Source organism: Rhopalosiphum maidis, chromosome 1 (assembly GCF_003676215.2).
Source record: "Rhopalosiphum maidis isolate BTI-1 chromosome 1, ASM367621v3, whole genome shotgun sequence".
Classification (NCBI taxonomy): domain Eukaryota; kingdom Metazoa; phylum Arthropoda; class Insecta; order Hemiptera; family Aphididae; genus Rhopalosiphum; species Rhopalosiphum maidis.
In genome coordinates this window covers 31,015,104-31,133,596 of record NC_040877.1, presented here as the reverse complement: position 1 = coordinate 31,133,596, position 118,493 = coordinate 31,015,104, and the positions used below count along the sequence as shown (strand labels likewise).

The following is a 118,493-nucleotide window of genomic DNA, read 5'->3' as shown; positions in this document are numbered from 1 at the left end:
AAGAAATTATCAAATTATCGAGTAGGAATTAAGAATATGTTACAGCCTAACCTATAAAAGTATAAATATATATGTATTCCTATTAAATACGAATTTATTGTCGTCCCAGCGCGCGTATATACAACGGCGTTTAATCAAAATAATAAAATGGTCTGATTTCAAGTGCATCATGAACGTTGAAGAAAGGAAAAAAAGACACGCCCAGCATGATATAAACAGGTACCTATAATAAATATACTTTAATAATTATGTCGGAGATAATAAGTAAAAATATAGCGCGTAGGTACCTTTAGGGTAGGATAATATATTATTAATTATTATTTATTGCGTTAAATGGCGCTTAAGTCATAAAAAAAAATCATAATCGAAATAGGTGTACCTACAAGAATTTTTTATATGTGCGTAATTCAGTAATATTATAAAATATAGGTTCTTATTTCTTACGATTTAATATATAAAACAATTATTTATGGATTGTGTGAATTTACGAATTATTGTCTTTCCATCGTAGTATCCTATAAATAATGTTAAATGATTCTTATAAAAATAATAAAACCATTTGGACCCAGTTCAAATGTAGATATTATGCTTATAATTTTATAAATTGGGCGGGACCCCGTGGTCAACACGTCAAATTCTAATTACCTAGGTACATTTAAACGGCTTTCTTATACAATATATTATATAGTAACATAATTTTATCACCCCCTGAAATTCACATCTAGTTGCGTCAATAACAATAATCGCATCCTTTAAAATAATTAATAATATATACCTACATATTATTATGATAGGTAGTTTATAATATCTACATATATATAAGTTAAAAACATTAGGTCCCCAAATACTCGATGTAATATAATATCTGAATGTTTGTTCAGATGCAATTATATGCAAATGAGAGACACTTTTTTATGTACGGGTCCTATATTATAATATGAGGTTACATACCTAATAGCCGTTTAATAAAAATAACTAAATTAAATATAATATATTATGTAGATGTCATAAATTATTCTATATGCTTGAATATCGCGTATTGAATTCTAACGCAACTTCATAATTTTATTCATATAGATAGGTACCTACGAACCCGTATATTGTATTATTTTATTATTAATAATAAGTAGGTATTTTTAACACGACCTATTGAAATAATTTAAATTATGATCCTGACTTTTGTAAATGTACTGTTATAATCAGGGCTTGATTCAATAAAATTAGGGCCGAGTGCACAATTTTTTTGGGGGCCCTCAAGTCAAAAAATGTTCTAAAAAAATTCTACATAGAGAGGGGGGAATGCTAATAATAAAAAAAATATTTATATGTTGAAAGTGTTAAATACTAAAATACCCATCTCAAAACTCATAAAATATTTGTACATTATTGCATGTACTATAAATACAATTTAGTTACTTGGTCTAGTAAATTAAGGACAATGAAAAGACAATACTAATTAAATAACATAACAAAATTATACTATATTAAAATATTAAAAATACTTAAGGATTTTATTATATAAATTTAAATTAAAATAATTAATTTTCAGTCTTCCATAAAATTATAAAAATGGAAAATAACTTAATTTAAAAATTTATTTTATATAATTAAAATTAAATAAAAAATGACCAATTTCTATAATTTCTATTTTCTAATATTTTATCATAAAAGAGTTTAAATTAGTTATTAGGTATCAAATATTTCTGATGTTCATACAATGTTCTATTATTATTATTTTAATATTTTGTGAGGGTAACTTAAGCTACTGTAAGTAACTTAGCACTGGAATGACACAAAAATAACCAAAATTCAACTGACAATTTAATGATAAGAATATACTAAAGTCTAAACATTGACAGTTGGTATTACATTTTAGAAAATACATTTTTGTGGAATTAATTTAAAAAAAATAATTTTTTACAACTTATTGAGCTCGGGGGCCCCCAGAAATTGGGGGCCAAGTGCAATTGCTCCATCTGCACTTGCATACATTAGGGCCTAATTATAGTTTTGTAGGTAGATAAATACTTACACTTATATAATAAATTATCAGCAGAATTTTAAACGGATTTCCAGTGTGTATGGTGTAGCCGCCATAAACTAATAAAACTAGAATAACTAGATTAATTGTATAATATCATTGAGTGTATCTGTATCTATATTTTAAAATGTTAAGTTATGAAAAAACAAAACTAATAAAAAAAATTCATAAATATATATAACTGTGAAGTTAGAAATAAATGTAAGGATAACTATTTTAAATTCAAGTGCAGAAGTTCGGAGACTCATCATTTGGGGGTTTGATGTTTTAAAGTATATAGGTATCTATTATTAATATATAAATGATTATAGGTATCGTTCATATAGAAAGTACAGAAGCGTCTATAGAAATTTTAAGAACTAAACTTAAGGCTATTTTTCCCTCCACATTTAGGTTGATTATTGTAATTTATCACTCTTGCACAATGATAAGAAATGAAAAATTAGATGGGATAATAGCAATTTCCAAGGTTTTTAACCCTTTCGGGGCTTTCAAATTTTGAGGATGATGTTGGTCACCATGCAGAGAGGCATTTATCGAAGAATTCCGAGTGAAAACGAGCTGTGGGTGATAAATTCTAACAATGTCGTCGATAAAGATTTCTGTCGATGTAAATATCATAAATCTACGACCTGATCTATAAACCTGAGAGTTTTTTTTTACCGCTTTCTGTTTTAATAATATGTTTGCGAGAGCATATAGTTGCCTTGGTTCAATCTTTACCGTTTTCTCGATAGTTCGGGTCCAACTCGTTCCGCTGTCCCGAGTGTCATCTTTCCCGGCTGGTATCAACTCATAGTCACTAGCATGGTTAGTAACTTGTTAAATGCGAAAAAAATACAATTTATTTATTTATTTATAATATTTTATTATGTGTTAATACTCGCAAAAAAACCGGTTAGTGTATCAATTTATTATATAATTATAACTAATTAATAAGTTTTCTTTGGGTATTGTAAAATATATTAAGCGAAATTGGTCTATCGACCCAAAAAGGTTTGAAGTGCAGTTGGTAATTATAGGTATAAAAAAAGTAATTTTAAGCGTAATTGGTAAACTGCCTAAAGTTTCATTATGAAATACACTATTACGGCACTAGACTGTAAGTCAAAGGTTCCCGACCCATTGGCCGCGGCCCACAGGGGCACCGAGGAACTGGGCCGTGGACCATATAATTTAATTAACAATATTGTTATATATTTTTATTATACACTAATACCTAATAATATTATATATTCGTAGATAGATGTGCTATTAATTATAAGTGGGTCTCAAAGATTTTTTTAACAAAATTGGTGGTCCGCAAAACTAAAAAGTTAGTAACCGCTGCTGTAAGTAATTCTTAAATTATAATAGTTCAATTCTATGATATCTAATAGGTTTTAAGATATTGAGGCTATCATATTATGATGAAAATAATTATAGTATTAAAGTTATTTATGGTGTATTATAGGACCTAACTATAATAATAAGTAATATCGACAAATTAGTGTCTTATAATTTTAAAAATTGTTATATCTGAGTATAACAAGTATTAAGTAAATAATAAATACCAATAATAAATAGAAAATCAAATATGAGCGAAAAATGTTCATTTGTAAAAGTAAGTTTTATGATATATACTCTTATATATGCATTCCTTATTTGGGGTAGTTGTGCCAAAAACCATTTAAATAAAAAACAAAAATCTACCAAAATATAAGATACTACGTATAATATAGAATACAGATGCTCCTTGGTTTGAACGTAACAAAGAACTGCACAAAGATTTGATAATCCTTACAGTTGACGAACACATAAACTCAATAATGAACAGATTCTTTCATTTCTTATAAATCCAAAAGGAGCCATTCACTACAACTTAAACGCAAGCCTTTTGAAAATTGAAAAGAGGAGACCCCACGACCGGAGATAGTGACAACCACCACCAGCTATTTCGAACCATGCTCAGATATTATGATGGTTGTTTAATTTAAATCTACTATCATTAATATTATTGTGATATCGTAACAATGTAAAAAAAAATGTTTGTATATACACATCAGTAAACACAAATAGCAACTATAACTGGGAATGTTTTAAATTATATATAAAGGAGGTTAATCACCTTAACCGTGTACCTACCATGTCAAACTATGATGGCATGGTTATTTATTAAACTGTAACCTACCAGTTTATAGGTGGTAATAAAATAATGTGGTGCGATGACCACAGTCTACGAAATGTACACAGGAATATACCGCATGTAAGCACCTACATCACGGCTACACGCGTATTTATTATTATATTATGTATTAAAATACAACAGTGCTGCGTATAGCCTACTGCAGTATTACATAATATAATATACCTATATAATAAAAATAATATTATTTGCCAAATCCGCTGTCAAATCGGACGTATGGCCAAACAGCGGGTATATACGGACGCTACTGGGAACTTTATAAATAGAGAGCAATAATGATCATCTCGGGCGATTTTCGCGTGAGTCTCGACATTGCCAAACAACGCAACTATAACGATAACGTTTGACGCGTGTATAGTACATAGTAGTAGTAGTAGTAGTAGTAGTAGTAGTAGTAGTAGTATTAGTAGTAGTAGTATTAGTAATAGTAGTATTAGTAGTAAACAAGTGGTAGTAGTAGTATTAGCGTGGCTGTGACAAAGTAATACAACTTTTTTTTACGTTTTTACATTTTTTTTTTTAACACACACCTCGCACGTATTTTTACCATTATAATTCCTTAATACTCACGATACGCGACTCGCCTTATTCGAGTTTCGACACCGTATGGTTATAAATTGTTCAACAGTGTAGTATAATCGTTAAAATTGTATAGGTAATCGATCGTTATATTTATTATAATATAATTATATAGCTGCTGGAGGTGCACCACCGCCACCACACACTCTCGTCTTTATTAAAAACTACAGTTTTTATTATTGTTTCTATAGTTTTTTATGATATAATTGCACTGGTGAGAGATTCGATGTTTCCATTAAAGACTTTCCCAATTATAGTACAAAATCAAATATATAGGTAGACATCAGGGGGAAGGGAGCTTAGCCTGTAAAATTTCAATACATACAATATTAACACAATAAGAGCGCATTATTTTAACCCACCGCTCGCCCATTACACATAATACTTAATAAATAGGGATTAAACTATAGGTATGTATATTTTTATTAAAATTACTATAGATTAAAATATAATAGTATCAACGTAAATCAGTACAAGAAAATAAAGCTCTCTAGAGGGGAAAATTGATCCTTGCTTTATGTACCTACTACCTATCACTTTGTAAATTATTTTCAACAGTATCTACCTAATTTTCATTTTTATTATCTTTAATGCTAAATTTATGTTTTTTTCATATTTTCTTACCATTTATTTTAGATACAATATTAAGTACATACAATGATTACACATATACATAATAAATAGTGGGAAAGAATTATAAACAATAGATACGGTACATGCCATACCATTTTTTTATTGGTGAAGTAAATATTATAAATATAATAAAGTACATTTTTGTATTATTTTAAAATAGAATAAATTGTATACTCAAAATTATAACCAACAGCCATTAATGTCTAATCTGAAAATAAATTGAATTTAATAAATACATAATTAAATAGGTAAAAGATGAAAGAATTATTATTTTAAAATAGGTTATTAATGCAAATAATATGAAACTGCTAATCTAAAATTACCTAATTTAACAACAAATTATTTAGAAAAATTACTACTACATATATTTAAAAAATGTACAGCTTATTTTTAAGTTTAATATTGATTTATTATAGAACAAATATATACCTTTTCTACTATTTTATGTCTTTTTCACATCACGGTTTTTATATAATTTTATTACTTAAGTTACCTATGTATAATGTTTTGTATGGTATATCACTAGTTATATTGATTTATATTATAACTTATAACTTATATTTATGCATTCTAAGCACCATATGTTATGAAAAAAATGTCTGTAATATAAAATAACCCTAGTCCTCCACACGTGTTTACTCGGCGAGGCTCAGTATTCTTTTATGTAATAAAATCAAATAAATAAATATGGTATAGACTTCGTCAACCCTCGTGCATATAAATTATTATTTAAATGTTTAAGATACATTTCATTCGTGTATACAATATACCTGGCACACATTATCTAGTGCCTGGTGGTGCAGTTGGAAGTGGTGGTAGAATTAATTCGCGTTTGAACCACTCAAATCATCCTATACTCATAATGTTGATTAAAAATAATTTTTGTTTACATGATTTAATTAAATTAAATAATGATATTGTTTCTTGTTTAACTAATTCTATTTCTATAATTTGTGTGCGGTAATTTAAATTTTTGGATGTTCCATGACAATTGTATTACATTACATTTTTTTAACGTGTACAATCCATTTTCAGCTATGGTTTAAATATTATATCCTACTCTACATTACATCCTAATTTCCATTAAAAAAAAATGTTTATGATTGTATTTCTAGAATTTCCTAACCTAACCTATCAGTTACTTTTATTACCTATTATTACTTATTAGTATTACCAATTTCAAATAAATATTATTTAAAAATTCTTTACTAACTAGATAAATAGTTACTTTGAATTGAAATAATTATAATTATAAGTTATAATATTACGTATGATTATTTTTTACGAGGATTTTTCTTATTTATGGATTTTATAAGTATAGGTACTTAAATCGATACACAATCGAACAGTAAAAAAATAATAACTTGAATACTTAAGTATATTTTGTTAAAAACTAACTATTGTATACATATATGACTATAATGTAAGCATAAATATGTTATTGTGGGCATAAATAATTTAGAAAATAAATTACACAAACATCTCTAAAATGTAATTAAAACAAAACTGGCAGACATTTCAAAAGAATACTCTTAATAAGTACCAAGTACGTAGAGTATAAAACTGGATTCAACTTATAGTAAATAAATTATAAAATTCATTATGGATATAGTTAACGCTACATTTTAAATATTTCTTCACTTTTCGTTTATAAATCTATAATAAACAAAGTAATTATAAATTCAGCGAAACTTGTTTTAAAGCTGTATTTTTTAAGATGTATTATACAGTCGAGACATGTAAGTTGTAACAATATGGCATAAGAATAACAAAAATTTTATATTTTATGAAACTATAAAACTATATTATTTATGATTTTACAGTATGTTAGGAAAACTACTCATTTAAACGTTTTTTGACATATATTGTTTGACTTAAATGTTTTTTACTTTTGTTCTTTATCTACTTTTACATTAAAAAAAAATACTGGCTGGTCGCCTAGTACTGTTGTATTTTGTATTTACAACAGACAAACACACGAGTATTCAAATAAAAAACATCATTTTTTTCATTTGTATGTACGTATCTTAAATAGATTATTTTGGCAAAAACACGTGAAATATATACCTTAACTGAAAAGTGAACAATGATGTTTCTAGTTTTAAAATTTAATCAAACCCACCTGAAGTAGTAGCACCTATTAATAATTTTTTCATTTAAGTGTTAGAACTGTTTGAAGCTCTTCGCTTTGAAAAAGTGCGTTTGACAAAAACAAAAGTCATTAGAATAAAACAAATAGCTTTCATTCTTTATCTCAGAATTTTACTTGTTGAATACATAAAATAAAATCGATAAAATATCAATAAACTATGAGTTGACAGTTTCTAGAACTTTGGATTAAAATAAAGTCAATTTATAAGTACATAATATAGATTTAAAATGACAGTTTGGGTACCTACATATAGTGTAGGTACCAAAAATTATTTTTGTATAATATAGGTAGCTAGCTATATATTGAGTATTAGAATACTTTGCTTCTATATTATGTATGCAAAATGGAAAAAATGTAATTGGTGTGGTTTATTTCGTATATGCCATGTACTAAAGTCTAAAATATATATCATAAATGTGTAGGGTACATTTTATTGTAGCAATTCTATAGTTTGCCGTTAATTGTTACAAATTTATATAAGTATTTCACCATTTTTATTCTTTTTTAGAATATTATAATTTATAATCTTATATATTTTTAGTTGATATAATTTAAAATGTAAATACTACAAAAATAAAATTTATTACACACAATAACAGCATGATCTATGTTAGACCGAATCGTTGTATACAACATTTGATGATTCAAATTAATAATACTATTATTACAAATGAGAGAATTACTTTTTTAAAAATACTTTTTAGCGCTTTAAATTAAGTCATTTTTATTTATGTAGTAAATCTATTATTTACATACTTTATTATATTGTTATCCTATCATTTTTTTTAAAACTAATATGTAGTTTTTGAAAAATAAAATACATTTTTTTATGTCATATGACAATTAATAATGTATTATTTATGCGAACTATAGCACGAATTGTAATTAATATTAATAATAAATACTATAGGTATAAGTGTAATTTGAATCAAAATTAATTTGTACTGTAGTTTCATACAATGGCCTTTTGACTAATCTAATTTTAAACGTAATACAACTTTCAAAAGTTGTATGAAATATGTACTACTTTTTTTAGTTTATTATTTGTTTGATTGTTTCTATGTTGGGATTGAAACGTGAAAATGCTATTTTGTAGTAATATAAAGAGTTAAATGCTGTTAACTAATCATTTAATAACAGTAATAAAGTTGATTTTGTCATGTTTTTAAGTGGGTATTATTGGAGTACAACTGTAACAGATGGGTAAATTAAAAATTATGTTTCTATGAACGAAATAGAGTGGAATGATACCACATATTTACAACACAAATAAAATGTATATTTTACTATTATCTATTCAAAGGTCGTCTATTTAAAAATGTTATTGTCATATTATAACTCTGAGCACAATCTTTTGTTTGAATAATAATACCATTATTTTATAGCTGTAAATAATATTAATTTATTTTTATTATTATTTTTTTTTTTATTAAAAAACTAATTTATATTGAATTTCATGTAATCAATATAATAAGTGATATATTGAAAAAATATACAATTCAAGGAAAACATTTTGATTGAGAGAAAAGAGTATAAATGTTGATACTACTTATGTAAATGTTTTATTTTAGTTATGTCTTATATATTTAATCATTAGGAAATTAGGGACGATCTTAATAACTTTTAATTTTCAGTAATAATATTTTTAGTTATTGCATAATATTATATTCATAATACTAAAAATGAAATAAAGAGTGTTCAACTATAATATATGTTACAACTTAAAAACTAGTAAAATGGTATTATTTTTTAAAAATTAAATTCTAAAATTTATGAGCTCATTGTCATATTTTTATTTTAGTATAAACAATTTCATTATTAATCAAAAGTAACTGTATCTACGATAAAATAAAATTATAGTTCTTCGGCCACGAAGACCCTGAAGCAAATGACAATCCAAAATTAAAAATAAACTAATATAAATGCAATGTTACCATATATACATATGTATATTTATTAAACTATATGAGGTTAGTGTACCTATTCGTTTAATGAATTGTATGCATTGTTCTTTAATAATAATTAATAATATATTGTACATGCAATGAGTATTGGTTTTCTTTAACAGAAATGATTGAATTCTTCCACACATGAAAAAATAAAATTATGTGTTGATTTTATAGTAGATCAATATATTACATATTAAAACATGACTGCGCATATTTAACACAAAAATAAAAAATACTAAAATATTTTCAATTATTTATACTTAAAAATGTTTAATACATTTACAATTTTTTTCAAAATAGTACTTTTTAATAAAAATATTGGAAAATTGTGGAATTTGCTCTCCTTTATAGTAGTCGTCAAGTAAATAATAATATATATATATTTGCAAAAAGTCTTAAGTCGCTACAAATTATATATGCGAATAATATGTTTGGAAATACAATACATAATATTTAAATTTATATAATTATATAATATATATTTTATAAATTAATTTACATATTGAAATTTGAACTTGAAATGTCTTCTAGAAAATAAATTCCATAGTTTTAATATTTTAAGGTTTTATAAATTGTATGCGACTATGTGTTTTCTATATTTTTATTTAGAGAGTATAGAACTTTATAAAAATATATTAAATTTTTAAGCTTTATAAAACGAAAAATTTAAGATAATTTTAAAAATCTACGAATAGCACAAAAAACGTAAAAAAGATTTGGACCATTGAAATATCGTATATTGTAAATACTAATATAAATATTTAGTATCTCTACAGTTATTAATTTTTTAATTACCTACACAAAATATTGCCAAAACCTATTAAAAATTTCCTTTCCCCCCCTTTTTTTAGTTTTTCTAGATTATTTTGGAAGTACTGGACTATTACCAATACTACCCATATTATTACTAATTTATATGTATAGTTAGTCTTGGTAAATCATTATAAGCATAATAAAAAATTAAGGAATCTTATAAAAGTATTTAAAAATATCAAAAAGGAAATAATTTCAAATAATCATTAAATCAAATATATCAATTATTAGGTGCATACAAATATGATCCCGAGTGCATTATATGTATAAACGTAAAAACTCGATATGGAAATACTATATATGTATATACATTTATGATGAACGTAGAATTAGCTGACTTAGTTCCAATTTGTACTAACTATTAATATTCATTGGTTTTATATAAGTTTATCAGTTTACATAATTTACAAACTTTTCATGCTGTTTGATGGTTCACTGAACATTTGTGGTCAAAAGAATCAAAACAATAAAGCGTTTCGACATCTTATCCGTCATCGGAGAGGGTTGCATGCCTACAATATTATCAATTTACTATAAGAATTAACCACCAAAATACACTTGATTATGATATATATCTACGATACTCATATACTTGTACAAATATACAATGTGAATTTAAATAACGCACCTGACCATAGATAATCAGTAATCAGCTTTAAGTTATATAATTATACCTGTATATGCACGTCATCAAACTAATGGAAAAATAATCAGCGTCGTATTTATGATTTCACAACAGTAATATTGGCAACTAAAGTTACCATATTAATGTGAAAAATTATTTAATTATGTACTATACTACTATAGAGAGTAGACTATGATTAATACAGTGTAAATGGGGTGAATGACGAATGATATGTATGGTTATAAAGTTATACTTAGAAATACACAATCTACATACCCTAGAGTATGATGTCTTACTATATTTGACATTATAGATTTTAAATTATATTTTTGAATAATCTGTGAAGCAATAGGGTGTATAAATAATCGAACAGAATAATAGTAGAATGACGTAGTAACGGTGTTTCATATCATAACATAATAATATAAATTAATTAACTTTTAACTCGAACGTCTTCATAATATTAACTAATAATACAGCTTATGCGCGATTTTTTTGCAAAGAACCAGCTGCGGAATCTTCCACATCAGCTACGATTTTGTACGCCACTAAATTTGGCCGTAAAAACGTAACTTATAAATTATTATAATAATGTGCACACCAGACACCTACCGAGTTAGGTGGCGGCGTCTCTTGGCACTCACACACACGTGCGCGCACACGCACACACACACACACACACACACACACACACACACACACACACGCACACACACATACACACATAGGTAATACATTATATTCAGAGCATTGACATGTGCACATACAAAATTATTATAATAGACCGTTTATAAATGACTAATATACAGCAATGCTGTAATGTATATCAAACTAAATATGTCGCGTTTTTCATTAAAAACTATTTTCCTATACTTCCGATGTACTCGAATAATATTTTATACGGACCACGATTACTCGCTCTAGGTAATCTATGTAATACGTATACGAAACACATCCCCTATTATTTTTTAATTCTGTGCAATGTACCAGGAATTTCTTCATCTTCTCCGTACATTATCATTTCTGTGTGTTTGTAAATATTTGCACGTATGATTTAAAGTTACTGCAAAATGCACAATGCAATGTTTTTAAAGAAAATATTATAATTTCTTTTCGAGTGTTTAATTTTTTTAATGACAATTTTTGATTGCTCTTAAAGCAGTTAAAGCGTCATTGAAAACGTTGATAAGGGCTAGTAATTAAGCAGCATTTAAGTGGATACTGGTAGATTACCCCATATCCCCTAGGAAGTGGGGAATTTGTTTTTTCTATGTACTCATTAGTGTATCTATTAGTGTTAAATCACATAGAATACAATTAAAAAAAACAGTCGTATGGAAACTTTTTTTTAAAAACTTGAAAAATTGACCATCTTCTTCGTGTCGTTGAGTTTTAAATCCGCTACTCACGTATGCTTATGCGGATTTGTTTGCCTTTATTTAATGTGATGAGAGGTTTATTTTAAAAATAATTAAGCCCATCTGAAGTTCGATTAAATCTCCACCAGCTGGCTTCTCTGCAAATACATATCGGTTACAAAAATAACAAAAATTCAACAGATTCAATACAAAATGAAACACATAATAATCATATATATATATATTATACATTATGTATGTTATAACTTATTATAGCAGTACCTCGTGTAATGCGTAACATAATATCATATATTATGTATTTATTATTTAAATAGGTATTAAACACACTACCTATATATAATAATAATAATAATAATAATAATATATTTCGTACGAGCGGGGCTGGCTCTATTTCCCCCCCGACCACTTCCAGCCAGGCGGGCGCGCGCGCACTCCCGCACGCACATGCATATACGGGGGCCGCCGCCAATGTTGGCCGTCGGCTGCTGCGCGAATCCGTCGCCGCGCGTTATTAGTGCACGTTAATCTCGGGTCGACGGTCTTGTTAATCCGTTCGTCACGTCGCGTGTACACATCATACACACACGCGCGCGCGCACACACAAACACACACACACACACACACACACACACACACACACACACACACAGTCGTGATGTTTTAAAATTTCACGTCAAAAATAATAATAATAATAAAAAACCGTTTATTTTTTTATTGTTATTATTAAAAATTATTATATTACCGCTTAATGAGTTGTTATTAGTTTTTCGTCGCGATGAACGGCCGGAAGAAGACGTGTCCGTCGTCGTAGTGCGCGGTGTCGCGGTCACATCACTAATAACAATAACAATAATAATAGTTATTTTTTATTGCGATAAATTATTATATAGTTCGCCGGTGTGTAATATCAACGTGTAGTGCGTTCACGTGCGTGCGTGCCAAGCTGTGCGTTCTTGCGAGCGCGTTTCCCGGCCGCCGCGTGCAGTGCGGATCGCGCGTGGAGGCGGACCCGCGGTAAATGCGCGTGGCCGCGGTCGGCCACCGGTTGCCGGATGTCGACGCCATGGGAACAGCTGATCAGCTCGACGATGACGCCGACCACTGCGGTGGCGGTCAAGCTGGCCGTCACGGACGAGCCGCCGGAACCGACGGATCCTAACGGCACCGTGTTGCCCGGCGGTTCGGCGGCCGCCACCAACACGACCGGCGGCATATTCGGCACCCTGCACAGGCACATACCCATACTGTCCAGGCTGTCGTTGAACAAGTCCGACAAGGCGCACTGCAGGTTAGTAGGTAATTACTACATACTTAGTGCGTTCCCGTTGCCCTAGTCCGGCCAACCAACGACCAAAGTCTGTGACGAAATTTATTATTATCTTTTTTCCCTTCCCCTATTGGTTTTCGTTAGAATTTATGAAATTTATGAAATTTTTTACTATTCTAAACTGTTTTTTTATTACTCTCATCAGTCATAAAAACCATACTATAATATTCATTGTGTTGATACATTCAGTATGAGGTTTTTCGGTATGAATTAAAAACCGAATGATTTTCAAACCCCTCCTCATATTTACAGTTTAACCTTAATAAGCGGTTTTTTTTTGTTTAAATTTTGATCATAAAATATATGCAGGATTGTGATGAGGGAGAAGCTATGTGACTTTCAGCAAGCAAAACTGAAATCATTAGAATACATGTTTTTGGGATTCATTAATTTAATGTTTGTAATTTGCACCATAAAATCAAAACGGATAAAAAAAATATGTAAATTTGACCATAAACATAAACTCGCAATACTGTAAGGCATAAAAAGGTTAATTGAACCACCACACTACCATGTATTATGTAATTTTAAGCTATTTTTTATATGTAACATTAAATTTGGAAACGAGATAATACTGCTAGTTACTTAAGTTTAATAAAAATTAATATAATAATAATATGACTCATTCGTTACAATAACTCATCGTGTACCGATATGTATTATTTATATTATATACTAAATAATTGTCTTTGTATTACTTATGTTCTATTATGCAATACTAATAACATATTATTAATACATAGAAATATATAGTAACGGGAAAAATTAATAACTATTTATTGTACTTATTATACCTACGAAACATTACATTATAATAATGTACAAAACAAATGCTTGGTTTTAAATCTGGCGCATGGCTGTAAAATAATTTCGCTGTTATGTATTTGAACAGTATCATTTAAAATAATAAGTACATTGAATTAATTTTTAAAATACTTGGCAATACATTTTTTTTGCCATACTGCAGATTTGTGATGATAGGTATATGTATAAATAATATATACTATATTATACAGTGATTGATTTCCGTCAAGTGAATTGCGATTTGATAGTTAAATCATGCAGATTGTAAAACCGGAAACTTGTATAACCGTCACTATGGTGTGTGATGTAATTTACTAAAACACGATGACAGTGATAGTGATGCATTACAATGAATCTAACGCTCTCCCCTTTTTTATTATCAAATAACATCTATACTATAATAGTTTAATATAAGATATTTTATTGATCCTCAACCAGAGAAGTATAGCACTTTTGTAGTTTTGTAAGCCAACAATAATATGTGTTTCAGTTACAAAGTATCGGTGCAAAGGTTAGTTGTAGTTTTATTTAAAAATTTAAAATAAATTAAATTGTCAACAGTTAAGTACAATATATAGGCTATAATACATAATAATAACCATAAAAATCTTTTATAAAACCGTTTTATATTATAACTTTTAACTAATAATACATTTTATCAGTCAGAATTGTTCACCTAACATTTTGATGTCATTAATAATTTGATTTAATTCGAATGTACAAAATGATATGTGGCAATTCTTAATATTTATAGTATCTTAGCCTATGTTTCAAAATTAAAATAAAGATTTTCTAAAAAAAAATGTAGGTATTAATAATAAAGCGGGTTTCCTTTGAATCATTTTTTTTTTCAAACCTGCGCTGCGGGGGCACCATGCTAATCGCCTCTGCATCGTTCCAATTTTAATACATCATCTGTACTAATGAAGAAAATACGTTTATTTGATTTCAATTAACTTTTTATTGAATTTAAAAGAATCATCTTCCGTGTTCCATAATAATAATAATTGATTTCTGGACGACCTAGGGTATAACAATTAACAACATTATATCTATAAGGTGAATATTACGAATTCCGTTGTGACGTTGATTTATTGTGTATTGTTTTTTTTTATTATTATTTATTAGTAGTAAACTCATTAAATTTTAAATTCGTTTTTCAAACAACGTACCATTTATAATGTGTATAAGCTTGTAGTAAAGATTTCATTGTTTTTTTTTTTTTATAATATGTACCTATTTTTTTTTATCTTAATCTTTTTTTTTTTGAAAACATGTCCAAAAAATAAATTTCAGTGACATTAATGATGTGTAAAATATATGAATTTTACACAGTGTGTTTTTTGATTTTTCAGGTCATTGACACGTGTAAGTGCCTATGTGCGTTTTTCAGTTAAAAACATATTAATATTACTCGGAGAAGTAATAAAATTGACACATCAAATACGTAAATTTAGTAATTTAGTGTATGGTATATATTATACAAAGTGATTATTTTAAAGCAAGACACTCGTTATTCTATTTATTTTTAAATTTTTGGAATAAATAATTTTGTATAATAACAAATATCTATTTCTTGCATATGCATGAAGATTTTTTACTTTTTTTTATTACACGTGTCATGTTGTCAAACCATATTTTTAATTTCGTATTATTATGAAACAAAAAGATAAATAAATAATCACAATGATACAAATTACTAACATTTATTTTATTATTTTCAAAAATACTATGTTAAACAAAAATGCATGTTATTATAAGCAATATAAGCACTTAAAATTGTATAAAACATTAGTTTTTTTAAACAAACATTTAACATAACACTATTTTCAATCATCACTTTTTCATGGTAGTAGGTATATAATAAAATAATAACTTCTTGAATTATATTATATAAGTACCTAATTAACTATTATATTTATTATTTATACTATTGAAAAATAATTCAAAATTTTCGATCTAACCGTGAAGTACTGTAATACGTAACTGTATTTAATAGGTATTACCAGGGCCTTGCACCCGAACTAACCCGAACCACTAACACCAATAAACACCCTCAAAAAATTAAATACCCGAAACCCATATAACCCGAATGATTCTGTTTTCATAACACCTGTATTAACTAAAACCCGAATAGATCATTCGGGTTAACCCGAAATCCGAATAATTTTTTAATTTTTTTAATCTTCATATGATATATTATTTTGTATGTATTTGTTGTGGCGACTTCAATTTTGTAGAGTTAAATAATTAATAATAATAATAACAGGGACAATCTTACAATCAATCATAGGTAAATTCAATAATTATTTACTTGAAAATAAAACAATTAAAATATTTAATAATTTAATTGATTCTAAAGTATTAAACCAAATCGCCTAATACTAAATTATTTCTTATACCTATTTTATAATATAATTTATTACTTTATAGTTTATTACTTTATTATTATAGTATATAAAATAAATCTAAATATAGCTAATAGCAATATACAATTGACACGGTCTTAACAAAACTAAACGTAATGACAGTCGTGACCAAAATACTAAACGCTAATAATTAATAATACCTAGTGTTATTATTTTATTAATGAAATAAGTTATTTTAACAACAGTTGTTTTAAACCAAACTACAAATGTTGCAAATTCGTTTAAAAAATGTATATTTTATTAAAAATAACTTAAACACTTTTTTTTTTGGGAGGGGGAGTTATCAAAAGCTATGATTTTTCCCGATTACTCAACACCCGTATTAATCAATATTAACCCGAATAATAATGGTTTTGAAAACCCAAATGCTTGTTTAAATTTTTTATTTCGGTGTTTGAACACCCGAATACATCCAGCACCCGAAACCCGAAATCCGAATAAATGATTCGGGTGCTAAGCCCTGGATATTACTATTCCTGATAATTTCATACTTAGATTATAATTCTTCACCACAATTATTGTTTTAACCATTATATTTTTTTTTTGGTATCTACTAAAGTACTAACTTGTAGTTAATTAAAACCTTTTTATTTTTATTACAAATCAAATGTTTAAAATAGATACAAAATTACGATAAGGTAAATATTGTGTCATAAATATAAATAGTATATAGTATATATATAGTAAATTGCTAGTATCGTAAATAGGAGAATGCAGGAGATGTGAATGAGTTGACATTTTAATAAGTCAACAAGCTCTTTATATTGGATTAAAACAGCTAAAAAACGGCTATTGCTACATTTTTAGAAACTCTTTTGGTTTTTGCGTACAAGTAGAATTTTTATATTTATACTACCTATTAATTTATGAACATTTGGGATGTCTTTTAACACGTTTCTTCAAATAGTATGGTGCTAGGTTAACTATTTCAAATGCTAAACGTACATTATTTTATAAACATATACTGGAAGAAATCCTTAATAAATAATAAATTAAAATCATGATACATGTAAAATAAATGGTACCAAACTGATTATTTATACCAAACGTGTGTAGTGTAAAGCAGAGGTCATTACTAATCAACATGTTTTAACAAGTGAGCTACATTCAAAATGTTAAGTCTTTAGTCATCGATATCTTTTTATTTCGATTTTAGAAGTACTTTTTATATTTTTTATACAGCCATGATAGAGTTGGTCAGGTCCGTGCGTAAAATTTCTTCATGGTGAAGGTTATGAAAAAAAGTTAGTATTTTAATATTTATATTAATTTATTAAGTATATGAAAAGTGTTTATTAATTATGGTTTTTCGATCATACGTTATATAGTTCAGGATTTTGGCAGAAAAATACATTTTAATTCAATAAAACCAATAATAGTTAATGACATAGTTGTAAAAAAAAAGCAATAGTGAGAGGATTGACCCCTAAACTGCCCTCCCTTGCACACTAGTCTGGAATAGAAATATTTTATCAATTATCACCCTCTCATAATTCAGCATTCCGCTACTATGCTATTGTTATTTTGTAATTTAACGCCCTCTGACCAAGACATCCGTGACAAGTGCTCCTGTTCACCCTCAAAGATCTAACCCTGATTATATCATATAATGTATGTATGTATATTCCAGGAATTTCAGTGTTATAGTATGAATAATAATAAATTGTATAATTTGAAAAATGTTATTTAAAAGACAAAAATGATGTAAATTAATTAATGTGATAGTTGGCATTGAGTTTCTACAAGTTTTGAAAATTCTGGTAAATAACTTAAGTTAATATAGTTACTCTTAAACTTGAATAAAAATATCTGTTATTCATTCTTGACTAAGTATTTCGTACTTGAAAATTTTGACTCACACATAATCAAATAGAACCAAAATATGAAGATATACGTTTTGTAGATTTGGGTATTTTTGAGTAAGTACATCAGACATCAGTATATTCATGCTTCCAAAATTCTGAGATAATATAAGTACTAAATTATTCTGTAATTTTAATATTTCCAGTTCTACAATAATTTTATACAGATCAAAAAAAATTTCCAATTTAATTTACTTAAATCTCAATATCCACAAAAAATGAATTTAATATAAACCGTGTAACTAGCTTAAGTATTTTATAGTCGTTGTACCTTTTTTAAAATTGAGATTTCAAATCATAAATGTCGCATTATATTTATGAAGCTTGTTAGATTGTATTTCCTAAATAATTTTTTTGTTGTTTCTTGAAACGTAGATTCTGCTAGAGATCATAATTTCTCATTTTCTCATTTTCGCAACATAAGATTACCCATATTCATAGATCTACCAATCGATTGCGGTGGTGTATAATGTAGGACTCAGACATACATTATATAATATCATGTTAAATACTTAATTAGATTAGTCTGTATCCAATTACAAAATATTGTAAATACTGAAAAATTTAACAAATTTAAAAATTATTAATAATAAACACTATTTATATTGTTCACATTACCTTTATAAATGGATAATTTTAGAAAATTATAGCTGTAAATAATTATTTTAAATTATCAAATTAAAAAATAATGGTCATTATTTTTTAATCTAATTACTTCTTTAGACAATGAGTACCTTTTTATCATCCTTTTATTTCATAGGGATTAGGGACTAAATCAAATTCATTAGATAGAATATAGACTGTACATAATTTGGTTTCAATTATAGTGTGATTGTTTAGGGTTATTATTTATTAAAATTTGATGTCAGTAAACATCCTGTTATATTTGCACATATAGCTATAACTCTATAAAAAATAAATAATAACAATAATAATAGTAATAGCACTTAAATATTCTATTAAAAAAATTATTTTACTTTTCATTAGATAATATTAAGAGCGAAAATAAATAACTTTAAACTTAAATTCTCACTTAAAATTCTAAACTGACTGATTAGTTAATCTTATAATTTATATTTAAAATTAAGTTATTTGGATAAATGAAAAACATGAATTATCAGAATAGCAAAGAGATATAGTCACAAAATCGATTGTTGCGTGTAGTCTAGAGTCTAGACATTGTACTTAGGCAACGTTTTAAATATTCACTATTTATAAATATGCTTTCAAATCGATAAGTTATATTTATCTTACACGAACAAGATGATAACAATTTTATCTGAAATTAAAATGTATTTGAATTTGAATTTTGACTTTTTTCATGATAAACAACAATAATTGGGCGTCTGAACCAAAACAATTATAAAGTCATACTACTACTTTAATTTATCGGCCTAAAATTCTAATCATCTAATACTCTATGTTTCTATAATATACGTTTACTGTAAAGTAACATTTTTGAATCAGCATTTACCTAACAAAACGCATGTACCTCATCTCATAATACGCAATATACCGAAAAAATATACAATTATTCAATCTCTAAAATAGCATGTTTTTAAACAATTAGAATAACTTATACGTAGGTATTTATAAGTCATGGATAGATACAATTCAATATATTATCATAATGATATTTGCTATTGTAGACTTTGCTCTATGCAGTCAATAAAAAATAATCAACTACATATTATATTGATTACCTATTGTATTGGCGGTCAATATTTATGTTACCTATGTCTTATATTTTATCTTAGCTACGAAAAAAAAGGAATTTTTATCACCGCTGTCTATATTTATTACGCGTAATACTTGATAATCCATTCACAGAAAATATTTAAGTATAGGTTTAATGTATACCATTTGCCCACGTACATGAATTCAATATGATAATATATTTATAGGTACATTAAATATTATTATAATGTGATAATAATTATATAGATACCTATCTACCAGTTTACGATTTCTAATTTTGTTCTCTTGTCTACGACCATAAGATATTTCACGGTTTCGGTTTTGTTTTCAAACGCATTAGTTTGTTTTTTATTTACATTTTTTAACGTCTGCTGTAGATGTTTCCTCGCTCTATTAGTTTTAACTGCAGACTGCAGAGTTATAATAAAATTACCATATGTCATATTATTACGCGTATATTCCTTATGGCGAGCGTATTATACTAATTAGTAATTACTAATTTGTGTCAAAACGATCACCCCGCATAATGGACATTCAAACGACATTGCTTCGTTCTTAATTTACTCTCGTTGTATCGATTAGTAAGTAATAAGTGATAACTAATAAGTAAATAAGTCAAATGCTGAAATAAGTTTATAACTTACATAGTTACGTGTATTAAGTAATAATGTCACTTATAAGATCAACATTTTGATTAAAATATTATGTATAAATATTAAATGTTTAATGTGTTATATAATAATATATTTATAACATATTTATAATAAAATTGATTGACACGGAATTCAGTGGAATTGGTTTATGGTCATTTTATACTTCTTAGCCTTATATCTATAAACTACGGTAAATTAAAATACATTGTGCAAAACTCTGACAAAAAATTAAATTAGGTGGTCCACTAATGTGCAACCTACTATTGTTTTAGTGTTATTAGCTGCAGAATTACAACAATTATATAGCTATGTTACAAAAATACAAAATAATTTGATATATATTATACATATATATTATAATGTTAGATGTCTATTAAATATGGCCAAAAAATATGTCTGTAAAGTTTTGAAAATGCGTGATGTGGTATTATATAATCACAATATTATATTAGGTACGCGACGAAAACTTTTATGAAAAATTAAATTATGGTTTTAAATATTGTCTCTTTGATATAGGTACTTATACATTTTATACCATAAATTTATTGTTTTGTATTAAATACATTTTTCGTTTTTTAGTAATGCATAGTTTTCTTAAAATTAATAAAGTTGCATTAGATTTGTAATAATAAAATAAAAAAAAATCAATATTATTACTTATGTACCTATTCGTCTTCTTTAAAATTCTTTTTTGCGCCTAACCATATATTTAGTTGGGCCACGAGCCTGTACGATTCGCTATCGTTAATTCAAAGTTAACATAATATGGATGTACGCGTGGTCTGCAATAATCGTATATTTTACATACATATTACAACCTAAAATTACAACGTATTTTAAGTATTTTAACACATATATTTGTAAATGTTTATGCATTTTTATGTACTTACCCTCTTAACAACGATGGACCTTAACGAGTTTTCGAATTAAGAGTTCTGTAACTATTTATTTTTTTCGTATCGTTTACCTTCATTGGTAACTGTATAAAAGTATAAAACTATACCTAGATTTTAGCATAATGTTATTACAAATACGTGGAACATAAACTTGAAAAATTGTTTTCAAACATAAAAATAAGTTAATATAGTAAAATATTTATTTTAAAATAAACTAAATACATATTATTATGGAAAATAAAATTTTCGTTTCAAAAGGCTTACATGAAAATTTTTTTACCTCTTTCACTTAGCAATAATTGATAATATCTACACAGTTACACATATCATATAATATGTGTATAGTGTGAACCGACGATTCCCAGCACATGGAGTCATGGACCACAGGCACATCGTGGTTACAAAATTGGTGGTCCACACAACTAAAAAGGTTGAGAATCGCTGGTGTAACTGTATAATAGGTGCATATCGATCTGTTATATCCTACAGGCTACAAGTGATAAAAATAGAACTACATTAATGTGTTGCGTTTTTTTTCTCGCCTACTAGTCCGTTAATGAAATTATAATTTATGGTAAACGATTATACTTCTTGCTAATTAATATGTTGATATTTCAATATGTATATATTGTCTATATTATATTGAAGAGACGAACGATCGCGGATAATGATGATAGGTTTGCCGCCAAGTCACACAACAACGCGCAAGGTACATAAAAAAAATTATTTATATATACGATCAATCACGAGTTTATTTTAATATTTTACATACCTACGTTGTGTTACGGTCTGCGTGTCACTTCCAATCATTGCTATCGCCGCTGCAGTTAGATTGTATACATATATATATATATATATATAGGTACATATACAGGGTGATTTTATAAGCGTGCTTACCCCCCCCCCCTTCCCCGCCAACCATTTTATCATTTAACTATGCGTGAATTTACATCTAAAGCAATTAAAAAAATTAAAAACCTTTAAAATTATATTTTACAAAAATTAAAAATTTCTATACTTCTTAAGGAATGCACCCTGTACCCTGTGACAAACTGATGACACAATAATATTCCTTACTTCATTTGAAAATATTTTAAATATGTCTTATGTCTTATGTCATTTTTTTTTTTTTTTATGTAGTTATCTAATTATCTAAATCAAAAATCAGTAGTTCCTGAGTTATTAATCTTTATATAACAAGGATAGTAGTCTACAATATTTTGTTTCAAAATATAAAATGAGTGCTTTAATAATCTATAAAATAGATATAATACATTATTTAGTCTAGTGCATATATAATAATTATTATACTTGGACAAAGTTTATAAATAATTAAATACTAATAGATTAACATTAATATGAGTTTAATTTTCGAATCGTTATAGCTTCCATACCTTTATATTATTTTAAAAATGACGACTAGTATACTTAAAAAGAATTAGTTTGACTAAATGCAATAATACGTACATATATAATATATAAATGTTAAAGTGGGATTTTCGTGCTCTTTGAATCACTCTGTATGTGCACACAGTTAAACGCTATCATTATAATACATTTGTATTTAAATAATCCTACCTAAGAAAAACGAGAGTATCTAAGGAATCTATACTTTCCTATGTAAGAATGAATTAGTTGATAATCATTATAAAAGAGGCGTTTGTTATTTGTTACGCAACGCAAAACTATATACATAATATTATACTTAATAATAACATATATTATACAGGTATTTGATGATATATTCCTTGTGAGTTGTAATGTGCAATTATGGATATTTCTTCTTTAGTTTTTTTTAACATCCAACGAGATAATCAAACAGGATACATACAATTATTACAATATACATCCAGTGTTTTAACCACGCATTTGCGACTAACGTCAAACATATAGCATAATATTATAGCGTGTAGGTTAGGTATATATATATATATATGTGTGTGTGTGTGCGTGTGTGTGTAATATTATAGATAGTACCTATTTATATCATTTATGAATATAATTATTTGTTTATATAAGCCTTTGTATGCATATTTCACGATTTTTAAATCTCTTCTTGAATTTCAGATTTTTGGTTCTACACACATAATATATAAATGTAATGTAGTTAAAAAAAAACCTACTTGTTGGGCAAAATACTTTATCTGACAAAATCTTTAGTCAATTGAGCTTTGATATTCCTTTTAATCACTATCCATTCACTGTACCTACTTGTGCAATAGTCATAATAAATCACAGCGGTATTTGCGCCAAAAATAAAATTATTCAATTGAATACGATACAAAATAATAATTTGTAATCATTCAAATTTTTCGTATCCCATACAACTTGATAGCAAGTTTTGGTTCTAGCACGCACATCGGTATGATTAAAAATAGGTGCTTGAGTAAAAATATATTTTCAATTCAATACAATTATTTTAAAAATGTGTTTTTATTATCAACTTGTTATTATTATTATTTTGTGGTTGCATTTTTTTACTCATGATATTGTTTTTCATTTAAATTAGTTATCTATATTCTCGAGTAAAAGAAAATGTTTTTCTACATACGTTGAATATTATCATTGAATTGCTTAGCTATATAGCCAATAGCCACTAGGTATTAGGTATATTAAATTTATATTTAATGAAAGGTCCTTGGTCTTGTTTGAAGAAACTTATTAGAGATAACCAAGTCCGTATTTACAAATGTTTGTACAAAGAAATATTGTTAACTCAGTATCAGTTCTTCCGCCGATTTCACCACATATGTGTTTCATTATTAATGTATACATACCTACAGTTAATTACGATTAATTAGTGTTTTGTGCTCACAAATGATTGATGTTGAATTGAAAAAATGGTAAATGGAATTTTTTGAAACATGAATGGGACTAAGTGAGTTTAAAAAATATATTTTTTTTTTTATGACATATTTTATAGAAATACGAATTCAAAACAAAAATTTAACATTTTTTCAACTTAAATTTTGAGTTGTCTGTTAATTTTATATTTTCAGCTTCCATTTGATTATTTAGATTACGGTGTAACTTGAATCGTTATGCCTACGCTAATTTCTAGTGTTCTGTGAACTCATCATAAAATAGTTCTTTCTAATACTTATGTTAGCTTTTAGAATAGACGATAATAAATATATTTAAAAACTGTACTTCATTTTTGAGTGGTCGCAATAGAAAATTACAGGAATTATCGTTAAAACCATATAGATGTTTGTTTAAAAGTCATTATTTTCTGGTTTCAGAAATGTGGATCATGTCAAGTGTAATGGACAATCTCAACCAATGTGAGTCTGCTTTCAGTTGTTTTGCGCATTTTGTCTATATTGTCTCATGCTTGAAAATGATAAATTATGTATGTACGACTGGCTTATTATCTTGTTGCCTATAAATATATCTTATTTTAACTTTTTTGCTGTTGAAGTTACAAAATGTACAAGCTCATTTGTATTTATTATATACATATATTTTTTTAAGTTGTAACATTAGATAATACACAAATTATACTTTCAGTGACAAATTTTAGCTCATTAAAGAAAAACACTATTATAGGTTTGAATTATTTTAACTTATGATTAATTAACTAACATTTTCAATAAAATTTTTATTTTTATTTTTTAAGCGAATAATATAATCTCATAATAAATATTACAAAAAATTTAATATATCAAAAATATGAATGATTTTTTGTATAAAATACTATTACTTAATAAATATCAATACTGATTAATTTTCATGTTATTTGTCTAAGCTATTTTAAAAAATACAAAATATATAATTTATTTGTAGACTAACTAGGTACTTTATTTGAGTCAAAAAATTTATTTCAGTCCTAACCTTCTAACTATTTATTAGTTACGACTATTAATAGTCGTATTCAAATTTCACATATTATCACTTATTATTTTATATTCTATTATATATCAATAATTTGTTTACAGATCGATATTTTACGCACAGTTATTGATACTAATTGTTCGTATTATTGTTATTACTTGATCTATTACATTTAATAGTTTGATATTATTAGCGTCTATTATGTATTATTCATTTAAGTATAAATTGGAATATATTAAGTAATGTTAATTAACTGTATAAAATTTAATTAGATTTTTTAATTTTATTTTGAAACCATTCGCTATGAAACTATCTACTTATTGTATTTTTAAAATACTTAAATAATACTATTAAATTATTCAAGATCCTTTTCAAAAATGTATATCAGTATCAAAATGATTAATATTTTTCTATATTTTACTTACAATTATTCAATGGTGATAATCTAAGGATTTGGCTTGACTTAAACTTATATAACTTATATAAGCCACATACGTTTTTAATAGATATTAATTTTTGAAAAATTATGCATTTAATAAAATGCCAATAACTTAAAGTCAAATTTAGTAATCGAAAAATATATGACATCATTTTATACATATTTTTGTGTTTTGAATTTTTGTTATAATGTCGACAATAAATGAAGAAAGATGGTATGGATTATAAATTATAATATAATGACATAATGTAAATAGAGTTTATTAATAAATCCAATATAATATAAATTTAGATTGATTTATTATTTTTAATTTTTAATTTATGGCTACACATTTTTTCTGATAATAAAATTGCCTGCTAAATTTACTATAAAATTTGGTTTGAAAAATAGATAAATTTGTTAAAATATATAATTTAATTTTATATTAAGCATTATACAAATTGTATTGCGAAACGTCAATAAAACTACTGATGAAATTTGTTAATGATCTTTTTCTATTAAATTCAAATTCATTACATACGGTGCAGGACATAAATACTAAAATGGAGTGATAAAATTTTGTTAACCTTGGCATTGACGTTCAATTGAACAAAGTTTAAAGATGAGAGGAAAATGCAGTATAATATAATTATACATTACCCTTTTTATTGGGTTTTAATTATGTTGCATTTATATTCATAAATCATAATTATTTCTTAGTAGGTGACGCAAAATTAATCATCGTTTTGAATAATATCAAGATAATAAAAAAAATGTAAAATTAATGTACTCGTCAGTTGATAAGTACGAGATTTCTTATAATATATTTGTAATACTTAATATTTATAATAATAGATAATACACTTATATGAAAATTCAGTTATACAATATAAAATTCAAAACGTACAACTATTATATTTCCATAGCTTTAACAATGAGTAAAATATATTACAATAGATATAGCATATAGGTGGGTACATTTATACAAGTGTGCAATTTCAAATGTATGCTACGAAATATAAGTATAGCATTAGACAGACTTGATAAATAAACGTTCGATATAAGTTACCACGCATTGAACAGGATAAATTATTTATTATTTTAAGTATCTATATATGTGTGCAATTTGATTTATAGGTAGGTAGACATATAAATATAATACCTAATATAAAAATACTATTTGTAATGTAAACAGTTTTTTTATCAGGAAATAATATAAAACCTGTGTAATACAATAAATTTGAAAAACATTTCTATACATGAATATACTATTTCCATTTTAAATTGGTACATTAAATTCCGAATTTGATCATTATGTTCATCGTAGTATAAGTTTATTGATCATATTCATTCGCAATCTGCACTCGGCAGTTCGTTTGAGCGTGTTACTCAACAACGCGAATATAACAATATGTACAATAATAATAGGTATTCAAAAGTCATAACCAATAGATAGGTATATCATAAAATAATACCTACACAGTTCTGTTTACGAAAGATGTGAGATTTGTTAATATTTAAACTGCCTAGAATGATTACAATAGTGTATTACATTGTTGAAATATGGTACATAGCCACATAGGTAACACAATCTAGCGAAACGTGACTATAGACTCGCATTGTTTTTTTTACGATATCAGATTAAAAAGCCGCCAAAGTTCATATTAAAATACTTATTATATTGGTTTATTTTAATGGAAATTTTGTAATGCATTAATGTGTCAAACAGTGGCGTCATTTTTTTTTGGGGGGGGGGAGGAGGGGACAACTTGGGAATTTGCCCTATTCTAACATTTACATCAATCTTAAGTCGGCACATTTAAAAATTCTTATTTTTAATTACTAAGGCCATTGTCATAAATCATAATATTGAATATTGAAATTTAATAAATAAAGATTTATTGTTAATTTTTTTGTTGTATTTTTTAAAGAAATATATTATATTATTAATCAAGATGTTTAGTATATTATATTTACATTACGTGACTGTGTGTATGTATACATATTTATTTAAGTAATAATATAGTGATAACTTAATACTTCATTTCATAATATCATTGAAACGAGGTAAGGCTAATTAATTTTACTAAAAAAAAAAAAACCCATAAGTTCATTTAAAAAAAAAAAATCTATTACTCGATCTGAAACTTATGAACTAATTCATGTTCTTAATCAACTTCCCAGAACCTAAATATAATATAAAAATTAAGGATGATGGTTAAGTGTAAAGTATAGGCGTGTATAGGTACCGATCATTTTTGGGAGGTTCCTATGGTAATTATTATCACCATTTTACTAGCAATACCCACTGTATTGTTGTATTAGTGGGCATGATATGTTTGCTGCAGTGTGGGCGCGGGAGTTTCGTCTAAGTCCGCGACGAACGTCGTCTCATCGACTCGTAGACTCGAGAAACCGTTTTGAGGTCAACGATGTCAATATGTCCATTATACCTTAGCATATTATAATTCTATACATCAGGACGCGATCAAATTTTGCGTAACGAAACCGACAGGCGCGTTACGCGTTATTGAGGTCTCGCGGCAATGTGACACTGTAGTCGATTTTGATTGCCCTGTTGTGTATTATGCGTATGTGGTCTGTATATTATACTTAAACAATGCGAATATAAGATTTCAAGTGCGAAATGAATAAAACGAACGCCCGCAAGGAACACCGGTCATCAATAAATAGGGGGGGAGGGGAAGAAATCCGACCACGTGCCGTGATGACGCAGGCATGTTCCGTTCATGAATGTCATAGTGGGTGATAAAGACACCGCGTTGTTGTATGAAATCATTTTCTACGTGGTATTAATTTAAAGACGGGAGTTCGGTAAATTTTACCGTTGTTTCTTTTTTTTACTCAGTACCTTTCATAAAATCGAGTTGTCTCTCGTTTGATTTTTTTTTATAATACTAGTACCATTGAACAAAAATATTGTACACTGTAATAATATAATGTACCTAGCAAAAAAAAATATACGTAAGCTTAACGTAAAATGTATCGCACGTTTTTTTTCTGTAAAACTCACATCACTAGTATGATACAATATCACGATATATAATTAAAATATAAAATTTATTTAATATTCGTTATTTGTCGTGGATAGGTATAGGTATACATTTTTTTTTCGGTTTTCGAGGTTCCACGGGCGTCCGCGCTACCGCTGAACAGCCGCGGAACAGACGCTTGGTCCGGCCTCAGCTACAGTAGACGGGCACCGCGGACGTTTCCCGATTACGTTTCAAGCCCGAAATATATATTTTTATTTGCGTCTCACGCGTGTATACTATAATATATATTAGAGTATATATATATATATTCATACGGAGTGGTCCATTTAACTGACAGTCACTAACTCTTTCAGTGACTGAAATAATAATTTTAAGCACTTATAAAACGGAAGCTGCAGTAGATATACTTATAGCTTACCTAAATTTCTAAAAATATTAATGTTTAAATATCGAATAGTTTTTTTTTGTTTATTCATAGTAACATTTTAAAGTTCAGATAAACGAATCACAACTTTTTCTAAGTACCACTTGCTGTTTTAAATTTCGCTCATCTACGTTATATATATATATTAATTTATTTTTTATTAGTAATATAATGTTATTGAAAAAATAATAGATTTTTCGTTAAATTTCATGGTTTTAAGTTATTAAATACTTCAAATTTGAATAATATAACAACGTATTTTATCTTCATTACAATGTACCCAAATAACTTTCACTAGCCGTAGAGTTTTTAAAGTTTTCAATTATTAGATTGGCGATCAGTTCTTAACAGTTGTATCACAATTAAATGTTCTATAGAGATACTGTTTTCCAGTAATTTATCTATCGTTATTTATTAATCACAAAAATATGATAAGAAACAAAACTATATAGACTTGGGAATTCATAGGGAGGAATTGTTTGGAGTTTAACTATCCAATGTATCTTAATATTCTATATTTTACGCTATTATGGTTCCAAATAGAATACGGATCCATGCAGTTTAGGCTCCCATAGTCCTATTTAAAAAGGTTTAGTTGAAAAGTCGAACAAACTCAGAAAATTTTTCTATTTCTGTACCTGTTCTACAATGGAAATCAGGTGAGTCAAATGAGAGTTTAGAATATGTTATTGCTATCGAATTTAAATTGGAAAATCTAAAGTTAAGAAAAAAGTTTATTGATGTACACGGACTTATAATCTTTTAAATTATGACGTCAATTGCTTTGAAACCTTGGAGTTGATACCAATTAATGTTCCAAAGTTTTCCCTTCTTTCTGCTAATTTTTTCTAAACACCATCACATCATTGTAGATATATTACTTTTGGATTGAATCACCACTTAATAGGTTATTAATGTCCTGTGATAAATGAAACAATTTTGATTTTTTTTCTATGACACTGAAATTGAGTTGAGGTCAACAGTTTCAGCTGTTGATATTATAATTTATAATTTTTGTTTTAATTCTTTTCTTTTTGTCCAACACTTTTTACTGGACTGTTTATTTTTTGTGCGTTATTTTTGAAAAACATTTTTAAATAAATACAATCACGAAAATCGATTCTATAGACTGTAACGGATCACTCCGTACAACATTACTAAATTGTATATTACCGTAGATATATATAATATATACGCGTAACATATTATGTGCATGTGTACAGTATAGGTCTACCGTACTATACATATGCGCACGCAGTGGGTGAGAATGGAGCATGTGTGGTTATAGTGGTGGAGTGCGGCGAAGGGGTGTTTTGTCGGTCTGGGTAAGAGGAGAAGTCGCGCAGAGTCCTCTGGCCACCATCCAGGATATGCGCGACATTGCGTGCGTCACAGGCTGTCTCGTTTGTCCCGTTTCCGAAAGCCAAGAGTCTCGAAATTATAACAATTTGGCAACCGGCGCGCAGTGCTATATAACGAAGTGGCTGCAGTATAGCACGCGCATAGTACAGTGGGCCTATATCGGATTGTAGGTTAATCATAAATCGAGTGTTGAGCGTGAACTAGGTCGACCCCCCTTTGATGTGCGTCTTGCATATTATGATTATTATTATTATTATTATTATTACTATTTAAGTCGGTACGAGACAAAATAAATAAAAAAAAGAAATTCAAAAAACCGGCGACTGACGTTTATGCGAATGTGCAATATGTGTGTATATTATTATCATTACGATGTGTGCAGAACGTCCTGAGAAATATGCGCGTGCATTGCATACATGCACTCATGATTCGCATATATCGTATTTTATAAATTGTTATTTTAATCATTACGCATACGACGATGCATGAATATAGTAATCAACTCACGTAATCGAATTCGTTTCGGTATACAAAAAAAAAAGGAAGTTTGTAATTTGCTTCAAAATAAATAGATAAGTAATTTGCACCACCACGAGTAGTCAAAAATAGTGTTTTCGGTAAAATGAGTACCTACCTAGCTATGTATTTGATTATTTCGTCGGCACTTTCGTTGAAGTCAAGACTTGATGGACTCGAAAGACAACTATAATTTTTTGGTATGTCGAATCCGTCGTAATCACGGTATTATACAGTATTAAATTGATTAAATTTCGACAAAAATAATGCATTAATTATAATAGATTAGATATTAATTATTAAAATATATAAAATTTTTCATTATTATATTATTATTGTTAGTGAATGATACCCTGATTACAACGGCCAATTAGAATACGATAAACAGACAAATCATTGTGTTGAGAGTGCTTATAGATCCCTATTATCTATGACTTCACACAATATACACGTTAAAACTTATCTATAATTTCTGCTCCAATAAATATTTGAGAGAGGTAAAAGGGTAATATATATATATTTTGAACAATCACTCTTAATACCAATTATATACCAAATCGGTTTCCAAACCTAAGTCGAAAGTTAGTAAATTTTAATTAATTATGTTGATTGACTCAACGTCAAGGTTTTTATATTTTATACATAAAAATATTAGGTGCATATAATACAGACGTTTTACAAACATTTATAATTCTTTGTTGATACTTATGTATATTAGATATTAGATCACGTTCTGGATAATTGTTGGGTAGGACTAGCCAACCGTTGCAAAAAATGTATTGAGACACTGGATGGACTTTTCAACAACTTATCCATATGAACGAGCTTTTTCAACTTGAATTTTTTATGAAAAATAAATATAGAAATAAATTGAATGTTGAGAATGATTTGAGTCTAAAACTACTCAGTTTTAATCCTGATATTGACTCTCTCGTGGGAGACAAGAAATATCAAAATTGCAATTGAATTGAGGTTATTTTAACCACTTATTTTTTTAATTAAATATTATAAACTTCTTTTCTTTGCTTTTATATAGTTAATGTACCACAAAGTTTTATTTTACAAAATTAATGATTCGCACAACTAAAAATATTCAACTTTAAATATTTGACGTTTACATATCAAATATAAGTTCAACTCTATTATCCTAAACGAGTAAAAGAGTACAAAAGATATGTTACAAAATTGTTTACATTAAAATAATATACATTTGACTGCAGGTTAAAACTGTATTATATTATTTATTATATACTGCACATTTTTAGACCACGACAAAACCATATAATTGACTACAGAAGAAACTTATGAATTACATATGATATAACGTTTTAATAAATTAACTGGTTTAGTAAAACCACATATACATGTAAAAGATTGATATCCTGCGAATAACGTGACTACGGACGATTTTGAATTCACAAAATTTAAATTAATATATTATATTATTTTAATATTATAGGTAACAATAGTATCAACATTCGATTTTTCAATAAATATGTATGGTTTAATAAAATAATTTGTTAAACGAATATTTTTTTTTTTAATTTCCATTTGATTACTTTATTATACAGTTTATAATGAGCGATCTCACTAAAATCTAATATACCTTCGACATTGTAATAAAATACCTCCGGCATCATAATAAAATTAAGTTTGTCCTTTCACTTCATATTTTTTTGAAAAGTTATTTTTTCTCGCACCTATAATTTACCGTTTATAACTATCAAACTGTAACTTTAATGTTAACTATAAAAAAACATTACATATATTATATTGTATATAATTTCAACAATTTAAAATCTCCTCAACTTGAGTATAATTATTTAGTTCAAAGAATTCTCATATGATTTATAGGGAATACCGGATGAGTAACAAGTGATACACTGAATAGCTAATACATTTCAGTGAAATACTGAGTAATAAAATATTTTCCTATTGAATCATTACAAAACAACGCATTTAAGTATTTAAAACGAATAGAATAGATTAAAATTTATGAAGTTATCATTGCAATAAAATATATAATAATTAATAACTTTAAATAACGTAGACTAGACCATTATTTGTAATACACTTAATAATTATTCTATTATACAAGGATGGTGCGTAATAAATATCTCTAATTCTCATAAGTAAACGTGTGCATAAATTATTTAAATTTTTTAGTGGTTATATGATAGTGATTGTATTATTATATTATAGAACGTTTCCTAAATATTTATAGTATTAATTATTTTACTTTATAGTTTATACTAATCAAAAAAAAAAAAAATGATTTGTTTTAAATTTTCAACGTACGATTAAAGAGATATCTTGTATAATTCTATGAAGCAGTCAGTATATTGCACTTAATATTTTATTTTATTGTTGTTTTTAGTATTTTTTTAACTAAACCACATAGAAATTAGTAATTTGCTATGATCCAATTATTTTAAGATGTTAATAAATTAATAGACCTGATAACAATTATTAAAATTACATTTATATAAATATCACATATTTATAAGACATATATCACATCTATACAAGAACAGACTTTTTATTCTTCTTAAAAAGTTTTGAATTTAATGTAATATTATAGTTTTATTAGGTTGACCACATTTATGTATGGCTTATTAGTTTTATTTTCCGCTGTAATTTTCATTGCTCAAAAATGTATGTTTACTAAGACAATTGAACGCATTACACTTATAGATGGATGCAACATTGTGACATACAAACATATACCTAATATAATATAATATATTAGGTATATATATACATATTTGTTGCTTTATAAATAGCTCATTTTTATCATAGAATATAATGTTAAAAATTAACGTCTACTGATATACTATTATTTTAATTTGAAAAATAATACAGACGTGTCATGGGTAGTTTAACTTAAATTTAGTATCTAATTAATGTTATTTTTAGAATATTTTCATTAAATAAATATCAAATAGAAACTTATAAATTGTAGGTATGATATAAACAATGTTAAAATATCTCAATAAATTTTATAAATCTTATGCCATTACATTGATTGTGTCCTCGAGAATAAAATCTATATTTATTTATTAAGATAACCTCAAATATAAGATTTATGAAATTATGTATTTAGATGTAAATTTGTAAAATGATTATAATTACAATATTTGACTAAAAACTTAACTATGATATACATATACGCAGTAAAAAGTTACCCGTGCTCGATTAAAACTTAAAACTTACTCTAATTTATTTTAAACCTTTTACACCAACAAAAGTAATTACATTTCATAATGAGAAGAAAAATAACAGATATCACAAAAAATTGAAATTATTCAAAACTTATGTAATGGCTATTAATGTGTCATTCTGCATTCGTTAACAGTTTTCTTATTTATTTGTTTTATATCTATGAATAGTACATACTTTAGCCTATCCATCAAACATTATTATTTATTATATTATCATATAAGAATGTAAAGATAGTTAAAATTATGAATAAACAATAATGAAAATCATTCTCTCAGTATATTTTTCCTTGGGTATATTAACAAACTATAATGATTATTTTAAAAACAATATTCTAACAAATTCTTTATAATTTAAGATGTACATATAAACAATTTCTAAAAAAAACTCTGTATAAAAAAACAATATTGCGATTAAAGTAGATAATAAAAAAATAAAGTGAAATGTATATTATTTTAATAACTTTATTTTTATCTATTATAAATAATAAAGTAACAAATACATCGCTACATTATATTTATATCTAGGTAATTTTTTTCATTGCCCAAGACATTTATACTTACATAATATGTTAAGATAAGGTTAATAACTTTACAAGAAACGTAACATTTTTATTTTTATTCATGACTTAATGAGTTCGTTGGGTCTAACTTAAATAAATATAATGTAACTGTCTCGATTCATTTAAAATTGTAAAGTAATTTTTTATGTTTCCATTACACTAAGCATTTAAAACATATTTAAAAATATACTCACTCTCATATTATGTAAAAAATATGAACTCGGATAGAATAAAAATGACAGTTTTGTCGATGTCTTTGTTAATTCCCGTGTATGATTAATGCATAATTTCATTCAAATGGGGCTGTGGGAGGACAAATTAATATTTTATGTAACTGGATTAATAGTTTGTGTATAAACTATTGAAAAACTTGGGAAAATTTTGTTTATAACGTGGCAAGTTACCAATAAAATTCAGTCAATGATAAGATGATTTACCTATGTTCTTTGTTGATGAATATAGGTTTCAATAAAAATGGTGAACATGTGTATTACACTTTAATACAAACATAATTCTAATGTTTATGATTTAATTTACTTATTATCTCAAGAATAGTACTATATAAATAAATAATTATTAACTATAAGGTATTATAGGTACTATAAGTATTGGCTTGTTGAATAATAGTTTTAAAATTTAGTTTAACAAAGATTCTAATTATATATATATATATATATATATATATATATAATATTTTAATTTAAATAATATCATTTATGGGCATTGGACTTCTATTTTATTTTAATGCTACAGATACAGTCTTAAATAAAGTTGTTCTCTTTTTTTTGTATTTAATTGAATTGTAATTTTAATACAATATTATATTGTTGGTGTTAATAGGTACAGACAACCAAGATTCAGCTCTAGGAGACAGTACAGACGAGTAGTATTCAAGCACGGTGAATGTAATGTTGTTCAAGGAAAAGTAGCTAAAAGAAGAAGAAAATATTTACAGGTGAATATCATTTGAATTATAAATACAAATTAATATTTATAGGCCATGCAGGTAGTATTAGTTTATTTAGTTGAGTATTTAATCATCGTATCTAAATATTAGTTTTAGTAAATATATACGTTTTTTTAAAGAAGAAATTTGAAATATAATTTTTCAGTTCTATTTTGAAGTTGTTGCACACTTGCGCAGTAGACACTACATAGTTATATGTACTTATTTTTTAAAACCAATTTAGTTAAATGAGCAAATATTTACATAAATAAATTAAAAATATAAAGTAAAATAAACATTTCATTATATGCTTATTATTTTGGTTAAAAAAATGTATGTGTATAATATATTTATATATTATAATTATAATAATTAATATTATATATATTTATGGTTTATAATTTATAATATTAGTATACATGATTAGTACACATCGCATTTTTTAATTTTCTTTTTCATAATTTGAGTTCCAAATAAAACAATGTGAATAAAATGTGTTACTAAAAACTAGTTATAATATTATTGAAAAAAAATGACCTTGAGTAAAATTATACTATACTATAATATAAATTTATTAAACAATTTTTAACAATTTTCAACCTCATTTATCATAAAATACAATATTTTTTATTTTCATTTTGAAGTTTAACAAATAAGCTGAAAAATGAATTGTTTTTAAAATTACACCAAACCTAATCAATCTTTTATTTCATATTATACTGAGCACGTATGAAATATGTGGATTTGCTTGACTATGATTAACATTCAGTTATAATTTATCGATCTAAATAGGTATCACATTACATTCCCTTGATTTATTTTCAATAATGAAAAAAACACATATTCAATAATAATTCATATTAGGTATAGTATATGATGTAATACATAATATTATCTTTTATTATTGTACATTATTTTTATATAAAAAAAATTTAAAGTCAAACTACATAAAACTAAAGAAAATTGTTGAAAAAATGTATACACAAAATATGCGGTTTCGAGTACCCAAACTTTGATCTAAGTGTTTTGGAATGCGATATTTTAACATTGTTTTAAAATTTGACATTTTAACACAAATTTAAAAAACCCGTCCTAATAGATTGCACTCAACTCAAGTACCCTTAGCATCATAATTTTTTTTCGTTTTACAATTTCTTTATATTTTAATGAATAAACGTTGTCTCCGGACTAAGTAATGCAGCGGGCCGTACACTGCACACCAATTTCCTTGTCATCTTGGAGTCTAAATCACTAGCCTATTTTTAGTGTTGACATAGTACACTATTTTTTAAATGTATTTTTTTTTACCAGCCTGCTGTCACTGCTGTATTTGAAATCTAGAGCGTGACAATGGCCGTGTGTAATAAAAGTGATTTTATCTCGTCAAACCCCAAAAATGGATACCAACTGTGCATAAGTATATTCGTGAAATACGCATAAATGAAAATTCATCAAAAGCGCCAATAATTTTTTTTTCTAATGGTTAAGCACAATCGTTTTTATATTGACATGATGGAAAATAAATATGTCTTAACGCTGTACTCTGTACACTATGTATAGTGGCGAGGTCCCAATATTTAAATCTACACCGCTAAAAGATTATTACCATAATTTGCCGTTATTCATATACGCTTTTAGAAGTACTTACGTTTCATTTATTCAGAGGAATAGTAAATACATACAGATAATAAATATTATGAATACATCTATATTATCTGATGCTATGAGAGATTTTAAAATTGAAATTACCTACATAATAATTATTGTTAGTTTTGTAGCTTTCTCTTGACACTCACAACTTTGAACTGTATAATATAATAAATCACCGTTCATTAAAACCAAAACTACTTGTTTATAACTAATATTACACTGATGATTGATTTGTATTACACAAAATTAGGAGAATATTATAATGTTTTGGTTCATCTTATAAATTATTTTTTAGTTTTTTAACGATGGAAGTATATTATTGGGTTCATAATGATGCCTAATTTTTTTCTGCACAACCCTTTATTGAAGTGTATTTAAATTAACGAATTAAAGTTTGAAAAACATAAATACTTTGCTAAAATTTAGTTAAAAATATAAAAGTATTTAAAAAAACACTGGCAAAAAAATTATTAACATCATAATAAATAAATACTATATTTTTGAATTTTAAATGAATATAAATTGTATTCATTGTACATTGCACATTATTGTTTTAAAACAATTTGTTTGTTCTTATTGTGTACTTATAATAGTAACAAAAATTATTTCTATGACATTTTTCTATGCTCCCACGGATTCACCTTGAACGCAAATAGTTTTGCTTAATATAAATTACATAATCTATAACTACATGATACTATTTTCAAATTATTTATTAATAGGATAATCATTTTTAATTCTTTTAAAAAATGTATTATTCAAATTTCTTTTTAAAAAAAATGTTCTTTATTTATTTATAATAATTATTTTACACACCGCTTGATAATATCATTATATACCTATTATTTTTAATTGATAGATAATATTATACAACAGACGTATAGTATAGTTTTGTAGAATTTAATTATTTTCCCTTTCTATAGTCCAGCTATAAGAAAAAATTGTTTTGATCCTAGATAACAGAATTTTATGAAATAATATCAATAATAATAATTATAATTTCCTTGTTGTAATTTTTGGATAATATGCATTTATGTATTTATTTATATATATTTTTTATGTTTTAGGATATATTTACGACACTCGTTGATGCTCAATGGCGATGGACGTTGTTAGTGTTTTCAATGAATTTCATGCTCAGTTGGTTAGGGTTTGCCATTGTATGGTGGCTGATCGCACTAAACCATGGAGATTTGGAATTCTCGGTAAGGGATAATAACTCAACGTGGGTACCATGTGTTCGAGAAATGTATTCTTTCACCTCGTGCTTTCTGTTCAGCGTCGAAACTCAGCACACAATAGGTAAAAATCTAAACTGTATTGTTTGGACGGATAGACGATGCTATTTTCTCATCGTTTTCCTTAAAACTCGGCGGTTTTTTTATACGTATACACACATATATTGTTATATATACTTGACTATTGACTAAAGCTGACCAACGTACACAACCGTTATTGTTTTATGGTCTCTTGAAATTCAAAACACCATAATTAGTGTGTAATACCTACTTCTTGTTTGCGCTGTATATATCAGGTTATGGTTCCAAACACACAACCGAAGAATGTCCTGAAGCAATATTCATTATGTGTCTACAGAGCATAGTAGGCGTTATGATCCAGGCATTTATGGTGGGCGTAGTGTTCGCTAAGTTATCCAGGCCGAAAAAACGAACGCAGACACTGTTGTTCAGCAGAAACGCTGTAATATGCCAAAGGGATGGCATTCTGTGTCTCATGTTTCGAGTAGGCGACATGAGAAAATCGCATATTATTGAGGCACACGTTAGGGCACAGCTAATAAAGAAAAAAGTGAGTATATACGAGTATAAGATGATTCAGTATTCACCAAATATAATCACCCCGGTCTTTTTATTCAATAATGAATTTATTTGAATTCTGATTTTTTTGTTCTACGTAAGGACTAACGAGTGTTCCGTGAACTTTTGTTTCTAAAATGAAAACTCTCGTCCCTCTTTTTACTGTAAAATATTTTTTGAAAATTTTAAATCATTAGGTGTTATAATTAAATTACAACATTCAATATTGTGGAACAAATATGATAAAATTTACCAAAAGTTGCCAAATTACTTAAGGAAAGAATTTTATTTGCATTAGATGACAATAGAAGGTGAGCTGTTACCGTTCCATCAACAGGAGCTTAAAGTCGGCGGTGACGGTGAAGAGGACAGGATATTTTTCATATGGCCTACGACTATTGTTCACAAAATTACTCCACAGTCACCGCTGTATATGCTTTCGGCTGCCGATTTCTTACAAGAGAAGTTTGAAATTGTTGTTGTCCTAGAAGGTAACATTACTTTTGTTAAGAAAAATAAAACATGCTAACAAGAATATTCTTTTGACTAATAATGACTCCAATTTCGGACACAACATTTTGTTAGTTATTATTGTACAGAGATAATATTTATATAACAGTTATAATAGTTTAAATTATTAAAATTCATATACAATACACATCTAATACCTTTAACACTATGCATACTACATTTTTGTTTTATTAATTTTTATACAATAATTACTTTATTTTAGTTTTAATTTTATAATTATTGATTTTATTTCAAATTCTCTAAAATAGACTAAATATCTTATATCAACTAAATTTCAACTCCGTACGTCTAAAACGCGTTTAGCACTTAATCAGAAAACTTTATTAAACATTCAAATTTCAATAATTTATATTAAATAATATTTACACAACAATACATACTTATCTAACTACATATGATAATTTTATTTAGATTTAGGTCATGAACACTTTTAACTGTAGTTATTAGATACACTAAAAATAAATATGTACATTTATCGTTTAATTAAATATTTTTAAAATATATATTATTAAAATTTAATTAACCCAATATTTATGTACTTTAAATTACAAAAAATCAATTATTTCTTTTAAGTACACAGATTATTATTTTTTTACAATTAAACATTTATTTCATTTTAAAGGAGTAATCGAGTCAACGGGAATGACGACACAAGCTAGGTCATCGTACCTACCAAATGAAATACTTTGGGGACATAGATTTGATACATTAGTGTCATTCAAAAAAGAAACCGGCGAACACGAAGTGGATTATAGTTTATTCAATAATACTTATGTTGTTGACACGCCGCTTTGCAGTGCACACGATCTGAAAAAGCTCATTTCGCTTCGGGCACATACTGGTAAAATTGACGATTCATTTTTAGAAAAAAAGAAAAAAATTAACCTCTTCTTGCAGCTTTTTAACGTACCTATTAACTAATGCTACATGATATACATTTCATATCATTATCGTTTTAAGACTATAAGTACCTTCCTATATAAAGTTTGTACATTATTATTTAATGCACATACTATATAAAATATTAACTGTTTGTACGTACATATTTTAAACATTCCATAACTACGATAAGTAGAAGTTTTATCATTATACCTATAGTTACCTACCTATATTTAAAACAGCAGGTAAGCATAATACGATATCGAGGGAATAACATAACTACATAAGTGTTATTTTAATCTATATCATATCTATGTCGATAAGAGTATATTTATGTAAGCAAAATAAATTTAATTTTGGCTTTAGTAACTATTGATCGTTTTTAATTATAATTGTTTTTGATATATAGCCATATAGATATCGGGTCTAATACTACATAAAACATAAATTATTTTAAAAATAAAAACATTATCATACTTATAATTTAATTAGTAATACGTAACTTAATCATAACTATTGATTAGGAATTTGCTTAAGTATACCTAAATAATATAATGCATATGCTATACGAATACCTATTTATCATATTTACTGATTTAACCAATCTATAGTTTATAACTTTTAATCTTTATCTTAACACACTAAAACATCTAAAACCTAATAATTCTATTATATAAGCTATTATAAAATAAAACTATATTACTGTACTTTGTATGCTCTCAATGAAAGTTTTTAAGATTCTAGAGAGTTAAAATCACATTGTATATTTTAATATTTCATTACTAATAAATTATATGCCTTTATGTTTGTTTGCTTGTTAAAGTTATACATTTTTTAAACTATTTGACAAGTATTTTTGTTTCGATGAATAAATATTAATTATTAAAAACAATATATATTTTAAATAATTTTTATTTTGTTATTATTTTTATATTTCCTAATTGTTAAGAATATAACATTGTTATTCATTCTTACATTTAATCAAATATTAATTATCTATATGACTATATATATAAATATATATACTTTTGAATTTTTAAAAACCAATTTTAAGTTATAACATTGGATCGCAAATATTACATTTTCTATATTTGTAATAATAAATTATACCTATAATATTATTTATGTATTTCATTACTGAAATTTTATTCTTGGACATTTAATACTTCCTTAAACTATAGTGATAATTTTGTGTTAATGCATGGTTTTATCTGAAAGAAAGCTATTATCAAATATTCGATCCTTATTAGAAACTGTCATTGTCGGTTTACTTTCAGAGATGCACCATATGCAACCCCTGGATCACTCTACCAACTACAGCGACCCGTCGGACAGTACTTCTGGGTCTAGGACTTACAAGCCCCGTAGTGAACTACATGACAAGCAATTGTCTACCAGTGACCTGATGATGGCCCAACTGGAGCCGTTCCTCATAAAACCCGGTGAACTGCCCGGGCCAGAATCATTCCTGTGACGATTAATGATCTACAACGATCATTTTCTGCCGCCTAAGCTGAACGCTAGAATCGCCATCGTTTTGTAATAAGCAGAGGCATCCCAATCATCTTCCACTCCCAAAATTATTGTGATCTTCTTAGACGTTATTGGTTATTATAATTTATTGTACTTTGGTTTTTAATAAAATTAGTTAATTTGATGTCATGGTTCTAATGTGATATTAGTTAGAAACGTAATCTCGTTTTATACATATTATTTTATCTTCAAACAAATTAAGTACTTTTATTGACTGGAAGGCCCTTATCCAATAATCCTTTCGGTAATTGTCACTTAGTATATTTTTTAATTTTTCCATCAATACTCCTTGTTATGTGCATTTCAACTTAAAAAATATACCAATCGGAATCTATGTTTTTTTTTTTTTTAATGTGTAGGTAATTTTAGCTACTAAAACAAATCAACCATAAGGGCAAGTAGTTTTATAAAACAAAATGTACTTAAAATTAGGTAAATACCAATATCAAACATAATGTTATAGAAATTAAATGTAATAGCATTATAACATCAAACCTTTTTTTTAAACTACCTAGTTATGCAAAAATTTGTTGATAGTAAAACATATTACCTACTGTAAAAAAGTACTGTCTAAAATATACTTTGATATCACACATAATGGCATACGAACAATAAATATTTAAATTTTCATCCATGTATATTGTGTAATGCATGGTAATTAAATGGTTTTAAAAATAATTATTAAATTATTATGAAGCCATATATTATTACACAAATATTTTGCTTATTAAAAAAAAAAAATGTAATAAATATGATCATTTAATTTACAATCTGTACAATTTAAAAAAATACCTAAATAAATATTTTACATGGATTACAAAAATTGGATGACGCTAGATGAAAAGGGAGTTCAGTGGCACTATACGTATATACGTTATTCAGCTTCACCAGTTTAATATAGTTTGAAAAAATTCAAAAACATTACTTTGATATTCTGGTTCTTAGCGTCTTAAACTTTTGTACATAACACTGAAGCTTATTAATTTAATATCGACTAAATTGATTTCAACTTCTTATTAAAATATAGAATAAAGTTTATAACATAGCAGCATACTTGTTCCCACTACCTCAAATATGTATCCAAAACCTTAACATAATAAAAACAATTTTAACTATAAGAAAATCTATTGATGTTTTAAAGTACACAATTATTGTTTATAATATTATACGCATGTTAATAGTTTTTGTTATTATTAAAATAGTTCAATATGATTCAAACTATTAAAATTATATTTTGGAATGCAATCAATTACTGAATGCAGAGTAGAAAATATTATGATCCACGAAAAATGTCATAATTTTCCTCATAGGTATTAGTTAATTTAACACTTAAATTTTACAAATTAATTTGTATTTATATTTGTATATGTGTTTGTATGTGTTTATACGTTATACCAATGACTGATTACATAATGAATTCCTATGTTTAAAATCAAAATCTATTAAAATTATTGAGCAATGAAGGCCAATGAACATTACATAATTGTATATAATTTATTTTAAATAAAAGACATAATTTAAATTTCCTGATGATTTTATTTTATATAATAAAAACTAATGATTATACTTATACCATCACCTATAGTTTTACTGTGTGATATGATTACTGTAGGTATATCCTACATGGCGTTTTGTATAACTGCAGTGTTGAGATCAGAAACTTTTTTTATCTACATTAATACCAATAAATATAACATAACTACAATATTTATAAATACATATATGAATTGATATTTATCTACCAAAATAAATATGAAAATAAATATTTTTTTTATCTTGTTAATAGATAAAATATCTATTAACACAAATTTAACCAAAATGTGTAAGATGTTACAAGCTTTTGGAATATTCGGCAATTATAATAATTAGACACGGTCGAGAATTAATAGACAGCAATGAAATTGCCTGTTTTCAGTAGGTACCTATTATGATTTCTTATAATATGAATATTGGCCGAGTATAAGCAATAAGCATTATGATCAATTGCTAATAATCTTTAGGAAACGTACATAATAAAAGGGTAAATATAACCTAACGTATTCATTAATTATTTTCTAGATAATGTTTGTTTACTCTTAAAGGAGTCGACTAATACAACTTCTAATACCTAATACCTAATCCTATAGAATATAGATAAGTAGTAATTTATTTACGTCAACAATCCATTTTACTAAAATCCGGTAATCCTTACGAAATGATTAGTTGGCGCGATCTTGTGGTCAATAAATGTTGACAGTTGGCTGGTCACAATTAAACACACGAGTGAGCCAAAAGAATGCACGAGTACGATCTCGTGAAAACAAATGTTTACTATTTATTTATTATAAATAAATAATAATTTATTTTAAATTACACTGTATAATAATTATATGTGTAGATAATAAATATACATTGCTGACATTCTATAATGTGGTCTTAAAAATAATGATTAGTTTTTGTGACCGCATGAAATGATTAAAAGAGACACAACCTAGTCACTGCAGTGCACAATGCCCGACTTCCTACTTTGCCCATAACGGCCGTAACATATACAATTCGTATGTTTCGTATTATAGACTACTGCAGTCGATATATCACTTATCAATTAAATAAATATGTACGCGGTTTATTTGCAACCATAAATGTATAGTATAATATACATTATATCTGTACTTAAATATTCTAATTTTATCATAATATTGTTCATTGACAATTTATTACCACTACACAAAATGTAATTTAAATACCTACTTAAGCTAGAGAATTAACGGAATATTAATATTTCCAACATCACTTAGATGATTTGTTTTTTAATTATTGAAAATAAATATTATTACATAGTATTATAGTGTTTTAGTAATTTTATATTAATTATAAATATTCAGTAGGTAGGTATTTAAGTAAATTATATACATCTAATTTGAATTCATTATTTTTTAATAATTCTAAAATATTTATCATATTAGGATTTTGACTTTTGAATGGAATAAGTAATACGACAATGAGTGCTAAAAATGCAAAAGAACTTTGGTGCTAATAATTAGTAAATTGTATTTATAGTTAGTATTTATTATAATTCCGAGAAAATAGAATAATTAAACAATACTATAGAGTTTTAAACAAAATAAATGTTGTTTTAATCGTGTAATGTATTAATAAATAATTACTGTAGGATGTATATACTTAAAAGTTTCACCCAATATTTTATATTATCATTTTCGAGATGCGATATAATTTTTAAAATATTTTAAATTTTTAAGTTATGTAACCATTTGAAATTTTAAGTATTTTTATTTTTTTATCAATTTTTATTAATAAAGTAGTTTTCAAAACAAAAGCATGAAATTTTAATAGGTAATAGATTACTCATGTATTATGTTTTATAGTTTTATACAGCAAATAAAAAATATCCAAAACATAATTATATTTTTTTTCCAATCATTTGAAATTTAATAAAATCACTAAAACATGCAAATTATTTATTTCATTAAAAATCCATGAAATTTTTAATTTTCATTCTTTAGTCTGAAAAATGCAATACAAAAATTATCGTGTTTTTCTTGTCAGGAATTACAAAAATTAATTTTAATTCAATAATGTAGTAAATTGTGTTTGTGTGCATGTGTGATACAAGTAAATAGTGATTAAAATAATAATTTATAAATTAAAATACAAAAATTATTTCTGTGGTTTGTATAGCTAAATATTCTTACTTTCGTAGTATTTATAATAGTTTGATAATTATGATTATGCACAACGATTGATGTCTAAAAATTAAAAATATTCTAAGCCAATACAAAACCTATTATCTATAGGTACCCATCATAATCTAATTTACTAATTATATTAAAATTTACAATAGTATAAATATAACTGAAAACATAAACATTATACTAAAAAACGAAAAGGTTTTTACTATAAACATAAAAGAAATTACTCTTTTTTGGTTTCACAGTATCAAATATATAAAATAATTTAGCTCTATTTAAATTGTATTAAAATGTATTTACTTTGTATATTTATACGTATTTACAAAGTTTAAAAAGAAGCAACTAAATATTTTACAAACTGAAAACTCAATAAATACTAATCCGCTCAATTATAATTACATTTTGTGATATTGTTAAAAATAGAATTTATAAATACAAGTAACCACTAGAGGTATTGAATATTTAAATATTGTACCTAACAGGACTTATAACTTATAAGTAAACGGAGGGTGATCAAGCATATTTACCCTCATATTTCCTTAAATAATGAGTTTATTAAAATTCCCATCTTTGGAATTTTTAAATATATCAATTTTAAGAGTATCCTGTGGCGAAACAAGCTTATATTTTTCAAATGAGAACCTCCTTTTTCTACAGTATGTAGAACTAGATGGTAATACTAAATCTAGGATTTATTATGCTTGGGCTATTTTTACAAATTATAAACATTAATAGATTAATTATACTAATAACTAAAATTTACAAATCAGTATTAAATAAATAAAAAACTGCTACTTGTTAGTTAAAAAAATGTTGATTTTAATATTTAAACTATAATAGAAAAATTATTCTATTCGCTTGATAAAAATTCTTAAAAATTTAATACAAGATCTCATAATAATTTTTTCTATGTCTGTAAAAAAAAAATTAAAAATATATTTACATAAGCACATATTTTTTATGTATTTGATATTTTAAAGATGGTAGTTAAAATGTGGACGAAATTACGTATTTTAACAATGAATAGTGAATTTATTTATTTTGTTATAATTTAAAAATATTATTTATTGGGATTTAAACAGTTAAAACTTTTAAATATATGATGCATTTTACTATACGCAAATAATGTTTTAAAAATATGCCGATTATTCTAAAGATATTTTTTTATATTTTATACTATGCACCTAATTACTTTGTCATACTTTTAGGTAATATTAACCCAAAACTTAATAAAAATAATATTGTAATATGCTAGAAAAATAATATATTATTATAATACTAATTTAATACTAAAAATATAATAAATGCAATGTTTTTGGGAAATTAAAATCGACCTATTGCAGTAATAGTACTATAGTAGTAATACTGCTAATAGGTACTAATAGTAATATTATACAATATTACTTTAATCACTTCTTACATTATAAAATATAATATTAGTGATATAGGCAGACAGACTGTCTCCGATCAGAATTTTTTCCCGTTTACAATAATATATTATTGAATTAAAATTTTATCTATCTATTATTGTAACACGCTAGACACCTATACTGTACAGCAGAATGGTACCCACTTACCAACCTTCTTATTTTAAATTAACTGTTAAAGCTTGTACAGTGATATTTTTTTAGCCTACTTTTAGATTAGATAATATACAAGTAAGGTATACATATACAAAATTACATTTTTTTCCTTAAATTTATATTATGGAAAAATAACATATATTGTTACCGTGTTTATTTGCAGTTTCGTAAGAAGTAAGTGTGTGTTATATAGTGAAATTGGTTTAGTATAGATTTTCGTACTTCGAACATTTGGTTACAATATTTGATTAATTGTATGAAGTTACCTATTTTAAAAATTAGAATACATTGATACATAATATATTATTAAGTATTTTCAGCAATTAATCAACACTAATATTTGTATTAATACCCATCATAAAGTATATAATCACTAAACATTATTGGATCCCAATTATTTTATATCTGCATAAAATGAATAAATTAGTTCAGATTTTCAGCTTATCGATTAAACTTGATAAGTTAATAAACCCACATTTTACTAATTTATCACTATTTTCATTAATAAATCGATAGATACTGAAGTCTTTAAGCCTTGGTTTTTAACAGTTCATTTTATTTACAGAAGTTGTATTATTCAATAAAATATACATTAAAAAATTTACCTACTACCTAGTCCATTTTAATTTAAAAATCGATTAATTTGTTTATAGTAATATACAGTAATGCAATAATATAGCATATAACAAATCGTATATTGGTAAACATAACAATCTCATTAAAAGCTTTTAGTCTAAGTTTCAAGTCAATTTCTAAACTATTAATACTATAAGTTACACATTAACACCTAACATAATATAAGCTATAATATTTAAAAAAAAAATCGAATTATAGTTATCGCTTACATAAAGCTATGTTGTACGCTCTTAGATGGCTAAAACTAATATATTTCAAATATATATATATAAATATTTAAATCAGTGATTTTTGATAGAGTTGGTTGTACTTATAGCAGGTATTTGAACAGTTTATTAATCGCTTACATCTTTGTATTCCATGTGTTTAGATAGGTGTAGATACCTACAATCAATTTTATTTGAAAAATTTAATTTATCTAAAATTATGTATTATAGGCTTATAGCATTGGAAGTCAGATGCCGAGCAACTAATTAGATACTGTTAAGTGTTAATATTAAATATTAATACATCGTCGTCGAAGTAAAGAAACCGTGTCAACACCATTGTTTTGGTCTCGGCCGACCAGTATAGAAAGGTTGACAGCAAACGTGCCACCGGAAGATGGCCAGACGCATTCGCTCGCGCTAAGCAGCTGCAATGTGTTGTTTTTATTAGCGCCATAACGTCTGCAACAAACGCGTATATTTTGTACTTCGCATGAAATCCAGGTCACGCCGTTTGTCTTATACTCACATATAACTAAATATACCTGTACGGTGTATCGGCAATTGATATTTTGTTACCTTCGCAAAAAATATTATTATCACTTTCAACGCAAGCGACCATTTCCTCTGAAATTTTTAATTTTATCGCTATAATATCTCGATTGAATAGCAAAAATTATAACATTTAACCACCTATGATATTATATGATTATTCATTATTAATTTAAAAACAATAAAATTGCAAGAAGTCATTTTCTGACTTTATTCAAAAATACTAAATCAGTATTATATTTTAGCCTGTAAATATTATATCTATATGACTATATCCTAGTCACTGGGAAAAAAAATCCAATAGGTACGTATTACAGCTCTTGAAATGTATTTAACTATATAATAGTCAACCGAATGTTTGATTGAAGTTATTATAATCCAATTATTTTTAAACCTGAAAATAATTTGTGTCGTTAGAGGAAAAAATAGGAGTGACGGTTTTAACAATCAAATTTGGTTAGATATGTTTATGTAGCTAAGTAATATTCACTTACTATCATAAGATTACAATTTATAGATTAACTTTGGCAATTTTAATTTTAATAGTAAGGTGATTTTATTTTATTTTATAACAACAATTTTAAAATCTCTAATCAGACATTTTGTCTCTACAAAGGTTTGATTTCTTTCTTTTTTATATTTGATTTGATTAAATATTTAGTTTTAGTATTTAAGACTTATTTTTTTTTAAAAGTTATAAAGTTAATTTACATTTTAAATATCACAAAAAATGCATACTTGGTTATGTGTAGATATGCATAATTTATTTTTTCAGATAGTACACATACACACACACATAAATATATAACGGCCTTTCCAATCATCCCATCCCCACCACGAGTCTAAATAACCATTAAATTTAATTATAGTCGTATAATAGACTGTATGAAACTATAAAGATACACGTATGATAGTGATACAATATATAATTGTAGATTTATGATGATTTAAAAATCATAATAATTAATTCAAAATCTTTTAATTTGTAAAAATTATGTGATTATAATAAGTTGGTATACTAAACTAAACATTAAATCTACTTATATTTAAATTACACAAACCATTTATAAACCATTATTAACGATTATCATCTTAAGTACAAGAAGTTTATTAAATGTCATTTAAACACGATTAAGAAACTTCAATATTTCGAAAACAATAATCAGCTTAATAATTCACGGTAAAAAAAACACCGGTAAATTATGGTATAATTTTAAACATAAGCTAATATCACCACGAGATACTCTTTAGTCTTTAATGTTTAAATGGTATAAAAATCTCAGTTTCTGAAAATACGTAATTTTATGTATTATATTATATACCTACTTAAAAATTCCAAAAATAATAATTTTAATAAATACGCCATTAAAGAATAAACGAGAGAATGACTAGTTTACCAACGCGTATACAATTATTAATAATACCTAGGTACAATAATAAATTTTATTAATAATAAGCATTGTATTTAAACTAATCACCATTATAACCAGTATAAGCAGTTTAGATTCTAATAATAATTAATATATACCTATATAAACTATACATCTATAAAAAAAAATATTATATTATATATATGCAGTTGCGCTATTATGTATCTAATTTTAAGACAAGAAGAAAAGTTATTTAAATAGTAAAATTATACGCATATTAAAATATACCTATATTCATCTCGGTATTCATCCTAAAGGTACCTATACCCATCTATTATTATGTTAGTTTTTAATTTTTTAATTTTTTCTATTTCTATAACTGTTTTTAAATAATTATTTAAATGTTTTAAATTAAATTAGTTAAAACGATTATGTGTTAATTACAACAATTTTATAAACTATCCAACCATATAATAATTAATAGCAATGTGGCCATGTGGGACATTCATAACAATTTTCTCAGCCCATTATCTACTGAGATAACTGTTAATACATTCTTTGTCGGCAAATATTTTCCTTAGTTCTTACTTATTACTTCTTATAATATGCCTATATAAAGAAGCAAAATAATTTCCACCATTTATTTTTTGAAGCGTAGTTAGATAAAATTGTAGCTGGACAAGTATTTGTTCTTATTGTTTAAACTAAATACTAGTAAGTACTAAGTTCATATTTTTATTTGATAGTTGAAAATAATTCTTAAACTACAATTTTTAATCGGAGATTAATTTAGTCTTTAGTTGTCTAGTTAAAAAGATAATTTATACAAGAATATTAGTATATTACCTGAACTATGGTAAATTATAAATATTAAAACAGAGCTCTTTGATAAATTATAAAATCGTGGTCTTTTTTTAAATTAGAAGTTAGAAAAATTAGAAAGTTCGGCTATTGCAATATTATTATTAGTCTTATATTTATTAGAACTTGTGGTATTGGGTATTTGGTTATTATTTATTAACTGTTATTAAAACATAAGCTTCTAACCATATAATACTTATTTACATCATAATAACTGTTGTATTCAATACATTTAAATACAAATTATTACTTTAATTAAAAAGATAAAATAAATCATTGGTTTGGGAATCAAACATATTATTATAGTTATTCTTCTTCGAGCTCTTAAAATTCCAAAATGTGTTTAATTTTACAAAATACGTATTAATTATATTTTGATAACTAACTAAGATATATATATATATATATAATTATATAAAATACAGTAATATACATTTATATAATTATATTATCTATAATACAAACATTATTATTTAACAACTTTCTTATAAAATACTTAAAAGTATTCCAATATTTATCTCTTAAGCTACTAAAGTATTATACTCAATAAATATTCATATAAAATCACCAAATGTAAATATATCAATATATGCACACTTTATTATATCTTAACTATAATAGTTATGACTGATTTACTGTCAACAATAACGATTTTCTAACTTAATAAACATCAATTACGTATCAGTATATAATAAGTATCTATATTAAAACTTAAATATATAAAATGTATGATGAAAATTTGATGATTTCGGAGAGATAATAATATATAAATATACTTAACATTGGTACATTATAAAAAAGATACATTTGTAAATGCCACTTATGATTTATGAATACGTTGTTTTCATAAAATTGACGATAAAATATAATTCTCTTCAAATTGTAAGGTCCTCGATTTCACGAGAAAATTCCTTATATTATTTTATATTAACTATTGTAGTTATTGCGGCACATGAGTAGTAACAATTATTTTTTTTACTACAATAATTTATTTTAACAAGCAACTGTGCTTAAAAGTTATAAATCATGAAAAATGAAATATATTTTTGTAAATTGTAGGTAAGCTATCATAAAACATAGACACGTTATAAAGGACAAGTAACAACAGTAGTCTTTATTTACCGATTGAAATAGCGGTAACCATGAACTCTTCTTCTATAGAAACAAGTCATTAAGTACCTATGCTTATAATACATATAGATCATTTTTTTTTTTTAAGTAATTGTAGTTCGTTTATAATAAATACTAGTGCAGATTACCACACATTTATCGATTTAAATTAAAAAGTAGGTATCTATAAATTAAATAGTTTATTATTAATATTATTCATTCTTGTTATAGAGTATTTTATTAAATATATTTACTATATAATAAAAAATATATACTTATTTATGACAGTTATTTGGTACTATCTTTCTAAAAAATGATTTATTTGTTACACGTCTATTTCTGGATGTTAAAAAAAATAGGGTAAAATGTTAATGAATAATTCAGAACCCAACAAATTACGTTGGTTATTACATAACGCATAAACACATTCACAGTTTGCTAAGTGCAAGTCATCAATATTAGTATATATTAGTATTTAGGATCTATATAGTCATATAGATCAATGTACACTCGTAAATTTATATTAAAAGTATTTCTGAATATATCATAATTTATTTAATCTCAGTAAATTATAATTAACAGCCACATAACACGATATGTATAAACCAATAGCCGTGCATTGATATATTATAAAAACATGGCAAAGTGCCCGAAAATATATTTTCAAATTCATTTTTATAAGTTGTGCTGATACGTTAGCTTCGAGATACATAAAAACGTGTGGCAAAATGCCCATATTTTTTACAGCGTGCTTGGGCGCACGGTAGATAGGTTCAAGGGGTTTTGATGAACTGTGTGATGATTGAAGGCAATTTTGCAATCCGTTATTACGCATAAAAATAAACGTATCGTAAATAATAAATATATCATAAAATATAATGTTATAATAATCATTCCAATAAAATCTGATAAAAGAAAATTACAAAAATTATATAGGAGGTCCTATACATCTATGTAAATTTCTTCAGTGCACATGTTTCCGGCGATGTTATCAATAAATTAATATTATGTACCTATACGCTTCAAAGTTGATGGTAGTACGAAAAAAAAAGACGCGATAAAATTTTGTAAGAGAACTGCAAATAGTGACTTGAAGTTTAGTAGTTTATATGTACATTATATAAATATAGTGTATTATAGGTACTCATATAATGATTAAACAGGTTTTTACCCCAGCTCGTAGGTAATGATTTCGCAGAAAGATTGGCGTTTAAGTGTATTATAGAGACGCATATACGGCAGGAAAAAGGATAAAGAGGGGGAGCCACAATAACGGCAGGTAAAAAAAAAACGGGGCATATCATAGACATGTCGTGCTTGTGACATTTTCTAAGCGGTTGGTCATAAATCTAAGGAGTTGAATTTCTATACAGTAGAAGCGGTACGTTACTGTTGCTGATTACTGCCGGTTCGTAATAAATGTAATAGTTTTTTTCCTACGCATATTCTAAGATTCTTTTGCAGAATGATAGAATTCTATTCGATTCATTGCCTTAAACAGAATTTTAACTAAAACTTCATAATATTATACCTACCTAGTGGTATTTCCAGCGATTTTATAAATAAAGGTAAAAAAAAATAATAAATATAAATATACTCATTCTGACATGTCTACAATATGTGCATGATAAACTTGATACAATTATTTGTCATTTTAAACTTATTTAGGTATATTCTTAAGCAACAAAAATTAAGTTAGACAAATAACAATGATTTAATTTGTACTAAACTTTTAATTAAAATCATCAAATACATAAAAAAAAAATGCAAATTAATTAAAATAAATTAAAAAAATATATCGTCTTATAGGTATTTAGATAAAAGTTAAAAATATATTTCATAACAATCAAAGCACATAGTTTTCGTGGCTTTGCTTCTTAAACAAAATTAATTTACATATGAAACTTGAGACATATTTTGGATGATTTTTTGGAGGAAAGGGTATCCAAAATATCCTTTAATGACCCGATGAAATTCTAACAGTTCTCGGACAATACAGATAAATTGTAAACAACCTTTCATTATTTTATATATTTGTATAAATTAAAGTTATTATTTAATTTGTAATTACGATGTAGGAAAGTAAATCTAGTAGTTGATCTAAAAATATTCCACAGTCATTTTCTTAATTCGGGAAAAAAATTTAAAAAAACGACTATTTTGACTCAAAACTAGGTTTTGACAAAATCTATTTCCTTATTTTGTTGTAATTAAAAAACAAATACATAGATATTTACAATTTTCACTAAATATTTGTTTTAAGATTTTTATACGTGTTATAATTATTTTAATACGTAAATTAAAATTTAATTAATTTATTATGAAGTTCAATTGAACATTTTATATCAATGTTTTGATGAAGAAATATTATTTTTAATTTTTAATTAACTCATTATAATTTTATATTTCATATAATAACGAGAGACTTTTTTCCGGGGACTTTTTCCTAATATCACAATTTTCAAGCTATTTATTGATAGGTATGTGAATATTTTTTTCACTACATTTTGTCATAAATTGATTATTAAAGTTAAAAATACTAAAGATACATATATATTATATATTATATATAGGTGAGTATAGACAGAATTTTTTGATAAGCATTTCAAATTTTTATAAAATTTGCTAAGTATACACGAACATTTGTCAACCATTTTTCAGTTAAATATTTATAAAATATTTAACTTATAGCTTTAAAATATATAAAATTATAGTAGTGGCTTACTCATACTCAATGACGAGATACACTTGACACCTATTAACTGCGTACAGCAGATCTGCAATTACCGACTTTTCCACTTTTAAACATAACAATACTAGTTTCGAATATAAAATAGAAAAGGTGATACATATTTATATTTTTTTTTTATCGAAATAAATTTCTGCTTTGACCGCCAAAAATATAAATCCACCAATAAAAATTTATAAACCTTACTATTCAATGGTTTTCAATATACATTTGTTGAACTCTCGTATGTTTTAGTTAGAATTGTTAAACGTAACATAGGCTATAAGAAACTCATTGAAGTGGATATAAAAATAATAGACATAATATAAAAAAGAGAATAATATATATAATAATACTAGCTGAATAACCCAATTTCGCTCGTGTGTTAAATAATCGATTCGTATATAACTTGTTTTTTTTCATTATAATTAGATTGTTTAAAGCTTAGCCACGTAATATATATAATATTTTTATATAATTTAACTTAATTTATGATATTTATAACTAAAATGACAAATAAAATGAAATTAAAAATACTAAGAGTGATTTACTCGTAGGCTCATTTGGTACACCCTTGTGAAAAAAAAATCATTAAATTATTTAAAATTTAAATAACCGTAACCTTTAAGTACAAACCCCTTCTCCCTCCCCCGAGACAAAGAAAAAATGAAAAATTGGACAACGTGATGACACTGATGATACCCAGAAGAGTATTTTAAAAATATATGTGAAAATAAATTGGAAAAAACTTTTATAGTATCGTCACAAAATTGGAACATAAAAAATGCCTGTTCTGTTCTTTATACATATACATATACATATATACATATATATATAATAAATAAGGATAGCCTCTAAAACATGACTAAATGATGATAGTTATATATTGCTTTATACTCTTGTTAAAAATAATGAAAATCGAAAAGAAACGTATCATGTATGATGTATGTATTACCTACACATATTTTAATGTTAAATGGTGTTAAATTTATCAGAAAACATGGCGTATAGATATTTTTATTTAACATAATATTATAGGTGTTATTATTTATTATGTTTCATAAAATAATTTTTGACAGAAATATTATGATACGTACACTAAAACACATTTCGTAAAGAATATTATACTATAAGTAGATGCTTTTTATGAATACATAATTCAAAAAATTATATGAGCATTTATTCTAAATATTTATCTTAAAAATAGTTTTATGTAGATTTCTAGCTAAATATCACCAATTCATTATGTCAGACCATATAATTCAGTGCTCAGACAATACATTTATAATAGCATAAAAGTAGATAATTAGACTATAGTTAATACTAATAAATGTATAACAATAGTATATCATGGCGTATGCTCAGGGGTAGGTATGCTGTAAACAATTCGTGGTACAATATATATCCGGGACCTATTCTAAGCTATTCTCTTTTTAATCTATTATAATCAATGTCGGTTACTGACCAAAGAAGGCCAGAGACGTCCGGTATTTAGATAATTACATCCGTTGCCATTATTTTAAAATTGACCAATTCCGACCTTAGAAACTAAGTAATATAAAGTACATAATATTCAGTATACTAGAATTATTCATCCCAATGACCCAAAGCCGAAACCCGGATCTTTAAATTCACAGAATATTATTGTTAAAACGATTTCCACTACCTTAAATCAATTATTAAAATAAAGAACTATTACTTAAACACATATAAATGTCGAGGGGTAAGTACCTATATATCTAAAAAAAACAAAACCATAGAGCAATTTTAATGGATGTTTTCTCTCCAATCAAGCCTGAAGCCTATTATGAAGTACCTATACGAGTACTTAAAGCTTAGAGTTATAAACATTTCTTACTATAAAAATATATTACCGTTGTAAATTATATATTTTTAACGTAAAATAAATACAATTACATGTATTATTTTTACATGTATTCTTTCTAAATTCTAATAAAAAAGTTTAATTTGATAATTTCTTATATTTTATATATGTGCACAAGTAGGGGAAGGCATGGCAGAACCGTACTGCTAACTTATAAGCACTGTAAAACTTACAAAAATTTAAGGATTTGAAATTGGATTGTGTAATTACATTACAAATATTGTTATTTATTAGCTTCAATAATATTTAAGCATTTTCAAAAATGTTAACATAAACTTAAAACAAATAAAAATGTTGAAAGTACTTAAACATACGGTTTTGCTCCGTTCTATGATTTAAAATAGTAGAAATATAATCAATGATACACAATACCCTTCATAAAACAATGTTTAATAACACAAATTATTGTTAATAAATTTATCTTTTATAAAACAATTATGACGTCTATGTACCTATTATTATACAAGCATCATGGGCGTTCTCACGCAGTAGCTAGGGAGGGGAGTATGGAGTAGAGATTCATTTTAGGTACTGTTAGAGTAATTTTTATATTTAACTAATATTTAGTGTTAATTAATTTGAATTTTTTATAATTCCATATGGCATACGTTTTTGCCTAACGGTTCTGCCCCACAGTAGGTGGCTTTAAATTTAAAGTAATTAAGTAAAACGTATTAGTAATATTCTTCCAAATTATATTATTAAATTATTTGCATTTACTTTTTTGTAATTTGAAATACTTTTCGTTCAGATCAATCAAAATGATTTATAAACATTTCTAATTATAATATGTGAAAACAATAGTAATTATACATATTTTATGATAATAGGAATTTGAGCGGGAATTTATTAGAAATAAGGTCAATAATTATTGGTAACAATAAACATACGGTTATGGATAAATAAACATCAATAATTTTTTTTTCTATCTCGACTCAATATTCAGAAAACCTTATACGATTTTTGCCTCCCGTTCGGAACTACACTGCTTTTCTCTGTTTTAAAAGCTCAATCTTTTAATAAATATATTATGATTTTGCTTTTAAACCGGTAATTTGTAACCCTAATATAATTTGTTTCCTATATATGATAAAATAAATTAGATTTAGGTATATCTACCTTGAGATAGTAGATAAATAAGTTCTAAAATTTACCAAGTAGTTAGTAGATAGGTACATACTTTGATTTTGGCTAATTTTGTATTTTAAAACATTAATAACTTTTAATGCTTCTTAATGATTAAAATATGATAAACAAAAATATAAAATATTACATTTTTACGATAGAGCCAATAGTATAATATAATAGATAAATTTAATTATACATTCTGAAGACTTGAAAATTTGATGTTTATGTTGTTGGCAATTAAAAATTGTCATCTATATTAATTACCAACTTATGAAGTTATTGATGAACTAAGAATTTTTAAAATATAATAAAAATTTTTTTGATTGTCGACAATGATTTTTACTTAAAAATATTAAAAAATGTTGATCATTCAATATAAGTTACTAGTTAGTATTCTTGACATTTCATTTATATTTACTATTTAGTAATAAATAAATTGATATTTATACATATAAAATAAATTAACTATGACATTTTTCTAAATTATTTTAATTTTATAATTTAAAAAACAATTAGTACTGATAACATTTTGTTTACATATACTTGTAACTATTTTAAGTATTGATATCAAGATTTATTCATCAAACCTACATAAAAACATAATGGTAGTATTCATAAATTATATTTTGTATTTATAATAATAATAATAATAATGATGAATAGGGATGAGATACAACAAATAAAATATAACAATTATTGAAGCCTTATAAATAGATACCTACCTAAATTTGTACTTATATAAAATGAAATAACAATATGTTAATTAGTAATAATTAATAATGCATCAATTTATTTGTATTATTATGCGTTTATTTGTATTATGTGGTAGTTATATTATATTTTGATCTTTCTTACGTTAAATCTTTAAAAGCGCTTATTAAAAATGATAAAAACTAAAACCTAATCATAAAATTAAAATAATTACATTGTTAATTAACAAATATATAAATTGTAAGAGTCGTTTCTTTATCAGCCATTGGATATTACAACTTAATCAATACTAATTAAATAAATAAAATACAATATTTAGTTAATTGTTAACCATTTATTCCAGTTTTGATAAACCATATAATTCCTATCAACCCTATCAGTACCTAATTGTTATCGGTTGTTTGATTTATGTACATAGTTTGAATAATTAAGCTTGATATTATTATTTATAATGATGACTCAACTATACTATAACCATTAACTGTTTTTTTTATAAAGAAATAATTAGCCAAAATGTATAGCTTATCGTTAATAGAAGCACATAAATTAAAATACAATTTAAAACGTGTTTATAGCCTTTACTAAAATGTTATATTTATTATTAACACACATCTTAATATTTAACTGTTTTTGTTAGCGATTACGAATATTAATATATTTATTACGAATATATATTTTGAAGTCTTGTGAATTAACCGATTTTTAAGAGAACTGTATGATTAATATTATATATTATGTTAAGGTATAATTATTATTTTCATAATATTTGAAATACTTGCCAACATTATAATAAAAAATTTAATTTTATTAACTTTTTCTATACCATAAATATGATTTATTTTGTATGAAACAACACTAGTTTGAAAAGAAAAACAACGAAATGATTGAAAGTATAAATAAGACTAAAATACTTTTCGTAAAGATGATATTCTCACCGTCAGATGGCGCGAAGGTTGTTACTTCGACAACTCTAATATTATATACACTCATAGTGGCATGTGCGTCTGGAGCTGAGTCTTCCACACGCACCGGCGCGGCGGTGTTCGTCTGTCACGGTCGATTGTGTCTGTGTCATTAATATTTATAAACAGTTTAAATACGAGGTATTTTAATATCGCTGACCAAGTGCTTTAATTTCAAATATTTATTTTTATATATATTTTTTATTGGTAGCATTGAAGTGTAATACATTTTAAAATCAAATTGTGCAATGTGCTGATAATGAAACGAACGCCAAAACTCGAGCTATAACTACTGCATAAATGTAAGTACTTTTATTTATAATTTAGTTGTAGTATATAATCGATTGGCAAGCACAACGCTTAAAGGCGCTATTAGAATAATTATTTGACCGTGAACGCGAACCGTGTTTTCTAATTAAGTAATCTCATAAACAAATAATATCAACAGTAGGTATTATAATCTAACAAAACACCAGGACACTAAGCTAAAAACTAGGTATAAGCGAATTCTAATAAAGACAGTACATTTAAAAGTTTTATAACTCGGTAAAATAATACTTATCATTAAAGGTAAATTTATTTGTAACTTTAAAACAATCGCTTATTTATATCAACTAAATGTGTAATATGTACTTAATATGTAAGCATTGTGAGTCCAGTAAACCTGTTGATTCATACTAAAATTATTAACTGTTATAGCACCTACATCTCCTAATTAATTATAACTAGTGTCTGTGTACATTTTTCCTTTTTACTGTAGACTTAATTATTTGTTATTCTTATAACGCTTTATAATCTTTATATATATATAATATATGTGCATTCGTTTGCACCAGTGCGAAACATTCGCGCTTAATGTTGTTACACTTTCGAATTACACGTTTGTCAAACACAAAAACCATTTAAATTTGATTACATAAAATAATTAAATTTCAATTACCCATTTTCGATTTAAAAAAATACATTATCTATACGACGTAGTGTTATTTGAGTACTCGTGTATATAATCATTTAGAGTAGCAAAGATAAAACAAAAATACTATCTACGACAAAGAAGAACTTACTACTGGACAACTGAATTTTTACATACAAAATTTGAAGAAAAAAAAGAAATACAAACAGTGATTTGGCTCTTTTTAAAAATCTATTTTGTACTTGTCAGTTGATCGATAATCATTTTTTTTTCGTTGATGTCTGAGGGCGAAACAATTCTCGGCGGTATCCTTTGTATTGCACATATGCATTCCAAAACGATTAATGAATTCTCAATAGTTGCGTTCATTCATTTTGGCCAAACGGTTTAGTGTCTATCACGAGAATCAATAAATTGGTTTTATTATATGAAATAAAAAAAAAGTCAACCTTAAAGGCGGTAGCGTATAATATACTCGTCAACTAGACGCCGATAACAATAACAACCCTGGTATTAACAATAGTAATCTAGGCGCTTAAAATAATAACTAGAATATCGCGGTGGTCATAAATATAGATATAGACGCGTAGCGTTAACATCGAGAAGAGAGACGAATATATAAAAAAAGAAAGATAAAACTGTGTTGGAGAACGATAGTGTTTTACCATACACGCCGAATAAATATTATGTACATCCGATTTAAAGAATGCAGATTGACGCTTCCGGTCTGCGTTGCGTCATCTACGTACTAATGTTCCGTCCGATTTTATATGATAACATTATAATTATTACTATGATTATCGCATTTGAAGATTTTGTTTCTGACAAGAGTGTATTACGAGAGCTACAACGTTATCTTGGCGCAGTAATATCTTTGAACCGCCGAGCTGACTGGCTGCTGCGTGGTACCACTCGACGAACATATCGAATGTCTCCTGGACCGCGCATGTTCACGTACCTACCATATGCGCGCGCGCGTGTGTGTGTGTGTGTGTGTGTATGTGTGTGTACACCTTTTAACAGGTGGACAGGTGGGCCCATAACGCGATGACCCGGTCCAGTGGAATTCGAATGTAGCAGGTTGGAAAATAAACCAAGATTTTATTCCAAACGCGCCACGCCCCCCTGAAGGGAAAAATATATGTATAAATATATAATAATAAAATAAAGAAAAAACCGCAAAACGACTTATACGGCCGCGGCGGCGTTGTCATCAACCTACGTACTATATATATATATATATATATATATATTATGTAGTATATACCTATACTATACGATTATAACTCGGCGGTTATCGGATCTTTGTTTCCTGTCGCATTGTACCGCATTGCAGTATCAAAGGGTGCAGTATGCCCCCTTTTATAGTGGAAAAGTGCAGACGGTTATAATTATTTCTGAAATAAAACTTTAACGCGTGCTGTAAAAATGAATTGTTCTAAAATAAAATATAATGTCCACCAAAATAGACTGTCCATATGGACCATTTGTTATAAGTATAGAAGTTTTGTACAGTGTATTTCATATAAAAGAATACACCCTAGCCGACTAGCCGAGGAATAAAGTTGTATGTATTGTACGTGTAGATATTGAATATTAATAATATACACTATGCGTATTTAGTTGGATATTTACCTAATATGAAATATGAGATTTAACCATGTCGTAGTAATGTAGTATCGTGAACCACTTTACATATCGTATGTGATAAGTAATTTATATACATTGATACACATTATATTATTAAGACTTGAATTTACATTCTTAATCCATTTTTGTTTTTATTTTGGTGGCTCTAGAACAATGCATTCCATGTACATACATCGATTTATGTAACACTGTAACAGATACTTGAAAAATTAAAATGTAATCTTGCATTTTTCATAATTTAACAGTTATAAAATAGTTAGACGTAAATTTTAATATAACTGAATATTTGTCAGTTTTAAAGCAATAATAAGATATTTTTCATCGATAAAAACTATAAAAACTAAGTTATTTTCATAATTTTTAGAGTTTTTTTAAATGTTAATGTATAATGTATTAAATTGATTTTTTTAAAGACATTTTTGACTATTTTTTAGTATTTTTTATGGCAATTAAAGCAAGGTTCTTCATAGTTCATAACACAGAAGATATCAAGTTATAAAAACCAATTAATGCCCATGAAAAAAAATGTATACTTCAATTGTTTACATCATTGTAATTTATACACTAAAAATATTTTGGTACTCAAGTTTTATTATAATAACAACAATGTTAAGGTATTTAAATGTATAATGGTGTTTATTTTTCTGTCTACCTAGTACCTACGTTAATAATACAACATATTTTTAAATATATTTATTTCGGCTATGCTTAAAGAAAATACTTGATTTAAAAAATATATAAATGCAACGGGTGCGCTTTGCTATAGAAACCAATTCTATCTATGGGTGCCCCCGAGCCCTGATGCATCCGCGACCCACTTGAGGCCTACAGGCTATGATCAGTTATAATGTATTATTTTATATTAAATAGCTATATTACACTGAAGAGGTAAAAATATACATTATCCATCGTCAATAATAGGGCGAATAACATGAGTAGAAGTTGAAAAAATACGAAAAAAGATTATAGTGACTGGATAGATTAAAAAAAAAAAAGGGGAACGTGGAAATTCTCGTTTTTCCAAAAGTCAAATTCGTTATTTGTCAATAGATTACTGCACATCTCCACTTATGAGGGCGGCACTACTTTACATCAGTACGACCGCGTAGGTACACCTCTACATAATGATATATAAGCCACGACGAATCACGATCGGCACTGACGGCTGCACCACCGTTTGCGGTATATACATGATACACACACACACACATATTTATATATATAATATCGTATTAAGCGTTTGCGGCGAGGTATAATCGCGTGGATAACCGCATCGCGGTGGTGCAACCAGACTATGTAGGTACAGTGCGCATACCTATACTGGCTACGCTCAATAACGTGTACCTATAACACAATATATAATACGGTGCGCATACGTCGACGGATACGGTCGGTCAAAGATCGATCTCCGCGCGTACACCCCGCGCGCTATAGATCACACGTCGCCCAGCGCGAACACTATATACCTAGGTATAATACGTATGTAGAATAATAACGATGGTAACGACCGCGCGGTCATCATTAGCCCGACCGACCGACGACGACCACACGACCGTACGTACTGACGGCCGCTGCAGCCGACAACGAAAAGGACCGATTCTCATTATTATTACATAATAGTACGTCTTATACAACCTACCCCTCGGTGGTGTCGACCGTGATGTACGCGTATGTGTCTAAATTATAAACCCTCCCACAACCGCAACGAAGCGACTCGGGGGCGAGAAAATATTATTATTATTATTATTATTATTATTACGCTGGCCCTGGAACACGACAATAGTAACATAATAAAATATACGTATATACACATAAATAATAATATTATCTACCGCGCGAGACGATTACTATTATACACGGCCGATACGGTTTTTTCCCCCGTTCATCATCACTACACGGTCCACCGACTCTTTTTTTCATCTTCTCCTTGTTTCTACCGTCATCGCGTCTCGTGTACACCTACGATTGTCACTTCCGGATTAATCAGAATCGGTTACGACGCGACATTATACGCCACGGATGTACCGTAGTAAATACGGCCGTTATCGTTCGACAGTTACCTATAAAATATAATAAATGTTATAATATATTATTTTACATGACACGAACAAAAAAAAAAACCGCATACGCCGAATTAATCTTCCCATGTATTTACATCGATTGTCCGTACTATATAGATGAGGTGTTGTACACGTTTCGTATTTCCGCGAAACGCGCGCGATTGTGTGTGTGATACTGTACTCCTGTTGTGAGTGTGTAACGGAATTATAACTAAAAAATGACGTTATTCCGGGCACACGTATATTTAAACGGAACACGATGCTGTTTGCTACGACCGTAATCGATCGATCGGACGTATATAAACACTAAAACTCGTAACGAGTATCCTGCATAGGTTTTATACCGAATTATCTAAGACGCGTACCTTCTGAGTTTCTGATATCATATATATATATATATATACATTATACATAGTTTATACTTACACGATATAGTTAGGTACATAATATTATACATCGTTGTGCTGTGACCACTAATGATCGGACAAGGGACAATGGACGCCGATTCTCGTGGAACATACCTATATACGTACTTGAACGTTTTTACTGCCACCTGCAGCAGACGCATATACACTGAATGGCAAAGCCACATTATCGAACACGCAAATACAATTTAATATTATAATACGGTTGTAACGTATTATATTTTCATTACCAAAGGGCGAACACCAAGCAATCCGTTTTTGTCGATGTGAACGCTTTGTACGGTATACGCGTATACGCACACTATATTATATTATACTGCAGTCGCGCAGCCATTAAATCCAAAATTAATACGAATTCAAATCGACGCCCCCGCCGATGGAAATCTATAATCTATGCAACTATCACTGCAGCAGCTACCATACACGTCCTACAGTAATTTTAGTCCAAACACGTATAAGGTATTATTTCCCACCTAACCATATTCATGTGCATTCGATGCAGACAGTGTATTTATTTTTATTTTACATTTCAGTCTACCCACTGACAATAATTAATAATGATGTAATTACATGCCGATTAGCGTCTTGATTATCCGTGCAAAGGTCTTTCTGAAAAAGTAGGCACCTGGTGCAAGGCGTGTAGTACGATATGAATATACATATATTAGTATACACACTATTAGACACATGATGAGTTTATCGAGGTAAAATTTTGATTTCTGTCGCATTGCAGTACGTGCAGCTCTTATAAGGTGTGTACAACGTTGTCGGCTGTAATGGAATGCGCGTTGGACGTTTGCGGTCGTCAATATTATAATATTTCCTGTAACGTTATGTCTTATATGCAGTCCATACTACACACTACACTGACGCGCGCGGAGCTCATGAAAAAGCGCGCACTAGCACACACACGCATCAGTTGATCTCATACAAATATATAATATAATTTAATATACAGGGTGATTCACCATGTATATCACCTGCTATATCTTTCAAAATAGTACAGTGATTCAAAATCTAATTTTTTTCATTTTACATATATACTTAAAGACTTTATTTCCAAATTCTTGTGATTTTTTTGTATTTTTTCAAGTATATTTGGCGAAGATACAATATTTCTTTTTAAAATGACATTTTAATGATAACTCCTGTTTATACCATAAATTATTTGTAGTATAATTCTTTTGAAAATGCTGAGGTATCAAAACCAAAATTCGAACAAGTTAATTTTGTGTTATTTCATAGTGTACTAAGAATAATACGTAGATCCACAAAAATGAGTTTGAAAAATTTCGTGACCATAGTAATTTATAATAATACATCAATATTTGTAATTTATATGGTCCATATATAATAATAAGTACTACATTCGATATTCCATATATTTTAAAAAGTCTAAACATCAAAATTTTAATAAAAATTAAATCGATTATTAAATGAAAAACGGTGAGGGGGGGTGAACATGCTTGATGAAACATCCTGTATAATATTTTACGTTTATCATAATATTATATAAGGTGTGTATATCGCAATGCGATTTGTTGAAAAAACACTTTGTCAGAAACCTGCATGAGTCGACGTTTATAAATTTATAATACAAGCGGTAAGGCATCTGCGGGTTATTTTTTCTTCACCTTTCGCCCGTCTGTTTCTAATGTTTTATACGAAAAATAAAATCGTTTTCCGTGTCTTGTGCGAGGTAGGTACCTGCCGCGTCACACCAAACGTTATTACTTCGCGGTTTAACGCACTACCCGAATCGAAGCGAAGACAATCTTCTATGGTTCGGCAATGTGTATACAACATCTATAGAATATAATACTATATTATTCACTACACGTTAACCCGATCGCCGCCCGTCGGCTTGTGTGTACTCTCGAGCACGGAGAAACACGTCTTGGAGAGCATCTTCCCCCGGGGCCGGTATATACGCTCCACCTTTCGGGACTACTGTCTACCGGGCGTAACTTCAGGTAGCCACATAATTCAGCCACCGAAAGCAATTATTATTATTACCGACGGCAGCCGGTCAGGGATTATTTAATATTATATGGACGCAACAATTATTAATACCCTGGTTAATTAAACAGAAATACTATATATATGCACGAGTATTATATATAGTGCCTACTGCAGTACTGCCTACCTATAATATATTATAGTGATATTAAAATATATAACATATCGAAAACGGGTTTTATATTTAGTCAGTGTTTTATTTTTTTCTCTTCCTCCTCCCCCAACGTTATTAACGGTATTAACCGCTGCATTATATTATTCGTAACCGCGTTAACGTCTTGTCACTGGTTACAATATATACAGGTATTTCGTCGTGTTATAATAATTTTGGTTTTTCGACGGTGTCGATGTTTTTTTATATTATTTCTATCGTCTTATTCTCTCTGTTGTAGTCGTCGTACCGCAACCCAATACGTGAGATAACGCGTGTGGAATAATAATCAACCGTAATAAAAGTGTCCCATTCGCTGTATACATAATATTATATTCAATATTATATACCTATATGGCTATATTTGAGAAAACTTTCACCGGTGGTCATTTTAAAAAGAAGAAAAAACATTCACCTCATGTGCTCGTGTTGCTTTCTATTGTCGACTGTCGTTGTCCACTGGTTCGCACGTTCGATCGTTATTGGCTTTTTAGAAGTTTTCACCGAACTACCGTACCTATGTATTATATTTATATGTATATTGTATATACATTTATAATATCGTATTATTAGTTTATTACGTACAGTGGTCGTTCGCAAGGAACGGTCGACAGGAGGAGAAGCATTTGTGTTTTATACATAATATGTACCTGGAAAGTGGTATACCGCACGCTGTGACGTAGAATATATATATTTATGTGTATATAATATACATATAACTGCAATATGACAGATTCACTGGACCATAATATCGCATTTCCTTCTTTTTGTGCGGCGTTCGAATTTAAACGAAAGAAAATATTATAATATAGCGTCACACGTCGTGTTTTCGTGTAATCTCTTATTGTTTTTACCTTCAACCCCGGAAGCGGTTTTATGCCTTAATATACCCTTCAATAATATTTTAATATAATCCTATTATATTCTTACAATGGGCATTTCTTTTGGCTAGAAAAAAATGCAATCAACGAATAAATCTTTGTTAAATTATTAATATATATATATATATATATATACGTCAGTTGATTAAAAATGTATTTCACAATAAAACATATCTCAAAACAATCATGGTTTTTTCTAAATAAACATTTAGAAATCCTACGTTGTAAATTTTTTAAATTACAACAATATTAAAAAAAGTTTTTTCGAACTCCTAAATATTTGAAATAAGGAAATTCATTTTTTTTTATCGCAATCGTTTGAACACTATCTTAAATTCTTCAAGAATCAAGCTCACTCTTCATAATTTATATGAACTACGAACATCAAGTGTCACGAGAATTATTTCGTCGAAGAAATATAGCTATATTTTCATTCAACTTAACACTATACTTCAACAATGTATCTGGTTATTAGCATGTATACAATATTTACATAATAAATTATAATAATTGTATACCTACTTCAATAACTTCAATAAATCCATACAGTTTATACAGAGAAGAGAAGAAAAAGTAGATAATTTATTTTTTAATGAGAGATGTATTTCAATGAAAATATGTCGTTGAATTGTTATTTACTTATTTACTATCTAATTGTTCGTATGATCTTTACAATTTGAACATAATGATTATACAGATTTAAAACCGACAGATACATTACAGTTTGAATTTATATCTATCACTTATTTGTGTAAAAGTACCTACAGCATTAGTATAGTTTATAATTTTTTTTAAATTTATTTAAGGATTCGACCGGCAAAGATTTTTAGCTTGTATTAATACAGCTTATAAATTATTAAAATATTTCAATCAAAACAAATACAAATTGTATGTTTACAATTATTATTATTAAAAGGTACTTAATAAGATAAAATATTGAGTTTGAAACAGTACATTTATATAATATTATATATACTATATTACTATACATATATATAACGGCTATGATGTGTTTATATATTATTATTCGTAATTTTAAAATTTAAGTAAAAGCACAAAACTAACTTTCACCGTGCAAAAATGTGTTGACTTATATGCTTATTTAAATGCAGTTGATTATAGACTAAAAGTCTAAACAATTGCAAGAGCTTTTTTATCATCGCCAAGAGAAAACTGCACCATACAATAATTTTATTACGATAATAAATATAATTTTCTACAGTTTATGGCGCCGTCAATGCTATCATATGATTTTTATTAACGAGCCGTGAGTTAGCCATCGATCATCTGTTAAACGTAAACATTTCAAATATTCGAGTACCTATATCTATTACGTACTTAATATTTATGCCTATATATTATAATAATCACGGTGAAACTTCTACTTTTGAATAGCAATAAACAATAAAGTAAAAATGAAAACTATAATCGGAGCGGCTATTCGGAAAGCCTAATAATTTTGAACAAATCGTATATACTTACACCGGAAGATAAATAAATGATTAAGAACTTAAGATTTTTCGCTCAGTCTGCACGCTACTATATATATTATTCAGTAAAAGCCTAGCTGTAATGTAGTAGATTCCACAGACGTATACAATAAGTATATATAAGTATATATTTATAAGATGTATAAAAAAATTCCGACTAGCTCATCAGCGTCTACGAGCATAATGTAATTTGTATTCCGAGTAACTAACACGCATTGTTTAACGAGTTGCATGTTATCATCAGAATACTAGCTCGTGTGTTTTATGAGCCAACAAACCGGTGCGACGTGTTATTATTAGTGCGGCGCACGTTCGTATTTTCGTTTGTTGTCGTTTCCTCTGCCGGAGGGATATGATAGGATGTCCTTCTGCAATTATACACGGACACAACGGTTTTAAAAATAAAAACGCTTTTCCCGAACTTGTTCACAATTAATAATCTTGCAAAAAGAGTGCAAATGATCCACACCCTCCCCCCTCTCATGTTACAAATTCGAATTCGACGTGCAAACGAAGCGTCCTCGGGATACGTGATGTTTGTACCTATGTGTATATATATATATATATATTATATAATACACACCGTACAGCGTACATACACACGCTTGCCCGCTCATTGTCGAAGGGGAGGGGAGAAGGGGGCCCAGAAGGCAAAAGCAAAACAACCGGTCCGGGCAGACCACCCAACGGAGCCCAAGGTCGACGATAATTATGGGCCGCTATTTAGGTGTGTGTGTGTATATATATATATATATAAGGTATAAAAAGAAAAACAAAGAAGGAAAGAAATATTCCGTGTGTACCTTTTATATTTATAATAAGGAGGTAAAAACAATAACACTGATGGCCTGATGAGATGCTGTGCTGCAGTATGCACACCGTATCTGAGGTGTGTGTTCTGTATATATATATATGTTTTTTTTATACATATTTAAATTTATAAATATATATATTTTATAAATACGCACGCTCTAGTGTGTGTGTGTGTGTGTGTGCATTGGATGCATATACGGTAGCCGGTATAATGTTAATCACAAGGTAAACATAACATACACACACATACACACACACACATCGGAATCAAAAGCGGTTTTTTAATATTATACATGTATATATATATAATTTTTTTTTTATTTTGAATGGAAGTCTTACTTAAACTATTATGGGACACAAACCAGGTTAGAATCGATTTGATGAAAAATATTATTACGATCCGTAGTAGCACGAGCTACAAGAACCATTATATTGCATGTATTTTTCATCACTATGTCTGAAACAATTTGTACTATAATAATATCCTTGTTGTTATTTCGCTCTGTAAACGCCGCCAGTATAATAATAGACGTTGTATACTTGCGCATACATCGGACGTGGCAGATCATTGAAAAACGATTGAATTGAATTTTTGCAAATTAAAAAATTCTCTTGCAATTTTTTTTTATGATATTGTTAGCTGTTTAGTGTTACAAACAGTTTACATTATTTAAACAATTTTTTATTTTATCACCAACGAATCACTCGGATACATCGTACATGATGTGTACTATATTGCATAGCGTTGCTTGATTACTTGAATAACCACTAATTGTTATGATAAAACTATAAAAGTAATAAACTTCACCTGGAGAAAATTCTAAACACAGCTGTAAAAAGTGCATCATAAGGTACGATTCTTTTGATATTATTATTATTATTTTTTGATATCATCTATATCTTTGTAGGTACATTTTTTACTGGGAGTATTTTAATTTTTAATTGAGTTATGATCATTTTTATATTTTAATATTTACACGTTTATAATTAGCTTAAAAATTCAAATATGTATCTTAAATAATCAGCGTACAGATATAAGTAATGTTTTTTGGCACCTATAAGTTTGATAGCAAATTAGTTGACTTTAATATTAAATTTAACTATACAAAATTGGTTCTTCTAAAATTAAATTTACTATATTGTACATTTGTGAGACGGAAACAATACTTGCAGATCTAGCTCTTAAGTTAATGAATACACACTACATTTTAAGAAAAAAAAAATTGATAATTTTAGTCTTGTTAAAATATAATTTAGATCTAAGTAGTAAGCTGATAAAACTTTTATTTATTTTAATACAAAATATTTTTTATATCATATTTATAGAAGCACAATAATTAATATTTTCTTATTACCTACTTAATTATGTATAATTTTTATATTGTTGTTTGTTTTTTATTTTTATAGATAACTATTTATTTTCCATTACAGACTGCAGTTAAGTTTTCATAAATTCTTTTCACCTTTCTCATATAATTTATAACGGCTCCAATCCATAAAACATATACTGGATACTTAAGCTACTAATTAGTATCGTTATTTATTTAATTCATTAAATTGTATTATGATAAAAAATCAATAGGTACTCAAAGAATACTAATAATAAATCATTTATTATCGGTAAAAAGTACTACCATGGTAATGCTTGAAGTTTAAAAAAAAAATCAACACTGTTTGTAAATTATCTAAATTGTACAAAAACCATTCGTGATGATGATAGTATTAATTTAGTTACAAATGTCCAACTAATGTCCAGTATCTATGACCTATTGTGAATAAATGTAAATAAATAAAATAGTTGTTACTCATTGTTATAATTTACATGTTTCTAAAAAATAAGTAACGTTGTATACCAACTTAATCGTAAATCGTACATTTGTACCATTATAAATCAATTACTCGAAAAATACATATTTAATCCAAAGCTAAAAATAAAAACTATTTTGAACAATTTCTATCATTCATTTTACATTCAGGCGTCATCATTACGTAATTAGGTCGTATATCTGTGTGTTCAAATAGATGATACTACAGTCGTGCTTTAACTAATGTCCTTAGGATTTTTTTTTTAGTGAAATTAAAAACGATGCTTATGTTCATAGCAAAATGTAACCTTATAAATTCTATTTTATGGTTTTAATGTGTTTAATCAGAAGTCATTACTTATTAGTGACTATTACAGATAGAAAGTATGAATAGAACTATACTATATAGGTAATACTAAATAGCTGTAGTAAATATTATTATAATGTTATGACAACAAAATAACACCTATCTTGAATCCTAATATTTACATTGGTAAATGGTAATAACTCGAACGAATTTTAATAAAATTTGTTAACCTTTAAATTCGAGTTCATTACACATATTTACATTTTACAAGTGTGATTTAAAGAATTTCAAATTAAAATTCATAAATCGTAAATAACGTTATGTAGGCACTTACTTATAGAATCTAAAAATGTTCTCGATAATAATAGATTATGTTCATTCAAATAGATACATTAGCATTAGCATACCACGAACCCATGTAATTTATATTTATGTATACGTAAAATGCGAATATTTGTCATTCAAAAACAATGCCGAGTATGCCAATGTTAATGAAAGTAGTATTCGTGTCTAAATCTATTATGGCGATGTTCGGATACGATGAATATTGAATATCAATAGCTATTATATTATGTACCTTACAATATAAGTTATTAGTAATAACTATCATCGATCGTAAACTAACATAAACGTGTTTTTTTGATTTGTTGTAGATGTAATAATTATTACCTATAAATTAATATAATATAATTTATAGTTAAAATAAAAATACATCTACAAAATTTCTCTTATTATATTTCAGTTATTGCAGTTGTAGCACATGAAATATTTACAAAGTATATGATCCAGCTTGGCTGTCAAAATTATTTTTGTAATAAATTAATTCCAGATTAAAAATTTTAAATGTGTTTAAAATGTTTGAATATATTTTAATCTTATTTACAGAATATCAATAAGTATTGCTTTTATTGTCAAACAACATAGAGTCATATTGAAATTATAGTGACAATATGCGACATTAATGGTAACTAATTATACGCCTAACCTAACAATTTTATAATTACATGTAGTGTGTACTGTGTAACTATACTATATGTCTATATATAATATAAATAATACAACAGGTCTCGAAGAATGTAAAATAAAAAAAATATAAAAAAGGTTGTAAAAAAACTTACTATTATAGTATTTTAAGTTTATTTATAGATGCTTGAAAAAAAAATTGATCTACATAACTGGAATACGTGTATTAATAATAATACCAGGTGTCAATTATTTTCTTGTTGGTCGTCGCAATCAAATTTAATGTGGTCACAGTGCTTCAGCGATTATTAACCATAACTCATAAGATATAGTTGTTATACTTATTATAGTATAACAACTATAATAATTCAATATACTATAAGTATATACTCAAGCTAGAGTAACGCATTTTAGACTTCAGGAACATAAAGTCTTTTGAGATAATTTCGATGTTCGGATATCGGACAGCAAGTATAAGTATCGGCCGGTGTACGGTTCACCGACCGCGACTTCCTCATTATCTCATCGCGTCTCTCGTTTTTTAATAATATAAATAAATAATTGTTGGATCACAGTTTCTTCGTGTGTAACAAGGATGAAAAAAAATGTAAGTGTGTAGTTTTTACCGAAATATTATTAAACGCGCGTTAAGCGCGGGCGGTCGAGTGCAACAAAACACCATATTGTGCTTTATGTGCCGGTTAAAGGGTCCTCCTTTGGTTACAACGACTGTGGTAACAATGATATTATTTTTCATAGTATACGTCCGTTTGACATTCGAGTAGCTCAACTTATTACCGTGTTTTATTTAATTTTTTTTTTTATTCAACAATGCACGTACCCGTGTAGGAAGCGTTGTCAAAACGTCGTTAATCGGTTTCCCGTGTCGTGTTACACCTGAATAAAAAACTTTCGGTTGTATAAAAATGAAAATAAAACGCTTGATTGCCGGTCCCGCGTTCGACAGTTGTCGTTTTTCGTGTGATATTTTTTATACAAGACTCAATTTGATGGTAATTTTTGGAAGAAAAAAAAATGACTTCATATATTATTCGAATGGTACTTGCTTACTACTATTAATGCTCATGAGTTAATATAGAACATTAAATTGCTTATAAATTTTAGCTTGTTGCGAAAAACTGAATGTTGATTTAAAACAAAAAACACTAAAACGAAAAATCACCATGTTAAAATTAAAAGTAAAAAGAAACGGGTCGGCGGAACCGTCAAAGTCAACGATGAAATAAGGTTGTCGTGTCGCGCTGCAAATGCAGAGCAAATCCTGAGCAATCGCGCGCACAACTCAGTTGTTGTACATAAATCACGCGGCAACCGACGTTATAAGAATAATAAAAATAATAATAATATGTTTCGCTCGTATTGTTGACCTTTTAATTGGACGGCCGCGCGTCAACAGCCTCCCGTCTGGACATCATCATAACGTACGTATACACACGTATCTCTCTCTATATGTATATTATACGAAAGCGAACTCCGCCGTCGCCGAGAGACTGTGCAGCCACTGTCGAGGTTTTCATAGGACTGTAACGGCGAAACCTGTAATGAACTGTCCAGTCGATATACACATTTCCATAAACTTTATATCGTTTCTTTCGTAATGCGTGTCGTGTACTTCTCTATCTCTCACACACACTCACTCTTTCTTTGTATACCTATATATATATATATATATATATATAATACGCGTGTCGCGAATGTGTATATAATACTTTATTATGTACGACAGCAGCTGCGATCGTATGGAGGAAAAAAATGAGGCTGTATATATTTTATGTACCTACGCGCGAGTTGAACCGTATTGACGGTATTTTCAATTTTTTTCTTCCCTCTACTCGGCTCTCCGGTAATGATATAATATCAAAGTTTTTTTTAACGCCACTTCCAAAAGGAAGTCGCATCTTCGTGTCTGTCGTCTCGCACTGTAGCGGCTGATCTGCTTGCCTTGGCGTACGAGACGAACACGTACAATATCGACGAGGAAAAAAATTAAAAAAACGATATCCGTCGCTGGCAGTACATACGTCATATTGATATAGGTACGTCATACTAGCTGTGGCTGACAGGTATCTAGAGGGAACGCAAAAAAAAATACGTGATTTTTTTTTTGTTTTGTTAATTCTTCAATAGTTCAATCGTATCCATATATACCTATAATGTATAAGTTTTTCGTAAATTCAAATCACATATTAGATTTATAGTAAAGGAATGTAATCAATAAACGGACTTTAGATTGATTGATAAAACTCTATTATGTCTATAATCTTATTAAATATATCTAAGTTTTTAGCGTTACCTATATTTGTTGAACGATCGCCGAAAATGACAATAAAATTATACTGGAGGATTAATAATATTAAATACATTGTTTTATTACAATTTTTCATTTAATATACTAACTATATTTATTAAATATTGGATAACATCTAAAATTCTAAAACGAATAAAGCGTAACTCCCAAATTTTTATTCCATTCTTCTTTCAAGTCATTTAAACTTAAAAGTATAGGATTAAACTAAATATATTGTTTTATGTTATAAACTAATAGCGTTATACGAGACATAGCCATATTATATTTGAGTTGAATTATTACTGTTACGATAATTTCGTAATAAGGAAAACGTGAAGACACGTGTACATTGATTTAAACACTAATCTAAATAAGACAACTGACCATTATTTGTAAATCAAACAATTTGTCATTGACATACATTTCAACTTGATTTCTAAGGCGCGTGAGATTTAAGCCTAAATCAACTAAATAATTATTTTACAACACTCATAGAAATAATAATAATAATTATTTTTAAAGGCGATGTAATAAAGTGTTGCTAGACAGAAACTGAATGTAATATTCAAGTGCGTACTAGATCATTCATCACGAAGTTAATGTGTAAGTGTAGCAAATGGAATATGTACATTTAAAAATCCTGAATATTGTTTCAAATACTATTTGATATACTTGAAACAATATTCATCAAATTGTATACAGTTGAGCATAATGATTCATGTCAATTACTTCGTTTCGAAATATATAGTGTCATTAAACAAGCATTAAGAGAATTATAAATTCAATGTATTAATTTAATGTTTCTGTATACATATATGAAACGCTTGAGAATTATACAAACATTCTCAGATAACAATTATTTAAATGATTATAAACTATTAATTTCAACTTGAATTTGTCACACACGATCATTAAATCATAATAATTATACCATTATATAAGTGTTTAAAATAAAACTTATTTATATTGTTTTATATAGGTATTAGGTACAACTGCAGCAATCGTTCATTTGCAAATATATTTTTAACACACTTGTATCGTGGTACGAGTATAAACAATAATATAATATTATATAATATTCACTATTACTTTTTTTTTATCCTAGACCTAAATGCATTTGACTTGTATAAACTAGGTCTGCTAGGATAATGATAATTCATTAAGCCACATTGTTTTACGGAATCACGCTTATGAGTTATGGCAATGTGTTTTAGTGTCAAGAGTTATATATTTTAATAACGATCATATATAATACAAAATACAAAAAAACCTCGATACAAGTCATTTTTATTATTTTTATTCGAATAAGCATTAAATGCTTTTTATTTTATTCAATATAAATAAATTGTACGCTGAGTGAACAAATCGATTGTTTTGGGATTAAGGTAAAAATAAATGTATTTTTTATATTATACAACACGTCTTAGGGGAATATACAAGGTAATTAAAATTAAACAGTTAACTATTATAGGTAATATTGTACTTTAATTTTGATATATTTGTACATGGCAAGTAATATACGTAGATACGTATACTATTTTTGTTAAACGTGTTCATCGCTATAAAATAGCGGTATTTCCTATTTCAGAGCTTGGAAGAAGGATGTCTTGTGGCGTAGTCATGGTTTTAAATGTATCCATTTATGATTTTCTTGCCTATGTTAAAATGCTCAGAAGTACTATACTTTGAAAAGAATTTTTTAATTGAGTTTGTGTCTGCGGGATGCCGCAATTGCAGCAGTTGTATGTGAATTGAGAATCATTCGTACGCACTAGGTACACGCAGCAAGATTGTAAAAATATGTTTTGAGTGTTTAAAGTGTTAAAATTATTAACGACTATCTCAGTTTGAGATTTTACTAAGAAAATCAATGTTCTCTCGCAATGGTTCAAAAATTATATTGACAATATATATATATATATATGACTTAATTGGCTGTAAGAAATCAAGTATACAAATTCTTCCGAAAAGTGTTTTATAAAAAACACACCACCATAATATACTATTATATATTACAGCAACAGCTATGATGCGTTTTTGCATACCATTCTACATTCTGCGAATGATTACTAAATATTATACAATCACTTACAACCACTTTCCTCAGAAATCCGCTCAGGATCGTCGGAAATTTTCCAACGAAAACGTAATCCGTTCAAATTATACATTATCAACGAGCGGCGAATAATTGTATTCATGTATTATATATTTTATTATATGCCACTTGCTATTTAGCTGATATTTGTGATATGTACGTTTATATGGTACCTACGTAGGTGCACATAGAAAACGCCTGTTGCAGATGGCGTGCCTGAACAGTATTATTGTTATTATTATTAAATTATTACGTGATCAGTCTTGTGACTTTAATCGTGAACTAAGTTTATTGGGTGGCCTCAGCTTTGCAACACGCTAGGGTTCCATGACAGGTCAGTCGACAGAATGTTCTCGGGACACTCATGCTGGACATATGCTGGACGGACAGAAAATGTTTAATCCACAGGTGTTTTTCGGAGGCACGTAAATTTTTTTTTCAAAACTGTTTATATTTTTGTTTCGAGTTTCGATTTCAGAAACCTAATCCTGTAAAGATATAATGTATGCGTGTAATATAAGCGCGGTATATATTATGCGGTTACTCAGTTTTTATTAAGTTATGAATATAATGGCACTATAAAACCTTTTATAACCACTTTTAAAATATCAAAAATTCAATACCTTAAAAAAATAAAGAAAAATTACAATTAATTAAGTTTAAAAAAATGTAAAGATATAATACGTATTTATTCGTTTGAAATAATTTATTTTACATTTTCACAATTTTGCAGGTTTATTTCAGTAATTTTTATCATCTTAAATGTTTTCTTTTTAAAGCTAATGTAAAGAAATTTTACAATTATGAATAGTTAAACAACATAAAATTTTCCAAAAACTGAAAATGTTAAAAAATAAACTATAAGTAGTACCTCGATATTGTCTTCTACTTCTATATACCTAAATATTGTAATTAGTAATTACGATTCAAACTTTATGTTAAAAAACAATGCGTTAACTGAGAAAATGCATATCTTTATTAGACAGTCTTATTGTTGTTATTATTATCATTATTATATTATGTCGTGTCTTACCACCTGACACTTGGAGCTATTAGTCGCAGACAGTTGTGCGCTAATGTATTATAATATTATAGCGCACGCGGAAAACTGGTTACCGACATATATACATTTATATGTTATTATACGCACACTAATACACTATACGGCTATATTATTATTATTATTATTATTATTATTATTATTATGTTTATGTATACAGTATATATACACAAGCATTAGGGCAGCAACTATGAGTATAGACGTTACTTTATATCATTTTTTCTCTGCATTCTTTTCGTGCCATTACATTATTATTACGGCGTATCGATTAGAAAAGCAATTCAAATAGATTATCCGTTTATGCAAATGGCCGTAATTAATATTTTACCGGGCAATTAATAACGAAATACGTTATTATCCAAAACTATCAGCGGTAGTTTGTAACTGCGGCGCAACAAACCAGAAGTTATTTAAGTGTATAATAATGTGTATAAATATACGATACGTGTGTGTGTGTGTGTTTGCTGTAACTACATTCTTGTCACAATCACATTCCATATTATACCGTGTATTGTAATATATACTCACGAATTAATAATTAAGTGTTTTAAATTCATATCATTTATATGTCATTGATAGGTTACTTTTAAAAAGTTATCGGAATAAAATCAAATGTAATTTATTCGTTATAGTAAATTATGTATAATTATATGTCTAATTCTTTCACTTTTTTATAACAGTGAAAAGAAATCGATTTGAATTTTCTTTTAATTATAATAGTAGTGAGGCAATACATGTAAACAGTGTTGCTACAGGAGTTTCATGCAACAAAACGCACCGTATTTCGCGTTTAATTAAATTTTTTCATTCCTTAGTTATTACTAAATTATTTTATCAGTATGTATGAAATTAATTCATAGTGATTTGATAAGATTGCTATTATTTTTTTAATTGAACTCAGTTGTGTTGTTGTGTTGTACTGTTATTTAGAATTAAAAGTGGCATATACGATAATAGAATTTAATAGCTTCAGGCTCGGAAGACTACGTATCAAACTAAAGATATAAAACAGTATATTTAAATGCTCAAAATACTCATTCTTACATTAAAAAAAACTTATAAGTTATAAGTTATAAGTTTTATGTTATATTTAATTATTTAAAAATATATTTTAAGTTATCTGTACAGTATGTCAAATACGTTATTTAAAATAATTAATATGTAGCGCTTTACTACAGCGTACTGATATATAGGTACTTCTTCCTGTATACAATATAGTATATACCTACAGAGAAACTTACTTCAACTTTTTTTATTTTTTATAAATACAGAAGGGACTAGGGTAAATGGCTATACTATTAAGGGATGACCATTTCCAGTAGAATAATGTTAATAGTAGCTAAAATATATAATTCCACCTATTACAAGTATACCTTTTATCTTGAACTCTAGATAGTAGACAGAATTAAAAAAAATTACCACAATCTTTTGAGCACTTGTATTAATATACATTTAAGGTAGGTACTGCATTTTATTTATATTACTACTGTGTATTTCATTAAATTGCCATGGTATAGAGTATAGTAAAACAACATTTTCAATTTAATAAAAAGTACTATTAAATATATATTACAAGTACATAATATATGAGTTATATTACAGATGCTTAGTTATTTTCATTACGCAATTTCATTTTGCTCCCATATAAAAGTGTTTTGTAGACCATGGTTAAATGTCTTAAAGATATCCGTGTTTACAGCAAATGCAACTTACTCACCGTTTGTTCAATACTCACTTTTTATGACGGTTATAAATATATATAAATATTATAATTTAATAAATGTACGCAATTAAATAGTACATTTATCGTTAAAATTGAAGTATTATTTTTGAGATTCACTGAGATAATAATCATAAATATCATATAAATTTACAAAAGCGCAATATTATATTTATTATAAATACAATTATAATAATACGCACTTTAAACAATAATATATAGTCATATAATATAGCCCATAGGTAGTGTAATATAAAACGCTGATTGGATAAATATATCGTTTAGATATATTCTGCATTGATATGCAGAAAAAACGATACAAAAAATTGCATATAATATCGCGATGTTCTGATAATCGTAAAATACACAACTGCACAATGTATAAACATGGTAATATATGCACGAGCATATTTTAAAACAGTTTTTTATACATGTATACGATAGGTACCTATTTATAATATTTGCCCGTCATATATAATGGCATACCTTACTATTAATATTTATAACTGAAAATCGATTAGTGTTTTCGAGTACGGACGTATCATATAAACATTTTCCTTATACATTTTATTCACTTTACATATTATATAAGTATCACAATAATAGCGATCACATACCGCTTAAACACTTTTTTTTAACAAACATATGCAAACGGTGCGGTGAACCTATAATATTTACACCTATTGAAGAAAAACCAAAATCGATATTTCCACATCATATTATATTAATATATACCATGTAATATATATCGTTATAATTGGCCGGAAACCGTTTGCGGTACAAGTCCGGCACATCCGTAAAGCTTAACGTGTAGGTAGGTATATACACCTATTCGGTTATGATATTATTTATCGACGACGGCATCGTCGACGTGAGTCGTCGCTGTGCGTATTCGATTTCCGTTTATAACTACGTATAATACATCGTATATACACACCCACGCCGCCACCGCGCTTATGTCCGATCGGCGCTGCAGTGTAATATAATAATAATATATATATTACGTATTATAGGTATATTATAGACATTCTATATGTATAATAAAAATAACCACGTGTTTTATTTGATTTCGGGGCCTCGGGCGCCGCCGTCGCCGCGAGCCCCGCACGCGTTTATAATATTATATAGCCGATATTATTATACCCGGAAGTGTGTGTCCGCGGCGAGTCGCTGACCGTTCGACCGAGGCGCACGCGTTACGTAAAGTATTAAAAACCTCCCGAAACGGGAAAGGAAAAAAAAATCCCGAACGGATTATGAAGTATGTGTTGTGTCTCCCTACCGCGTGACGCGCCGGCGGGGTGGTGCGTGGGTGGACCTTGTAAGTTTTCACGCGCACGCCGGCTAGAGAACCGCATACAACACACTCGTTCGTATTATTATTATTATTATTATTACTATCGTTTATCACGACAACCGCCGGTCGGCGGCCGTCTCGAGTCGCAGTCGTCGCGCGTTTCCTCCGCCACGCACTCGCGTCTCGTCAGCGGACAGTCTTTCTCACTCTCTATCTCTGTCTCTCTTTTTTACTGTGTGTCTGCAGTTATAATATTATCTTTAGTTTTGCGTGTCAACGACAATTAACGAAAAATATAACAATATTACGCGAGATATATACACAGTAACCACTAACCAGTGTAATCCATACACGAGTTTTTCGTTTTCTGTGGGAAATACGACGCCACGCGAATCTCATCGTGATATCCGGACGGGACATGCAATGGTTATTAGCGGCCAATCGATCTCTGCAGCCCACAGTCGATTTTATCTTGGTATATGATTGTATATATTTTACGTTAAATAATGTTATGTTATATGCCTATATTATTATCATCGTTGACGTGAATTGCAGACTTGTGGGTTTTCGTTTAGCCACATCATGCGGTCTTGCGAGACCCAGTAGGGAAGTTCTCTATATTTTATTATTTGTAAACGTTTTCCGCAGTTGGCAGCCACAGCGTATAATGTCAAATATAGTATCATTTTTTTAACCTTTGCAGTGAGCCATTCAACTTTGAGGCTGCAGTATTAATGACGTTATATTTTATATCATGATATATTAGGACCATAACACTATTGATAAAAGAAATCACAATTTGCTATTCGATATTTGTATACAAAATCAAATTGTCGTCGTAATTTTCCAAGTATAAGTTTTAATTAGCAGAAAAATATTAACTCAACACTTTTTTTTTCATACAAATCAACATAGAAATAAGGTTAGAGATATAACCTATTGTAGTATTGTGTCTTATAGAATATCGGTTATTTATATTAAAACTTCCTACTATGGTTTTCTAAAAAATATTTTAAAACATGACATATTTTTAATAACATTTTTTTTTAAGTTTTCTATAATACTGCTATCAGATTTGTTTAAAACCGTTTATTTATTATTTTTGACTACGTTGTTTGTGATTATAATTTTAAAATTTTGATAGACCATCGTAGTTACTTATTTATCTTTAAAAATAAGTAAATTATATGTTTAATTTTATATATGTTATACAACCCGTCGATGTTGAACAAAACTTATCACATTTCAAAAACAAAACAAAACAAACGAAACTTCTAATAAAAACATATAGATACATTTCATAATTTTCTTAACAAATCAATGATATATATATATGATATTATTTTAAACGTCACAACCGATAGCATAATAAAAATGCTTATCGCCTATATTTTTGTGTATCTACCCTCCATAAAGATAATATATGGTGTTGCAGTATATTATGTTTAATGTATAGTATATTATACTAGATTAAATACACTTAAAATCGCGTGTGAATAATTTTTTGAACAGAAATATATATATTGTACCGATATGAATTTTAATTTTCGTCTTTTCAGTTTAAATTCTACAGTTTTTAAAACACATTGCAAAATCATCAGCTTCACAAATGTAGGTATTTTGTTCACGTACGTTGATAATTAAGGGTTATAGATTACAGCCTATAAATAATGAGTTAATTATGAAATACATTCAAATATAGGGCTATTTAGTTGAGCATAAATAATTTTATATTCATGGATCCTCATTTATTAACTGTTATTATAAATCTCATTTGTTATCCATTATTCATACTTTGTTGGTATGGATATTAATTTAAACACTATATTCGTTTTACTACCGTAATATATATTGTTTGTAACTTTAAAAATGTACTGTTTAACTAAAATAATATACTATAGTAACGATAATAAACGTAAAAATAAATTTTTATAAAAGAAAAAAATAATATTATTGTTTTGCCATTAAAGAATATGATTTATAAAATATTTATTTCAACGAATTACGTCTAATATTAATATATTATATGATGGTAAATTCATTTAACAGTTTAAATATGTAATATATTTATATATAAAAGAAAGAAACAATAGAAATATAACTAGTATAATTAGGTTTTAAGTATATAATTATTAGTAGTGCATTCACTTTTTACCATACAAAAGTATTGCAAATATTTTCGCAAACATAATGTTCATGCTCTGTCAAATATAAAATTAATCCTACGCTGGAGATAATATACTTACTGGATTTTGAAATGTTCATAAATAGAAATCATAACACTATATATGTAAATTATTATTACTTCAGACTTATGACGTTTCTTTATTTTTATTGTTACTTTAGTGTAGTAGTTATATTATAACGTATAATTATTTTATTATAATTATGTATATTAGTATTTAATATAGTACAATACTATATTACTATTGAAACGCTTTTTAGAACTTATAATATCTTAAAGTTTATATTATATTTTCATTAATAACATTTTTTTCACAGTTTAATGAATAGTTACATTCATAATATTATGTAAAGTATTTTATTATAGTATAAATAAATTAACATTATTTTAATATAATCAAACAATAGGTTTAATCTTAAGCTAAATTGATTCCACCACTTGAAAAATTTAACATAATATTTTAATGGTTATTCTTTGTTCTATTACAAAGAAATTCTTTCAGTGTATATTGTTATAATGTTTATCCGTGATAACCAAAATTATACTTTAAAAATTAGGAAACATTAATTTTATTTTTTAATTGTTATAAAAATAAATTTCAATTATCATCAAATTCAAATAAACAATAACACCAATTTATTATAATAATACTGTTGTACTTGAGTATTTAGCTGACTAAATTGATCTAAATAATTAATATCAATGAGTTTAAACACAATATTAAGTATAGGTACTTGAGTATCTAATATAATAGTTTATATTTTATGATGATATTATCAAATCAGATAATTGAATGTCTGATTTGCACGATGTGTTGACCGTTGTCTAAATTCTAAATAAACAAGATCACAAATTAAAAATACTCAATATATGTTAAAAATCAAAATAGGTAATGAAAAATATAGCAGTAAATATGGAATCATTCGATGTATTGGAGAATATTTAGTGTTGTTGTTGTTACGTGAGTAACATAATTACCTCTTGACGATGTTTATTAATTGTGAAGTGTGGAACAACATCTTATCCCTCTGAATTCCGACAAGACGCTATTAATGTAATGTCATTTCCAGACAATGAAAAAAAAAACACTTATTATACTACTAACTTTTCAACCTATGGTAATTTCCATCTTGTAAAATGCATTTGTGGGTCCATCAAGACTTTATCATGTATTGGTCAGGCAAGTGGGCGTGCTTGTTGAGACGCAAAAGTAAAAAAAAATCTTCTTTTTAATATACGAAAAAAATTAAGTATATTAAACCTATATAGACGACCGGTTTTTTTTTTAATCCTTCACAGACTTATTATACAATTATAAAAATTATTTTTTAAAAAAAATTCCGTCTTAGCTTTACTGAATATAATTTATATTAACCGGCTTTAAACGCAACAAGTGGTCTTTGCAGACATAAGTCCTTCGTGAACAGCTTAAAAAAAAGAAGCTCCCTGAAATGATTAATTACACTGTTATAGCAATTATAATTAATTATTCAGTGTGTTGTTAAAAGAGTGTCGTTATTAGCTCAAACACACGATCATTACGAAACATACTGTACCTACCTGTACATACACGCTTTGAGTTACGCATTTTTTTTTCTTTTACTGCTATGACTATCTATATCTGCTACTCGCTTGGTGCAGTGAAAGTGGACACGAAATACGAAAATTAAAAACCGATCTGCAGCCGCGCATTACTGCAGACAATGCGCACGCGCGTAATCACCGAATTAAAATCATTTGAATTGGAATAATGATATTATTATGTTCCTGTTGACTGTTATACTACTGTTTTAACATGCTGCGTAATATTAGACATAATATATAATAGTTTTAGTACTCATGTACTATGTATATATACGACGACCGATTAAGATGTACCGCTGCTGCATCCTGCATCTGAAACGCATCTATTTTATGCTATTGCATTATAAATACGTACTATATACTATAGGTAACATAATAATATCGTTGCTATACAGTGTTTCTATATAATCAACGAGTTTATATATTTTTATCTGTAATATTATATACCTATATCTACTATAACTAGTATAACTGTCCAATTGCCCAAATGTTCTTAACTTTTAATCACTTTATTTTTTTTATTGGCTTCGTACAACTACAACGGTTTAAACGACTACTGCTGCAGAATTCATTGCATACGGTAAATTATTGTACTGAAACGTAAAATTTTGTTTTGCATTCATTCGTTGGAAAGAAAAACCATTTCGTACTAAAACTAATGGTGGTCTAAATATTATGTAATATGGATTGCCGACATTACACATATTATGATGGTTGATGCAGTAAGCAGTTTAAGCAAATATTTCCCGAAAAATAATATACCTAATAAATAATAACCACATGACACCTTGAAAAGACGATCGCGATATCGTATTCAACACATAGAGTAATATTCAATATAATATTTCGGTCCGCGTTCCGTCGGGCACGTGCGATTGGTGTGATAATAAAATATATAATATACGCGCGAACCGGTCCAGAGCACGACATCAGAGGACGCGAGTTCTCGACTTCTCGCGCAGTGTCCGTCATCTTATTGTTGTCGCGAGTAAATAATGAAATAATAACAATATACTAATATTAAATAACGATAATAATAGCCAATAGCCAATAGGTGTGGCCCTTGTAAAGAATTACATTATATAAAGACGAAACTAATGAAAAGTGTAGTTAGGGTGACGTGTCGGTCATCATTCGAAGTCGACAATGCCCGACGACCAAGACCATCGAAGAACACGACACGACCGAAAACAATTTCAAAAATCGATCGGATTAATAATATAAATTACATAACCGCGATATCATTCAAGAAATCGGCTCTGTGTATGCCTATACGGCGCGCGTATCGAATTTATCACGGCCGACTGCGCGGTGTGATCACGGTCGCTCGCACGAGATGTGTTTTAAATTATAATATAATAATAATATTATGATGCCCAACATTTTTTCTGGAGAATATTATCATTTATTATAGATAATAGGAAAACCGACAATATTATATGCGCCTTGTGTTTATTATTGTTATTGTTATTTTATTTATAATATTTCACAACCGAATTTGGATACCTCCGGTTAAAAATTACTTCATAGGTTAGTGTCTACGTTTCTCTTGATAATCTCGTTATGTGATCAGTTGTTTTCACGGGACTGATTTTTTTTTTTTTGCGTTAATAATCAATTACCATATAATATTATGATAATACACATAGTTTTATGTCCATACTATAATTGGATATTATTATGAAAACGATAAACTACGTGCATTGTAATTTCAATAAAATCGTCAAAACATTTTTACGAATGCAGGTATAAAATTTATTTTATTTACGATTTACTGAAAAAAATCATTTGAAATACGTAACCGAAAAGTTGTTTTTTAAATCATTTGAATAATATTGTGTAGATGTAGGTACTCAGTACATTTCTTGTTAAATAGGTAAACAACATTTGTTTAATTATTGCTATTTGCTTTTATTTGTTATGCATTATATTTTATAACGTATAGTACTACAGTATAATATATTTATATGATATTTATTCTTTTAAATTTCACGTAAGTTTATTAATACACAATATGGTCAATGACCGAAAGTAATAGTTAGTTACGGAGGATAGTACATAATAATATATAATAATAATAATAATGGAGTAGATTCTTTTTTTTTTTTTTAGATTTTTCAAATTATACCACTATGAGTTTAAATAATAGGTATTTTCTATTTCGAAATGATTATTTATAAAGTACCTACTCGTATTTCGGATGGAAAAAAAATTGTCTTTGCACAAACAAATCGCTGTTATTAAAACTCGCATTGTCTGAATGGTGAAATATAATTTGTTTATTATTTTGTTTTTTATACATTTACATCACACATGTTTGAAAAAATGGTAGGTTTAGCCGTGAAGGTAACTATATCAAGAATATCCTATGTTAACGTTGTTAGAAAATTTCATAATTTATAGTGGATAAGATGGGTATTTGGAATATTCGGTTCAAATTATAACATATTACAATGTCTTAAGTGCATTGAATAACTGAGTATACCTATCACGTAAAAAATAATTGAAGTATCGATTTCAAAATAATGAGTCTAGCATATCGAGTAGGTATGAGTATCACAAATTTACTTTTAGATTTGTTCACATTTCAGCAATCCATGGTATACAATATTCATATATAGGCACCTACCCAAATTATACACTCGAGTGCCTCGGGTGTGGTACATATTGTTTTTTAATTTTTTTAATTTTTTGCAATTATTATAACTTATTGCCTGCATTCGTTCTGATGTTCCAATAAATAACCTAATACGCACAGCGTCCAGTATAGGTCACTACATGCTTCGATAAATTATATCAAAACGAGGCCGTGCTTATATGTGTAATACATATTATTCATTGAATTATGTTTTAATAACGGATGTCAGATTGTATAGTGGATTTTTTTTTAGTTTCAGTTTTACATTTGTATAATATATAAGAACTATAAATTATAATCTCGTGTACCTATATATATATATATGTACACAAACAGGCAAAAGTATTAATTCTGCAAGATTTTACTTATAATAATAATATATCTATGATTTTATGAGTATAATAATATTAATAATAGACTTACCAAACACCAAACCGCAACCGCACATTTTTAATTATAATAATACGTAATATTAGTAAACATAATATTATGTATACTAAATATATATATTTATATGTAACATGATAATGAAATAAGTTGAATTCATAACAATTATATAACCACGGTATAATGTATCCTTGATATAGTTGGTTTCTTTCTTAAAGTATGATTTAATTTATGAAACAAAAATACAATTAGGAAAACAAAATAATATATTAGAATGGTTTCGTCCATTTGCGACTATAATCCAAACGGTCAATGTATTTTTCTTATTCGATTTCTAAATTATATTATCGTATACTTATTAGTTATTAGGTATGTTAAAAATAATATATCAGTTTAGTATATTATGTTATACTTTGTATACCTATGTTACACGTGTGCTGTATGAGTACGAGTAGTATGACCTAAACTTAATACATATAATATATACATAGCTCTATAATAATATAACAGACGTTAAATTATTTGTAAGTCAACGCAGTATTACAATTATAGACTACATATAGGTACCTTACTACTAAAAGAATGCGACTACAGAACGTTATTGAAACAAGCGCGTTCAAAATATATAATATATGGGTCAAGTCTTTATACATGCTTAACAATATAGATGATGTCCCTTCCGGTAGACTCCAGTAATTCAATAGCTGTTTAAATGTCTACTGCAGCGATTGAAGCCTTACACTCACTACGCCATCGTATAAACTTAATGAAACGATCTTAAACATAATACCTATAATATAGTTTATGTATATATATGCCCTACATATACACATATAAATAGACAGCGACAAATGATAATATACTATATATTACATAGTTTATAGGTAGTAGAGGTACATATAACATTATCATCGTTTACGTGCACTAGGTCAAGGGAAATCACTGCGCATTTGTCGTTTGTTGTGTATGCGGCATTTTATATTATTTAGCCATCATTTTAATTTATATATACAAAATATAAACGTGTATAGGTGATAACTGATAATGGTCACGCGCTATTATATGCGCTAAACTGCAGTTTGTTGCATTAATATTAGGAATATGGATTTCACCTCAAATTCCCTTCTTAACCCATCGAAATTAAATAATATTTATCTACATCTATATTATTATCTTCAGAGTTTATTTAGATGGCCGCAACTTTATTGCTGTTATATTATTGCGTTCACGATTCATGAATTTACGGTATTAATTCACCTGCATATTCAGAGGCAAAGATATTCATGAAATATACTGCTAAAACTATATTGCCACAAAACTTATGTCTCGAATCGAATTAATATCTATGTCGAATCGATGAATCACTATAAGTATACACGGGCTGCAATTTATAATATAATTCGTGTTTTCCGCTTGTTTTCTACTCAACTCGTCTCTGACGACTTTCGACGACGTAATCGAAATATTATTTACGCCTATATTACATTATATTATGTATACATCATAATTGATACAATAAACTCTGATGCGATACCGTAGTTTACGTATACGCGTGCATAATATGCAGCTCGTTTAATTTCACCACGCACTCGTTATAATTATATTATTATTCATCTATACATAATCGAATCCTATTTCGTAACAACGTGGTGGTAGAATAGTCCGGCAGATTCTCCAGTTGACTTACGGAAAATCAAATCGAATTTAACTACGTAATAAACCACGTATCATACTTGGTGGCTTAGTCTGCCGGAAGGGGTATTTAAGAAGTGTCCTGTAGCGTACCAACGTATTTTTTAAAATCATAATCAACCTTTTTTTTTCGCAATTACACAGTCGCTGCGGGTTCTTGACGACTTGTTTTTGATATGTTTCTCGATAGTCAAAAATCAACGGATGTTTTATAATAGGTTGTTTTTGGAAAATATTTACGTCAACCGACTTGGAAGAATCGAAAAATATATCGATGGCGGTGGCTATACAAAATTCAGTGGACAGCGGCGACGACGGCAGCGGAAAGAGAATACAACCGCTCCGGTTTACATAACGAGAAACGCGTTACGACGTCGTCGTCGTCGTCGTCGTCGTCGATGAAAACTTCTACTTATACACACGCGCGCGACTGCGTACCTCGGGGGCCGATCATTCATAAACACATTCCGACTGCATAGTTTGTGCGTGGAATATTCAAATAGCACACGCTGGCGATCGTTAAAAAGAATTATATTATATTATTTTATTTTGAGTGTGTGTGCGCGCTGCAACAACCGGCGAGGTAAAGAGTATGGTAAGGACGAATTGTATATGCGCCTCCACGACGAAGGTAGGTGGGTGTGAAGGGAACCAAAGAAACGCGTATTGTATCCAAGTCATTAACCGCCGCCGACGGTAGTCACTATAGTCGTCGCCACTACTGCAGGCATTACAGCGGTGTCGACTTGGTCGCGCGAGTACGTTTAAAACAATTCGAATAGCGAAAAAGAAAAAAATGAAGATGGAAAAAAATTTGCACCTGTATAAATCAACCGCAGGACGTACCTACACATCTAGAAGTATATATATATATATATATATATATATATATAGAATATGATGAGAAACATCAAATCGGAATCAAACTCGTTAGGAAACTGACGAGTATAAAATATAATAATAAAAACGATTTGGCTTGAAGACTGCAGCACGGAGATGGAGATTATATTACATTGTATAAGACGTATCGTGGTATAGGTATGATCGAAATAATTCGTCCGGTTCTCGCGGATACGCGTAACAATGTCGGCGCGATACAACGATAAACGCGTCTGTCAAGTCGGCTGCTGCCGCCATCGTCGTAATATACCTATATAGTGACACGTGAGTCGCGTGTGTTTGTGTGTGTGAGATTGATGACAATCGTATAATATCATTTCCAAAAAAGAAAAAAAAACCTAATACGTACACGCCGAGCGACAAACACATAGATGGTCTATACTCTATAGCAGGGAACGGGTGAAATGATTTAAACATTGTCCAGGTAAAGATTCGTAAAACGGTAAAATCCTAATCTATAAAATGATGTAACGCGCACAACGCGCACGCTACATTATAATATCGGGTTGTATAAACGCAAACTAGTTATTAGAACGATGTAAATACGTAATATATTTATTATAATTGTTGTGAGATAACCTGCACTGGTGTAACTCACTAATGAACTGATGAACATAATATCATATACAGACATACAGACCATACAGTGGTTAAATTGTGTGACTATAATAATTGTAGTTCCGTCTTGGCGTTTTATTAATTAATAAAAATTTAATAAGTAAACTTTAACGTGGTACCCCAATTTTTAAAATCGTACGTAATATAAATAATACATTTTCAGTCGTTGCCGTATAATTTATACAGATTTGTATATAATCCTTAATATTTTCTTAATATAATTATCATTATGTATGTTTATAGTCAGTTGGTATTATTTTAATAAATTACAATCGATCAAGTACCTAGTGATAGTAATAGACAAAAATAAATATTATTGCTTTTTAACATTTTTAACTAGTCAACAGATGCGGAGGTCAGAGAGAGGTGATAAATTAAATAAAAGGTTATATTTGCACCCCAAACATTTCCCTACTGTCACAATAATGCATCAGATCACGTTATCGCTATTCGCTGTAGGTATAGCGTTTTATCGTTGTCATTTTCTCTTGTGCGATGTACGAGTATTGGAGTCATACGAAATGTACAATATATTATAATATATACCCCTGTATGAGCGTATAACATCGTAAACGTTTCAAATGGTAATGATCGTCTCCAATGTCAACAGACAAAATAGTAATAGTAAACACGATTAGTCAATAACACTTACGAGTTCGTATATTTATATTGTTTTGAAAATAGGCCTCGAATTTATGACTCTCGGTTGAAATCTTCGTTGTACAACATATCATATCCAAACTTATATTTAGTAATATTATAGTTTATAGTCTATATAGTTATACTGCTACGAACCGGAGATTACGAAACTTCGAAAATCCAAGTTATATTGTGTTGTATTTGAACGACCGCGGACAACCGTGCAACGATCGAAAACTCGCTTAAAACAACTATATACTTGGTTCTAATCACTAAATATATATACAATATATACGTATCATCAATTTACTGATAAATGTTTGGCGGTTATCTTTCGAGAATGTAACGAGCGCGTCCTGAAAACCGTAATATATTAATGCAAGCGTCGATACGTGTATGCTGTATACTTATAACATAGGCTTTGCGGGTGTTTGTGAAAACTTCGTCGTAAGCCATCTGTAGATACGAAATAACAATACACACACACAAAAATATTACATATTATATGTGTGCGTTTTAACGCATTATTTTAGACACGGTGTACGCAGATCAAATTTACACGATTTACAGTGATCACATACTATCCATTTATGTATGTTATTATGAAAGCCGCGTGCGTATGGATGATAAATATCCGTGCTGTATACTATTGCTATATCACATGATACGTGGTCAGTGGTCACGTTTAGGCCGATGATGTCCAACGATTTATCAATCGTCGATTAGATAACTACAGTATGCTGTAGTATGCAGCTGATGCCGAGTACCTTGCGCCGCACTGCGAATTTCTACATATTATTTCAGTGCCTATTTATATTATTATGTAGGTATCTACTATTTAAATACCTTAAAAATTATTTCTGCGTCCCCAGTGGCACTGGTAATACGCATGTTATGTTATATTCTTCTATGTTGTGCTGCGGATCATTTGGTAATAAAAGGCATTATTTGGGTCGACTAGTCGGCTGATTGTAGTAGGTATTATGTACAAAACTGTGAAATAACGCACAATGATTTCGAATCAATACAAATTTACAATCTAAATAATCTAGAACATAAACTTCGCTGATTTCGAATTACTGAAAACAAATTTATCGTGTACGATTTTTGTGTTCTATACGCAATGTACAATGTACCTACATATGTAATACATATATATGAATAGAGTTCATGCTACCGGCAATCGACCTTTTAAAGAGCAATATAGGTATGATTTTACAGTATGTACTCGTCTGGATATAATACGTGTTGTGGCGAAATTATTGCCAATTCGCTAAATAATATATTCAATTGCAGTTTACCGCGTTCCGATCAAATATCAGGATGCATACAAAAATCGACATGATCGGCGGCGTTATTGATCGACGAACACACGCGCGAGATAATGACGTACGTATATAAACCCCTGCACATTCTTGGTAATTAGTTTCAGTAAGAAATTTCAATTTTCGCAATGACCTATTCTAATAAAAAACCGTTACCACGATCGTATTATATAGTGAAAAAAAACGATAAAAATCAAACCGGATTTAATTTTAAAATTTGTTTTTTTCACCCGGCGTCTGGGATAGCTCGCCACGGCGGATATTGAACTATGACAAATACAACAATTCTCTTGGGTTAAATTCTTAATAAAATATATTATCATCACGTACACGCAGACGGTAATTGTCAATTGAATTATTTTCGTGAAATGTTGTAAATCGTTATACTGTTTATTATAATACAGGCATTATGTTTATGATATATGCATATATAATGAATAATGAAGTGTATTTATCAACTATATTATAAACGTAATATAACTAGGTATAATTGGTCAAAAGCAGGGTGAAGGAGGCTAAGTTGTCTTAAATAATTTTCAAACATCCCCAAAGGGCCCTTGTCAACCTTGTACTCTCATTTTATCCCGAAATATAGAAAAATAGAAGTTTAAAATTCACCGTATTTTTCTGTTATAGAAATATTATGTTTGGTTATTGTTAATTGTCATTTTTACATGTTTTATAATTATATGTATTATTTCAAAAAATTAAACTTATATCTAAAAACATTTATAAGATGAAGAAGTTTATATGGAGTGGTTATACAATTGCGTTCGCCTATTTAATTAGATTCATTTAAAATTTTATGAAATAAAACTAATAACTACTAACCAATAACCTTCGACTATATGATTATATGACTGATATGTTCATAATACATTAATACGTAATAATTAATTAGTATGTAAATATATATTGAGTTCATTATATGAAACATTATTTATCCAAAGGTCTTTTCTACGTTTGGTTTAGTGAAAATTATCGAAAATCTGTTTTTGGTTCTCGTATAATCCTATATATTATATTGTATATATTAAACATACCATATACAACTTACGACCCATAACTATCTATTATATATATGTCACAATATTTTTATTGCAGACTACAGTTTAGTGACAACCAATGACGCGTCTCGTTCTACGTATATAATATTGTAAACAAACTAGAGTATTGTCGGTCGGACGAGGAGCAGAGGTGTGTGTCTATATCGTCATGTATTATATATAATGTATATTTGTGTATATAGCGGGTCTTATAGACTAAACCTCCGGCTTATATATACATAATTTATAATATAAAATATCGTTTCATGTGAACGGTTCTGGCCCAAGAGGGTTGCGAGTGGCATACGGATATTATATTATATACACGAACGGTAATGTAACGATTATTATTTATTTTTATTTTTTTTCTCTCCAAGCCAGTCACGAGCCAGATGTTGATCACCTGCCTCCGGTCCAGCTACTATACATTATATATACACTAAAATATGCATATATGATATATATATATTACATATAATACATACATGATACACGTGTGTGTGCGTGTGTATTCTTCTAAACATAACTACTACAGCACTTATATCTTTGCCGTTGTGTATGACATTAGCAGACGGAGTTCATCTAAAAAGGCTAAGTTCTCTGCTGCCGCAGTATTTTAGCTGATTAGATATTTGAGACACTGTCATAAAATTCTATATTTACGGGTTTTTAATGTTTTTAGTATACAACGAGTTGTAGAGAATAGCTAGATCGATAAAACTGTAAAATTAATATTAGAACATTCGAATACAATTCGCGTGAGAATTGATTTACAAGTTTATCTGATAATTCCAAAATCAATAACAAAAAATAAAAAACCACATACACAATAAAAATATACTCGACAGACTGTACCATGCGTTTCCAGGTTTCCTGCAGGCTATTTTTTCTGTTATTATAATCGAATTATTGCGTGCATAATATTATATTATTATTACAACATGTACGATGTACACCGCGACAATAAAACGATAGCGGTCAGTTAAAAGTACTCTTACTTCACAGCGAATCAAATAATAACAAGGGAACTGATATTATAATTTTCGAATTATTATATTTTTGGTCTTCTGATTCTCGTTGTATCAAAAATTCGATACAAATATTACATTTTATCATGTATATTATGTATGTCTGCAGAAGTACTGACGTTTCGTCTGACGATCAGTTGGTCTCGTCGCACCTATACACTGAAATGTACTACATACTTGTAATAATGATTATACGTACGCAGCGAACGTCGAATCGATGTGATATAGGCAATATTATGTAGGTATATTCCGGTCAAGGAGATTACGAAAGACCACCTCGCGGCTGCTGCAGGTTTCTTCTCGGAGACATACTTCGCGAGAATTTCGGACACAGCTGCGCCGCTATAATAACACCACATAATATTTAATAATATATATATAATGTATAATTACAATATACCGTCATCGATAAATATCTATGAGCCCGATTTCGTAACATATTTACGAGGGATATGGTATGTGGTGTGGGTACCGCTGCGCCTATCGGTTATATTTGCGTTTTACCTCATTACACAATATTAGATATATATTATTCATCTTCTGCTTAACGTTATGAAAATATTCGTTATCGATTTATTTCGATTGAGGTGTTATACATTTATTAAATTTTTTTTTTTTTTTTATGTTATAGGACCATGCGAATGTTTAAACAAACAAACGTCGTGGAAAAAAATGGCAAACCGTTGGTAACACCGGACATGGACGGTCGTTTCTATCAAACGGTTACCGCCGTACCGGCGATAGTTCTCGAAGAAAGTCCAAAATCTGCCGAAGTCAAAAGAAGTATGTATATAACTAGATCATAATATACATAGATAAGTATAACTATATTGTAGACACATTGTGTTTACTCATTTTTGTTGTTTAATGCGTACATTATAGAATTATTTTGAAATTACATTCACAATAATAGTAAATCTTGAACGATTTCCATTTCGAAAGTCTTCTAGGATAACCATTAAAAGTATATATTATTATCTATATACGAAATTTTTACTATAAATTAGATACCAATAAACTGAAAATTACTGAATAAAAGTGCGTTGTGTTTTTTTTACCAAAATTCAACGTTTCGACATAGTAATTACTTTCCGTCACTACATTATTACCGTCACTTCTTATTTTTAATGGCAAAGATAAAAATATTATAGGTCAGTATATTTACTATAATTTAACTGTACTCCGAGGTTATTTATGTTAGTTATTGATTTTTATTAGTTTTTCGAATTTTGAATTCTGATACATTAATAATGTACCGCAAGATGAGTTTACCGAGATGAATTAAGTTTAAAAAGAATATCGATTTTCGAAGAGATATAAATCATATAACATTGCATTAGCAATATTTTGAATCAAGGCAGTAAATTGGCAATATAAAAAGTTCTCGTAAAATTAATAGTTTAAAAATGAAGTACGTATGCGAATCCACTATATCTTCCCTACATTGTATACAATAAATTGTTGTGTATTTTATTTGTAACAATGACCGTGGTTTGAACGCTAAACAGAGGACGTCAAACACGTTTAGAATACATTCACCAGTCACAATATTATGGGCTTGGCAAGCTCCCCGTGCGGTTGACACATACTACACGTAGGTACCTACACTATACGAATTTGTCATAAACCTTTATAGGTTAAGATTCTCTATAACCCCTTTTACATATAAACATATAATATACATTTTTTTAGCGTACGCGTTGTCCAAACATATTTTAAGAGTACGTTTTTATATAATGTATATAAAAAATATATATACATATATTGAGAGAATAAGTGGTGGGTATATGGGATATCACGGTATAAAGAATGGTTGAAAATTTAACATATTTATAGGCATTTAAATTTAAAATTTAACCTAATCGTTAAAATATTCGTAAATATATATTGCATATTATATATTTATATGTGTAAGTGTGGGTATGTGTGTGTGTGTGTTTTACGTATGTTTTACGTATGTTGTACGTGTATATATTATATGTACACTACATATCATTCAAATACCATCGGTTACAATGTCCTCTGAACATTCCGGTTTTGTGTGTAGATTTTTAAGTGAAATATACCAGTGTATTACATTATTTTACACTACTATTATACGTATACGTTGCATAGTGCAGTGTGTGTAAGATATTATATTATGGTATGGTGTAGTGTGGTGTGGTGTGGTGTAGTGGGTAGCGGCGTGAAAAGAAATGTAAATAAACAAATAAGTAACAAGCGCTGTGGTGATCGGTTTTTTTCATTACTTGACGTGGTTTTCGTCGTATCTCACTGGAAGCAGCCGCACTATGTCCGACTATAATAATATTGTGTACACGTATTTGAGTGTGTATATGTGTTTAAATGCCATTAGACTGTAGATCTCTAAAACACGATTCTTGACCATTAAACATTTTTTATGGCTTCAGTTACTGGTATTACATATGGTTTGCAGTGGTGTGGCTGGATGCAAAAAAATGGCAATAATAAAACGAAAGAAAGAAAGAAATAATATATCATACATGTATATAATACGATGGCTACGGCAGTAGTACCTATAGTATGTGTGTTATATTATATAGTGTTATACAGTATAACTTGTTATAAATATATATATATATACACATACACACAAGATAGAGGCACATCAGGCAGCACGCCACGTAACTCACGTTTTGCATTATATGCACACGTTCTAATTACTACTGCAATGCCGTTTAATTGCTGTAGATCAATATGCATGTGTACACCACACTCGTAATCGTACATAATCAACATGTGTAGGTATATAGGTTTTGGAGGGAATACATAATATGAGCTATATTGTCTGGCAGACTTCAGACGTCTGTTAAGAACGATAAAAAGAGAGAAAAGATAGGTTATATTATATTATATTTACTATAATGTGCATATGTATATATTATATAAAGAGATAAACTCGTTAAAAACGTTTCCAGTCAATGTATTTGTTGCACTGTATTTTTTTTTTTTTTTTTACTCAACCGTTTTACATAATATTTATCGTAATATTTAACATTTAAAAATGCCTTGTGTAAACATCCTTTACTGCTTTCGATCGCATATTTGACATACCTAACTGCGAACACTATAATATTATAATGAGTCTGTCTGTCTAGTGATTTACATTTTTTCGGTTGTGACGTCCTCGCGTTCAGCGTTTAGCGTCTAAAAAGTCTGGTGTACTTATATTTTTAGTTTCGTAAACGATTTGCGTGTATCCGTGTAGGTATATCTATATAATAAACTTCTAGATAATTTCTATGAGTAATAAACCTCTCAATAATTCCTGTGAGTAATAAATAATTTTTATTCACAAGTCAGTTATCTGATTTTAGAACGATTAATAAAAAAAAACTCGTCTGAAGAGTGAACGAGTGCCGATAAAAATTACACAATCCAAGTGTCAAATTTAAGAGCGAGGAACGGAGCCCCGTAATTAATTTCCTATATTTACTTGATTATGTCGTTTCACAATCATGGTGTTCGATCATTACACGTTTGATAACCATATGTGGTATAAAGCTCCGTCTGAAATGCATGTGCCTCCATAACACATATTCAACCACCTTTCAAATTAATATAAACATGTTTTTCCTTCACCTCTCTCTAATTACTTATTCAAAAGTGCAGTAACATCTTAATACCAAAACCGTAAGAATTTGTCAATATTACTATATTTACATCGAATTATTTGATAATTATGTACACAAATAGACACGTAGTTTCTTTTAACCGTATATATATATATATATCCACTACATAGTATATAATAAGAACATGCAAATTATTATGTTATAATGTTCGAACCGCTATTAAAATATTAAAACACATTATTCTACACGACCGACTGGAAAACTAAAGAACCTGATTTTGTTGAACATTCTGATCCAACACAATCCTGATTAAAAGTTATATTACATATTATGTACAACGCACATATATAATTTATAATATATTTTGTACGGATATAAGATATTTCAATGCTGACATTTTGAGTAGTGTAGATCATAATTAGTAGAACCTGACGACGGGTCACATTGTTGTATTTGATCGATACTAAGGTGAGACGATATAAAAACTGTTCTTAACAATTTTTAACTTATGACATATTTTAATAGTGATGATGGTTTAATAAAACAAAATACACTCGTACTTTAAAGCACTTAGAGTTATACACTATATATAGTATATTATCGTAATAATTAGTTATTGCAGCCATGATAACTTTGAATTTCGTGTTGAAAATCGGTAATCCTTAATCTCAGTCACTATTTTTCTAATATATTCGATATACTACCTAGTACCTACTATGTTTATTATTATTTTTTATAATCCTTCGAGTATTGATTTATTCATACAACGATTGTTATTTGCAACTTTCGTGGTAATTAATACCCTCTATTAAATTATAATAAATGTTATTCCGTGCGTCATGTTTGTGTTAAATAAAATATATTTAAAAAATATATTTGACACTGTAGAAAAAATTAAACGGTATATTATATTTCTGATAATAATAAACATAATTTATAAAAATTAAGTTGATCAATTTTATGTAATTACTATTAATATGATTCTTTAATTTATTCTATTTGATTTTAATCATATAGTATTATTTACATAGGCAGTACGTCGTTGTCAAACAATTATTAATTATAATATGATATTTATTTTAAACATATACATATTATTATCATTAAACATTTTTATTATACAATAATTAAAATAATTTTGATAAATTATAACATTATAAGCGAGCGGCTTAATCAAAGCGATATATATTTGTAAAATCTCATAGCAAAAATAATGCATTCATTGACTGCATATACATCTAATTATTATTTTGACAAATAAATATACGATTAAGACGTACACGTTTTTAATAAAAACTTTTTACTTATTAATTTTCAAGTCATGCGTATATACTATATATTATAATATTATATAAGACATAGCTAGCTAGTAGTCGGTAGGTAATATGTTAAATACGTTTTGGATTCCCAAACAGTTCTTTATACCTACTATACATTTAAGATTGATACTATTCAATTAAGGCACAGGCGCTTAGTACAATAAACATGCATACCTATCCACGTGCTTATAATAAGTTATAAATAATAATTATAATGCTAACACTTTTGAATAATCAAAATCGTGCACTGTAAAAAAAGAACCGCACCTTTTTTTTATCGTAATAAAAAAATTGGTCCGCAATATGTACTTATATATATTCACAAAATATACGACCATCGAAACTAGTTTTACGACGACTTTCGTAGACGTGGTTGTGCGTAAAAAAATTACTTTAAACAAACAAACTAACCGTGTAATCAAAAGAACCCATATACGTTTTTGTATATTTGCTGCAGCATTGCTATTAAACCGCATCACAATATTCATAACAATAAAATAATTAATTCAAAGTCCTAACCGTCCTTAATACCTACAGTCAGTGTCTATAAATAAATCACACTAATTTAAATAAAAAATCTTGACCCGGGGGCAAAACGTTAACCCTTTTATTATATATCAGCGACAGTAGCACGTACGTATAGTATACACTCGTAGTCTAAAAGAAACACTAAACAACAACGTCGTCTCGTTCCAACGACCTTGGGATACGGCGGTAATGAAATTTCGGACGTACCGTAAACCGGACAACCTTGAGTGGTACTCGAGAGGTTGATCTCAGTAGGAAAGGCGGACGTGAGGGAAATCAGAAGACGACTTTAGCAGCGTTTTGAAAAAGGAATCTAAAGTAAAAAAAAAGATTTCTTAAGTGCGATTGTTGTCGGTCACGATATTGCCGCACCACATAGATACGCCACTGTGTATAGTTGTATACCCACACCCCGCGCAACGCGTGTATAAGCAATCTCGAGAGGCGATTAGTACGCATTCGTTAATTGACAGCTCATTGTAGCGTAGTTACCTATATACACGAATGTTGATAAATACCTACAAGAAGAATCCATACCTCATGCATTTGACTCTTTTACTATAGTGTTATATTAACAGTCGTTTATTATAATATGCACTAATAGACGGAAATCGTGGCGTGGTCGTGAGAGGACTTAGTCCCCCAAAAAGTTTTAAGCCTATTGTCTACCTATTACGATAATTACAGATTATCCTTATAACTTCATAGTTATTGTAGCTATATTACACATATAATAATTAACACATACATGTATAGGTTAGGTATACGGTATACCTATAGGCTATAATACTTGGTTCAGTATACTTTGAGAAATTAGTTGTTAATAGATTTAGGATTTGAATTAGTTCATTCCTTTGTATTATAATTTTTCTATATTTAAATGGATATGAAATCGCTATAACGATTTGAACCTTACTTATAAAATGCCTATATGTATTGACATTTATTATTAATACTTCACTAGCTCTATTACTTTAACATATAGCGGATTTAATATTACGACAGATTATTATACTACATTTAATTAAAAACATAAACAAAAGTGTATAATTTTTTGACAACTTAGTCCTTGGCGTGAATGGATTGTGTAAATTTGACGTATGCATAGGTGTACAACAATTTGGCAGTCACCTGTCAGCCCCGCCCCCGGAAATCATAGACATTTTCAACCGATATAGTATAATATACACATGAGCTATACAACAAGAATGTTGTTTTCGGTCTGCCGGAAACCACGATCTGATAAATGATAATACTATTATTTGATGAGTACATTCGCGTTTTAATTTTGTTTTTATCGTTGTAGAGTTGATCACTTGGGGCAGGAAAATGGGCAAGCGGCTGGAGGGGTTGCGGAGGAGCGAGTCTCGCGATTCGTTGGACAGCCTGTCCTCCAGGGACAGCGCGACCAAGCATCAGCCCGTGTGGCCGCTGGGACAGCCGTCGTCTGGTGGCGACAAGTCGTCCACACTTAAGGGTTTCTTCACGCGCATCGGGTCCACCGGCATGCTGAGCTACTCGCGGCTGTACAGCAACAGCTTCCGCGAAAAGTTGCAGCTGTCCAAGAAAAACGCCGAATGCCAGCTATACAGGAGCGTGTCCACGTCCCACCTGGCCACGTCGTACATGAAGGGCGACGACCCAGCGGACTGTCTAGACCGCGGCGAACCGCGGACGCGTGCCGACGCCGGCCACGACGCCGAGATCGAATCACCCACCGAGCCCGGTTACGTGCCGCTGAAGACCAGGAGCTGTGACAACATATCCAAGCTGGGCACCTCCAAGAAGCCCAACTTTCCGTACGCGTTCCTCAGGTCCAGGTTATCGGTACTCCCCGAAGAGAATGGCGGTGGTGGCAGTGGGGGTGGCGGTGGCGTGGTCGGCGGCCGCCCAGCGGCACTGTCGGGCGTCCGGCCGCGGAGCTGCGCGGGAGGGCCGACGCACGAAATAGTGGTCACCGAGGAGCTGTTCAGAGAGATGGACAGCGACAGGGAATACCGGCGAGTGTTTAGCAACATGAGTTCGTCCAACGAGTCGGGTTACGACAGCGACGGTCCCGGCAGGACGCCCGACACGTACCACAATCATCATCACCACCAGAAAGCCGCTGACGAGGATAGCGGGTTCGGGGACACCAAATCGCTGGCCACGGATAGCCTTAACGAGTTCGAGGAACACTCGGAGCCGCCGTCTAGGCGCCACAGCGACAAGGACTACAACGTACCGTCCATGTGTCTTTTCTACAAGAAAAACCGCGAGATCAACGATCGCATAAGGTCGGACAGGCAATCGTCAAAAGACACGCCCAACTTCCACCGTCGGATGTTCATCAAGAACCGTTCGTTACCGCCCAGCACCACCGCCGACCACCTGTCGTCGTTACCGGTCGATCTCAACAACCTGCGATCTCGCATGCAAATGGTCCGATTGCTCAAGTCGCGGTACGAGGACGACATCGGCATTTACTTGAAAATGGTCGTCAAACACGTAGCAAATTACAACGAGACCCGGTTCGTCGTGATGAAACTAGAACCAGGGAAAATAGCGTACAGGTATGAGAATACGTCGACGCGAGAATGCCCATTGTTGAGGACATTGATAACGGTTTTTTTTTTTTTTTTTTACTATTGTTTTTATTTTATTTATGTTATTATCTAGAGATGGCAGGATTAGAGTCAGCGATGAGATAATCAACGTCAACGGCAAATTGTTGCGTGGTATCACCGACATGTATGAGGTGGAGAAAATACTGAATCACAGTTTTTCCATAGCGAACAAGTATTACGTGGACATCGTACTGTCTAGGTCCGAACAACCGGACTCGACCGTGATGGCTTTTGACCATAGCCATAGTGCCGCTGAATCGTCTAAGCAGAATGCGATTTCCGTCATCAATCGAGTGCTGGCTAACAAAATGAACAGTCACTCGTCAAAATCCCCAACTCCGAGCATGAGTACCGTGTACATGTCCGTAACGTTCTACAAGGGTACCGGTCATAAATCGTTGGGATTTAGCATCGTGGGTGGTTCAGATTCGCCGAAAGGCGAGATGGGAATATTTGTAAAGACCATTTTCACAAGTGGCCAGGCCGCCGAAAACGGGTCATTGATGGAAGGTATGTGTGCTATACTGCTATAGAAACGTATAAAATAAAAAATATAATGTAACACTGCATAAATGAAATAAGAAAAGACCAGTTAAATTTAATGAAACGTTTATTTTATTATTATAACAATATTAACAAACCTTTTAGATTTTAATTAAAACTGTAGACGAATAACAATTGTAACACAAAATCATACGGACAGTGGACACTGATAGTATGAGAAACGTTTACCTAAGTCCTAAAGTAGAATGGTTTTGTAAATGATTATAAAATCTATATAACCGACACACGATCGTATTTTCTGGTCCTAGTGGCTAGTATAATCGAAAATAAAAATGTTTTACACTTCCTATAATCCTGTAATATAATAATGGCCAATGGGTAGGTACACATTTTATTTTATTTTACAACATATACCTTTAAATAAAGCTATATACTAGGCAATAGGTTATAAATAAATTCCACTGCCAGCGGTCAAAGTTCGAATAATAATATATCATGTCGAGTTTAACAAGTGGTAAATCTACCGCCGTATACCGACGAAGCGACTCGTTCGACTCTATAATATGATTGTGTATACGCGTATAATTTTAAACACACAAAAGAAAACTATTTCAATGAATACAAATAGGTAGGATAGGTAAGGGAGAGAGGGAGAAAGATTATACGAGAGTGAACACGAGGAATTCAAAATCGTGAAAGCACTCGTCAACCCCCACACAATCCCGAGTCCCCGTCACGGTTGTACTGAGTGTATCACGAATATTTTACAATCTTACGTTGAACTAATATTTTATACATCTCTATATTTCACCCTATATACAATATACATTGTGTCACTAAGCACTGCTTATACACATTCCATGCATAATAATGTTTATTAAAATTCTCGTTTATTCGGGTTTTTTGCAGGTGACGAAATACTGAGTGTAAATGGCGAATCCGTCAACGGGATGACGCACGCGCTGGCCATAAACTGTTTTAAAAAGGTGCGTCAGGGCCCACTGGAGATAAAATTATGCCGGAGAAAAATAATTCCAGACACCTGTAGCAAGTGAGTTGCGCGAACGACGTCCATTATTTTGTCCCGTATGAAAACCGAATAACATTTGTTGTACAACCGACCAATATTCATTTGATATATTTTGTACAGTAGAACTCTGTAGCGCCGTTAATAGAGGTAGTAGACAAACATGTCAGTTGCCACAAACGATATATTTTGTAAAATAAAAAATGTTTAAGGGTTCTTTTAAACAATTTCTTATATCTTACAAACTTAATAGAAAACAGGAATTCAAAAAATAATTTATAATTAAATAGAGTATAAAATTGCAACAATATATTTGAATTGCGATAATTATATTGTAATACTGTAAGACAATGATAGAGGGTGATTGACAAATGACGACGGTGGTGTCCTAAATTTGTCTTCTCAATTTGAAGATTAGATAACAAAGTACTGCAAAGCATTTTTTTTTCATAATATAAATTATAATTAGGTATATGATATAACGTCACTACGTTAAAAGTGTTTAACTCACGAATCAATATTATAGGCATAATAATATGTAGCAATTTAAAACTAAAAATAACTATTTAATTACAAGCTAAAGAACAAATTATGTAACATTTTTTTTTTATGGTCATTCTGACAGTATACAGTATGCACCTCAATTATTTTTATGTCGTCCACAAAAGAATTCTATATATTATGGCTAATTCGTATTTGTTTTTCTAGTGACAGTCGTAGTTTCAACAACGACATGATAACGGTGGCATCAACGACGACAACTACGACGACAAATACTCAAACGTTTTGAAGAGCTCAGTCATGGAGTTGATGCTTTTGTTATTATTATTATAATTTGTGTGTATATACCTATATATTATTGTCATGACATCGTGTGACAAATTGTAATCTAATATATTATAACATTGTACCTTTACATAAATATCATTTATTATATATATGTTGTTTCTGATATTTTTACATGTGCTTTTTGTATATGATGTGAAATAATATCATTCGTAAAATACATAGCCGGACTTGTGATTGGGCGTCGTCTCCCTCCACTAATCTAAACATTTCTGTTAATTCTGTTAAACAATATATATTATGTAGCTGTATAATACGTATATACCTAAAGTGTGGCAGTAAAATTATTATTCCATGTCTCCTCCCCCCCCCCCCCATCACAAGACTAAAAAATAAATTGCTGAGTGGAAAGTTTTGAATGGTATATCGAGCATAAAACGATAAAGCCACCCTACAGATTTAAAACCCTAAGTCCACTTATGTACGTAGTATACAGTAATATGGTGGTGTGTAATAACTAATAAGTATAATATAAGTACTAATAACTAATATAATCTTTACCTCGTTTTCTACTATGGAATATTAATTAAAAGACTGCGTGTGAAAATAAAAAAAAAAATTAAAACGTCACGTGTTGTCTAATAGTTGTCTATTAAAATATGGAAACAAGAAAATTATGCAGTTCAGTAACTCACAACGTTTAATCACCTCCGCATAAAGCATGATAATTAGCAAAGTTGTTAAAAACTCAAATTTTTGAAAGTTTAGTATTATGTAAGATTTTAAAAAACTGAAAATTTGGGTAAAGTAGTTATAACGATATAATAGTATATTGGTACCAATTTATAATTTTTAAGTATAGTTACTTTAGTAACGTATAGAAATTTTTTTTCGAATGTAATTCGAAACCAAAAGTTTAGTTAGTTCGTGAAAGTAAAAATAAAACTCGAAACATAAAATATGGATAAACATTAAAAAATAAATATAATTAATATTTTATTAATAATATTAAACTACAATTGTATAAGATGTGAGATGGTTTTGTTCGTCCTCGCAGCTATATTATAGTCATATCTATTATACCACTAGTTTCAATAAATTAGAAAAGGTTTCTGTAGTAAGTAAATATTGTGTGATGAGTAACATGAAGTACATATTTTTAATGAGTAATTATTAATGTTATCAAGACGACAAGACACGTTGATCATATAAATTTATAAAGCCAGTGCAGTTATGATGAATAAATAATAATAATGCATCAATCGAGTTGTCGATCAATCTGAAGCTAAAGACCCACCTGACCGTCATACTGAAGTACGATTTCACTGGTCAGTTAATAAAGTCCTAAGTCGCATAAACGATGAAGGAAATTTTAGGGGTTTGAGTTAATTTTTGATAAAAAAAAAATGTAAAACGTATATAACGTACTTACTTACTGCATTCGATTCCTCGGTTAATGTATTCAAATTGCTTACAAATATTTTTAAGTACCTACATACATAACCATACAGTCACAAATTAAATAATAATAAACCATACACATATTATCAGCCATAAAATTAAAAAATTTTATTTACAAACGTGGAAATGTAAACAATTCTTTATATATATTTAAAGGTAACAATTGTCCGTCGAGTGTACATAAGTGATAGATATGTGTGAAAAGCAGTCGTATAGCCCACAAGAATATTACTGTACGTATTCGCCCGTCCCGAAAAACGTAATCGATCACCATTAAAATTAGTGTAGATATAACATAGACGAATAACGATAAATCACAGAGGGTGTATTAAAGAAGGAATGAGGTATCGAGTCACGTACGCGAATGCGAAGTCGATTTTTCTTTTTCTTTCATTCGTCTATATATTATAATCGCGTGCACGCAGCTTTACCCGCGGCCGTCTGCCAGTGTATGTTCGAAAATGAAATCAAGTATACCTATACATTGTATATATATAAATATCTACCTGCATCATATAACAGTTTTAATTACGCCTATGTACCACAATGCGGCGCATGTTATATATTCGCTTACGATGCATGCACACACGCGAATTCAAGACTACCTATAATATATATATATATACATTATGTACACGAGTATATTATTATAAGCCTATTGTATCTCGTACGGAGACGAGTTGCCGGTTTTTTATTTTTCGTTCTCAAATTAGTTATAGGTCGGTATGTTATGGACAGGTTATAGTCAGTCTCATTGTTTTATTATACAAGATCGATCCGGATTTCGCACGATCGGTATCTCGCTATTCATTAGATGGAAACACGAAGCGCGCGTCTCATAACGATGCGACTTCATAATAGTATTTATACGTACACAAACTAGTGTAATGTATGTATTATACAGCTCCGGAAGCTATCGCTAATTATCTAGTTACGTCTTGTCGAAAAATAATGGATAAATGACCGCAACGCGCCACGCGCAATTGTCCGCGGCGTCCGTCGTAATTTCCTCGTATGCAAATGTATTGTTTCACTGCTGGCTGTCCGTTGGGGATTTCGCATGGTGCCTACACTCGAACTGTATAATATACGACTAGTAGATTCCCAGAGGCACAGCCATCGGGATTTCGCTAAATGTGCATTTAATATCATTTGTATTAACATTTTTGTCGCGTGCCTATATAGTATATTAGTTACATAGGCCCGTTCTCATTTCATACAAATTAAATATTCTTATTTATTCCTATTCGTTTTCTTTGATAAATTCTAATAAAATATTTCAATTATTAGGTGAATGACGATTTATAGTTGTTATTTATTATAAATGTATAATAATATATCGTATGACGTATACGCTTGTATAATAAACGTGTACAATGTACAAATAATACATATTGTTGATATACACGTAAGTATAGTAGTCAATCGGTATCATTATTCTTACGCATTGCCAACATTCGAGATCGACCTTCCCGCTTACGTATAGTTACGTAAAATGTAATTTTGTCGCCAAAACGGTAATCATCAGACAGGACTGTTCATCGATCTCTAAGGCTTCGAACACCGGTACCTTCATTGTGTCCTATCTCCTCTATTACAAGCTCCTGTGCTAACTGCTGAAAATAACATTTCATAACCGCCGTGATGACCGAAAAAATCTCCACAAATATAACGATTTTTCACTTTCCAATGACGTCTCGGATCACTCTACAATGTAAAGTATACATTACTCCGCGTGAGTTCTTTTTCGGAATTATGTGAAAAGGTTTGTTTAGTCACTATAATAGTCACTCATAACCTACTGGTTATAACATTACTGATTAGAACATACATTTTGTTTGTTATATGGATATAGGATGATCACAATGATGGCATATAAATAGGGCCTTTCGATATTACATAAATGCACTCGCTCTTAAACCGATAATTATAAACTGTGTGCATACAATTACTGATGCAATCCAGTAGTAAAATAAAATAAAATAAAATCGTGGTAACCTGCCTAAATAATTATTTTACGCGCGCTTCAATTTTAACTACTCACTATTATGAGTTATTAATAAATAAATAAAAATAGAGAAATTGCAATAGTTTTACAGATGTGTTGGAGATGGTTTGGGATGATCTGCTAGAATATGGTTTGAATATTGTAAGTACTACTATATAAGTATATTAGGTAGCATATTGAACAGAATTAGATAATTTCTAGTTTAGCGGTTCATTCCCCAGTCCCCGTGTGGCGATACCACAAGAAAAAAAGATAATTCCTATAATAGATAATAAATAGGTACAATTAATAAACGATCTGTTTATAGTTATGAACTGTGTAATATTATAAGTGTTTACGATAAAGCTCTTCGAAACTCCGATAATAATTTTGTTACATCCTATGTATTATTCTTATTGAGTGACTGATAATTAAAAATTATAAGACATGACATATTTTCTCTAATCTCAGGACTACAATATTATCAGTCTTCCAAAATATAGGAGAGTATAGGATATAAAACTTGGTTATTTCTCGTTGAACTATACTTTAATGATTTCGATCAATATATTTTTACGGGCACCCGACATTTAAAATTATAATACTTGTGACCAAGGTACAGCCATTAATGGGATTAATTTCGTGAATTACATGTCTATATAATATAAAAAATTATATTGATCTGCAACGATCATCGTCGGTCAATGTAGTATACTACAGATCATACTATTGTATACTATTATCATAATTATCGTATATTAGAGCCGAATTCAGCATTTACATGCTTACTTGTAACCTATAAGAACTCGTCGAACCCTAAATACTTACAAAAGTATTCAATCCCGAAAGGGCGATTTCTTATTCTAGTTTCTGTGAATTCAAGTTAAATTCATATCTGCATGATATAAAATAATAGAAACATAGTATTATCGTGTTTATAATACGTGCTTCTTTCAGAGAGTAATTGTCAAACGGCATACTTATATACTACGCTTCAAAAGAAACAATTTAAACAATTTGTCATAATATGCACGTATAAAACAATATAATACATCAACATTTTTTGTTATGAATTATAGCAATATTGAATAAAAACACACGAGATAGTTAAAAATACTTATGTGATTAGTACTAAATATTATATTATTAAAAAAATTATTAATTTCCTTCACAATACCGTTTTACACGGGGTATATCAATAAATGTTTAAGTACTGATGATTTTTTCTAGACTAACCAATGTAAAAGGTTGCTTTCTAAGTGTATAAAAAATATACACATCACGATATACATTATATATAATTACGTAACTCCAATATGTTTTTCCTACTATGTACTTTATTTTATTAAACAAAAAAACTCTAAAAATAACCATCTATTCCATAGATTTGATTGGCTATCGCCAATTGTTTTAAAATAAACAAACCCGTAAAAATTAAATATATAAAATATTAAATTATTATTAATTATCCATTATGCTGAAGAAAACTTAAATTAATATAAACAAGAAAGTAAAATGTTCTTAATTTTTGATTTTAGCGTAAATAATTATATATTAAATACTCACTATTGATAATTAAAATAAGTGATATACAGTATTTAAACAATAAACATAAACGAAACGCATGAACCATTGCCAGTATTACTATTTCAATATAAATGGAAAACAATTATTCTTTCTACATTAATCATAAAATCTAGAAAAAAATAAAATGTAAATTGTTTATAAACTATTTTAATCACAATAATATATAAACATTAATTATGCAATATCTGCAGTCTTGACTACTAACTACTAACAATAGTTATTGAATATAAATGGCTGTTGACTGCATGAGAATTTTTCTAGTGGAATTGTTAATCAATAAAAGATAATACGTATGAATATTATTATGATGCACACGCATAACTATGCAAACCGTGCAAAAAATTATCTTTCAAAACAAGATTTTAACATATATATATTATATAAATTTGTATATTAATTTAAGTTCTTAGTTTAATTTAAATTGAAACTCTCTATCTCCAATACAAGCATAATATAGCTTACATGAGCCATGAGATAGATAAATCCAAATATATAACTTTGTACTGTATTTTTGTTTTAATAAAAATATGTATTTATATTTTTGGACAGAATAACATTTTTTCACATTGTCAATTTTACGTAAGACCATCCCAATTGTTATTGTTATTATTAATTTTTAATCAGATAATTGAAATTTTCGTAAGGTACATATAGCAAATGATGATTAATACAATTATATTCCCATAATGATCTCATTGATACATTTATTTATAATTCATAAACAAAAAAGAAAAAAAATTTTACACATAATCAATGTTTTTCCGTGATGCATGCAGTGGAAAAAATATCGATTAGTTTTTTTTTTTAATAATCAATACGCAAATGCCATGCAATACATAAACTGCGAATTTGCAAATTAAATTTATTCAATAGTCTAAAAATATATTCAAGCTTAAACGTACAAATATTACTTTATTATATTATTATGTAGATGATATGCAGGTACATTGAAAATTCCCTTTTTAAATAAAATAATCATTTTTATAGTTTAATCGTGAATAACAAATATAGTATTATTGCGGCTAATTTACAATTATATACATTGGTTTATATAATATAAAAATGTATTTTTAACAGCTTTTATAATAAATAATATAATTAAATCAAAATATATTATAATTTTAACAACTAGATTTAACAAATATTTACGTTTAGTAAAAATTAAATTTTGTCGTACACTCGTACAATGTCATGTCAATTATAAAAAAAATCGAAAGATACGTATAAATTGTACGCGTAGGTACTGAAAAAGATTTGAAAGAGAAGAGTTCTGTAGTTCGAGCAAAAGGAATTCGCATTCGAAAAAATGTGTTGTAATACTTTTGGCTAGACATCGGAAAAAAGTCTCACGTTTTTGGCTAATGGCAATCCAAGCACATAAAAAAAGATAATTGTGTAATAAACTTTACGTCTCGATTTTTAATTGAAGATAGAATTCTTGAAATGTAATCGCAAAACAGCACAATCTACGAAATATTATATTATTACTTATTAGGTGTACGGAGAACCTAAACTACAATAATATTATACATTTATGTTCACAAGTTCGTCGATCTATAGACTATAAGCATAAATAATATAATAATAACCGTGACCAACGTATGATCGTTATTATGAAATGGCCGCTGTAGTTTGAACAGTTTAGATAGGTAATAGTTAATATCGGAAGGCACAATATTATACAACTGTGTGTCTGTATAGACAGGTACAACAATAAGGGGTGAATTATTTTTTTTTATAAATTCGACAAATGCAATAAAAGACTGAACTCGACGCGCCTACAACTGTTTATAGTGCAAACCGCAAAGATATTTGAAATGTTTGAAAAGGAAAAAATGGTAATCATAGAGAGAGTTGACATCGTATCTTTCGATATACCTACTTAGCGAGAAAAAAAAATTCGACAATCAGTACAACGAAAATGTACTAAAAACACGGCCGTTCGGACCGTATAATATATATATCGTCACAACGTATAACGACATTACGGTCATCTACATATAATTTACAATTTCCAGTGGCGACGATCGTTGCACGCGCACTGGCTATACGAATCGTCGTACCTCGTGTATATATATATATTATAATATATGTGTGTGTGTTCTATTGCTGGTTTTGCTAACCGTACAGCAGCAGTCGTCGTTATGGCGCGACTGTGGCGATTAGGGCCAGCGACAGCGAAAGTGTCGTCGCGGTCCACCGCCGGCAATGCAGCGGCGGCGCCGAAGAATTCGGAGTCGCCGGCGTGGGCGTAGTCGTGGTGACGATGGCGGCCGTCGCTTCGTAGCCCGGCGGACTGGCGATCTGCATCAGCACTCCGGATTCGGTGGTGGCGGCGGAGGAGGCGGCGTTGGTGACAGGAACCTCCGTGACGGCGGAGGAGGCGGCGTTGGTGACAGGAACCTCCGTGACGGCGGCGGAGTGTATCTGCACGGTGATGGTGGCTGCGGGCACCGCGGTACTGGCGTCCACGCGCGTAACGGGCTTTACCGGTTTGGACGAATAGTGATGGTTGCCGGGTGGCATCTGCAGGGCGTCCGCGGTGGACGAGTCGTAATCGTCGTACACGTAATCGCCATTAGCCGCGGCCGTCGCGTTCCACGCGGCCACCTCCTCGGTCATGTACACAGTGTCGTCGGGCGGCACCGTGGCCGTCTCGCCGCCCTCGAACGTGGTGGCGCGCGCCGCGGTGACGGCCACCGCGGCTACGACGGCGACGATGACGACGACGGCCGTGCAAGTGGCGGTGGTACGGGTCGTCAACGTCGTCTTCGGACGGCAATAATCACTTTCGCGGTTGCCGCGGTGACGCCGCGCGTCGGCCGTCATTATCGTTCGAACGGTACAGCCCCGCGAGTTAACGCGACTATTACGGCGGCGCGATCGAAATAACACGACGATATTGCGATATAATAACGACAACAAAACGATGGCGATAATAACACACGATATATTATAACGATATTAAATAAGGCGGTGGTGCCTATAATAAGCAGGTGTATTGGCGACGACGGCGGCGTTGATATTACCTATACGCGCGCCGATTGGCCCCGCCGCCACGTTTATTTTTATAACTCTTTACGCCCGGCGCGGACTGAGCCGCGGCCACCGCCGAACAACCTCGTTTAATGCCAAGTCCGTTCTCGCGAAACGGATTACGATTTTCGCACAGCCCGTTCGTCGCCGTCGCGCCTAATAATATTACTAAACTGCGTTTGCGGTGCACAGGTAACGATAACGCTTTGACTTGGGCGATAATAATAATAATAAATTATGCATATATTATACTGTCGTACGTGCCAGGGACGGCCGAAGCGTACAATAAACATTCGTGTCGGCGTTCCGAAAACAGTGACTTTTGTTTAATAATAATTTTGCCCGAAAACCAACGTACTACAGCGGCATTAATATAAATATTTTCGTATTATAATTATTGTTGTGCTCAATTAAATATTATTTCGGATGATGGTCGTCGTCGACAGTGATCATTTACATTTTAACACTGCGGCTTCGGAAAATATAATATTAATTCTTATTAATAAATTATCAAACGTAAATTCAAGAATTTAAAATCACGATTATCAGTTAGGTAGCTAAGTATTTGAGAGGAGTATTAGCGCAAATACGGAGGTGTCAGAGGGTGCTTAGCACCCCTATAGTCTTAAACTAGCATAAAGTTAAAAATATTGTTTAAAGGGTAGTTTTGCGTTTATGAGAATGAATTTAATGAGTGTATTGGTAATGTATTGATGACACGGACGTACAAACTTTATATTACATACATACCTACATAAAATACACGTACAATATTGAGTATTTGGGTTTGCGATGTTATTATGTTACCTGTTTGGCTGTTTATACCTCGTTTGGTATTTGGAAATGAGACCTAAACAGGCTAAACACCATAAGCTATCGACTTGTCAATATTTAATTTATAATTTTTTTTTTTACAATTTGGTTTTTTTTTATTAAATGTTTTAAGTATAGATAATATAATATATGCCACAAGGCCACAACACAATTTGGTCAACAAAAAAGGTCATAAATGGTGAAGTTTTACGATGTTCTAGGTACTTTATATAAAAGTGTAATGGCATATAGATGAGAGTTTTAAAAAATTGTCTCGGTAAATATTATTTGTTGGAAGTTCTCATGTGCGCATATAATCTGGAAGTATGTCCGAACCTTTACAAATTAATTCAAGTTGCAATAACCATAGCAATCTCATCAGCAACATGTGAAAAGTCATTTTCGTTAATGCGCCGCATTAAGATTTGGTTACGCACCACTCACCAGTATGGTGTATAGTAGATTTACTAATCTTTCGACTTTATACATAGAAAGATATTAGAGAAGCAACAAATGGGTGAAAAACTGAACATATAATTGACAAGTTTGCAAAAAAATCAAGAAAATTAGTTGAACGCCGATCAAAATACGCAATACAATGGACTTATGATCCGTAAAATAACATACGTAATAATAATTACTTATACTAATACAATATGGTATTATAGTATATTAGTTGTAATAATATGAACTATCGTCGCGGTCGTTGTCCTCGCATGGACGTCGCGATTGTCACATAATGTAGCAAGCGCGCATCGTGACTTATTACCGCCGCGGCGCCAACCTCCTCGGCGTCGTCGGTATTTGGACGGATGACAATCATCATTGTTTTATTAATTGTATATATTTTTTAGGTCTACTGTTGCGCGTAGACGTGACCACGTTGTACGCAGGTGTACGTATGTACGTATTAAATACCGAGTAGTGAGTACGTACCGACGATGACCAAGTTGCAAGCGCGCCAAAAAGTATATGACCTCCTCCCTCTGCACCGTCGTCATTGTTGCACCGCCGCCTAAGCCCTAAACGTATAGGTATTACAGATAAACGAATTTATAGTTTTATTTGAACCCGTTTTTATACATACTGCAGACATTATACGCGGTTAGCTGGCATACATTGTAATATTCTACCTACCTATTATTTGTAGGCTACAAGGCTATAGCATGTGTTGCGATTGTTTTCCAAACGCCATGCCGAATAATATAGAATATGATATTATGTATCCAGAGCGAAATTAAGGGTTACCATGGAGCCAACCATTTTTTCTGCTGCACACCAAAAAAATAGCAATCCACTTTATAAGTACTTACAGTGGCGAATATAGGGGGATTAGGGGTTCAATACTCCGCCAATTTATAGTTGACACAGCAGACGTAGCACACTTGGCGAACCTACATCAAAAATTAAATTTTTTGTTTTAAATTTATTTTTAAAGTAAAGTTAATTTTTTATATTAATTCAATACATATATTTTTATACCCCCTCCCACCACTGAATACTTACGTTATAACATCTAAAAATACATCTATCATAAAGAGTTTTTTCAAAAAATATTGTATTTTAATGAAAATATAACACAAGTAAACTTTAAAATAAACGTTAAATAATAATAGGTTTATAATGTTATGATTAAAGTAGTTTATAACACTATGATTGCTTTAAAAAAAAATTATTTTTTCTGTATAAAATAAATTCTCTTTTTCAGGAACGTAGTTGTAGAAAATTAAAAATTTATCAGTCCTTCCTATTTCCACTTCTTTAACCAAGAATATTCAATGAATAATTAATTTAATACATTGTGACGAATTTCGCATTTTTTTCATAAATTTATGATGATTTTTCATTTTTATATAGGTTTTAAAACACTGACTATGGAGGTACAGTACCTATAAATAATTTTTTTAATTATTTCCATATTAGCTAGGTAATGATATTTTTAAAAACCATATATCTAGGCAGGCACGTAATTTAGAGGGGTGGTCTTCTTCCTTCTTCCCTCAAGATCGTACTATAGTAATTAATAATTAATAAAAAAAAAAATATTTTTTAAGGCTCAACTATTCTGAAAAAAGTTAATCGCCCTCCCAACCAAAATAAAAATAAACACCTATTTACAGTGGCGTATCCAGGGGGGCACAGGAGCCATGCTCCCCCCTCGTTGTCCGCATTTACTATTTTTTGTCTTAAAAATTTATATTTATTCGTATACGTGAAAGCACATTACAATATCTCATTAACAAAATTGCAACTCGCAGATTAATCAAAATAATTTTAATAATTTTATACAATTGTTACAGCTGTTTTTATACACTTATAATTTTGTTTGGACTAAAACAACCGTTTTTATTATTAAATTACTATTTATTATTATGTACATATATATTAACTTAAGAGGACGTCATACCCGCATGTGCAGTGGCGTAGACATGATTTCTGAAAAGGGGGGGATCGAAAAAAAAGCTAAATGGGAGGGGGAAATTGAAAAGTCCCCCGCCATCCCAAAACTTTTTACTTTGGTAGTAAAATATAAGAACAAATGATGAACAATGAAATTTGAATGAATATAATTTGAATTGATTCAAAATTCACATTAAACACAATATGGTAGATTATTCACTCCAATAAAGTCAACATTTCTATATTATAAAATGCTATATCATTAAATGTATAAATAAAATAAATAATAATTAAATTAACAAATCTAGATTTGTATTTTTTTTTTTTTTTTGCTAGTTAGTCTATAACTTCTGCTGTAATTAAAACTGGCATAACGCATAAGTGTTTTGCCATTTAGCCGTTCCTGTAACAAATACATTTTCACACATTTTCAACAATCCCGTGAGTGTCTTTTTTTAGATTTCAGATAAATAAATGGTAGGTACGTAGTACGTACTATGTACTAGTGTACTACGTATACGCGGTGAACTAAACTCATAGCGATAATGATCTCATTAGTTATTTCTCATAATGTAATAACAACGATAATATCTTATAACATTTTAAACACAGGCTCACAGTGGAATCATAGCCCTTTTAGTCGAGCATACATACTTATTATTATATATAAAGTATTGTCTTTATCAATAA

General features: G+C 28.8%; 2 protein-coding genes across 7 annotated transcripts; both read left to right on the top strand.

Moving 5' to 3' along the window:
- Window positions 1-12,900: 12,900 nt before the first annotated feature.
- LOC113560793 (G protein-activated inward rectifier potassium channel 3-like) lies at window positions 12,901-42,857 on the top strand. Of its 5 annotated transcripts, none has more exons than XM_026966860.1 (8): window positions 13,409-13,644; window positions 25,268-25,309; window positions 36,218-36,332; window positions 39,041-39,275; window positions 39,508-39,782; window positions 40,089-40,281; window positions 40,944-41,162; window positions 42,478-42,857. In XM_026966860.1, the coding sequence occupies exons 1-8, from the start codon at window positions 13,409-13,411 to the stop codon at window positions 42,672-42,674; spliced, it is 1,512 nt and encodes a 503-aa protein (XP_026822661.1). In that variant the 3' UTR covers window positions 42,675-42,857. The 5 variants fall into 5 exon arrangements, with proteins under 5 accessions (XP_026822662.1, XP_026822661.1, XP_026822665.1 ...); XM_026966864.1 differs by having other exon boundaries at window positions 13,607-13,652; XM_026966863.1 differs by lacking the exon at window positions 13,409-13,644 and adding an exon at window positions 24,766-24,903.
- Window positions 42,858-60,239: 17,382 nt separating this feature from the next.
- LOC113549465 lies at window positions 60,240-106,786 on the top strand. Of its 2 annotated transcripts, XM_026950782.1 has the most exons (7): window positions 60,240-60,295; window positions 60,366-60,456; window positions 96,785-96,936; window positions 102,903-104,148; window positions 104,255-104,712; window positions 105,616-105,757; window positions 106,442-106,786. In XM_026950782.1, coding segments are annotated over exons 2-7 (2,082 nt in total). In that variant the 5' UTR covers window positions 60,240-60,295; window positions 60,366-60,454; the 3' UTR covers window positions 106,524-106,786. The 2 variants fall into 2 exon arrangements, with proteins under 2 accessions (XP_026806583.1, XP_026806585.1); XM_026950784.1 differs by lacking the exons at window positions 60,240-60,295; window positions 60,366-60,456 and adding an exon at window positions 82,272-82,586.
- The last annotated feature ends 11,707 nt before the right edge of the window (window positions 106,787-118,493 follow it).

Bases quoted from the DNA above. Each gene is read 5' to 3' on its own strand.
- LOC113560793 (XM_026966860.1), top strand. From the start codon at position 13,409: ATGTCGACGCCATGGGAACAGCTGATCAGCTCGACGATGACGCCGACC. The intron at 13,645-25,267 runs GTTAGTAGGTAA...TTCTGGTTTCAG, and splicing joins TCCGACAAGGCGCACTGCAG to AAATGTGGATCATGTCAAGT. The intron at 41,163-42,477 runs GTAAAATTGACG...GTTTACTTTCAG, and splicing joins TTCGCTTCGGGCACATACTG to AGATGCACCATATGCAACCC.
- LOC113549465 (XM_026950782.1), top strand. The intron at 96,937-102,902 runs GTATGTATATAA...TTATCGTTGTAG, and splicing joins ATCTGCCGAAGTCAAAAGAA to AGTTGATCACTTGGGGCAGG. The intron at 105,758-106,441 runs GTGAGTTGCGCG...TTGTTTTTCTAG, and splicing joins ATTCCAGACACCTGTAGCAA to TGACAGTCGTAGTTTCAACA.